At 34.3% G+C, this 144,179-nt stretch overlaps 1 protein-coding gene across 10 annotated transcripts; it reads left to right on the plus strand.

Moving 5' to 3' along the window:
* Window positions 1–11,310: 11,310 nt before the first annotated feature.
* Window positions 11,311–119,045, plus strand: RNF152 (ring finger protein 152). 10 transcript variants are annotated; one of them, XM_074279052.1, is made up of 4 exons: window positions 11,624–11,790; window positions 41,338–41,462; window positions 69,239–69,356; window positions 109,931–119,045. In XM_074279052.1, the coding sequence occupies exon 4, from the start codon at window positions 110,090–110,092 to the stop codon at window positions 110,705–110,707; it is 618 nt and encodes a 205-aa protein (XP_074135153.1). In that variant the 5' UTR covers window positions 11,624–11,790; window positions 41,338–41,462; window positions 69,239–69,356; window positions 109,931–110,089; the 3' UTR covers window positions 110,708–119,045. The 10 variants fall into 10 exon arrangements, with proteins under 10 accessions (XP_074135151.1, XP_074135156.1, XP_074135153.1 ...); XM_074279054.1 differs by lacking the exons at window positions 11,624–11,790; window positions 41,338–41,462 and adding exons at window positions 43,921–44,753; window positions 45,995–46,149; XM_074279056.1 differs by lacking the exons at window positions 11,624–11,790; window positions 41,338–41,462 and adding exons at window positions 43,921–44,637; window positions 45,995–46,149.
* The last annotated feature ends 25,134 nt before the right edge of the window (window positions 119,046–144,179 follow it).

Here is a 144,179-nt window from a genome sequence, read left to right on the forward strand (position 1 = left end):
ATTCACTTGATATATAGTAAATATTCATTAAAAGTATCATAGAATTCTCCTGGGAAACCATTAGGGCCATTTTTTCTTCCCCTTTGGTAGTTCCTTTATAGGTAGTTCTATTTCATTTTCTGAAACTAGATTATTTAAGGTCTCTACTTGGTCTTTTGTTAGTTTGAATATTTTATATATTCGAAAGTATTTCTCTGTTTCTTTGTATTCTCAGTTTTGTTAACATAATTGTTAGCATAAATTGTATACATAATTCTTTTAATTCTTCTGGTTTTGTTGTAATTTTATCTTGTTCCCTTATTATTTTGTTGATTTGACGTTCTGTCCTCTTCTCTTTAATCTGATAGAGTAAAGGTTTACCAATTTTTCAAGAAAGCAGCTTTTAGTTTATCATTTTTATTTGCTTCCAGGATATCTATTTTCCTCCAATGTTTAAAATCTCTTTTAGTATTTATATTTATTTTTGTTTATGTATGTTGGCTTTCTAATTTAAGAAATTCATACTCTAGTATGGATTTCTAGTTTTCTGTTTTGCTAATGTATGTTTATAGAGATATGATTTTCCTCTTAGAAGTCCTTTAGCAGCATCCTAAAAATTTGGTATGTTGCTTCATCATTGTAATTTTCTTTTTATAATTATTGATTGTTTCTATGATTTGTCCTCTGACTCACTCATTATTTAGGGTTTCATTATTATGTGTCCTTTTGGATTTTTGCATTTTTTTTTAACTCCATGAACTGTCCTCCCTACCCCACCCCCTTTTTATATTATAGTCTGTAAAGTTTGTTTTTATCATTTCTCATTTCTCAGGTTTCTTTGTAAGATCTCTGTGCTCTAATATATGATCAATTTTTATAAAAGCTCAATGTGGAAAATAGAAATATATATTTTTTAGTTTCATTTATAATAAATCATTAAGTGTTTTAAATTCTTGTTTCTAAAGTAGATTGTTCAATTCTATATTTTCCCCTTTGTTTATCTTTCTTAGACTTGGCCAAAATTGCAAGAGGGACATTGAAATCTCTTGCAAATATTTATTAATTTTTATGTCTTCTTGTACTTAAATTGATTTTAATTGAATTTAGATGTTAAGGGATTTGGCGTGTGTAAGTTTATTGTTGACATTAGTTTATCATTTGTAGATCATTTTATCATAATGTAGTTTTCCGTTTTATTCCTTTTATGTTTTGAATATTTGTTTTTATTTTGATAGCATGATTATAACTTTGTTTTTTTGGATTCACCTGTTGCATAGTAAAAATTTTTAGCCAGCTTTTCAGTTTTTAATCTGTGAATGTATTTGTTTTTAGATGGCAGGGTTTTTTTGTAAGCAACTAACATTTTGAAATTTTATTGACTTGTTTAATCCATTCACATTTAAAACTATGAAAGTCAGGTTTACACTTTCCTCCATTTGTTTCTAATGTTGTTAATATATTTTTTTTTCCAAATTAGAACTTTTTACTCTCTTCCACTCTTAGCACAGTATTTTTTTTCTTCAGTTATTTTGGTTTAATTTACTTTAAGGAAATCTTATTCCTGTTGGTTTTCTTCCTTTAACCTCCAGTTCTACCCCTTACCTTTGTGACATCTTTCCTTATTTTTGAGTTTTGCTTAACTTATTAAGTATTTTCTTTTCTTTTCTTTTCTTTTTTTTTTAATCTAGTTATTCAGTTCCTCTCTTTATTTCTTTTTGTTCTGCAATCAAGAGAAATTTAAGCCTTGCCTTCCCTTTCAATTTGTTTTATTAGTTTTTGTTTTTGTTTGCTGAGGCAACTGGAGTTAAGTGACTTGCCCAGGGTCACACAACTAGGAAGTGTTAAGTGTCTGACATCAGATTTGAACTCAGGTCCTCCTGACTTCAGGGCTGGTGCTCTATCCACCTAACTGCCCCTGTTTTATTAGTTTTTAAAATTTAATTTTCTGCAAGTTAAAAAAAATTCCCTCTTTATTATTTATCTTCCTTTTCTATTTGTTCTTGACTGTTATTCTTTGATTTATCTATACTTACTTTATTCTTTGATACCTATGTTCTTCATAAGATTAAAGCTTCTAAAGTATCAACTTTTAGTTCCCTTTTCTAAACAGTTTCTATGTTATTGTCTTATAGATCTTATCCCTTAAGCCCCCTTTTCTGATGTGTCTTACTCTTACAATAATCAATTCCTGAAGATAATAGAAAAATATTTCCCTGTGTGAGAATTTATCAAAAGTCCCTAATAAGGCATTTCATCATTAACCTTTGTCCTCCCTATGGTCACCTGCCCCTCATTTCCTATGAAATATCTTCTCTGGATCCTTCTTCCTACTTTTCTGTGTGTCAGTTGCTCCCAGGAATTCTGATTCCCCTTTTCCAGGGCAGGATGAGCAGTCTATAAGCACCAAATACCTGTATCTTATTGTGAAGTCTTCATTGCTCTTTATAGAATACCTCTTTTTTCCTATGGTGGAAACACCTCAGTAGTACCTCTTCTTATCAATGAAACAAGATTTCTGTTCCCCTCACCAGCCTTTCAATCCACCCCTCCTTTTGCCTCTTCAGTTCTCCTGTAGACTTTATTCTTCCTGAGAGACTACAGGAGGTACTTTCTGTTCATTATTAACTTTTGACTTAATTATTCCCCTCTATATTCTCCCCTTTTGCCTCTCATGTGCCTTCTCATTCTGTAGTTAAGCCCATAAAAGCACTCACCTGCAAGAGGAGTATTGTAAGGTTTAATCCATAAGATTTCAAGTTTGTTTCACCACAGCCATTTTTATTTGACTCCTCAGTAAGAATAAAAATAGCACCTATCTTGAAGGACTTTTTGTGGGGATCAAATAAAATAATATTTGTACAGAATTTAACATTGTACCTAAAGAATATATTCAGGGTCTCCTGTATGCATTGGGTCCAGTGTTTCTGGGAATGTTTCTTTCCTTCCTTCCCTCCTTGTATACTTTTAGAATGAAACCTCTTAAGGATCTCTATTATTTTATTGTTGTTTTTGGTTGTTGCATTATTTAATTATTTATTTGTTTTTTGTATTTCTGCTGTTTGAATAGGAAATAATGTGTTTAGGCCTAGTTTTCTTTTTAGGGATGTTTTAAATGATTCTTTTTAATTGAACATTCCTATTTTTTTCATTAATGCTAAGGAAAAGGAAAAGAGAAGAAGAATTTATACAATACCTACTATGTTCCAGGCACTGTACCAGTGTGCATGCTTTATGATATTATGTTATTTGATCCCTACTGTAATGTCCGGACTAGCTCCCTGGAGGGCCTCAGGATCAGTCAGAGTCAGGATCAATCAAAGTTCTTGGTCTTTAGGGGGAGAAGTAAAGGAGGCAAGCAAGCTGCCACATGGCTTGCCAAAGATGTAGCCTGGATTCTGGAATCTGGAGACTCCAGCCTCTCTTCTCATTTTGCAGCCAAGTGACTCTGATCTCTCTCTCCTTTCCTTCCCCCTTCTCCTCCCCAATCCTTGCCTATGATTATCTCAACACCAAATATTCAGCAAGCACCAGTGGTGAGGAGAGCCATCACATCCCATATTATCTAAATATATAGAGAGAGCCATTATCTCACATTGAGTAGGTAATTAATCTTGAGTGTTCTGCTGTCTGATTCAAGCACACTTTTTGGAGTTTTAGTCCTCTACATCCTATAACAGCATAGATACTATTATTACTACCATTTTACCGTTGAAGAAACTAAGCTTAAATGACTTACCCAAACTCACATCACTAGTAAGTATTTGAGGCTAGATTTGAAGCTAAATCTTTCTGACTCCAGGCCCAATTCCCTATCCACTCCACTACCTGCCAATTTAGTTAGGGTCTTATTTGCAAGGTATTTCCCTTTGGCAGCATCTTTAACTCCTTTGCTTTTCAGAGAACATTATTCTTTTCTTTCCTGTGATTTATGGTAGGTGCAAAAGTCTTGAGTTGTTTGATTTTCCTTCCTTTTATATATGAAAGTCTTTCTCCATGCTGATTTCAGAATTTGTTTGTCATTAGAATTGTTATATTTAAGAACTATTTGTCTTGGATTTTGCAGAATAGGTTTTTCCCCCAGAGGCAATCTGTGGATCCTTTCAAGTGACACTTTGCTTTTTATATTCTGTAACTCTGGATAGTTTTCTTGTTTTATTTATCATAATATATATAATTACAGCTATAATTTTATATATTATAATATTCAGGTTTTTCAACTTGCCTTATTGTTCTAGGAGGTCTATATACTTAAATTATCTCTATGTGTCCTGTTTTCAAGAGTAATGTATGTGCTCATATGAATATCACATTCTCTTTAGTACTATTGCCTTTTGTTTCACTTCTGGGCATTAACATTCTCAATAAATTATTTTCTTTTTTATTTTGCTGACATTTGTCACTATAGATTTAAATTTTTCTAAACTTCCAATTATCTCTCTTGTTTTCTGGTTTCACAATTCTTAAATCATTCAGGAACATCTTGTTGTGGTTCCACACTTTCTTGAGGAATCCACATGGTTCTCTTGTCATTAGGCATTGAGTCATTTCTTTTATCTTACACTATTTATTCAAAGATTTCTGGACTCTTAGCTGATTTGGAGGCCATATTCCTTTAAATTGTTAATATGTTTCCTACTTATCTGGTTATTCTCAAGGTCTTTAACTGAGCTTTATTCCTCCCAAAAATTTTAGTAATGTAAATCTTTCCTCCTGTATATTTTTTATATTATTCATTTTCTGAATCCTTTCCTTATGATACTAGTTTGGGGAGGGGTGGAGTGGGGCAAAGTTGAATCTGAAAATCATCTCATCTTTCAGATGCTGAGTCTTTGCCCCAGCTGACTTCTGGGCAAAAGGTACTGTCCTCAGATTGATGCTGGATTATAGTTTACTTTAGGCTTAGTTAAATACTATACACATTCTCTATTATTCCACTATTTGCTAGTTGAACTCTATCCCTATGAAAGGGAACAAGTGAGACTATTTGTCTATATATTTCTCTACCAACATTTTGTCTATGCCATGTATTTAAACAGACTGCAATCTTCTGTCAATGTGTTGGGAAATAAAATTTTGTTTTGATTCATCCTTTCTCTTGGAGGTAGGAGTAAGGGCACTGAGAATGCTTGTTACTGATTCACTGATTCACTTCCTTCTTATTACCTTGCTTTTCTCATAAATTAAATGCTTTTTGCTTTGAATTGATAAAAAAATAAAAGTTATGATCATAGAAGCTAATAAAAAAGTTATGAAAAAAAGAGAGATTAAGGTGTTCTAAAAGCAAGCCTTTGCTAGGTGTTTGTTTTGCCAAGTCTCTTACAGGAAGGTACTATAGTTTTCCTACATTATTTTAAATTTAATGGATTTTCATAAATCTGACCTAAGCTGATATCCTTGTATCCCTACAGTTACAATGGTCAGTACATGGAAATGTTGACTGAATAGGTCCCTACTTCAAAAATATCAAATGCATGAAAGCCAAACAAACTTATTGAATTTAAGCACTTTGTAATTTGCCAACACATATCAGTTGTTTTATGGAATCAGATCTTCATTTAAACTAGTAAATGAACATAATGAACATGTATGAATAGGCCCTTATTAGTCAATCAACAAGCATTTTTTAAGGTTCACTAAATGCCAGGTAGTGTGATGAGTTAGCAACAAAGACACAAAGAAAGGCAAAATAAAAAAAAAAAAAAAAAAAAAAAAAAAAAAGGTCCTGGCCTTAAGGGGCTCACATTCTAATGAGAAAGAGAACATGTGAATGATTATAAGTACACAAGATACATAGAAAGTAGACAGGAGATAATTTCATAGGGGGAAGCACTATCTTCTGAGAGGATGGGGAAATGTCTTCTTATTTGAGCTGAATTTTAGTCAGGAAAATAAGAGAAAAAAAGAGGGAGAGAATAAAAGGAATGGAGGACAGGCAATACAAAGGATAGTAGTAAGAGGGAATTTTTGCTAATTAAAGAAGGTAAGTGAAGCTGGATTGTAGGGTTCATTAAGAATAGTGTAAGAATCTTAGAAAGAGAGCAAGATGCTGGTTCAAGAAAAGCTTTAAATGTCGAATGTCTTTGACTGTAGAAGAATGGGGAAGCATTGGAGTTTATTGAGTGGGAAGGTGACAAGATCAGACATGCATTTATAGAAAGTCACTTTGATATCTGAGTCACAGATAAGTTGGAGTAAGGAGAAATATTAAGGACAGAGGCCAGCTAGAAGGCTATTGCAATAGTCAGGTGAGAGCAGCTGAAAACCTCAACTAAGAGAGTGGCTGAATGAAGAAGAGGGGATGAGATTAGAGATTCTGTGTAGGTAGAAATAACAAGATTTAACAACTGATTGGATATGAAGTGTTAAGTGAAATAACCCAGTGGAAGATAATGCTGAGATTTTGAACTTGAATACTTGGGGGGGGGGGAATCTTCATTGCCTCACCAGGAAACTTGGAAAAGAAGAGGTTTATGAGGAAAGAGAATGAATCCTATTTTGAAATAATGAGTGCTTTGGGTCTTTAACGATAGTATAGTTAAAAAGAATATTGTGCTAGTAGTCATATGACATGAATTACATAGTTTATATAACTAATAAGTAATGTGTAATGAACACAAATCGTGGGATTCCAGGATAATTGCTTAATCCAATGGGTCTGTTTGTTATTCCTTGCCCAAGGCATGCCATTTCTCCACTCCAGGCATTTTCACTAGCTATTCTACATTCTTGGAGCTTTTACTCTCACTTCTTGGCTTCCTTCAAGGCTCGGAAAAATCCCACCTGTTTTTTCTAGTCCTCCTTAATCTTAGTGCCTTTCTTCTAAGATTATCTCTAATTTATCCTATATATTTATTTGCAGACAGTTTTTAAGCTTTCTCCTCTTCATAACATAAGATTCTTGAGAACAGGTACTTCTTTTTTTTAGGTTTTTCTTTGTATATTAGCCCAGTGTCTGGCACATAATACCTAAGTTTTATGAAGGCTGTTGCCTTGACTTCTCTTAGTTCCCCTATGTGTAAATAGAGGGGGCAGGGATTGGGCTAAATAATTTTTTAGTTTCATTCCAGATTTACAAAAACTCTACAAATTCATCAATTAAAAAAAATTGGAGTGTAATAACCACCAAAGAAGGGGAACATTTCCATATACAAAGTAGAAGTGAAAAAAAAGGGTTCTATATAAATTACAAATCTTGATTTTTGTAGATATTGATTTAAAATATATATACATCTATCCATCCATCCATCTATCTGATTAATAAATTCATCGTGTACCTTTCAAAGTTGTTCTGCTTGTCCTTGTTTTCCTCTGAACCACTTTCAGTTCTCTTTTATGGACTTAAAAATGCTTCAAGAGCCACTTTTATTTCTTATCTTCTTTCTCAATACCAAATAAAATTGTTACTATATAAATTATTTTTCTGACTGTTATTTTCTACATCATTTTGTCAAACTTCAAGGTTTCTCTGAAACTGTTCTTTCTTACGATGAAATAACATTCTATGACATTCAGATACAATAATTTGTTCAGACAGTCCTCAATTGATGGGTATCTCCTCTGTTTCCAGTTTTTTGCTACAACAAAAAGTGTTGCTATAAATATTTTTATTTATTTATATTTGTATAAATATTTAATATAAATATTTATAAAATAAATAGATGACTCTGTCTAGCTATTTTTTTCCTTCTCTTTGATCTCTAGGCTTAGTGTAGTAGTAGTATTAGCTTAGTAATTATATTTCTAAATCAAATACTATATACAATTTAGTGGCCTTTTAAGCATAGTTCTAATTTGCTTTCCAGAAAAGTAGAGCCAATTCAGACCAATGTCCTATCCTTTCTGGAGCCTTTCTCACAATTACATTTTCTTCCCCCCTCCTACCCTCTCTCCCTCCTTCCCTCCTTCCCCCCCTCCTTTTCCCCTTCCTTCCCCCTCATTCTCCCCTCCTTCCTCCCTCTCTCCTTCCCTCCCTCCTTCCTTCCTTCCTTCCTTCCTTCCCTCCTTCCTTCCTTCATTCCTCCCCCCCTCTCTCCCTCCTTCCCTCCTTCCCCCTCCCTCCCCCTCCCTCCTTCCTTCCTTCCTTCCTTCCTTCCTTCCTTCCTTCCTTCCTTCCTTCCTTCCTTCCTTCCTTCCTTCCTTCCTTCCTTCCTTCCTTCCTTCCTTCCTTCCTTCCTTCCTTCCTTCCTTCCTTCCTTCCTTCCTTCCTTCCTTCCTTCCTTCCTTCCTTCCTTCCTTCTTCCCTCTCTCTCTCCCTCCCTCCCTCCCTCCCTCCCTTCCTTCCTTCCTTCCTCTCTTTTTTTTCTGGTTATCTTTGCCATTTTGATGTGATGTTGAAACTTCTTTAAGAATTATCTATCATTCATAACTTTTAAACATTTTTAATCAATCCCTCATATATCTTGACTATCAGACTTTTAGCAGAGAAATTTGGTAAAGATATTTCCCCTACATGAACTGTTTCCCCTTAATTTTAACTATATTGATTTTGTATTTACATACTTTTTCAGTTTATATAACCAAAACGATCTATTTCCTTTTCTATGGGCCTTTCTATCCTTTGGTTATTGACTCTTCTTCTACCCATAATAATAAATGATATTTTCTTCTTTAAACCTATAGTTTTTCATGATATGAACTTTTATACTAGATAATATATCAATTTGGAGTTTATTGTGATATATGGTGTGAAATCTTTGTCCAAACCAAATTTCTATCAGATTGTTTTATAATTTTTCAGTTTTTTAAAATGTTCAGTTAGTAAGTCCTTATCCCAGTAAGTAGATGGGGGTTTCTGGGATAATTGAACACTGTTTTTGCATTCATGTCCTTCTATATGTTATGTACCTGATAGTATTTTTAAAAAAAATTCTATTCTTTTTTAAAAATCAAGCACAAAATACTTTTGATGATTCAGTTGCTTTGTAAAGTGAGTATAGTTTGAAATCTGGTATTGTTAGACCTTCTTGCTTTTTTTCTATTATTTCCCTGAGAATCTTTGATTTGTTCCTCCTGATGCATTTTATTGTTTTTGTTCTCTAACGTAAAAGTAAAAGGGCAGCTAGGTGGCCTAGTGGATAGAGCACTAAGCTTGGAATCAGGTAGACTCTTCTTCAATTCAAATCTGGCCTCAGACATTTATTAGCTCGGTGATCTTGGGCAAGCCACTTAACCCCTTTTGCTTCAGTTCCTCATCTATAAAATGAGCTGGCAAGGGAAATGGCAAACCACTTTAGTATCACTGCCAAGAAAACCACAAATAGGGTTGGATATGACTGAAATGAAAGTAAAATAGTTTGATTAGTATGGCATTGAATAAGTACATTATTTTGATAATTTTTATTAAATTGGTACAACATATCTATTAATATTGGATATTGTCCCACTTATTTAGGTCCACCTTCATTTATGAAGAGTGTTTTGTAGTTGTATTCATGTAGTTTTCATATAGTTTCTCTCTATATATCTTTGTAGGTAGGTTTCTAAATATTTAATTATTCTGAGGTAAAAATTCCAGAAATTCTAATTATGTATAAAATTTTTGAAGTCAAGTTACATAATTGTTCATCACGCAACATGGTAACTTTGTCGGTGTTACAATATTTTAGGCAAGTGTAACAATGCAGCAGAATCAGTCAACTGCATTTCCAAAATAGTGTTCTCTGTTCAATATGGTTGCTCTTCTAGACATGTGTTCTCCATATGAAGCATGTGGTATGATTTGATTTAGAAGTGAAAAATGTTTCTGTTTCAGAGATTTCATGGAAAGGAAATTTTCAGTTGACTAAGCCTATTAAATTGATGTAATGCTGGGTAAATTAGAAGACCATTAGAATTTAACTAAGTATCTAACATCAAAAATACTATTCATTCTTAGAATGAATGATAAAATGTTAAGAGATTATGTAGAAAAGTAGTAATAAGTAGTGATTCTTCATACTTATTTGCCTTACAATAATAAAACAATAGTTTCCTAAAGACTGTTTTTCATAACTATTAGAATAGCTCCTGAAAATATACTCTGAAACAAACAACCAATTTACCCTATTCTAAGATCCTGGACCTACTACAGCCTCCAGTTTTCTCATGGAAAATCTTTTTTTTTCCTTAAAAAATTGCTTTCTTGCTAAAAGTTGAAAACTGATTCTTAGAATAGTCTTCTTAAGCAACTTGGCCTTCTTTTATTCTTAGGGACACATGCAAAATTCCAACACATGGATTTTCCTTGGAGATACAGAGAAGGACAATAAAGGATTTAATAAATTTCATGGGTGCAACAGACAGAAGAGGCAACAAGATTTCACAGGGCTATATAGACACAGGAAAAATATGATTAATGAGGGTTAGATTGTATCTGTATATCATGGATACAGATTTCCATTATGAGGTTAGTATATAATTGCTGGAATACAGCCATATTTGACAGGGCAAGAAGGGAAAACTGAGGCCTCTAGATGTAACTATAGTAAGATTTTTATAAATACTCAGCTTGGTCACTGGGCTTCTGCCTGTTTTTGTTTTTGTTTTCCCTCTTCTCTGCATCCTTCTTCTGATCATGGAAGGTTTCCAGTTTCCTAATTTTGTAGACTAAGATAATAGCAAAGCCCTCTTCAACTCCCAGCAAATTATGGAAGATGCTTGAAAGGGACCCAAAATAGACAGGTTGTGGAGGGTTAATTACTCAGTGAATGCAAAGGAATCTTTCTATAAAGCAAGGGAAATACCACCTGCCTAGTTTCTTCCTTTTTCTCTCTTTAGTCAAAGACCAGCTAAAAGCCTCTCCATTGACAAGGAATAAATCAATTTATTTTGCAGGTAAATACTAGGGGTGGTAGTCTCTTAAGTTTTCCTTGGGAGATACAACACTCTAACCATTTCATCTGTGTAAGGTAGATTTTTTTTTTTTTTTTTTTTTTTTTTTTTGGTAGCAAGATAAGATTTACAAGCCTGGGAATGGGGTGGGAGGGAAATAATGGAGAGATCTTATCCCTATACTTTGGCCATCCCTTGAAATCAGATGTGTTTATGTACCCACTGACATGAAAAACTGGAGGCCCTGAGTGCCCCAGACAGAAGGATCCTCTTTCTTTCAGGATCTCTCAGTTGCACTCCACAAAAGGGCCCCTATTCTCACAATCCTATTGTGAGAAATTTTGGGGGCGGCCAAAACAGAGTAGACCTGGAGTGGCGCGAGGCCAGTTTCTAGGAACGTGATAAACCAAGCTCCTCCTCCTCTCCCTCTCCGCCCCCCCGCCCCCCGCCCCCCCCCCCAGGTCTCCGGTCTCTTGCATGGCTCCGCCTCCTTCACTTCAAATCCCCGGGCTCCGCCCTCCTCTCCGCGGAGCAGTTCTGGCTTTCTGCTCTTCACACCTGACTCCCTCCTGGGTCCGGCTCCAGCTGGGGCTCCTTCGACGGCGGTGGAGGGAAAAACCCCAGCGCTGGGGATGAGGTTGGGCCACTGAGGAGAAAAGGGCGAAGGGTGGGCATTAACCGCGGTCAGTCCTGTCTACTGTTGGAGGGTGGACAGCCGGACAGCCAGACAGCCAGACTGACCCACAGACATTGCAGGGCAGCGGGGTGGTAAGAAGTGGGAAGGAGGTGGAGCCCAGGGTGGGGGGCGGTGCCCGGGGGAGGAGGAGAGCTCCTGCAACCGCTGTCGGCTCTGGCAGTGTGTCTGTGTGTCTCTGGGTGTGTGTGCGTGTGCGCGCTCTGGAGTGCCACAAAAAGATCTAGCTCCAAAACCAGAAAGGAGCGGCGGCGTTGTTAGGGGCCAGGCGGGTAGTAGGGGTCGAAGCACATTGCCTGGAGGACCCGGTAGGTGCAGGGCTGCAGGAGCGGACCCAAATCGGGCAAGCGGGCGGGCGGGCGGCTCTGACTGAGCCCGCAGTTACTCCAGCCTCTCCGCGGGTGCTAGCCGACTGGCCCCTCCGCTCTCCTCCGTTCGGCGGCAGGAGCCAGTTCGTGGGGAGTCCCAGCGTTTTCCTAGCGCGCTCGCGCGTATGTCTCTGTAGATGTATCCGTGTGTGCGCGCGTGTGTGTGCGTGGTATGGAGTGAAGGAGAGGGAGACAGACTCTGTGAGTGAGCAGCGGGCACGGGACGAATTGGGACAACCTAGGGATGCTCCTGCTGCTGTTGTCGCTACCTCTGCTTGTTTAAGGCAGACCCCGACAAGGCTAAAGGAAAGGTCAGTGAGTTTCGTTTTGTCTTCCCGCTTTCTTCCACCTTCCTCTCTTCTTAGGCCCCCAGGACTCGTAGAGAGAGGGTGAGTGGATGGAAATGTAGGGTGGGGTGTCTGATTTTCCAAAAACCTGAGAAGTCCAAAAAGCTGGCAGTGCTTTTACTGGCTGGTACAGATGTCAGATGTGCTTTATTTATTTATTGAGAGAGAGAGAGAGAGAGAGAGAGAGAGAGAGAGAGAGAGAGAGAGAGAGAGAGAGAGAGAGAGAGAGAGAGAGAGAGAATGAGAGAGTGAGTGTTTCTTTTTTTCAATTGTGAATACTGGGTACCCTGCTGCCCGGCCCACTGGTAGAGGACTGGGGTGCAAAGGGCTGAATAGAGGCAGTCTCTGGCTGTGTGAAGCATTCACGGAGAAGGGGGTGGTCTGCTGAGAATTGAGGTTTTTAGTAAGTATTGGCTGGATTGAATTTTAGCATGACTGAGGTGTTAGGGGGAGGGGGGAAATCGCCGAGTATCGATGTCTGTGTCTGTTCCTGGAGTCCTCGGATGCCCCCTGGAGCTCTGGTCGAATTGAAGAACTGACTGTGTGCCTCTGGGTGGGTTGGGGGTGTGTGCAGCTACTGCGGGTGGGCTTATAGGCAACGCCCCCTCTTGACCAATCCTTCAATTCTTTCCCCCCTTTTCCCAGGGCAAAAAAACAAAAAAACAAACAAACAAAAAAACCCAACCCCTTTTCCCTCCCCCAAGGAAGAAGTTAGCCAGCGGTGTGCCTAGATGTAGCTCTGTCCTTATCTCCTTTCTCCAGATCCAAGGCAGAAGGGACAGATGTTTTGAGGGCTTTCTTGTGGCCAATCCCGCTTGATTAGGGTGAGGTGGTTTCTTCTGAAAGGGCAAGTAGCAGGACAAAGAGCAAGCTAGGGCTTGTGGAAAACATTGCAGTTAGCCAAGGATGCTTTGCCTGTTTCCTGCCTGGGGGCAGTGGTACAGTGTTTCCAAAGACCCGGTGGCCTGGGAAATTAAAACCAATAACCAAAGAAAGAAATGAAGAAGAGGTGGCTGGGAGGGATGGGAATGGGGAGGCGGGGAGGTTCATCTCTGGGACTAAGAGGGGAAAAAACGGTGCCTGGAAATGCAGCGCTAGTTTGTGTGTGTCTATGTGGGTGGCATGGATTTTAGTCTATTCACATGTACGGATTAGCTAGGTCTAGGTCTTCAGTATCTATTAATCTCAGGGTAGTAGTCTCTTACCCTGCCCTTGCGCCCCCCCCCCTTTTTGTTGTTGTTTGGAGCACCATACTTGCTTAAAAGAGTCTCTACCACCAAAGGGAGAATTTGGGGGCCGGGGAAACTGCAGAGATGATATGGAGTAGTAGCAAATTTAGAAAATGTAAAATCCCTGTCCCTCCTCACTTCAGATCCTAACTACTCTCCAGTATACCCCCTCAGAACCAAATATGACAGACTGGCTGGAAAGGATGCTTTCTTTGATTTCTTTTTCTGTCTGCTGCCAGTGTCTCTAACCCTTACTGCAAGTAATTCACTGCAGGCAGAACAAAGCTCTGTCACAATTGTGCTTCCTGCTTGTCAGCCTCTTGCCAGCAAAATACCAAATGTAATAGGGATGCAATGACAGATTCAGGTAACCCCAAAGACTCTTAGTAGCCACATGGCTATCTCTGGATCTTTGTGGGGCATGCGATTACACCGATCTGTCTGGGCTGTATTTCTAACTGCATCAAATAATTTCTACCTATGTGAAGGTAGGATATGGATGTTGGAGGGTGAGAAGATAATCCTCATAATAGGGAAATGCTAGTGACTTTCTGTGTCTCTTTTGAAATGTTAATTCCAGGCTGGGTGACTTTTGGATTGCATGATTTTCTATTAGTCCCCTTTGCAATTTTGATATAATCTATCCATAGACAATTTATTAAAAGATAGAAATTCAACATATACTAAGTAATCCATCTACAATAATAAAATTTGGCTTTGTCTTCTGAAGCTGACATTTGAAAAGGTGTCATTCCAAGAATCTATCCCCCTCACATCCTTCCCTCCCAGGACTCATTGTAGGATTATTTACTAAAATAATTCTCCCCACCTCTCACCTTATTGTGACTGCTCACAATGTCATAGATGTGAATGCAATAAGTTGCTGAGGTTGTGGAGGAGAGAGAGCTGTCTTGTTGTAGAACAAAGAAACCAAGCTTTAATAAAGTTTCTATTTATACGGCTATGAACTAGTGTACTCTTTATTCTGCATTTTTTCTGTAGGTCACTGGTTCTTCAGAAATTTGACTCATGATTTCTTCTCTTCAGTCTTTTCTCTTTCCAAGGATAATTGTGATTCCCTTGCAATTTAACTAGATTGTGGATTATCTTGATAGATATCAAAGGGGAAAATGTAATCTCCTCAGAACTGTGACCACTGGTTCTTTCTTAGGACATTGTCATCTGACCTATACAAGTAGACTGGAGGTTGAATGGTTACTTCAGATGTTTAATTATATTTAATATTTTTCTGTAATAAGTGAAAAGCATTCTCCAATCCTGTCATCTGTGGTAATGCTGTGATTGTCATACTTATCTGTTGCTAATTTTCTTTGAATCTTTGAAAAATAATTTTAGGTCACATGTGCAACTATGCAATTCACCTGTAGTATATTTGTTGAATTTTCTTTCTTTTGTTGAAGGAATCCATCCTGTTGTTGTTTGTCTTTTGTTCAAGGTGTTAAAATTAATATGGGAAAGAATTAATTATCTAGTCACCCTTGAAACAAAAACCAAGGTTTTGAAATTTTGTGACTGGTAAAAAGAATTCTAGGACAGTAGTCTTTTTTTGACCAGTAATGTTAATGTCAGCAATATTACAGGGTGTGTACTGTCTCAAAGAAAAAGAAATGAACAGAATAATGGGAAGGGTCATAATGTAATAGAAGCACAGGGTGTGGTTTTGAAGAACTTAAAAAAAAATTCAGCACAAACAAAAATCCACATGGGGAGAGAAAGCTGTCTACACATTTAAGTTCATATCCAAGTACATGGATATGCACAGAACAACTTGAGGTTTTAAGTTTTGTGCAGTGATAAAATAGGATATTATGTTGCAGTTGTATTCAGGGGTGAGATTTTTTTTTTTTTAAAGAACATTATTTAATGTTTGTCATTTTGTTTTTTGTGTGTGTGTAACTGGATTTATAGTTCAGTACAGTTTATAGACACAATGTTGGAAAAGATTTCAGGGAGCATTTAGTCCCAATTTCAACCCCCATCTATAATGTCACTGACAGGTGGTCATTCAGATTCTACTTGAACATACTTCATTTAGCAGGGAACTAGCTTACTCTTTTTAGAAATAACTGTTCCAATGTTGGGTGTCCTTTTCCTTGTCCTTGAATTATTCATTGGGACCTTGGGCTAAATTAGGTTCAAGTCAACAAACAATTTATTAAGTACTTAGCCAGGATGCTGCTGTGGTGGTTATAGAGATAACTCTATAGAATCTTTGCTGGGAGCTTACAGTTTAATTGGAAAACTAAAACATGTATAAATAATGATGGTACAAATTAGTGTTAGGTCATGGGATTGAAAGCTGGAAGGAACTTTAAGGATTATCTGGTATCCATCCTAACATTCTCCAGAGGAGTGAAAGGAATGAATATAAAGTACTACAAGAAATCACTCCATCAATGTTTACATGAATTCCTCATGTTGTTCCAAGCCAAGGATTTCCTTCTTCTATTATACATTATTCCCAACTATTTTACAGGGCTGTTGGAACTAGTCTATGCTGTTGGCACCATTTTCTCTTGATAGTATTGTCCTGTTCCTGCTAGTATTGAGCTTGATTAAAGGAGTGGAAACCTTTGAAACTAAAGGGACTGTTGTATAACCTAACAAAGTAAACAGAGTGTGAGGATTGAGGGTAAGTAGGAACTTTTGCAATTCTTAAAGTTATGGGAAGTCTGACAGAATTTAAAATTTTGATTCCATACCACACCTAGGAGGTATTTTCTGCTAAATTTCTTAGTACAGTGCTTAGCACTTATCTTCTTTCCACAAAACCCACTCTCTAGAATTTAGGAATATCAGCTTTGCTATTACCATCATGAGATACCAAGTGTCTTCAGCTTTTCAGATCTAGGGGTCTTTAATCTTAACTGTTAGAGAATCAATAATAAATTCTCCTTTGAGTCTCCTTTTGATAGTGGTCTAAATAGATGGACTATTACCTTTCTATTACCTGAGACAAGTGAAGATGAATTAGATCACAGCTTAATTTGTCTTGGTTACCCTTTTCTCTATGAAATTTGAATTACTTTGGTTTTCTCAGCAATACTTTTTTTTTCAGATTTTTTTCATATTCTGTAGATTTAAATTGTTTAGGGTTTGCATATACACAACACAGATTGTGGGGCACTTAGGAAGTGAAGCAAGTCCTGCAGTCAGGACTGAATTCAAATGTAGCCTCAGACTCACCAACTCTGTGATCCTGGCCAAGTCACTTAACCCTGTTTGTCTTAGTTCCTCATTTGTGAAATGAGATGGAGAAAGAAATGGCAAGCGACTCTAGTATCTTTAGCAAGAAAACCCCAAATGGAATCACAGTGATGAGGTTTAGATTTGGGGTACCCAAGTGAAATTAGGATTACTGGTGGTCAAGGGTAGAGAGTTAAATGAGGTCTAGTGGCGGCTCAAGCAGTTCTCTGGAAAGGAATTTACAGACCTGAAAACCTAGATTGATAAAAGAGGTTTATTATGTAAGGAATTTATTTATGGAAGTAAGGTTCAAGTCTAGTTAGTAAAAGGTGTTAGGTAAAGAGAGGTTGGCACTGGAAACTATTCCAGTGGGCAGAGTCTCCTTGGGATGCCAAGCATGGCATAGCTGGCATGTTTGGAACTTCTACAAAGAGGGGATTTTAGTTTGGCTCTTTTTATAATGAGAAATTTAGCTAAAGGGGCCTGTGGATAGAATCCCAAGTTGGCTCAGACCTGATGAGGGTTGTGAGAGCCCTAGTTGGCTCAGTTCTGGTGGGGACTGGGACAAGCCTAGATCTTCTATGGGAATTCAAAGGGGTACTTTTGACCATGATTTGTGAATCAAAGTTCTTAGCTTCCGGAATTGATAATGCATCTGCTAGGAGGGGTTGGGAATCAGAATCACAAATTCTTAAAGGATCACACATCAGTTTCTTTAAGGGACCACAACATACTTCAACAGAGAATGACTTTGAAATAAGTAAGCCACACAAATTACAATGGGTTAAAACTCTTTTGGACTAGCTTCTGAACTTAAACAGCTTCTATTTGGGAAAAGGCTTCTACGTTCTAAATATCTCATGAGCCAACCTTTGCAACATGAACCATTTACTTCTAACTATAGGATTTAATCCTCTCCCCATATCAAAGTTGTAAGAGACCTCAAAGAACATCTGGCCAAATTTATGTTTGAATGAGTCCCCATTTGATTAGAAATATATAGACATTAAGAATTTGCTTAAAGATCACATATGTAAGTGAGCAGGAATATTACTATTTTCCAAAGCAAAGCATATAATATTTTTGATAGCTCTAATTTTTAGAAAGCCTTTTATTAACTGAAATTTAAATTTGCCTTTTGATAACTTTTATCCATTGCTCCTAATTCTGTCTTTTGGGATCTAGCAGAGTGGTTTAATCCCACTTCTGCATAATCAGATAAAAATCCAGGAATATAAATACATATATGATGATCCTTCCCTTCCAAAGGTTTACATTCTAATGGAGAAAAATTACTATAAATAAAATGTAGATCTGGAAAAGGGTAGAGGAGATACTTCTCATAGGGGATATTGTAAAAATGATTAGCAAGTGAAAAGGATACCTGATTTCTATGCACAATAAGCCAGTTGAAGACTTGAAAAAAAAAAAGATGATGTCCCAACTTTCTACCCCACATCCCTTATCTTTTTATGGATCAACACCCTTACTTTTTTATCTATCTTAATGTGGCATGAATTTGAAGCCTTTTAATCATTCTACTTGCATGCCTCACTTAATTATATCAATTTATACAATACATAATTATATTCTTACTATTATATAAAATATATTATTACAATAAATTAATTTCCTCCTTCAAATGTGGTACTATGAACTGAAAACAGTACTCTAAAGGTAGTCTGATCTGGATATGGTAGAATAGTGGGTTCATCTACTTCTTTATTCCTTGAAGCTAACTCTCTAAGGTAGCCTAAGAGCATTGTAAATTTCTTGGCTGCCATGTTGCGCTGTTGATTCCACATTGATTTTATGGTTCACTAAAATCCCCAGTTCCTTTTTCAGACAGATCGCACTTGGCTTTCTGTTTGTACTTGTGAAGTTGCTGTCTTTTAAACCAAATATAAGAGTTGATGTTTATCACTATTAAATTTTCTCTTGCCAAATTTAGTCCAATGATGTAGTCTGTCAATACTGTGTTTTGGATCCTGAGACTACTACCCAGCGTGGTAGTCATTCCTCATGGCTTTGTATTATTTGCAGAGTTGATAAACACGCTGGTCATCTATGCTGAGGAGATGCAGTGAATAGAGAGATGGGCCTGAGTTAGGAAAACCTGAGTTCATATTTGTTCTCAGACAATTACTAGCTGTGTGACCCTGGGAAACTGATATGTAAACTCTGCCTGTTTATTCAACTGTAAAAGGAAAATATTATTACCTACCTCACAGAGTTATTGTGAGGATCATATGAGATCATATTTATAAGAAGGTCTTAGCACAGTGCCTGGCACATAGTAGGTGCGAAGCTATTCCCATCTGTACATTAAAAGTGTGAAATAGCCTGGGTCCCTGAGAAATACCACTAAGAGTTGAGTCATTAATGACTATGCTTTGGTTCCAGTCATTTAGCCAGTTCTAAATCCATCTAATTATACTTGCCCACTTGTTTTGCCCACTCTCACCATCTTTTCCACAAGAATAGCATCAGCCACTTTCAGATGTTTGCTAAAATACATGTGAATTATATCAACACATTTTTTCTTCCACTAGTGTAGTAACCCTGTCAAAAAAGGAAATAAGGCCACTCTGATGTGACCTGCTTTTTGATGATGCTAGGATGGCTCATTGTGATTTCAATTCCTTTTTGGATATTCAGTATGTTCACTTTTTTAATAGTGTCCAATAAAACTTCTTTAATTTGGACTAAATGGGGAAAAAAAGCCTAGTCTGAATAATAATAAATCTGAATTAGAAAATATTCTTAGAGAAATTAATTTCATCATTTTCAAGTATATACCATAATTTTAACTTATATTAAAGTGTTATATCCTTATAAAGAATCTGATTTACTGCATAGAGAAGAATGATTGATAATGAACAGATCAATTCCTTACACAGAAATCGATATTCTTGTTTGGCACTTAGTCTTTCACAGTCAGACTATTGCTTATCTTTCCAGTTTGACTTCTCATTACTCTCCCTCATGCTTATGTTCCAGCCATTCTGGCCTATGTGCTGATCCCCATGACCAACATAACATCTTTGTCTTTTGTCCTCTACATAGTTTCTTCCCCCCCTTACAGTAGTCTCTCCTTTTACCTTCTTATGTTAGATCTCCTAGGTCCCTTAGAGAGTAAACACCTCTCCTTCCCCATTGTTAGTGGCCCCTTCTCTACCCCAGAAATTACTACTTATTTATTTATTTGTTTGTTTATTTATTTATTTGCTGAATTTCCATCTGTTTCTGTAGATATCTTGTATTCCTCAGTAGAATGTAAACCCCTTTAGTCAGGAATTGTTTTAAGAATTCCTGGTGTCTAGTACATTTCTTGGCCCACAGCAGATGCTTACTATGTGAATGATCCATTAAACGATCGAAGTGCTTGAAGGTTCCTGAAGTACATTTGTTCTAAGTGTACAAAATCACGTATTCTGTTAGTTCGAAATATTTAAAAAAAAAAAAAAAAAGACAAATCTGGGTAAAGAAGGAAATGTCATTTTAAGCCCTGACCCAATTGTTATTAATAGACAAATAATGGATTTCACATTTAGATTCATGTGAAAAAGACTTGGATTTTTGTGGAATATAAGCACAGGATGATCCAGTGTTGTGACAACTGTCAAAAATGCTGCTGTCTTGTCTAGACCTGTGTTTTCATTGGAAGGTGCTCACCACTGAGGGAATTACTTCTATCAGTGCATATTGGTCCTTATTCTTTTCAAGAATTACCTAAGTCATAGAGAAGTTAAGTGATTTGTTGAAGGTCACATAGCCAGTATATGTCAGAGGTAGGACTCAAACCCACATCAATCCTGTCTTTAGCACAAATTCTAGCAGCTGTGCTTGCCACTTTGTCGCTGAGGTTACATTTATAGAACAGGTAAATGGCTTGAAGTTTGGGGTCTGGCATCAAGAAGACTTAAATTCACATCTGACTTTCAGACATTTACTAGCTGTGTTAGTGTGGGCAGGTTGCTTAACCTATTTGCCTCAGTTTCCTCATCTGTAAAATTAATTGGAAAAGAAAATGGCAAGTCATTCCAGTATCTTTGCCAGAAGAACACATGCACAATATAGTTCACAGAGTTGGGAAAACTTGGAACAAAACTGAATGACTGAACCACAGTAAGTTTACAAAACAGGATAGATGATAGTCCCTTTCTGCTTTGCCTAATAACATACTCTTTTAAGCTCTGGGTGTCATATTTTAAGAGATAAATTGACATCTTCCAATTCAGCAGAAAAAGGGCAATCAGTATGATTGGGGGAAAGGGAGAAACAGAAACTGTCATATGAAGAGTGGGTTGAAGGATCTTTGGTTATTTAGCCTGGAGAAGAGAAACCTTATGGGCTGGCAGTTTTGATCATTATCTCCAAATATGTGTAGGGCTGTCATTGTGGAAGAGGGATTAAACTTAATCTACACAAAATGGGAGATCTAGGGTCAATAATAGAAATGATAGGTTTGAAAGTTTGGACTGAGTTTAGGGAAGAATTTCCTAACAATTAAAAATGTCAAAAAATTTAATGGACTAGTATTTAATTAGTGGGATCACTGTGTGTGTGTGTGTGTGTGTGTGTGTGTGTGTGTGTGTGTGTGTGTGTGTGTGTGAGAGACAGAGAGAGAGAGAGAGAGAGAGAGAGAGAGAGAGAGAGAGAGAGAGAGAGAGAGAGAGAGAGAGAGCGCGCCAGAGAGAGCCAGAGTGCCAGAGTCTGTGTGTGTGTGTTTTAAAGAGAATAATTGTTTTGGGAATACTGGAGGAAAAATTCAGGCTTTTTGGTACGAGTTGGCCAATATGAAATAAGTAATCCCTTCCATTTCTGAGATTCTATAACCCGAGCATATTTACAATATGGACCGAATAACTTTTCAGTAGGGCATTTTCCATGATAATACATTGGTAGTAAAATGAAAGAAATTACATTAATTCTGGGTAGGAGGGCCAGTGTCTCTTTCCAAAGGTTTTTCAACCAATTAGAGCTAGTCTGTGAAGAGGTATGAGTCCATAGGAAAAAACATTTCACAGGCATTCTCCTCACTTCTTAGAGTTAATGTAATTATGTACCCCATAGGATATGAAATCATTTGAGAGAAGTTTTCCATATAATATCTGGGGCTTCAAAGTAGGCATTTGGAGTGACTTAACCTTTGATGTCTTAGGGGATGAAACCAAAACTATGCAGCTAGATGACATAGTGAAGAGAACTTTGGGCCTAAGGTCCAGAAGACCTCAGTTCAAATTCACAGCCTCTGACATTTATTGACTATTTAAACCTGGACAAGTCACTTAACCTCTATTTCCCTCAGATAATAACAGTACCTATTTTTACAGGGTTTTCATGAGGATCAAATATGATAATATTTGTAAAATACTTAACACAGTTCCTGGTACATAAGTATATGTTACATAAATACTTATTTCTTCCTTCTTACTCCATGCCAAGATGTCTTTGATCATTTTGAGAGAGCTATATGATTGTTTAGATTGGAATTTTCATGGTTTTATGTACAGAAAAAAACAGATCAGTTTCAAATTTAGAATTTTGTTTGTCTGTTTTGGGCCTAGTTTAACATGCATAATAACACTCACCAAAAAGTGACTTGTTTGGGAGGTGGTGAGATCACATTAAAAAGATGGGTGGAAAAATCTAAATGAGGACTTTACTACATGCTCTAGTCCCCATTCAGGGAACAGGGCAGCAACCTTAAAATCAAGGTCTAAGAGCCCAAGGGGAAGAGGAAAAGAAAATTTTTAAGATCATCTCCAGGAAAATTCCTGCTAAACCCAAGAGACAGATGATTATAGGAGTAACAATTTCAATTCAAGGGCCAGTGTAAGTCCAATAGAAAGGATACTGGACCTGGGTTAGATTTCTGTCTATTCTATTTACTGTCTGTATTTCCTACAAGTCTCCCCACTAGAATGTAAGCTCCTCAAAGACACTGACTTTTGTTTTTGTCCTTGAATCCTGGAACAATCCAAATCCTAGGACAATGGTTGGCACTTAGTAGGCACCTAAAAAAAATGTTTGGTTGGTTGATTTTTGTGTGTGAAGGCACATCTCTTTGGATTTAGTTTCTTCATCCATAAAATAAACGTAATGGGATGGACTCCTCTCTTTAAGATTCCTTTATGTATTTCACAAACAGTTACTAAGGATCTTCCATGTGCCAGGCATTGAGAATTTTTTTTTTTGTTTCTAGTTTTTTTTTTTTAAACTTAAATAGTATTTCATTTTTCCAAATACATGTACCAATAGTTGTCAACATTCATTTTTGTAAAACTTCGGGTTCCAAAATTTCCCTGCTTTTACTTCCTCTCTTCCCAAGACAGAAAACAATCTGATAAATATTAAATATGTGCAAGTCTTTTAAATATATTTCCATATTTGTCATGTTGAGAATTTAAATACAAAAATTGAAAAGCCCCTGCCCACAGAACAACACATAGAAAGGAAAAATAGTAAAAGTATACAAAATAATTTCTGTGGTGAAGGCATTAGTAACTGAGGAGACCAAGATAGACTTTCTTTGGGAAGTAGTACTTGAACTGAGCTTTAAAAAAAATCCAGGATTTTACAAGGTGTAGGTGGGAAGAAGGAAAAAATGCCAATCAGTACTCTCCCAGGATTTTGAATGAGTATTGCCCCAGGATTCCAAGGGAGAAGGAGCCTCATTGCCTTCACTAGAAGATATAACTCCATTTCATTCGTCAGTGTGGTGGGAATGAAGAATTACCTGTAGATTTTCAGTTAAGGAGCAAAGTTGTGGCATCCTGTTTCACTATTTTGTGAACCAGTTGCTTAATTGAAGTGAGACATTTCTGGTGAAACATTTCTCATCCTCTAGTATATAGGATCCTCTTGTAGAAATGTTTCAAGTCATAATAAACATCTGAAAGAGCAATGAATGTAACAGATGACAAAGGAAACACATTTTGGTATTTTGTCCCTCTCAATAATGGATTTGAAGTTTTACAGAAAGTAGAAGGCAATAAGACAAGTAGAGGAAGTCTGATCCTAGATCTGAGCTCTGGATCCTTGCTTATCTCTTGACAACCCAAAGACTCCTTTTTTTTTTTTTTTTTTTTTTTTTTGCCCCTGTCTGGTTGCTGTGTATTAGAGAAGCCACTTTAGGTAATCATTCTTAAACTAGGATTTGGGGAACTTTTTATAAAGAGTTTTTTGCTGTTGTCTTTTCCTTGTTCTTTACTGTCATTCCCTAAAGGAATAAATTCAATAAGCACTTATTGAGGGCATATGTGCAAGACCATGTACAAGAATTGGGGTTAAAAATTTGAAAAATAACATGTCTTTCTCCTCATATAGGAATTAAAAATCTATTAGAATCAATTTGATAAGCTTTTATTGAAAGCCTCCTGTGTGTTTAAAGAGCTGGAATACTGTGCTAGACCTGGAGGAAGTACAAAATATAGGATAATTCAGGTCCCATTCCTCATAGAGTTTACATTTAATAAGATGATATGACACAATTACAATACTTGTTGGTATTGCATTGGAGAAAGAGAGGTAAATAAAGTTCTTTGTGTCAGCTTGCTGTTGTCAGTTGTGTCTGACTGTTCATGATCCCATTTGGGGTTTTCTTGGCAAAGATAATGGAGTAATTTGCTATGTGCTTTTCTAGCTCATTTTACAGATGAAAAAACTGTGAAGCAAACAAGATTAAGTGACTTGTCCACCATCACATAATAAGAGTCTGAGGCTAGTCTGGTTTTCCTGACTGCAGGGCCCAAGCTCTATTTATTGTACCACCTAGCTGCCTCAGGTGCCTTAGATATGTCCTTATTGTTTGTTTTATTTGTAGGTGGGATAGAAGACTGGATCTGACTATTTGAGTCAGGATGTTCAAGTGTGATTTCAGTCACTTAACTTTTGTCTACTCAGTCTCATATGTAAAATGGGGCTAATTTTTTTTTCCACCACTCATTATCGCTTCTCCTCTCTCTCTCCTTTCTTCTCCCTCTCTCCCTTCCTCTCTCTCTCTCTCTTCCTCCTCCTCTCTCTCTCCCCTTTTTTCTTTCTTTCCTTTCCTTTTTCTTTTCTTTTTTTCCCTCCTCTCCCCTTCCTGTCTCTGTTTCTCTTTCTCTACTTCCTCCCCCACAAGGTGGTTAAAAAGAGATACTTTTATGTGTTTTGCAAATCTGAAAGAGCTATATAAGTACTTGATAATATTATTACTGTTATTTTATGTATTTTTATTATAGTTACATAAATATACAGATTATATAAATTAGTATTTAGATACAACATAAATATATAATTATATATAATATATATATATATAACTTGTATAAATTTAAATAATATTTTAATTATATAAAATGTATTATATGTTTTTCAAAGATAGTGAAACAAAGATTTTTGGATATGTAATAAAGACATCTACATTGAGATTAATATGAATTTCATTACACATGTGCTCCAGATGTCTCATTGCAGGAAATTTGCTAGTGATGGATCAGCCTAGTATGACCTGACATCAGTAAAGCTTTATGATTCTTCCCTGGCTACTGCAATTTTTCTCCTCTAGTTTTTCTCCTTCATTCTGACTGACTAAAGTAATTTAATGCTTTTGATTCAATTCCTATCAATAAATCTGTATAAAAATATTTGTTGCATATCTCACAGGGGTGCTATGAGAATTAATGAGAGAGTTAATGAAAAATTATGTGGAAGTAGATTGTATTATTAATACTTTTAGTCCTTTAATAATTCTTTCACATTTGTCTAATCATTTCTGTTCTTACTGCCATCATCCTGGGTCAGGTCATCACTTTGCATCTGGATTGTTTGTCCTTCTTGCTTGGTTTGTCTTGCCAAACATTGCCAGATTGTCTTCTGAAAACAGTACTTTCCAGCTTAAAAATGTTTTGTAGGTATATTTTGCTCAAAGGATTGAAAAAAAAATTCAAATTTGAGTTAGCCTGGCATTCAAGGGCCCTTCACAAGGGCCTTCCACTTATCTTTCCGACTTTCATTTCAGTCTTCAACTGAATTCTTCATTTCAATCAAGTCATTCTAACTCATTCCATCTCTCTCTCTCTCTCTCAGGCTAATTTGTACATTTTTGCTCCAAACTTTGCAAATATATACATTTAACTCTGGAATTCCCTTTCTTTTTTTCTCATTTGTTGGAATTCTACTCCATTTTTCAAGGGTGAGTTAACATACCATCTTCTCTTGAAATATCTTTTTACATTATCCCAGACAACATAAATTTCTTGCTTCCAAAATCCTGTGACATTCATCTATGCCATTCATTACTTATTTTCTGTGCCTTACCTTTGCTTCTGTGAAGAACACACCTTTCATTCTCAAATCTATGTGTACTTATAATTTCCTAGTAGAATGTTATACAATCTTTGAAGACAGGGATTAGACTTCCTCTCATGTTCATTTGTATTCCTTATAACATCTTTATAGAATCTGACATATATGATAGGCAAATTAACTTCTGAATGCCTGACTTTTTGCCATCTTTGTCATTTTTTAAACTTTGAGGGCAGGAACTATTTTTTATTTCTGCCTCTTTTTTTTGGCCTCTAACACTATCTAGAACATAGTAAATCACTCCAGTACTTGTTGAATTGTACTGACTAAAACTGAACAGAATAATGATTTCTATTGAATTAGTGATTTAAAAAAATACAAAAATTTTTGACTTGTCGTGATTGAAAATGATGTTAAGTACAAATATTAATGAAAATTATCCTTGGATATTTGAGTTGATGCATTTAACATTTTTGTAAATATTTTATAAATGATAAAACAAGTATAAGACCCACATGTTTAAGTTGTGATATTTTTATCTGGGGACAAGGGAGAGAAATTAGTATTTCTTGTAAGAGAACATAATTTTTATAGAATTGGCTCTCTTAAGCATTATTTCCCAGTTGTCATTAATTGGTTTTGTGAAAACAAGGTATTAGACAAAAGAATACATAATACCATAGGAACCATTTTACAAATAGGATAGTACGTAGGCTGATATTTTGGAGTTATTAAAGCCTTTTCCTTCCTTTTGTTGCCTCTATTTAACTGGTTAATGCTACTAGTGATTGACCAAATCAAATTATATGGGCATTTTGTTTTACCTTGGAGTTTAGTTATAGTGAGAGTTTTATTCCTAAAACATTTGTTTTCTAATGCTCACTTCTTCCCACACTCTCACCCTTGGCCTTAGGCAGGGCTGTTGCTCTGGTTTCCCTAATATTCCTCTTCCCTTTTATACTCATGGTTTACATCTGGTGTTTGCCTACTACTCTACCTTGCTCACATCTGTCTTTCTTGGAGGAAGGTAAATGGCAGATGAAAAAGGTTTTTAAATATGTGTATGTGTTAAAGCAATCCTTTGCTGGTATGCATACCAGTGCTGCTCACTAGCTGGGGGAAAGTCCTAATTATAATATATTAACGATGCTCCTGTAAAATGCTGTTGGTGTTGGAATGAGAATATGTGGGGAGTGTTGTTGCTTGTACTGAAATTTTCTGCATTTCCTTAATATCTTTCACTTTCTGTTTTTTAAATTCTACTTGAAGGCCACTTCAAAAAAGAACACCTGCTCTCTGTGATACATATTGAAAAAAAAAAATGCTATAACGTTACACCCCATCAGGCTGGTCACAATCTCTATTGGGGAATGCTGATTTTCATTTGCGTATGTCAGGACTTTGCCACTATAGTCTGTAATTGGCCAATATACTCCCTCTGCAATTAGCCCTGCTGCTGAAGCTCTCTTTGTGGCAGACATCTGCTTTACCTTACCTCCCTTGATTTGAGTATCCTCATTCACATTATAACAACCCTCTTTGTGACTCTCAGAACTCCTGATCATTATGGATACTGTTATTATGAAAGAGCGAAATGTGCTCAGCTGCTGGGAGAAAATGGCCAGGAATACATTAACATTAAAATAACATTCTCATTTTGACTGATAGTGAATGAAGCTGAGATAATAGTTTCAAAAACAATAACATATTTGGTGCAATTTTTTTTTGCAGTTGTGTGCTTTGGGGTAGGTTTGAAAATTGCTACTTTGAAGGTTAATATTACATTAAATGTGATTGGGAGGCACATAGATAAGTCTTCCTACTCTGTTTGGAGAATTTACTCATTTGTTGCATTTAACTTATGAGCTCCTCTCATAATTTTATGTGAAAAAAATAACCAAATCAGCCATACAGATGGAGGTCCACTGTTAATTTACACTAAGTGCCATGCTAAATGTCCCTGCCCCATTTCATTGACACTTTAGGACTGTGCACTGGAGTTGGTACTGATCACAAGATGTTGATATTTTCACCTCCTACTTTTCCTATTTAACTATGTTTTTAAAGGTATTGTTTTCAGAGGCCATATTGCTGATTTGAACCACCTTAGGAATAAAAAATAGTACTAGGCTCATCTATGGGCTTTACTTTCTGGTATCTTGTTTTTTTAACGTAGGGAAGAATGAGAAAGAGGGGATAAAGTATATTTGACACTCATGTTCATAGTGTCCCATATATCTGTCTCATTTGGTCCCAGTTAATGGGCAAGTATTAATGAAGTGCCATTTACAAAAGTGGGGAGTGGAGACATCTTCCATGGCTACCCCAGTCATTAGAACAGGAACAAAGATTGAGACTTAGAAAAGAATGCCATTAAGTCCAACTCTTTTGTTTTGCATTAAAGAAACAGACTAAGAGATTAAGTACCTAAAATCACTTAGATAAATGCTCTCTTCTCCCCTCAACTTATAGGTTATTTACTTATTGTATATCTTATAGGGTAATATGTAAGTTCTTTTCAGGTTTGACCCTTTTTATTTGTTTTTTAAAATCTCTCAATCCCAAATCTTAATAAATGCATCTTTATTTGATAGTACTGGGGAACCACAAAGAAACCTTGTTCTTTTTCTTCTCTCCTTTTCTCAGTTACAAAAATATTCTTTAATTTGAACTAACCACCAGGTGTGGTAGAGGTAGTTGATTGGAAAGACTAAAGATCAGTCTGAATTGTCATCTAATTAGGGAGAATTACTATCAAAAATAATGTGGATAAAGTGATATTGTATACAATTAAGAGTTAAATTTGTATGGTGAAGACAGAGTTTATGGCAGATATCAATAAGAAGCGCTCTAAGTACCAAGCTTGCAAAGTGAACAATAGAGCCACAGAATTTAGAACTGAAAGGACCCTTCAAGATCATCTAATCCAGCCCTCACTCCTTCACTTTAGTAAAGAAATGGAGTAATTCCCTAATGGTACACATAAGTAGTCTATAGGAAAGCAAGAAATTAAATGTAAATTCTCCAGCTACTAAATCTAAGTCTCTCTCTCCAATTGTGCTAATGAATTAGTCCCAGCGATAGTTACTTTTTGGAGAAGTAGAAAAGGCATTACTGGTTGGGTTGAGGTTGGGTAGGAAAGGAGAAGAGAAGAGGGTTTGGGGGCAAGTTTGTTCTTATTAAGTTGGTCTTAACACATTGGAGAAAACCCAAGAATTGTTGATTGTGAAAGGAATGTGACCAGTAGCCATGGCCATATGTGGTCTCTTTTCTTCCCATCTATCGCATCCTAATGTGTACTTTTGCAAGTTCATGGTTACAGAAGACTTCAAGGAAATAAAAAGCAACAACTTGTTGAGAGAAAATAATAGTATTATCTATTATTTGCACACTTTGCTTATTTTATTTCATTCAACACTGTAGATGGAAAAGATCATTTGTTTTTTTCTAAAGTCTTAAAGGTCTAAAGAACTTTTAGAAGATTATTCACTTTAAATTTGTTTTTCTTCTTTTGTCCATGTTTACTCCAGGAAAATCTCTGTTCACCCCTAGTTGCATTAAAGCTCTATAATTTACACTGGTTGGGAAAGTCAGTTTGAATTAGGAAAAATTTGAATTGTAGAATTTTTAGACTAATAAAGTATTTTGTCATAGAAGATCTCAATTGGGCTATTTTCATAAATAATAAAGAAGTTTTTGTAAATAACACAAATCTGTTATAAATTTTTGTTGCCTACTTTAAGTTTGTTCTCTTAACTAGTTTAAATATTTTTTCCTATGATCTTGTTTATATTAATAATTTACTTAGAAATCACTTTTTTCATGGATTAGGAAAAATTTGAATTGTAGAATTTTTAGACTAATAAAGTATTTTGTCATAGAAGATCTCAATTGGGCTATTTTCATAAATAATAAAGAAGTTTTTGTAAATAACACAAATCTGTTATAAACTTTTGTTGCCTACTTTAAGTTTGTTCTCTTAACTAGTTTCCTATGATCTTGTTTATATTAATAATTTACTTAGGAATCACTTTTTTCATGGATAAGACAAAAGTAAACTTTATTTCCTTTGAAATAAGCCAAAAACCGAAATAGTCTAGGGGAGGGTATGGGGGAGGGGGGAGAAATTGGAGCACAAGATTTTACAGGGCTAATGTTGAAGAATTATCCACGCATATGTTTTGAAAAATAAAAAAGTTTTAATTAAAAAATTTCTGAAATTATGGAAACTCAATTAATAAGAGGATGCTGTCATGTCATGTGTTATTTTAAAATGTTAAGTAACTTATAAAAGTGTCACATTTGGAAGTCATAAATCACAAGACAGTATAACTATATTAATATAAAAGTTGAGATTGTAATCAGAACCTTCTATAAATCAGTTATAGTTCCCAAACATACCATAAACTTAGAGGTAGAAGGGACTTGCCTTAGTTCATCTAGTTAATCCTTATTTTACATACAAGGATACTGAGATCCAGAGATGTTTAGCCACTTGTGAGTAAGTAGCAGAACTGGAGTTTTGAACCCAGGGCTAATGACTCTAAATCCAATGTTTTTTTCTAAGGCAAGTGCTTCTTCTAAGGCACATTACTAAAGAAAGATCACAAAGTTTCTGCCAGAATAAAGTTACTTGAGTGTGCATTATTTCAAGTTCTTGATGGTTATGGAATAATAGTGTCCCCTGCAGTTAATTGAATTTCATCAAAAGAATTATATACTGATATCTTTAGGGCATTCTGAAGGAGAGGCTTTGACATTTTATGTGGCTAAAGATACCAGCAGTTGACAGGAATAAGCTCTACAATACTGAAGAAAATGTAGTTGATCATTATCTTTATGATGGAATTGATTTCCTGTATGCATTTCTTTTCATTAAAGAGCTATCACAATTGAAACATATATTGCTGTAATGTTTTCTTCATTTCTTTCTCAAAAGACATCTGTGCAGACTTAGAAGCCTGTGACCTTCACTGGGCCAAGGCTCCTTATTTTTGGGTGGAGCAGCATGTGATGTTTACAAAATGTTTGCCCTTGTCTTTTTTAAAATAGCATTTTCCTACTTTATATTTGCAGCAGTAAGGGGGAATATTGAAACATTATTGTAGTGTGAGTTGTAGGGGTTTATGTATCTGCTGCACATAATACTGCACTGAAGATCACCAAAAGGATTTATGGAATAGTCTGTTATAGAAACTGGAACTGGGGGGAAGGGAACACAGGAAAAAAATATGTGCACACACACATATATAAAATATTGAGAAAGAGGAGGGGAAGAGAGACATATACAGACAGACACTTCAGTCTCAGGGAGCTGGAGGGTTGGAAGGAAATTCCCAGGCTTGAGTTCTAATTGGCTCTTCTCCTTTGATTCACCAATGTTAAAGCCATCAGGTTAATGGGAACCTAAGAGAGTCACAGATAAATGGAAGTTCCTTCCTATCTTTGGAAAGTAATACAAATGATGAAGCTTTGTTCAGTTTTTTCAAAATATTTTCTTTCTATCTCCCTTTGCTTACAATTTAGTGACTGTAAAGTTGGTTCTTGTAGTGTCTGCAGCTAATCACTCAATGCTGTATTTATATTGCTAATTGTAACAGTTCTGTAAATCCCCATGCAAATGATGCCTGGGGATGGGGCGGGCTGAAGCAGCTCTGGAAGAGAGGAGTAGCCCTATATCCAGTATCTCTACATGCCAGAGTTTTATCTGTTGTAATCCCTGATGGAAAGAGAGTTTACTTTTAAAACAGTTTATCATTCACCAGACAGGCTAATATTTCATACTTGTGGTTACTTTAGTGTTCTGATCCAACCAACTGTTTTATGTGTTTAATAGTTCCCCCTAGCAAAAAAAGGTCAATGACTTATTTTCTTATAAGCCTTTAGACCAGTAGGGTCCACTTAAGTGACTGGCTTTTCTCAGTACACAGAATGCTCTCATAGAATCAACATATTTCAACAAAGCAGAATACTATTTTTCCTTTTCTTTTTTTGCATCTGCATTACTCAGACTAGTGCCTTTACACAGCAGGCCCTTGATATTTGATTATTGAATTGAAATGATTTATTCTCTTCTCATCAGTAGGATCAGAGCTCATGAGAAAAGTTTACACATTTTAGCAGAACAGTAAAGAAAATAAAAGATCTTGGAAATTTTTTTTTCCTTGACTATAAATAATGTATCTCCAATGGGAAGATTTTATCTTATGAAATTGGTTTGTAGAGAAAATAAGGTTACCATTGTTTTACAAATTTGTAGTAAAAGAGACTGAAATAAGTAGTAACTTTGTAAATAAAACAGATAGCAACTCTATAACCTTATTATTAGGGATTTTACAATACTCAGAAGAAAAGATAATAAATGTAACATTTCTCCTCAGTATGGAACCTTATACATAAGCTTCTGGTTTTATATAATGACAAGAAACCTATCTTGGAAATTACAAATTAGCTTGGGTTTGCCAGTTTGAGTTTCCTGGGCTTGTACTTAGATGACCTTGGTCAAGTTATTTCTCTATATTTTTCTATTTCCTCACCTGGAAGTAGTATCTAAGGCTCACTCTCACATGTGGGCATGCTCTTCCAGAAAACTGCCTATGATTAAAAGCACCTTGTCAACATGTACCAAAAATCATAGATCAATCTATATGCATTTCCTAAAATCTTTTACTAGGGCAAGCAGAGGACACTAATGTATAATCAACCAAAGAAAAATAGGTGATTAAGATTTCCTATGACTAGAAGTACTTTCCCCTAACTGTGCCATGGAATGAAGTCTGGGGAAGTGGGTGCCTGACACAGAATAAGACCTAAATAAATTCTTACTGCTTTTCTGCTTACCTTTGGCAGATCACTTTACCAATAAGGGTAAAATGGGGAAAGGGAATGAGACCTGTCTTAGGTTCTCTGACATTCTTTGTTCTGGTCTCCACTCAGCTAGTGCCCTTTCCTAACAATTGCAGGGATGGAGTGATGTGCTAGGTAGAGAAGCTGATTACTATCTTTTTTTTTTTTTTTTTTTGCTGAGGCAATTGGGGTTAAGGGACTTGCCCAGGGTCGAACAGTTAGGAAGTGCTAAGTGCCTGACACTAGATTTGAACTCAGGTCCTCCTGATTTCAGGGCTGGTGCTTTGATCACTGTGCTATCTACCTGTCCCTGATTACTATCTTTAAAACAATTTTTTTTAGTTATGCATATAGACAGCTTTTGACTTTCATCTTAAAAATTTTTGAGTTCCAAATTTTCTCTCTCCCTCCCATACCTTTCCCCTCACTGAGATGATAAGCATATTATTGCCTCTTAAAAACTCCAATTGTATTGTGGTTAAAACCCCAGCCAGCCACAAACAAGAGAAACCTTTGAGAATTTTAAAGTCATCATTTGAACTTCTTTTCTTTTGCTGGATCTTGGAATTGAAAGCTGAACAGAGGTTAAGTCTAAATTTTATCTAAAATATCATCTCTGTAAGTAATTGTAAAATAGCAAAGGAGCCCGGGGTAAGATTTTCTTCATAACGTCTCTAATGCTCTCAGTTTACAGTAGCTCAGAAGTAAGACAAGTCAACAAAACAAGCCTTTTAAATACTTACTAGGTGCTTTGCATTATGTGTTCTAAGAAAGAGTCCATGCCTTCAAGAACTTATATTCTAATATGAAAAGACAGCAAAAAAATTGGAACTGAAGAGTATGTGTGGGTGAATAGGTATGACTTAAAGTTGATGAAAATGGACTCTTTGCCCTTCCTTCCCATAACAGGGAAAATATCATTATATGTAAACTGAGGATAATGATAATCATGCAACATATCTGTCAATGTTGTTGTGATGAGGGTACTTTGTATCATAAAAATAAGAAATATACCCTAAAAGTATTGTCATCTAGTGTAAGGTGAATTGTCCAATATGAAAGGGAAAAAAGGGAGAAACTTAAGAAAATTTATGTATAATGTCAATATAAAGTTTGCTTTTAAGTTGTCTAGATCAATTCATCCTAAGTTTTAAATTCTAGTATCTATTTTACTAAAACTGCGGATAATGACACTCATGCCACGTATCTCTCAAGGTTCTTGTGAGAAGAGTACTTTGGATATTATAAATCTCCATTATATATAGGATATATCCCTAAAAAAGATTTCCCTAAAATTAAAAAAAAAAAATTCACTACTCTATAGTGAGGAGGAAAAAAAGGAGAGGCTTAAGAAACAACTATCTGAGTGCTGGAGTTACAAAGATAGAACATGGATTCTGCCATCAAGGAGTTTAAACTCTAAAGAAGGATAAAGTGTGTAAAAGAAAGCTACGCACAAATAACTGATATGAAGGAGAAAAGGATATTAATATGAGAGAGGCAACATCTTTGCCAGAGGGCAGGGCATCAGAGAAGACTTAAGGGAGAAGAGTGACATGTAAGCTGGGCTTTGAAGGAAAGGAACGTTTTCATTAAGAGGTAGGTGAAATACAAAAGAGGCATTCTAGTTCCTTTTTTTTGGGGGGGGGTAGGGTAGAAGTACAAGAAGGGTGTGATCAAAGGCACAGAGATAGAAGGCAGAATAAAGACATAGTTGGAATTGCCCAATGTGGTCTGGAAATAGGGTATATGAAAGGAAAATGTAAACTTAGGCTTGAAATATGGATTGAAACAGATTATGGTAGGCTTTGAATGTTAGGATCTGGAGTTCAGAGTCTTAAGAAACATTTTTTTCTTCTTTGAGCAATACATAAAAACTCAATACATTATGTTTTCCAAAACTGACCATACTAAAAATTAAAATAAAATGGTAGGGAAGCAAAAAGATTTTTTTTTTTTTTTGAGGCAATAGTATTTCAAGTGAGACATTGGAATGAATGAAAACTAAGATAAAGATACATTTTATGACAGGTAATTTCATGTCCAATTACCTAATTTAAATCAAGCGTAACCATTTGTATAGTGATTTAGAAGTTTCACATAAAAGATATTTTCTATTAATAATATTAACACATGAAATAATTTATAAAAAAACTGACCACATAAGTTTCATCCCTAAATGGTGTTTTACACAATCTACATAGAAGATGTTTTTGGAAAATTTTTACTTGGAGAAAAAAAAAAAATCCAAAGGAACTTCACAACTTCCTCTGAGTAAAAGAGCAAATTTACTGAAGCACATTTTAGCAAAAGGGATTTTATTTGCTAGGCTTTTTTGTTATCTCAAGGTAGATAATTCTGATAGCTCTATCTCCCAGAGTAGTTTTGATGTTGACTTTAAGATAGGTATGTATGAAATTATTTGTAGGACATTTACAGTGTGATTACAGTAAAGTTACTGGCGTCAGGAGTGGGAACTTTGCCACTTGCTAATGGACATCTCTGTAGTATATTAGTAGTAATTGTTTCCTAAAAGGTAACATATGACCTGAAGAATTATATTATTAGCAGAAGCTTTGTATTCATAATTTTCCTAAGAAGATTGTAATCAATCAAGGAGACATTTGAGCTTGACTTATGAGGTACTTAACTAGTAGCAAATACTTACAGTAAAGCTTTCTTTCCATTCAGGCCATGAGAGAAAATAACAATGCTAGATCATAATGATGCATTTTATATTAAATATGAAGAAGAGAATTATAGATAAGGAATCCAAATATTAGAGAAAATGAAAACAAAACCTTTGGTGAAAGTCTTTGACAGGTGGCATTTAGTACTCTATTAGCAAGAAGAGAAGGCATGATTTAGAGGAAAGCTTTCTAAATTTGGAGTCAGGATCTGGGTTCATATTATGGCTTTTCTGCTTCCTGCCTTAGTGACCCAAGGAAAATAATTTTTTCTCATTGAGCCTTGGTTTACTCATCAGTCAAATGGGCATATTAGACTAAATGAACTCTCCAAGCTTTCTCCCAGCTTTAAAGGTATGATCCTAAGGTGGAGGGCTGTGGGACACTACTCTTAAAGGATAAGCATAGTTAGTTTTTTTTTCCTCCCTGTAGCATCAAACTTATCTCTGTAGTTCTTGACATTTACATACTATACAGTAGAATTGAATAATGAGAAGCAACTTGATGCCCTTGGTAAAGATCCACCTTTATTTGGGGTTTGGAAAAATCTGGGTTCAGGTCTTGCTTTTTTTGTATTATCAATAATTGTGTGGCATAGGGCAAGTTACTTAATTATTCAGTGCCCCAATGATACATAACTGCAGAGGAGTTTCAGACCTATAACTGGAGCAAATACAACGAATATTCCCTATACTGATGAAATCACAGATGAGAGCCAAAAAGTAAGAAACAAACAAAGAGGTTTAATGGTATATTTAACATTTTCTTTTCCTCTTCCAACTTTTGACAGTAAAGGTAGCATGTAGTAAACAAACAATTTTGGGTAATAATTTTGAAAATTATGAAAATGCCAAATGAATTGGTAATTGTTTCTCTGTATGTAATTCTTTAACATTTCATCTGATCTCAATCACTTCATGCTTTAGTACTAATTTAATTGGCTGTCATAGCCAAAATTTAAAAAAAAATTATCTGTGATCTGCTTTCTGGGGAACCATTAAGTCTGGTCCTTGAGTGATAGCCATGCAATCTGTTACTAGTTCCAGTTCTCAAAGCTTTTCCAGTTTGGTAAGACCTGCCTGGAGCTTGTAATCACTTGGCTAGCATTACCTTGGAGATTCTAGGGTCACCTCCATGCCATGAGGAAGCATTGAAAGAAGGACTTTGGGTAAAGGATGTTATGTAATATCAGAACATAATGCAAAGTGAATCATTTATGACTTAGAATTTAAAAGTACTTATGGTAATTTATGTTAAATATATCATAATTTATTTAGAAAAGGGGACAGATGTTGACATGGTGCAGTCACAGCTGTTCACCATACCATTATTAAATCACTATATTATATGACAGTGTTTGAAATAAACTTTTTTGTCCTTAATCAAGTTGAGTACTGTGGATTAAAGTGTCTTTTAAAATGTTGAGCCTTTGAAACCTTATTCCTCCATTAAGCAATCATGATTATGGAGGAAAAAAAACTATTTCATCATCATCAGTAGATTGCAAAATCAGTATCTCTCCTTTGTCTCACCTACTGGTAAGACATTCAAATCTCCCGTATTTTTAAAAACAACAAAAACAACAAAACTCCACAAAGCTCTAGAACCAAACCCAGCTTTCACTGTCAGTTCCCCTTCCTTCAAACCATCCTCTTTTATACCTTAATCCTTTGCAATTTGTTTTCAGTTCTCATCACTCACTGAAACTGATCTTTCTTTCCAAAGTTACCAATTTATGTTTTAATTGGGGAAGATGGTATTCAAAAGAGAGATATATAGGGAGTTAAAAGAAATGGGGACAATGCATAGTAATGGCCGGGAAGTGACTTGTTCAGCTGGTTCTTCATAAGAAAAGGTCAAAACATATCTTTCCCCCATGGACCCAGTAAAAAGGTTAAAATGATTTTGTTGGGTAAGAGGTCAAGTTTGAGGAGAAAGGCCTGAGTAGAAGTAACATGATTTGCAAATGACCTTATTTTATAAGGATGAAATTCTATTAAATTAGTTTTATTCTCAAATTGTACTAAAAGCTGTCTCTCTATACCTTGTATTCTTCTGGATAATTTTGTTCCTCTGTATTTTTTATATTAATTTAAAAAGTTTTGTTGATGTTATTTTTATATTACAAACATGTAAATGATTCTTACAAAATAAAACAGCTAAGTAGTATGCCATGACTTCAAATGAAAGTACATGCAACATTTCGTATCTGTGATACCCTTACTTTCATTTTATGAACAGGAATCAATTTTATCACCCTCTCTCCACCTACTGAATTGGGAGGGGGAAAGAAAAAATGCTTATAATAAATATGATTATTCAAGCAAAGTATATTCCTTCAGCAAATGCATATAAAAATAAATGTCATTTAACTTAAATGGAAATACAGTACGCTAATCCATACACAAAGGGGGCTACATATTGACTTAGTTTTAAAATGTAATATTATTTTTTAAAATTACATTCTAATTTATTTGTTGAATATTTTAAAATAACATTTAATCTGATTTGATCAAAAATATTATGAACCACATTTTAAAACACTATGCTCTAATTATATTACATCTCTGCCATAGATCTTATATCAGTCTTTTGGCATCATGAATGTTCTTGCATCAATTGTAGTTATTACAGCCTTTAAAGTTATTTATTTTTTCATTGTGATTATTATATAAATTATTCTCATGATTCTGTTTACTTCATTTTTTATCAATTCCTAGAAGTCTTTCCATATTGTTTTGATTTAATCAGTTTCCTCATTTTCTATAGTGTATTCATACTCTATATTTATATACCACAACTCATTCATTAAGCCATTGTTCAATTGTTGGACATCCTCATAATATATTTTGGATATAAGCATAACAATGGTATTGCTAGATCAAAGGGCACACAGTAACTTTTCATGTATAATTCCCAGTTGCTTTCCAAGAATGGTGGTGTCCTTTCTCAAGTTCACCAAAAGTACATCAGTGTGCCTTTGTTGTTATTGCTGTTGTTTTAACCACAATTCCTCCAATACCTATTATTTTCTCTTCAGAATGAACGATAAACAATAACCTCCTTGAATGTGGGACTGTCTTTTGCCTCTTATTTTATTTTATTTTATTTTGGGTATCCCCAGGCACCACAGTGCCTGGCACAGAGTGAGCACTTAAAAAAATGTTTATCAATTGACTGAATCAGCTATACTTCATGTGATAAAGTTTTTAGCAGACTTTCTGCACAATTGCCTTGAAAAATTCCAATATTTCTTGAGAGGTTTTAAGATTAGCACAGAATACAGTGGCCCTAATATTGCCTACCTTGTTTAGGACACTAGGTTTCTCTTCTTCTATTTTTTCTTTTTTAAGCTGAGGCAGTTGGGGTTAAGTGACTTAACTAGGGTCACACAGCTAGGAAATGATAAGTGTCTGAGGTCAAATTTGAACTCAGGTCCTCCTGACTTCAGGGCTGGTGCTCTAACCACTGCCCCACCTAGCTGCCCCTAGATTTCTCTTAATACCATCTCAGATCAAGTCAATCCTTTGACTGTCAGCTCATATTACTTATTTAAATGAAGTTTTGGTCAAGTAAAACAAATTATGAGGACCATCTCCTTTATTATATATTTTTGTATGTTTTTTTTCCCCTTAAGTGCAGAAAATCTCCATGAAACTTTCTAGGCCTAGTGTAGCTCAGTGGCCTTCCTCTTCCCTATACTCCTAGATTTTTTCTAAAACTCTACTTTCTCTTATTTGTTCCTCATAATAACCTTGTGAACTCCTGCACCTATAGTTACTCCCAACTTTTTGATGAGGAAACTGAGAGTCTATATAGCTTGTGAATTTCTTCTGGTCAAACAAATAATAAGTGCAATTTATTTATATTAAATTTATTTGCAGAGGGGGGAATTGAATTCAGAATTCCTTGTTAACAAAATTAAGGAGTTGGAATAGGGGACATGATTCTTTCTAGATCCAATAGTCTGATTCTGTGGAGATTAACCCACTGTTTTATTTTTTGATAAGTTTATTTCTAAAGACTCTTTTTTTGGAGAGCAAAAGTGTTCTGGCTTTTTTTTTTTTTTTTTTTTTTTTTTTTGATATTATCCTTGTATAATCAGATGGACTATTTCTTTAAGTGCTGAGGTTCTAAGACCTATGACTTCTGGGCTTTCTTGATTTGATTGTTTTTGGTACCATTACCAACAGAGTTGACTTTGGGGCAGATTGCAAATTAGATTAGTCCCTGTTTGTATTTAAAATCTTGGCTAGGAGTCTACTTTTGGATTTATAGCCATCAGGGTCAATTCAGATCCAGAAGAGGTTAAAGGAAAAAAAAAATTGATGTCTACAGTTGGTTTTCCTATTACTAAGATTTAATTAATTATACTAAATAAATTTAATATTACATGAAGAATGATCACCAATAAACAAAATTAAATCACACTTATTAAGATAAATGAGGGAAATACATTTGGGAAAGCAAGAGCTTTAATTTTCTTTTGATAAGGTTTGTTTACTTGCTAAATCACAGTTCCATCAGCTGCAAAACTCCCACTAATTAGTATGAATTAGTTAGGAGCTACTATACTAGTCTCCCAATTGATTCAATTTCTTCTTTCAAAACAAATTGACATTATTTTAGTTATGAAGAAATTGTTTTTTCTCACCCAATGAATATATTAGATAATTGACTTTTGCATAGGTAAGGGTTCACAATGCTGATGCAGAAACAAATGAAGATCCCTCTCTTTTATATGGTGCTTTAAAGTCTCTCATTTCAAGCCCTGGAGGTAGATGTTTATTTTATGCCCACTTTACAGATGAGAAAACAGAAGATGAAACACATTAATGACTCTTGATCATATAATTGGTTATGTGTCAGAGGCAAGATTACCACATCACATAGTCTGTCTTCCTTAAGCATTAAAAGACATGATATATTAAAATGTTTCATTTTACTAGATTTTATTGGTTGGCAAACTTTTACTGGCATTTAGACATTAAATATTTGGGTTGTATCTGTTCTATTCTTTTCCCCTCTCCACCATGCTTTAAGCTTAAGTATTTCAAAAGACTCCTTTCTTGAGAAGGAACAGAAAAGTTTTTCTCAAAGGTTTTAATAGCAAGTTTTATATGTACTTCATTTTCCAATTTTGTAACACAGCAGGTAGTTTTCCTTTTGAAAGACATTATAATACTAGTAGCAATGTAAATTAGACTATTGTATTTTAGTCTTTTCAAATGCTGTATTAACATTTGTTGGACATAGTTGGTAATAGAATGCCTTAAACTTTAATGCTTTTTACTTCACTTTCATGTACTTTAAGAGAAAGTATAGTACAATACAAATAAAAAGAAGGGAGGGGGAAAGAGTTCTTGAATATCAGCTGCTCCTGCCCACAGAGCTAACAACAGTGGTACAGAATAGGCATCTGTCCAAAGTTGCAGGATGCAGGAGTCCAGATCTTAATGATCTGTGGGTGTTTATTTTGTGATAAGAAAGGAAACAGCATTTGTTAAGTGCTGATTATGCTCCAAACCTTAGACTAAGCTCTTTACAAAAATTAATCATTTTTGTTTCTCATATCAACCATGGGATTGTATGATGATATTACATATAACACATATACATATGTAATATAAATATTGTAATATATGATACATTACACTGTATATAATATTATAATCTCCATTTTACAATTGAAAAAATTGAGACATAGTTACTTAATGATCTGTCCAGAATCAAGTATGTGTGGTATGAAGATTCACAGATTCAAATGAATAGCATTACCATTCAAAAAATCTTCAAATGTAAGGGACCTCAGTTTTCCTTTCACTTTTGTTATCTCTCATTTCATCCTTACAGAATACTATTATTCTTATTTTACAGATGGCAAAGTGGATTCAGAAAAACATTTAATGACTTGGCCCTGAGACCAAACCTCAGACAAAGTTCCTGATTCTTAAACTAATATTATTTAAACCAGGTTTTACTGCATTTTCCTTCAATTTAAGGTAAAGTAAACATGGGGAGTGTGGGGGCTAATCCTGTGTTGAGTGACCCTGAAGTGCCCCATTCTAATTAGGTTCAAGGGTTTGCATTTGTGCATTTCTATATTAAACAAACAAACAAACAAAGAAAAAAAACCAGGTTCCTATTATTCTAGACAAATCTAATGTATTTGGGCACATATCTTAAAACAAAAAGGTTTTAACTCTTAGAGTAGCCATGTTACAAAACCTTACACATTACTGAGGCCATAAACAACTTAGAGCTATTAGAAGACTGATGATTACTATTCTCTTGTTTTGCATTTGCATATTATTGTTTATGGACATTGAATTTATATATCCTGTTCCAGGCATGTCTAACATATCTATTTCTGGGAAGCCAGATACTTTTCTATAAAATATCATAGTTATTCTACAGAGTTTTAATTCATTTTGGAGATAATTCTGACCCATTCCAACTGTTTTTGAAAGATCAGACTATCTAATTGGAATGTGACAATAGGAATTTCTTTAAAACTCTTTCCATAGTGTGACCCTGGACAAGTCACTTAACCCCAGTTGCTTCAGCAAAAAACAAAACAAAACAAAAACAAAACATTTTCCATAGGGAGATTTGGTCTCTTCTAGTATTAGAGCTATCTAATAGCCCTTATTTGGTTGAATACTAAAGAGTAGACTTTCACTCAGTAGCAGAAAGTGCCATGTTTGCTAGAATCTTTTCTTTCTCTTACAGAGATTCAGAAATTTTCTTAGAAGGAGAATAATACACTTATTGCTTCAATCTAGATATTGCTCTTAAAATTGATAGTTAAAATTTGAGTGTGTTAAATGTTTATTTAGCTGGAATTGCACTTTCTACTTTGACTTCTCTACTCTTAATTCATTCTCCACAGAGGTGCCATAATAATTTTGCTTAAGTGAAGATTTTACCATATTGTTTCCCTATTCAATAAACTCTAATTGCTCCTTTTTTTTCTCTAAGGATAAACTCTTCTTGTTGGCTTTTAAAGGCCTCATCTTCTCTCTTCAGTCTCTTTGGACAATTTTTCTTTTATCTACAGTCATTTCTCTACCCAAATTGGCCTTCTTTTAGTCCTCATATAAGGCATTCCACCTTCATCTTCCATCTCTATGCCTTTGTTTTGGCCATTGTTCATGCCTGAAATGTGCTCTTTTTCTACCCCCTACCTCCCTTCACAGAATTTTTCATTTTCCTCATGTCATAGTTTCTGATCTCCTCCACCCCCAACTGCTAGCATCCTCCTTTCCAATTCATCCAAGGATCAATTGTATGTATTTTGTACTTATCTCATATGTATACACACACACACACACACACACACACATATATATATATATATACACACATATATATATATATATCAATTCTCTATTCCCCTGAAGCATGTCGCTTTTTGAGAAAAGATATTATTTCACTTTTTCCTTTTAATTTTAGAATTTAGCACAGTACCAAACCAATAATTAAAATTAAGAAGGATTAAAGAATTCTTCCTATAAAAGTGAGGTTTTGGGGAGACCTAAAGGAAGCCAGGAAGGTTATTGTTTAGAATAGGGGAAGGATAATTTTCCAGGAATAAGGAACAGCCAAAGAAAAATCCTAGAGTTGAGAGAGGGAGTAATTTGTAAAACTGAAAAGGTTGGAGGATGGCTAGGTTATGAAGGTTTGTGATATGAAGGAAGAAACAAATTTGTGATGATGTTGACAATCTGTGAGAATTGGGAGATGATAGCTGAGAGGTCCCTTTGAGTTGTCTAAGTCTTAATGAATATTAAATTACATGAGAGGTTGTATTAGGTATCTAAATAGTATGAAAGGGATGGTGAGAAGAAGAAACTTGAAGTAGTGAGAAAATTTTGAGTCCAAATAACTACGTGTTTATTGCATTCACTTCCATCTATCAGTTATAAGAGCAGTGTCTAGACTTAACGTGACATTCACTTTCTTCTAAAAGAAATTACTGTATGAATCTTGCAGCCCAATATGTAAAAATGAATCATAATAATATTGGTACTATTATTTCTATTTGACTTTATATGATTTGATATTGGGTAGATATAGCTGCACTTTTTTTGTAACTGAATAAACTAAGGTAAAGGGAGTGAAAAGCAGACATTTTTGTTAATCTTTGAAAAATGCTTCTCAGTAGAAGTCACAATATCTGCTCATCAGCATCAACAGATATGAATTGAGCCTGTAATATAGGGTGATAGCACTAAAGTCAATTGGATATTACAAGAAAATATATTAGTAAAAAAAATGTTAAGAATCAATTCTAACATTCCTAAATAACATTTAAAGGAAATTTGATTGTTCCAAATCATACTCTGAAAGACTATTTAATTTCTAAAAAGGTTAATAAAATAATTGCATAATTATGATATGCAATTATATAATGCAAATATAAAAAATAATGCATGATTAAAGGTTTGCTTAGGATTAATTAATAGTACATTGAAGTTTTAAAAATAAGCTGTTAATATAATTTATAGTACTTTGGGATCTTCTAATCAGTATATAACATGAGTACCTTAGTGGACTTGAAATATAATTTTATTTTAAATAATTATAAAAAGTTATAGGAATTATATCCTTGCTTTTTTGTTATATATTGTTTTTCATATCTATGAACTTAGTCAATGGGAAGTCTGTGCTCAGGAATGCACCCCCATTTATAGCATTGTTATACTGGTGAAATTACTTTATGGTACTTCACTTTGAAATGGTGTGCAAGCATACAATGTGGTAAAAAGTAGTGATTAATTCTATTTAAATATAATAAGGCTATATTTAATGTGAACTTTGCAGATTCAGACTTTTCATGTTGAAATCCAACTTATCCAATTCAACAAATATTTACTGTCATTTTTTAGATATTTGCTTTCAGTTTTTGATTATTTGCTTTTGGATTGTCTATAGCCTTTTTAGTTCTAAAATAGCTTTATCCACCAGTTACTATGTACTTAGTCTACTTTCTTCTCAGCTTGTTATTTTTTTTGAACAGTTTTTAAAAGGAGCTCTATACTGTGGTATCATATTTTGATTGCTTTATTTTTTGCCTTTTAGATCCTGTAGATAATTCTCTCCATCTGTGGATAAGAAAGGAGATAATCAGTTGTCAATTTATTGACAACTATATCAAATTGCCACAAGTTCTGGGTAAACAAAAGAAAATGATCAGTGTTTTATGCTTGAATAATTTTTGAGTGAGGAGTATTTTGTCACCAGTTTTTAAAGTGACCTTGTTTACTTGACATAGAAACAAGTATTAGGAGGTATGCCTAAATTTTCTTATTGAGAAAATAGACATTTTTTGGGGTCCATTGAAACCCTCTTTGTGGTAATGGTGATTTAATGTGTTAATATCAGCAATGAAGTAGAGTGATTTTGGGGAGAAATTATTCAGGATTATTAATTTAGGATGTTCACAAAAGATCTGAGAATCAAATTAAGTCTTATAGGGAAAAATATTGCTTTTTGTGTTAACCACATTAAGTCAGAAATTAGTATTGTAATTACCTTGTCCCTATTTAGAATTCAATATTTACTTTTGTTCTATGAGCAGTTTTCTTTTGATTTTTAAAGCAGAATTCTAGTCAATAATTAAAACACCCAATTTAAGACTGGTTAATTCATTTTTTTAAATGTAGATGTTGGAATCGGAGAGAGAAAATTTTAATTTGATGTTATCAAACAGATAAACGAATGTCATCTTTAATTATTACTGTACAAAATAGCTACTGCTGCATATATATTGACTATATGCCTGTGTATAATTAGATGTGGTTTAAGAAAGTTACTTTTATATTGGCAAAATACCTATTGCCATCTATGTACAAATATTGAGATAATGACAGAATAAATGTAGATAGTATATCCCCAATGGGTAGGATGTTACTTAGTGGCATTCAGAGAAGAATAGGTAAGACACATCCAAAAGGTATATTACTTAGGTATAATTGTGATTCAGGCCAAACATCATATTTCCAGTGTTCTCCATATTTTTTCTTCATAGCATTTTCCTCTGTTGCCTGATTTCTTTTGTAGTGACAAATTATCAGAGAATCATCTAAATTCAGCTCTCTCTCTCTTCCTCCTCTCTGCCTCTTTCTTTCTTGGTCTTTCTCTTCTCTCTCTCTCTCTTTGTCTCTCCTCTGTCTGTATCTGTTTCTGTCTCTCTGTGTCTCTCTTTATCTCTTTTGGTCTCTGTGTATCTCTGTCTCTCTCTCTGTCTCTGTCTTTTTCCTCTCTGTAGTCTATCATTCTCTATATCTTTCTACCTAGTTATATATCTAGCTCCCATATACATCCTGTCCTGAGACGAATCACAACTCAGCAGAGTAAAATAAAGAATATTCATCTCCTGTCTCCTTTTGTCCTTTCTCCATATCTCAAATTCATATCCCACACAATTCTCAGACATATTGTGTTAGTAGAATTCTGTAGTACCTCAGAAGCAATTTATAGTTTGAATTTTAACCAAAACAATTCTTTCATGCTCTGTTGCCTATTTCAGTGATGTCAACTAAGCCTGAAACCAAGACTCCTAGATGGTACCAATGGGAAACTTCAAAAGCAGTTGCAGATTTACTTGAAACAGTCAGTTTTATTACAAGTACTGAGGGGGGAATTTAAACAACTATATACTCTGAGACAATTTCAAAAAGTCGAGTGAGTATGTTTTGGTTTCTTAATGGTAAATACACTATACGGGTGACTGGTACCCTAGGATAAACCAACAGGGCCCCTCCTTTGTCACACAGGAGAGAAGCACAGCCTTGTGCAGGATTAGCTATTATTTAGATAAGTTAATGTAAGTTCTACAATTGACTGAAATCATTATTAACTAGCACAGTCCACAAGGGTCAAGATGCTGGTGCAACATGGACTGTATAGCAGTCACACTGGACTGGGATTTGGAAGTATGGATTTATTTCCAGTCTTATTGTATAGACTTTGAAAATTTTTTGGTAACTTTTTACCTCAGTTTTTCCATTTCTTAAAGATGGTATAATAAATTTTATCCTATAATCATACCTACAAAGTAGGCTAAATACTTATCCATGGATACTTTTGAATGTTTTCAAATCAAATGAAAGATAAATTATAGGAGCATTACCTACAGATTTCCCCTAAGGATAGAAAAAAAGAAAAGGACTTTAATTACAGCTAGAGGAATTATAGATCTTAGAATCTATGGGTTTTGAACTCAAAGGGACTTTGGAGGTGTTTTAGTCCAAATCTCTCACTTTATAGGTAAGGAAACTTATAAGTTATGTGTTAGTTACTATATAAATCAACTATTATATAAACCCATTTAAGTTAGGTGACTTTTATAGTATAGGTCATACTGAAGCAGCATATCTTTTATATCTTCTGTGATCAGTTAGAAGTTTAGAAGTAACAGAGATTCAGAACTGATGCTGTCTTTGTATCAATTTAATTTAACAAACGGTTTTTTAGATTGGACTAGACTAGACTAGATTAGATTAGATTAGACACAATAGAGTGAGTGCTAGAGTGGAGTGAGGAAGACCTGAATTCAAGTCCTATTTGAGATTCTTAATAAATGTATAATCTAGCACAAGTCTTTTAACATCTCTGAGCCTTAGTTTTTTTATCTGTAAAATGGGGATAATAATAATAGTACCTATATCCCAGGGTAGTTGCAAGGATGAAATCAAATATTTGTAAAGTACCTTGCAAACCTCACAATGTTTTATAAAAATTAGCAACTATTATATTTATTTCACTCCTGTTATTTTTAAAGCCTTGTAATAGTAAAAATTTCAAGTATTTGATGTTTTCTAATTCTAATTGTTAGGACAATTTTTTTTTCATGTATATATATATATATATATATATATATATATATATGATTTGGGCAGAACAGTACAAATATTTATATACTTCCTTCACATTATCTTAGTTAGAATAGGGGTGAGTTTCAAGATGTGATCCCATCAAAAAAGGAGAAACATTTCTTCATTGCTAGTAAAATTACAAAACAAACATACTTGTAAAATAAAATCATAAGCAATAGGTTATAGGGAAAATTAGCTAATTAGAGCATGTTAAGAGGAAATTTTCCACCTGTTGCTTGTATTGTGGAAAACCAAAATGTAGTCTTTAAGTACCAATTTTGGGTTTGGTTGGTAGCTGTTTTTAATCACATACTTTGATTTTGCCATCATAAAAATTAGAATATTCTGAGACTACATTTTTAATAGGTGGCTAATCAATTTATTTGCCATAATTTCATATTTCTTTCCCAAACAGCTACATTATTCCACAGTTGTACTAATAATGCAATAACACATCTATCTTCCAAAAAACTCTCCAACAGACTGGTTCCATCTTTTGTCATTTTTGCCAAGATGTATTGGGTGAAATGGAATTTCAATGTTGTTTTGATTAGCACTTCTCTTAATCTCAGTAATCTGGACCATTTTTATATGGTTGCTTGATTGCTTCAGTGTAGCACATCTATTGTTTTTTTTTTTTTAATTGAGACTATATATTTCAAAAATAAACCCCAAAAGAATAATAAAGAATCATATGATGTAAAAATAATTTTTTGTATTGTCTTTGAATTTCGGATTTTGATGAAAATGTGGTAGGATTGAAGGCATCCTGGAACTGAGAGCCAAGAGACTGAAGTTTTTTTTTTTTTTTTTTAACCAGTGGGCAGTTTTGAAACTGAATATCTTTATCTGTGAACTTAGTTTCATGGGCCCAAGCAAGCAAGTAGTTGAGGAGAAATGAAAATCAGATAGAAATAAACTGCTTAAGTGAACCCCTATTTTTAATTTTGTATAATAACTATATTTGCAGATCTCAAATAAAATTTCTCTTCCCTACAATATAAGTGTATTTTTGAAGGATCTCCAGAGAAAAGTCGGAGTAATTGGTTTTGACTGTAAAGAGTTTTTTTTTTTTTTTTTAACTAACATGAAGATGAATAGTACTTTTATAGGGTCACTGAAGCTCATATTTTTTTCTCCAGACTTATAAACAATTATCATAACTGTATATTGATGTAAGAGTTTTAAGTGAAATCTTAACAATAAGTCTATAGGTGTGTATGTGTATGTAACATATATTTATGTGTGTTTCATGTATATGTGTATATATTTATTGTGACCAAGTCAGATTTATACTATAGATATAAGATGACTTCAACTGTAGGAAAGGTATGATTATATTAAAAATGAAAAACAAGCAAAACCTTATGATGATATCCCCAATGGGGAAAAAATCCTTTAACAAAATATGAATCCATTTATGATTTAAGCAACAACAATAATAGCCCACAAATCCTTTAGAATTGAGACAATTTTTAATATGTTAAAAAGAAGTGTTCTTTAAATTGAAAAACAAGCATTATTTGCCATGGATATATACTTAAAGGTTTCCAAATAATTGCAGGGAAAAAACAAATACTCTCCTCACTATTATTTGACCTTCTGTAAATGCTAACAGTAGGAATAAGGAAAGAAAACTAAGATTGGCAAAGAAAAAACAAATATTCTGTTTTCAAGTGACATGATTTTACTTTGAAAATCCTACAGAATCTGCATAAATACTGATTGAAGCCAGTATCTCTAATAAAATAGTAAAGTACAAAATAAATCCATAAAAATAATCAGTACCTCTGCCCAATAATAACAAAACCATAAGGAAATAATTAGAAAAGCGAATACAAAATACATAAAATATGCAAATAGATACCCTAAATTCAATAGGGTATAATATTATAGATGGGGATTTTATAGGTGGAGTACAGAATGATTAAAATTTAACTAATGTCACAAAGGTAATTCGTGGTAAACTAGAAATAGGAACCAAGCTTTCTAATTTCTTGTCTAAAATTACACCAGTCTCTATAGTCTTTTTGGTTCTAATTTTGTATTGTCGAGACACATTTTAGTTTTATGAATACATAGATGCAGAGAGAAGTCTTCAGGTTATATTAAGATGCAAGTGATAGTTTCCTGGTCAGGAGTACTTTCTTTTTCAATTAGGCAATTTATTAGTAAGAGAGTGATGCAATTTAAATGCAGTGAAACTTTGATTAACTAGGATACCTAAGGAATTAAGTATACTGATTAATTGAATTTCTTGTTTAATTGATGAATAACCAGAAAACCTTTGTAACTTAATCTTTGCTGTGATTGCCCTTATAAAAAGGTATCACTATTCTTCTCTGCTGTCATAATTATAGCCTTCTTCAGCTATAGGGGATCTTGTGCCTTCTGTGTTAGTATAGTATATGTAGAAGCTAAGCAAGCAAGAATCCCTTACCCTACCAGGGAAGCTGGTGCAAGTTTTTTGTTTTTTGTTTTAAATTTTTTATTAATCCTGATATTCTCTTGTTTCCTTTTCATTTGTCGAAGTCTAGACCCAAGAGTTAAATTAAATTAGTTAAATAATTATATGGTTTAGTTTGTTGTTGGCCCTGAGAAATGAGATAACCAGTGATTCAAGCATGATTTTATTATTTTTCTTTTTTGTCTTTTCACTTTAAACTTGTTCATGTAGTGACCAAAAATGTGGAATTCTATAACTTGAAGGGTTCTATAATCATGCTGTTTGGACTTACTGTGTCAGATGTAATCTCTATTACCTTCAGAAAATTCTTAATAATATTTTTTTTCCCAATTGTAATTTTTAACATTCATTTTAAAAAATTTTGAGTTCCCTTCTTCCCCTTTCCTCTTCCCTGAGATGATAAGCAATTTGATATAGGCTATACATGTGTAATCATAAAAAATATTTCCATATTAGTTATATTGTGAAAGAAAATGCAGACCAAACAATAAACTGTTATGGGCCAGAACTTGAAAGAAGGTGCTAATGCTTATGTACTTAGTTCACACCTTTAAAGGAGTTCACATCTTTAGAGAGCATATATAAGCTAGGAGCCTCAACCAGGATGGATTTCGGGAGATTCACAAGTCAAAAGCCCACAAGCCCACTCTCTTGGAGACAGTCAGATTCATTCCAACTTCCACATTTGTGCTGGATGGAGACATTGGGAAGACAAGAGGCTGAAGCTGGAAGAGACAAAGGACTAGCAGCAAGAACTCTCAGAACCAAGGAGAGAGATAGGCCTCTAAGAAAACTAACCAGGCTGGACTTTAACTCCTGGGTGCATTTGAAGTGATTATTGAAACTGAACTGAAACTAAGGCTGCCTCCTGAAGCCCTCCAAGAAACCTGCTCCCAGAGAATGATTACATTTTAGAGAGAATATTACATTTTGGCACCCAACGTGGGGCAAACATGATCCTGATTTCAGTGGAAAAGTCTCCTCAACCCAGAAATTAGGGTGAGTACAACAAGGAAACTTGTTAAAGAGCTAAAATAGTATTTCAGCTAAAATGGGACAGATGTTTAGAAAACAGCCTTCTGTTTCTCTTCAAGGAAAATATATAGAGAACATTGTCAGGGTTATGAAAAGCCAAGTCTTGATTATACTTTGGGAGCAGATCATTGAACGTTTAGAAACTGTACAGTACACATCTCCTTGGTTTTCTATGGAAAAATAATTTGATCTAGAGGAGTGGAAATTACTACAACAAAAATGGACCTTCCTCAATTTCCAAAGACATACTTAATGCATACAATTTAATACAACTGGCTTTAGGAAATTATATAAGCTATAGAATAAGGAAAAAAGAAGAAAGAGCAGGAGGGGGAGGTGCCAACTAAACTAGGTGAAAAGGATGAAGAATCAGAAAAGAATGGAGTTAAGTACAATTCTGAGAGTGGCACTTCACAATAGGAGCATTTCCCATCTCCTTTTCCCTCAATTAACATTTCATGGGTGGAGGAAGAAGGAGGAGGGGAAGGAGCAGTGACACAGCTTCACCTTGGCCTATGACAAGATTAGAAAAGACAATGGTTAAGGCAAAAAATGAAGGACAGGATGTATCTGATTTTATAAATGCATACCCTGTGATTGAAGAGATTGACCTTTCAGGTAAACAAAGGAGAAGATACACTCCTTTTGATCTGGAAAAAATTAAAGATTTGAAAAAAGGTTGCACTCTTTATGGGGCTACATCATTTTATGTTAAGATGTTACTAGATAATTTGCATTGTGAAATCCTAATCCCTAGTGATTGGAAATCCATAGCAAGGACATGTTTAGAATCTGGACAAAACTTGTGGCTTTCAGAGTATCATCAATTATGTAGGATTCAAGCCAGATGCATTAGGCAAACAGGAGTTAATGTACATGTCACTTTTGACCAATTAGCAAGTAAAGGTCAGTATGAAGAGAATTAAGCACAAATTAATTATCCTATAACAGTATGTAAGCAAATTTCTAAGGCTGCAATAAAAGCTTGAAGTTCTCTCCTAGAAAAAGATGAAGGTAAAGCCTTCACAAAAATAGAGCAAGGTCCCAATGAACCTTCTGTGGATTTTGTGGGATGTTTGCAGACAGCTGTCACAAGAACCATTGGAGAAAATGCAGATACAGAAATAATCACCAGTCATCTGGCTAAGGAAAATGCCAATGAGGTTTACAGAAGAATTATATGGAGACTACATAAAGATGTTCCTTTAGAGAAAATCATAAGACAGTGTCCACAGTGGGCACAAATGCTTATTATACCCAGACTATGCTGAGCATGGGAAGACAGAGTCCCTCTCTTGGTGAGGGACTTCTAGAGAGTTGTCCATATTTTCATTGTGAAAAGTTGGACATCTTAAAGCTCAGTGTAGATATGGAGATAGAGTGAGAAGACAGGCTGAGAGAAGATCTAAAACCCTATGTCCAAATTGCCACAAGGACTTCCACTGGGCCTCAGAATGTAGATTGACCCAGAGAAATGAGAGGCAGGGCCCAGCCCCAAGATATCATTCAAAAGACAGTTGGGGCATGATGGCAGCTAAGTTTACACCCAGCAAGTCTTTAGAAGGTCTTTAGATAGATCTGATGTGATCTATCAGCCAAAAAGCAATCATATGGCAGAAAGGGATTACACTCGGGGAAAATACAGGCTTTTCAAACCAACAGCGCAGTGTCCAGTGCAAATAGCTCCAATGCAATTGCCAGGTGATGAGGAGAGATCTAGAAAGTGGTAAGTAAAAGGGAATTAGGTTAACTGCTTGGGAGAAAGGATTTGCTTGAATTTCTACAGATGGATAAGGAAACAGACAGAGAAGGAAACAGATGAGAAGGAAACAGATGGGTGGCAATGAGCACCTGGAAAGACAGAAAAAGAGAAAAATCTGGAATCAAAGTAGAAGACCTAAGAACAAAATATGCAGGAATCATTGGATTCCCTAACACAAGATAAGACTGTTGCAGGACTTGAAAACCAGCAGGAATGATTGGATTCCTTGAGATGAAAAATTGTTGATAAAGACTGTTGCAGGACTTGAAAACCATCAGGAATCATTGGTTTCTCTAACACAAGATGAGACTATTGCAGGACTTCAAAACTTGTGGGAATTATTATATTCCTGGCACATGAACTAATGGACAATAGATTCCTTTTGGACTATTTCTAGGACTTATGGACATGTATAATTCCTCATGTTGATTCATGTTATTTGTTACATCACTTCTAGCCTGTGTTATATTGCTATGTGCTTATGCAATTTATGTAATTATGTGTAATAGCTCCCATATTGTTTTAAGAATGAGCCCCTTCAGAAACCTGCTAATCTGACTTTATTTCCCATTTCTTTTGGGGTTTTCATCTCCCTTCCTGAGAAGTTAAGGAGGGCGTGATCACCTCCTTTTTATGATGTTTCCACTCCTTGTTTGAGCAGTCAGGGAAAGCGTGATCACCTTCTTTTTTGGGGTTCTCTCCTCCTTAAGAAGTCAGGGATGGCATGACCAACTGTGTTCTAAAACAAAAAAAAGTGGGAGATGTTATGGGCCAGAACTTGAAACAAAGTGCTAATGCTTATGTATTTAATTCACATCTTTAAAGGAGTTCACACCTTTAGAAAGCATATATATGTAGGAGCCTCAACTAGGATGGAATTTGGGAGATTCACAAGTCAGAAGCCCACAACCCACTCTCTTGAAGGGGGAGTCAAATTCATTCCAACTTCCACCTTTGTTCTGGCTGGAGACATTGGGACAAGAGGCTGAAGCTGGAAGAAACAAAGGACTAGCGGCAAGAATTCTCAGAACCAAAGGGAGAGATAGGCCTTTAAGAAAGCTAACGAGAAAGTTTTGAAGGAGACAATAAAGGATCTGGCTTTTAACTCCTGGCTGCATTTGAGTTGATTATTGAAACTGAACTGAAACTAAGGCTGCCTCCAGAAGCTCCCCAAGAAACCTGCTCCCAGAGAACAATTACATTGTAGAGAAGAGAACACTGCAATAAATCAAGAAAAAAAATGTGAAATACTATGCTTCAATATGTATTCAGATTTTATCAATTCTTTCTCTGGAGGTAGACAGCATTTTTCACCATGAAATCTTTGGAATTGTCTTGGATCATTGAATTGCTGAGAATAGCTAAGTCATTCACAATTGATCATAATTACAATATTAATATTACTATGTGCAGTATTATCCTGAGTCTCCTTACTTCATTTTGCATCAGTTCATGTAAATCTAGGTTTTTCTGGAAGCATTCCTCTTGTCATTTCTTATAGTACCATAATATTCCATTACAATCACATACCATAACTTCTTCAGCCATTCCCCAATTAATGGACATGCCCTCAGTGTCCAGTTCTTTGCAATCAGAAGATCTACTACTATAAATATTTTTGTACAAGTAGGTCCTTTTCACTTTTTTTTCATCCCTTTGGGATACAGATCTACTAGTGATATTGCTTGATCAAAGGATATGCACAATTTTATAGCTTTGGGATAGCAGTTTTCCTCTAAAATGGTTGAATTGCTTCACAACTCTACCAACAGTAGGAAAAATGTACCTTTCATTTTTCCTACATCTCCTTCAACATTTATCATTTTCTTTTTTTGTCACATTAATCAGTGTGATAGGTGTGAGAGGTGGCACCTCATAATTTAAAAAAAATTGCATTTTTTATTAGTAGTGATGTAGAACACCTTTTCATATGATTATAGATAGCTTGATTTCTTTTTTTTTTTTTATTCATTTTTCCAAATTATCCCCTCCCTCCCTCCACTCCCTCCCCCCGATGGCAGGTAATCCCATACATTTTACATGTGTTACAATATAACCTAGATACAATATATGTGTGTAAATACCATTTTCTTGTTGCACATTAATTATTAGTTTCTGAAGGTATAAGTAACCTGGGTAGATGATAGCTTGATTTCTTATCTGAAAACTGTCTGCTCACATGCTTTGACCACTTATCAGTTGGGATCAATCGTTCTTATAAATTTGATTCAATTCTCTATGTATTTGGTAAATGAAGCCTTTATCAGAGATATTTGCTGTAAAAACCCTACCCCCCCCCCACTTTCTGCTTTCCTTCTAAATTTGACTGTATATTTTTTTTCATGCAAAACCTTTTAAATTAAAAATGTATCATTATTATCCACTTTACATCTAATAATGCTCTCTGTCTGTAGATTGGTTATTAAATTCTTCCCTTATCCATAGGTCGGAGAGGTAAATTATCCCATGCTCCCCTGACTTGTCCATGGTATCACCCTTTATGACCTTGAGATAGTTCTAACTAGCCATGCTATAAGTCAGGGGATCCTTAGCTACCACCATCCACATTCTTCACTCTAACTCATGTGAGTAAGCAAAAATGGCTCAAGTGAAATTGAGAATATATGACGTTAGGTGGACTATGAATATCATTTATTGACTCTTCCTTTGAGAATATATGGTATTTGTGAATTTCTTAGCAAGTATGAGTTCTTCACTTTTGAGTTTGAGCTTGCTTTATTTTCCTATGTATCTCCTCTTGGGGCTTGTTACTCATTTGTCAAATGTGAGATCATAGCCCGTGTAACAGTTGGATGCCACAATGTGCTATGGGGGAAGTTGCTTGGTTTGAATTAGATTTATGATTATCAGCTAATAGAACTGGGAGTTTGCCATTGGTTATGGTTAAAGAAAGGAAGATTGGAATTCAATTGAATTATCATAGTATCCCAGGCTGCATCATAAGCAAGAAATGAAACCCTTTCTAAAACATTTCTCTATCTTAGGTTTATTTAGAGTAGATTTTCTTTTTCAAAAAAAGGTTGTTTAGTTAAGATATATCAGCTTAGGAAGCTCAGTAAAATTGTAAACCAAATTTTCTCAATTATGAGAACAATAGATTGTGTCTGAAAATTCAGAGCCATTTTAATTAAATAATATTTAGTTAGCTGAGAAGCTTTTCATGGTTATCAGCACCTGTAATTTAGCTTTCTGGTGAGCACTCAGGTTATTAATTTGGAAAATGTGCTCTAACGTGTTGGTAATCTCAAAGGCATTTAAGCATCTGCAAGATAAGATTATAAATCAGTTCTTTTTGAGGAATTCTAAGAACCACATTTTTCTTAAGAGAGTTATCTGGAAATTAGGTCTTAACTCTTTCTCATGTCTTTAGATACTCTTACATGTAGTTATTAAGTTGGAGAGTGAGTTATAAAATATGTCTAGGAAAGAAAAAATGAATTTAGTTAGCTAGCATTCTTAGGTATTACTGGCTAATAAAATGGTATGTGGTGATGATATTAAAACATTTTCAATTAGTAATTTTAACTTTTCATTGTACAAAGGATTATTAAAAGTAATGTATAAACATATAGGTAAAACAGATAGGATGAAATACTTCAATACAGAGTAGCACTTTGAGAATTCAAGAATACTCTGTACTCACAGTAATTCTATTCCTACCTTTCATTTTGGTGGAAAAAATTAAAAAAATTAAATTACTGCTTTGAAACAAGTACTACCAAACTTTAAGAAGTTGCTGTCTTCTTTATTTGGGACTCCCTCCCCATAACTGTTTTAGGTTATCTTTCACAAAGAACGTATTGCAGTGGAGTTGGTATAAATTCAAAGGTTTTATAGATTTGATTCTGGGATTGCTCTGTGCTGGTCTTATAATACAAAAAGGATCCTCCTGACTAGAAGCCATATTCCATTCCTTTACCGAGGCTGCTTAAATTTATTTTTGATGGTCCCTCTAATACTACTAATCATGTGACATTGGACAAATTATTGAAGATAATACTTGCCAATCCAGTCTTACCTGGAGTAAGAATTCAAAGCCATCTCTATAGGTGCAGGAAGAATAGTGCAAGGGTATATATTTCAATCAGCAATCAATAATTTACAACAACTTATTTCCTTATTTCAAAGTATTTGCCATCTCATTGAAGTGAATACTCTTTATAGTTGTGCAGATTGCAATTCACATATCCCTTTTCATACTTTTCATAATTCTTGTTCTTGTTATCAAGTTTTGCATAAGATTTACAAAACCTGAAAGAATTTATCCTCTGATCATTTTTTTTTTTTGTGGGAACTAGTATAGGATTCATGCTCAAAATTTTCTTGAAACATTTTGTGTAGATCCCTTCTTTGCCTTATCATGTTTAATATTTATAATTTATTTATGTCTTATAAACCCCTTGAAGGAGTGAGCAAAAAGCAATAATCCTTTATTATGGATTTTTGGAGGGTCATTGAAACAGGAGTTGAGAACTGAGTTCAAATCCTGTGTCTGACACAAGATTAAAGGCAATTTAACTTCTCTGAAGCTTATTTTCCACACCTATAAAATGGGGATAATATTTTCTTGGATAGCTTACCTCATAGAATAGCTATAGGAAAATTACTTTGCAATTATAAACTTTAAGGTGCTATACAAAATGTGGGCTATTATTATATTTGTATCTAGCACTATAGTAGGTGCTTAACTGTTTTTTCTCTGCTCTAATGCTAGAAGATGTCAACATATACATTACTGTTTACTCAAATACTCGGTCTCCAAGTTTTGCAATTTCTTCCACTCCCAGAACTTACTTCTTCATTCCTCCTCAGCCACATATAGAGATAATCATACTTTTCATTTTTCTATTACCATTTATTACTGTCAAAAATAAGAACATTACATTTCCTTTATTCTATAATTTCATAACTCCTAATGCTTCATTCCTTTTAAACCTATTCTTAATCCTTACCTTGACCTCCGGTCTCTCCATTCCATGGTTTTCCCTAGTCATCTCTTCTGCTCCAACTTCAGTTAAATTCATTCCCAGTCTTGACTCTATAGTTAATCAACTTCAATGTTAGACTGATATGTATCCTTAAATCCCATCCATTCTTTTTTGTTTTGTTTTGTTTTGTTTTGTGTTATATAATCAACTCCAACCTTGCTTTTACCATTTTTCCTCTTTTTCTATTCACATGTTGTTTGACTTACATAAAATAATTCACTCATTCTACTACACATTTTAAAACTATGGGTCCTTATTGCTGCATGGCATTGCTTTTCCTCCTCACTCTTCTTTGGTTGCTTCTTTACTTTAGCACCATACATCTGTTCTGTACATTTTTTTCTCCTCAAACCTCTCAAGCTACGTACTCTTACCCTCATTAAAAGATCTTGCATTTTTATTGAGAGAATAGCAGCCATTCATTCTAAGCTTCCCTCTTTTCCTGTACTATCCATTTCAAGATGCCTTGACATTATTCCCCCAAGCTCATTCCCTGCCCTTCTTTCCTCCTTTAGTATTTGATGAAGAGGCAACCTTTCTTCTAACCAAGTCCAACCCTTCCATATGATTCTTTGATCCCATTCCTTCCCATCTGTCCCACCAGATTACTCCCATAATCATTCTTTTTTTCTCTCTGATTTTCCATTTATATCTATTGGCTAATTCCCTACTACCCATAAATATATCCAGATCTCCACTATCCTTAGTGATCCTCATAATCCTCTTGAGCTATCATCCTATATCACTTCTCTTAAAAAAAATCCCAAAAAACTCATACAAAAGCTATTTACTTTCTATCCTAGTACTCTCTTCTAAATCCCTAGCAATCTGGCAATTTAACCTCATCACTCAACTGAAAATGCTTTCTCTAAAGTTAATCCCAGTGGCCAAATTCAGTCTTTTTTTTTTTCATCTCTTTCTTTTTTGACCATCCCTATATGATCTCCCTGCAATATAGACTACCCTGTCCTCCAAGGCACTGTCTCTTCTCTCTGTCTTGTGTGTGTGTGTGTGTGTGTGTGTGTGTGTGTGTGTGTGTGTGTGTGTGTGTGAGAGAGAGAGAGAGAGAGAGAGAGAGAGAGAGAGAGAGAGAGAGAGAGACAGAGAGAAAAATTATTTTTTCTATTGGTTCTCTTACCTACTTGATTGCTTCTTCCTTTTTTGTATCACTCATATCTTACCCTCTATCTGTAGTTGTACCCCAAAATTTTGTTTGTTATTCTTCCTGTTCTCTTTTGAGTGCCCATGAGTTTGTCATCTCTATCCCAATGACTCATAAATATAGATAGATAGATAGATAGATAGATAGATAGATAGATAGATAGATAGATAGATAGATATCTGAGTTAATAAGTTGTTCCACTGTAGATCTTATTACTATATCTTTTGAGAGGCAATGGAAGTTTGGAACAAATAGTTGAATCTTTCCCTACAACAAATCTTGTATCCTTAACCCTCCTCTCTACTTAAGTGCCCACTTTGCTTACACATGTATCTACAACTAGAAGTAAGGCCCTTAATTCTGGCCCGAGTTCTTGTTATACCTTCCTACTTCCTATTTAGCTTCACTGTAAAAATCTCTTCCTTATTCTAATCCTTTTTCCACTCAGCTGCCACAGTAATACCTCTAAAACAAGTCTGACTATGTTAATCTCAGGCTTAGTAAAATCCAGTGATTCCCTATTTAACTTGAATATACTTATCTAGCTTTATTGTGTTTCATTCCTTGTTAGGTATTTTATAATTGATCCAAACTGGTTATTTTGCTGCTTTTAAAAAGATTTCCATCTCTCCTTTTGGAGCCTTTGTACCTGTTGTCTTCTACTCTTGAGATGAACTCCCTTTTTACCTCTGTCTCTTAGATTGAAAAATCACAGAATTAAACATTTTGACAATTGGAAGCGACCTTGTCTAGTCCAACCCATATGTGAAAGAATTCCTAATGTAACATGGCCCAGTGAGTGAGTGTGCAGCTTTGCTCAAAGGTCTCTCAGAAAGAAGAAACTGCCATCTCTTGGGGAACATCACTGCCACATCTGGACAGCTCTCATTGTTAAGAAATTTTTCCTGATAAGAAGCCAATATTTGCTTTTTTGTAATTTCCACTCATTACTACTGGTTCTTATCTCTGGGACTAAATGAAACAAGTCTAACCCTTCTTCCCTATGATGGCCCTTCCAGTACCTGCTACAAATTTTATGTCTGTCTTCCTCCCTAGTTTTGTCTTCTCTAGGCTAAACAGGCCAGTTTCCTTTAACCATTCCTCACATGTTATGAAGTCAAAGACCTTTAGTCAGTCAGTCAGTAATCCTTTATTAAGTGCCATCTACATCCCAGGCTCTTGGAATACAAAGAAAGGCAAAGGATAGTCTCTGTTCTCAATTAGCCCACATTCTAATGGGAGAACTATGATGCAAAACACCTATGTAGAGTGACGCTACACACAGGATGAATTGGAAGTAATAGGAGAAAGGTGTTAGTATTAAGAGGAATCAGGAAAGACTTCTAGCAGGTGAGATTTTATCTAGGATTTAAAGGAAGCCAGAGAGGATTGGACAAGGGAGAGAGTTCCAGACATGGTAAACAGTCAGTGGAAATGCACAGGAGGCCATTGACATTGGATTACAGAGAATCCAGAGGTTTATAAAATATAAAACTGTCAAGGGTAGGAGGAGCCTAGATTACAAAGTGTTTTAAATGTCAAATAGCAGGTGACTTATATAACATCCTGGGTGATAAATAGGGAACTACTGAATTTTATTGTGGAAAGTTGTATGTGACATTAATTTGGCAGCTGAGATTGGACTGAAGTGGGGGGGAGAGGGAAGGGATAGAAGCCAGGCTACTGCAGTGGTCCAGGTATGAGGTGATAAAGGCCTGGACCAGGGTGGTAGTTGTTTCAGAGGAAATTACAATTATGGATTTGCAGGGTCATTGAAACAGGAGTTGAGAACAGTTCAAATCCTGTCTCTGAAACAAGAGTAAAGGCAATTAACTAATTTGAAGCTTATTCTCCACACCTATAAAATGGGGATAATTTCTTACATAGCTTGCCTCATAGAATAGCTATCGGAACACTACTTTGTAATTGTAAACTTTAAAGAGGAAGTGACAAAGAGTGAGGAGTCAAAAATGAATGCCTAGAGTATGAGTTTAGGTGACTGGGAAGATGATAGTATTCTTGACAAGACTATAGAAATTTAGAAAGAATGAGATTTTTTAAGCTATAAGGTTCAAGGGAGAAGATAATGACTTCAGTCTGGACTTGTTGAGTTTAAAATAACTATAGGTCATCTCATTCAAAATGGTCAAGACAAAGTTGAAGATGTTATGTTAGATACTAGGAGAGAGATTAAGGTCAGACAAGTAGATCTGAAAATCATTAGCATCGAGATGTTAATTGAATCCTTGAGAGCTGAGGAGATCATTAAATGAATATAGAGGGAAAAGAAAAGAAAGCCCAGAAAAGAGTCCTGGGGATATCTATTAGAAGCAGGCATCAGTTGGATGAAGATCCAAGAAAGAAGACTAAGGAGTGATCAGATAGATAGGAGAACCACAGTAGCTTAGGGTTAGGAATCCTAGAGAGAAGAGAGGATTAACAGTATCAACTGCTACACATAGAGTTCAAAAAAAGGACTGAGGAATCCATTAGATGCAGAAATCCAAGAAATTATTGGTGACTCTGTAGAGAGGAGTTTCAGTTGAAGGATGAGATTGAAAGCCAGAATCCAGAGTAATAGTAGAAGGAGAGGAAAGGACAGCAAGCAATTCAAGATGTAATTTCTCCAAACATATTTCCACATTTGTCATGTTGTGGGAGGAAAATCAGATCAAAATGGGAAACAACAACAACAATATGAAAAAACTGCTTTGATCCATATTTGGTCTCCATCATTCTCCCCCTGGATATGGATGACTTTTTACATCACAAGTATATTGGAATTGCTTTGAATCACTTAATTGTTGAAAAGAACCATGTCCATCATGGATGATATAATTTTGTTGTTGCTGTGTATAATATTCTCTTGGTTCTATTCATTTCACTTTGCATCATTTCATGTTAAGTATTTCCAAGTTTTTCTGAAATCAGCCTGCTCATTATTACATATGGAAAAATATTTAATTACATTCATATACCATATCTTATTCAGCCCATTCCCCAACTGATGGGCATCCACTTTGTTTCCAATTCCTTGACACTACCAGAAGGGCTGTTACAAATATTTTACACATGTAGGTCCTTTCCTTTTTTTATGATTTCTTTTGGATACAGACCCAGTAGATACACTGCTGAATCAAATGGTATGCATAGTTTGAGAGCCCTTTGGGCAAAGTTCCAGTTGTTCTCCAGAATGGTTGAATCACTCACAACTATACCAACAAAGTATGTGTCCCAGTTTTCCCACATCCCCTTCAACATTCATCATTATCTTTTCATGTCATCTTAGCCAATCTGAGAGGTGTTGAGTAGCACTTCAGAGTTGTTTTAATTTGCATTTTTTCTAATAAGTAGTGATATAGGGCATTTTTTTCATATAACCAGAAATTATTTTAATTTCTTCATCTGAAAATTGTCTGTTCATATTCTTTGGCCATTTATCTATTGGGGAATGGCAAAGGAGAGATTTTGGTAAAATAGCTATCAGGGATGTAAGAGTTTTTTGAGAACAATGGACACACAAGTATGTTTTTTGGCAGGAGGGAGGTCCCCGGTAGAGAAGGAGAGATTGAAAATAGTGAGAAGTGGGGCTGATAGAGGGGATAGTCTTCTGGAAAAGACAGGATGTAATTCGATTACTTGTTTAGGTACAAGGATTGCCTTAGTTAGAGATAGATTCCTCTTTTGGTCAGAGGAGTGAAGAAGGAGATGGTGGCAGAAGGCACTAGTATGATGTGACATTAGAAGAAAGGGAGGAAGGGGGGTCTTAGCCAATGCTCTCAATTTTTTCAGTGAAATATAAAGCAAGGTTCTCATTAGAGTTATTAAAGAAGAAGCTTTGAGAGGTTGCAAAGGGATAAAAAGTTGGGAAAAAACTACCGTTTGCTTTCTTCTGGACTTCTTAATCTTCTCATTGTCTTTATTTAACTGTAGTGTCCAATGCCCAGAAGTAAACAGAATACTTCAAATGAGAAAGGATGATGGGATTATCATTTCCCTCTTCCTAGAAAAAATACTTTTCCTATTGCAGCCCAATATTGCATCAGCTTTTTTGGCTCTCATATCAAATTTGTGACTCATTAAGTTTGTCTTCCCTACATTCTTTTCAGAACAACTGCTGTCTATGCCAATTGATTTTTTTTGTACCCAAATATAAGATTTATGCTTATTTAAATTTAATTTCCTCTTATTAAACTCATTTCTATGTCAAAGCCTAGTTTCCTTCAAAGCTCAACGGAAAAGTTCTTTTTCAATTCCCTCCATATGCTAATGGAGGGAATTCCCTCTTACTCCTAAATTCACCTTACATTTGTTTTGTATGTGGTTATGTGTGCATGTTGTCTCCTTTAATAGATTATAAGCTTCTTTGAGTCAGAAATATTTAAATTTTTGTTGTATTCCTAAGTGCCTAGCACAAGTCTTGCCACATAACATACATAAATGCTTATTGTTTATTGTTTAGTTTATTTCTTCAACCCCCCCCCCCCACCATTCTTAGCATTTTATAGAATTAAAATTATATTTAATTGAAAGAAAAGTTCAGGAAATAAAGTGACTTCTCTCATTCTTCTCTTTATCTCCCTTTCCTAAAAACTGTGCTAGATCATATATAATATGTGCAAAAGTTTCTCAAGCTGTTAGTTTGAAACAGTCAGCCATAGGTGACTGAGAATTTTAGTCTACAAAGTCCATTTAGTCTTGAGATATTTGTCAGCAAATATCCATATGTAGCATATGGACCCAAGAGATGGTGATCGTTTCCTGTCTCAAAAACACAGGTATACTAGGAACAGATTGCCAAGTTGAAAAAGTTTATAACTTGTTGCTAAATAATAGTAGTTTAGTATCAGTAAATATGACTCATCTGTTTGATATTAGATAAGATACCCATGATTCTCATGCAATATCTGAACTTGTATTAATCTTTCCATAACTCCTAGCATAAGGTAAGTATTCTGTGTGCCCCAGAAGATTATTTCTATTTATGTACATATTTTAGAGTAATGATCAGAGAGAAGGATGTATTCTGATTTGATTTTGTGCCTTTTTTCCTAGAAAGTGATCAAAATGAAGCACACTTCTTATAAAATCCCCTCAGTACAAATTTCCTGTCAGCTAGCCAAGACTTAGGATGTTTTGGCTGATATCAGCAATCTAGGATCTGTCATTCAGTTACTCAGGTTTTCTCTCTGTATTGAGAAATATTAATTAAGTTGTGTGATGATTAACAATCAGTTATGGAATTTATAACTCATTTATTTGAATTTTTTAAAGTGAATTTTAATGTTTCTTCAGAATAGAGAATAATTTTAGAGAAAACCGAAGAAGGAGATTTGGTTGTCTTGTTTAGTTTTTTCCCCTTTTACTCTCAAATAAAATTGTATGTACTAAATGACTAATACAAGATATAATATAGGCCAGTTTTATATCCTGCACAAGATATTATCCTGAGAAGTCTCATAGATTTATAAAACATATGAGTTATATAGTTAACTATTTTCATCCATATTAGGCCACTCCCATTCATTTTCCCTAGCTTTTTAAAAATAAAAAATAATTTATAAGAATCGTTATCTAATTTTCTGATGAAGAGATCAAGCCACAAATTATGGAAAGCATAATATGATCAGTATAGTAAAATAGGATAGAAGGTATTATTTGGATTCAGGAAGTCTTGAGTTCAAATCTAATCACTTGTATATACTGGTTGAATAATTGACCACAAACTTAAAAGACTTGAAGTCTTGGTTTACTCATTTGTAAAGAGGGAATAATAATAACTCTAATTGGTAATTACATTGTTGTAAAACCCAAATGAGACTATGTAAATATTTTGCAAACTTTAAAGGGTTACATAAAATCAGCTATAATTGTATTTTTCTGATCATTTCATTCCAATTCATTGTCTGGCCTTGTACTAGAAAGTGGTAATTCCATAAGGAACTTTAAAGCTTGGTTGAAGCTTTTATTATTTTTTATAATTAATCTTTAATGAAAAATATGTTCATTTAAAATGGAGGAAATAATAAACTATGTCATTTAGTACAAATAGGCTTCATTCTGTATGAACTGTGGTATTTGAAGAAGGGAAGAACAGACAAGTAATTTTAATTTGTCTTATGCCATATAAACCAAGCTTTAATTATTTTTATAATTAATCTTTAGTGAAAAGTATGTTCATTTAAAATGGAGGAAATAATAAACTATGTCATTTAGTACAAGTACTTCATTCTGTATGAACTGTGGGATTTTAGGAAAGGAAGAGAGGACAAGTACTTTTAATTTGTTTTATATCATATAAAACCAGAGTATAAAAATTTTCATTATGGAATATATCAGTTTTTACTGATGAAGTGCAACATGTCCATTAGATATCTGAAGTATAATAAAAAGAAGAGAAGGTCACCTAAATTTTGGAACATATGAGAATGGATAGAGATCCCTACACATGGAGGGGGAAAACTTATCTCTGCTTTTGTGGTAACTAGTCAATGGTGACATCTAGAGTGAAGAAAATGATACAAAGGAAAGTTGAATTGTTTGGGAATTATAAGTCCCAGTAGAGACCTTAAGATAATGCTGATATATTCCAGCCATGTGTCAGAGCTGGCCTGTTTCTTTTTTTTTTTTTTTTCTTCCTGTGGGAACACAAGTTTGAATTTATAATGGAAGCTAGTGGGATAATGCAATTCATTTTTATAAGTATTTGATTTGGAAAGAGAAGAACAGTTGTGGTAGGAAATGTTCATACTGGTGATTTTCCTAATTTTTTTTATCATTTTCAAGAACTATGAGAAAAATGATCATTTTTATTATAGTAGAAGAGTTGTAAAGCATGAAATTCTCTATTCAAAGAGAGGGCATAATAATTATTATACCAGAGTTCTAATTTTATCTCCATAATGACACATAGAAATCCAAAAAGTGAGACTAAAGGTCTGTAATTGCTAGACAGTAACATTATTATTACTTTGTTAAGCCAATAATAGTTCTGTGGTAGCATTATTTATCCCTTTCTGATCTTTCAATGAGATAGTATGGACATAATTGGTAGCCAGAGTTTGTGGTTTGTATTATGTAATTTGAAATTATTTCATATCTAATTATTGAAATTATTTTACATCTAATGCAATGAAAATATTGACTTGTTTTTTGTATCACTTTTCTTCCTACATAAGCTTTTTTGGGGGTGGTAAGAAATGTTTTCTGTTAAAAATTCTTTGAATTGTGTATGTAAAAAAAAAAAGCATTGTTTCTATTTGATATAATAGGACATGGAAGGGTTTAAATCTGTGTAGTGTGGTTAATAATGTTCAGAAAATTTGTGTATTATAATTACTCCAAGAATTTAAAGTGTGTTTTGTGAATGGTTAGGAGGTTTCCCTCCCTCCCTGCTATTGACTTACATCACAACTCCTTTTACTAAATAGTCCTCATCTTTCACTGAGTTTGGAAAAAAATAAAATTACCTTGTGACCAGCCACTTAACAAAATGTTACAAATCTGGATTTGGAGTTATAGAGACTGAATTCAAATTTTGCCTTTTAGACATTTACTTTGTGCAGTTGATAGCATATTGAACACAGTCACAAGAACTTGGCTCAAATCTTTCCTCAGATCTTCACTAGTTATATGACTCTGTACCAGTCAGTTAGCCTTTTTAAAAATAGTGTTTTATTTTTTTACAATTATGTATAAAGATTGTTTTCAGCATGCACTATTATAAGATTTTGAGTTCCATTTTTTCCCCCTTCCCTTCTTTACCTCCCTTGTTCCCACCCAAGATGGAAAGCAATTAGATATAGGCTATCTATGTATAATCCTATTAAACATTTTTCCATAATAATCATGTTGTGAAAAAAGAATCAATATAAAGGGGAAAAACTTAAAAGAAAGAAAAATAACAAAAAAGTGAAAATAATATGCTTCTATCTGCATTCAGACCCCTTAGTTTTTTTTTTTTGTTTTTTTTTTTTTTTTTGTTTTGTTTTGTTTTGTTTTTTCTAGATGTAGATAGAATTTTCCATTAGGGTCTTTTACAATCGCCTTTTATCATTGCTGTCAAAATCGATGATTACAAAATGTTGTTAATTGTACAATATTCTCCTGGTTCTACCCACTTCACTCAGTATCAGTTCATGTCTGCTCATCATTTCTTATAGCACAGTAGTATGCCATCATAATCATATTACAACTTTGGCTAATTGAAGGGCATCCCCTCAATTTTCAATTCTTTGCCACTATAAAAATATTTTTGCACATTGTGAGTCCTTTTCCCTTTTTTTTATTATCTCTTTAGGAAAAAGATGAGTAGTGGTGTATTGCTGGATCAAAGGGTATGCACAGTTTGATTGCCCTTTGGGCATAGTTCCAAACTGCTCTTCAGAATGGTTGGATCAGTTCTTAGTTTCTCCAGCAATGCATTTGTGTCCTAGTTTTCCCACATCCCCTCCAACCCTCAAGTTAGTTAACCTTAATGAGCCTAATTTTCTCATCTGTAAAATGAGGCCCTGCACTCATCTGTCCTTTCATCTCTAAATGTAAGACCTGGGTAATCATTTAATCTATCTGGGCCTTAGTTTCCTTATTTGCAAAATAAGGGATTTGGATAAGATGATCTCTAAGGGCTCTTTCAAATTTAAAACTATGATCCTATGACACTATTCCCCAAGCTTAGCTCAGTCAGTCCGTCTTTGCTATTATACCTTCACAACAAGACAAAGTGTTAATATAAGATTTTCCTTACAGATGGTTCAGTTAGTTACAATCATTTCGATTACATCACTAATTGTAAAATTAGTTTTGATATTGGTATAGTTTATTGTTTAAAGTACATGCTAGTCCTTTTTCATCTTTTTTCCTTCTTTAGCTAAGTTGACATGTTGGGAATAAAACCTAGAGAAATCCTCCCCAGTAGCAGGCTTATGTGGCTTTATCTGAAATAAGTTTTGGTATTTTCTTTCTTTGAATTTGTATTGTGTGGTATTATTTGAGGTTAGTTTTTACATTTTTATGCAGAAACATTTTGAATTTTGTATCAGTAATATGGACAGTGAACCTTTATACAGAATTCTCAGTGCCTGGAACTTCCATTGATTCAAAACTTTCACGATATGCTTAATGCACTTAAGTACAGTTGTGGGAATTTTGGCTATGCTCAGAATAATGGACTCAATGTTTTATCATCCCTGAATTTAATTATAGTTTAATTACCATTAATTTGTTTTTTCTCAGTCATAAAGCTACATTGAGCATTTCAGAGTCCACCCCAGAAAGCCAGGTTTAGTGCAAATTGATCATGGATTTGAGATGGCATGTTTAGATTAGCAGATTCTTGGGACAGAAAAGGGACTTCAGAGACTAGTTGCTAATAAGTTCCAGTCCCTCATTTTATACTTATTACATTTACATTGCATTACATTTTATAACAAAATAGAAGCCTCCAGAGGGAAAGTAACTTGTCTACATTTGCAAAAGTAGTTTAAGCTTGGTCTGGGCTGATACCCTTAGTATCCTAACTCCTAAGTCTATTTTTACTGTCACAGTTGCTTTCTGTGGTAAAGCTTGGAAATTATTGGTTTTATAATTTTTATTTCTCTTCTAGGGAATTGGTAAGTCACATCTCATTTTCCTTACTCTCTTATCCATGCCTTTCTCTTAAGTACCTATTTCTTTTAAAAAATATTTTATTTTTTCCAATTACAATTAAAAATAATTTTAACATTTATTTAAAAAATTTGAATTCTAATTTCTCTCCCTCTCCTCACAGCAATTTTATATAGATTATACATATGTAGTCATATAAAACACATTTCCACATTAGTCATGCTGTAAAAGAAAACACAAGTCAAGACATGTGGGCACATAAGCACATACACAGAGTAAAATAAAAAATTGTATGCTTTGATGCGCCTTCCGGCAGTATCAGATCTTTCTCTGGAAGTGGAGAGCCTTTTTCATCATAAGCCCTTCAGAATTTTTATCTTGTATTGCTAAGAATGGGTAAATCATTCATAGTTCATCATCATACATTATTACTGTTCAATACTACATAATGTTTTATAGTATTGTATACACTGTTCTCCTGCTTCTGTTTACTTTACTTAGCATCAGTTCATGTAAATCTTTTCAGGTTTTTCTGAAAGCATTCTGCTCATTACCTTTTGTAGCATAAAAGTATACTATCACAATAAAATAACAAAACTTGTTCAGCCATTCCCCAATCGATGGGCATCATTTCATTTTCTAATTCTTTGCTACCACAAACAAGAGCTGCTAGAAATAATTTTTGAGTGCCTATTACTAAAAGTTTTACATTTTGACTGGGAGCTTTTTGGCCCCTTTGATGCACAGGTTCTCCTAATAGCACAGTAGGAAGATAGGAACAAGTTAAGCTCTTTCCTATTCCACAGATTCATAGTTCTCATGCTTTTGATCTGCTCCATTGTTTTCTCACTATAGGGAAAACAAGACTACATGAGGTAGTGATTCAAGAGGGATTTACTCTGATTCCAGAGTTTCAAAGAAAGGCAAAAATTGAAGACTTTTGCCTCAAACAAAACAAAGCATTATAAGAAATGTGAGTACCAAAAGAAAGATCTTCATAATTCTAATTATAACATTTTTTCTCACATAATCTTGAAATATTTGAGTCTCTCCTATATGCCTAGTTCTGTGCTGTGTTTTGAAGGCTACAAAAAGAAATAAAGATCTATTTTATACTTTTCTGTCCTCAAGTAGATTACAGTTGTATTTGGAAAAGATAGAATTTAAAAATCTGAAGATTAGAACCACTTTAAAATAATATAATATTAAGTGTTTCTTCTTTCATCTCAATTTGAAGCAATGAATTCTCAGACCTCTTCTAGCTCTAAAGCCTAGGGTTTTAGGATTTCTATACTAATAAGGCTCTAGAAATAGTTACATTGTATTTCAATATGTTGAATAACTAAGTGATAAAGAACAGAACATTCTTAAATGGGCAATAATCCCCACCCCACATGTCCTAATAGGTCTCAGTTTTCTGATATATAAGATGAAGGGACAGGAATGTATGGTATGTAAGTTTTAAATCTATGATCATAGTACAACTATCTTAATCAATTTATGTTTTAATGGAAAGAATGTGATTTTGAATCAGATATCTCTTACTATGTGACCTTGAGTGAATTTCTCCAACTCAAGAAATAAAAGAGCATCCCATCAATTGAGAAATGGCTAAACAAATTGTGATATATTTGTTATTATTGTGATATTATTGTGTTATAAGAAATGATAAGAAAAGTCATTTCAGAAAAACCTGGAAAGACATGAACTGATGCAAAGTGAAGTAAGTGAACAGAACCAGGAGAACTTCATATGCATTAATAACAATGTTGTTTGATGAAAAACTGTGAATGGCTTAGCTGTTCTCAGAAGTACAGTGATCCAATTCAATTCAAAGGATAATGATCAAGCATACTGTCCATTTCCAGAGAAGGAATTGATATTGTTTGAATACAGATTCAAACATGCTATTTTCACTTTTTTCTTTTATTAGCATTCTCTTTTACCAGATGACTAATATGGAAAATGTTTTATATAATTTCATATGTATAACCTATATCTGAATTCTTACTGTCTTGGGGATAGGGGAAGAGAAGGAAGGAGGGATAGAACTTGGAACTCAAAATTTAAAATCCAGATGTTAAAATTGTTATATAAACTACATTATATATGTATTTTTATTTATAAAACATATGCATGGGTAATTTTTCAACATTGACCCTTGCAAAACCTTCTGTTCCAATTTTTCTCCTTCTTTCCCCCAACCCCTCCCCTAGATGGCAGGTAGTTTAATACATATTAAATATGTTAAAGTATATGTTAGTACAATATATTTAATATGTAATTGATATATGTGTTTGTGTGTAGATACATGGACTAGATGTTCTCTAAGGTTCTGTCAAACTTCAACTGCTATTATCCTCAGTCTCACAAGTTGTTTAAAATTAAAATTTTAATTTAGGATAACCAGAGAAGTTCAGAAGGATGTTTTTTCTTTGTAAGGATAGATAGAGGAATGGGTAGAAATGGGGAAGGAAGGATGGATAGAAGAAAAATAGAGAGGAAGGAAGAGAGAAAGGGAGATGAATGGAGAGTATAACACAACACACTGCAGTGCCTGGCTTAAGAATTATAAATTGTGTGGTGATTGAATGTTTTGTAAGTGTATTTGCTATCAAATTTATCAAACAGAAACTGTGACTGAAAACAAGATTTTAATTGGAAGAATTTCCAGCTTGATTGAATCTGCCACTGGGAAGAATGTCTGTTGGTGAATGGAGAGGATGTGTGCAGTAGAGGGTAGTAATCTATAGCCTCAATCTGATGAAGTGTTGGTAGAGAAATATTGGTTCTGGGTCCGTGCACCCCCAAAAATTGTATGTATAAATTAATCCTGAACCAAAAAAAGAGAAAAAAACCCTACAATTTCTATTGCACAAAAAATGAAATAGACAAAGTTCTTTATATTCTGCTTCTGAGGAAAAATAATTTATAACTAAATTTCAAAGTTTGACTAATTATAAAGATGACAAATATTTCTGTAGAATATAAATATATATACTTGGCACCCATCATGGGTCTAAATTGATGACTTTTCTTTTATAATATTGTTTAGGAAGTCAAAAGAATTCCTCACTCTTGAACTATGCTAATTGTTTGGCAAGATGTTACATCTCTTTTTTTCTCTTCAGTGCCCTAAAGAATTTTGGTTATTTTTTTTCTCTCAAGTGTATTAAGTTATTTTTAACCCTTTTTTTTCTTTCTTAAAAGAATCCAATGCACACAAGGAAAAAAAACACAATAGGCTTATCCTAAGTAACCAACATTTTTACCCTGATATTCTTTTCCATTTACCTAATTATCTGGAAGATTACAGGGATTAAAAAAAGAAATATTTCTTCTATTCTCACAATATACAATTTTTATTGCCTTGTACAAGTAAGTGAATGATTTTTTTGTAAGGCCAGTGTGAAAAATCTAAAGTTTCCTGGTTCTTAAATTATAGTTAAATTGTTTTCTGCTTATTATCTGTTAAATTTATTGGTAAAGTATCTTATTAGTCTCATCCTGGACATAAATTTTATGTATAAGCATACAAGTATGTTATTTTTATTCTTCAGAAACAGAGTTGGAATAACATATTAAAAATTAGAATGAAAAATCTGTTGCAGGCACAGTCATATTTCTGATATAGTGAAAAGAAGTTTACCTTGTCTACCAAAAATAATCCTTTGGGTCTCTATAGTAGTGAACATGTTTCTTACAGAATTGCCATAGGTATATTAAGCTTCTCATTCTTGTAAGGAAGTGTTTATTTTGCTATGGGGAATAATGACCTTTCCAGTATCTTTTCTCTTCTTCTGTGTCCTGTATTAATATCGCTAATGAATTTTATAGTTTTGAGTTTTGTAAAGAAAATTGACATACTGAATTTTATTTTGAGCTATAGCATATGTGGCTAAGTTTCATTTGTATCCATGATAGTTTTTTTTTTAATGCTTTTTTGCTATCCAGGTATTATAGATATTCATTGTTAAAAAGTGAAAAGAAAGCTTTAAATCACAGAGTTAATTGCTACAGAACTGAACATACCAGCCATTTTAGCAGATTTTAAATTTCAAACATAGGGTATAAGAGAGGTAGGGATCAACCACATCCATTTTTTTCTCATCTTTGAGGATTAGTAGAGTTTATAAGACTAAATATTCAAATATTTATTACTTTGACATCTTTGATTAAAAAGAAATTAGCTGACTCTCAATTCTGCTTTAATTTTCATAGTAACAAGTGTCCAAGAAGGTAGAGCTATGGAATTGTTAGGGCTGGATCAAAGAGTTAACAATTAGTATCCAAAAAAAAAAAAAAAAACCTAGCCATTTGGGGGAAAAACAACAAGAAGAAATGTACTAATTTTCATGGGCTGTGTGGTTGATAGTTAATAAAACTATCAAGAATTAGAAAAATGAGTGACAAAGTATCTTTCAGGAAATGTTTACAGTATGGAATTGTTCTGGCTTTCATTGTGTCAGCAAGAAAATAGAACAATGGCTCATTCATAGCAAATGATCAGTAGGAATAATGTAATCTCTGGAATCACAGGGTAAACAAAGTACTAGTGTGAGCTTGATTAACTTGTGGTGAAATAAATTACAGTTGCTTGGCTATATGACTTAACATAGAATGGATGCTACCATCCACCTATGATTTAAAATCAACAACATTCCAGCAAACAGAATTAATCAGCTACCTGGATTCAGAATGACTGTGTATTTTAAAAGGATATGACAGAAATCTAATCCTTCTAATAGCAGAGAAAGTCAAACTGGATGTATTTTCTTTGCAGAGTTATATTTACTTGGACCAGGAATAAAAAGGTTTCATCATAATATATCTATAGAATATGATCATTTGGAACAACTACTAATAAATATAGGACCATGACTAAATAGTCAATGTCACATTTGTTGAATTTCCCTACTTTGAGGAAAAAACTGAAGTGATATGAGACAAAAACATTGATATGAGACAAAAACATAGAATCGCTTTCTCTCATATCCAAATTATTGCTCCTTAATCTGATAAATATAAATCTATCATGTCTATGATCATTAAGATTCGTAAAGGAAAAGAAGTGATTTTCATAATTAAGGAGATTATGATCTAATGGGAAGAAAGAAGGCAAAATGTGCATAGTTCTTAATTTATGAACATTCAATTTAAAAATCTTCAAAGAAAGGAATTATTTATTGTATCTTTTCCTCACCTACCCTTTCCTGAAACCTTTTTCTTGGAATCTTCATTGAAGCAATCCCTTCACCAATTGATAACTCTTTCCCTTTAGGGATAATGAAAATCTCTGTGCTACTCAGATGGATTAATGTGTAGTAGGGGGAGGATAAATGGAGAAAATAGGACTTCTGAAACAACTTGAAACTTTTAAAGAAGCCATAGATTTAGAAGTAAAAGGAAACGAAGGGGGTATCAAAAGCAGAATTCATAGATGATCACAGTGGCAAATGTCTAGTTTAGAACTGCATTGGCTGTATGGTAACAAAAAAAAAATAATCTACCTACATGGTAGCAAAAATCTCTTTATTCCGTTGAACTCTGACATGAATGGATCATACTAATATGCTAGCACTGGGTTGTTATAGTAAATGTAGAATATAGCTCCCACATTGAAAAGATTCTCCTTGTTCTTCCCCTCTCCTTTGGTATTTGGTATTCTTTCTCAATGATAGTTTATAGATTTCAATTATGGTAGTTTACTTTTTAACCAAACAGCAAACAGTTCATAACAAAAATATGATTTCAATTAAATAATGATAATAGCTAAAATCTAAGTGTATCTTGTTGAAATATTTAATTTTTAAAAATTTGAGTTCCAAATTCTTTTTCTTCAGCCTGTCCCCCACCCATTAAGAAGCCAAACAGTATGATCTTAGTTATGCATATGAAATAAAGCAAAATATGTTTCCATATTGGTCATAATGTAAAGAAAATGGCAAGAAAAATAAAACAAATGGGAAAAAATATGCTTCAGGATGCATTACAGGTCATCAGTTCTTTCCCTGGAGGTTGATACAATTTCCCCATTTTACAGATGAACTGAGGCGTAGAGAGGTTAATTGAGTCATAGACTAAGTGTCTGAGGCAGGATTCAAACATCAAATCTACTGCTCTTCCCCTATACTATACTGCTTGCAAATGTAACAATATTATGATATCATCCCTATATGAAACTTATTTTCCTATAAAACCATGAAATTAATGGAAAAAAAAGATAGTTCTGAAGGAATCTTGTTGGAGACATCTGCATGCAACCCAGAGTCTCTGTGCAATAGGGAATATAACCAAGGAAATTGTATGAATAGGAAGCTTATGCTTCTGATACTGCAAAGCTTTTGATGCCATCAGGCTTTTGTTTGTTGGATCTGTTGTTTACCATGCTTTGCTGTTTACCTCTCTTAGATGGTAGTAACTAGGGATAGGAGACATCGCCTTCTCTTGCTCTTTCAGCCATCTCTGCCAACAGCTGGGTGAGGAATCGGGGTAGGGTGGAATGATTAATAAGCCTCTTCCCTACACAGGAAAATCTACTTTGTCTTTCCTGTCAGCCACTACTTTCTTTGCTTGGCACTGCAGCTAAGAGAAAAGTTGTCTTCAAAAAAGTCATCTGAAACTTAGTCCTTTCTCAGTCTGCTTGGAGGTGCTAGAATTTAGAAAGCTTTTTTCACTGTAGTAGAGGCTACAACTTTCCTCTTTTAGCATTTAGCCAATAGCTTGTGAAGCTTGATAAGATTTTCTTCTGAATGAGGAAGAGGTGATAAGGGGCTTGGCAGAGGTGGCCCTAAGTGCCATATGGAGGTGTCGATGAGACAACTTTCAGGGCATTGATACCATACTGGCTGTGGGTGGTCCATCTTGTAGAGGAATGATCTTAGGTGAATCTCAAGACTTCATTTATAAGGAGATCCCATAATAGAGTGCCCAAAGTCTTCCTGGAAAATGTGATTCTGGGACTCCCATCACTTATGGTGTACATGCTTTTGCACCAGAGCAATACCCTCTAAAGTTTTATTGCCTAAAATCACATATAATTGTAATTCTAAATGAATTCCTTATTTGCCTGACTGCATCAGGAATTGCAGAAGGCTATGTTGAAGTATTAGATATGCCTTTCCTTTCCTTAAAATATACTTGTTCACTAGAATTCTTTTTAGCCTAGCATTTAATAATTGATTTAGAATTCTTCTTGGCACATCCTCTTGTCTCATAAATCTGTTCAGCAGTCACCTAACTTTTGATAAGAAAAACTTTTGAGTATTTATCTACTTTTTCTTTCCACCTCACCTTCCCTTCCAGGTAAATATCTGGTTTTTTTAACTCAAGTTACAAAAGAGATAGAAACCACACTCTATGTATCAAGAAATCTTAACTCTAACCATGTGGCCTTGTCAGCTGGCTAGACAATTCTTTTTCTATGTTATCTAACAATTTGGATTCTGAAAGGCAGTTGGCCTTTTTTCCACATTTCTTCAACCAGCAATATATACCTAAAATACCAGAATTTAAGAGGGATGAACTTATTTATACTAATTGATCAAATTGGGGAGTGGGAGCGAGGGGGATGCCTTTTGCCTTTAATACTGATCTCTAAGCCTGAGTGCTTACTTTTGCAACTAGTGTTCCTGTTCTTTTCTGTTTCTTCATTCCAATTCGTTCAAGTCTATTAGTTTGCTCTTGTTTTGAATACTAGTTTAGACTCTACCTTCTCTTTCCCAACATTGGGGTTATTCTATGAACACCCAGGCAGTCCTGCCTTGAACTTTATAGAATATTTTCTGACTCATTAAATGGACAACCACTCAGACAAATAGAGATGTTTGCCATACTGGAAGACCTTAAGCAAAAAGCTTAAAAAAGGGACTTGGAAACTACTGTGAAAGTTAGACCAATTTGAGGAATTAGCTGCCTGGTCAAGCTTATTTGATAGTTAAAGATAAATGAATTCATTTAGGTAGCAAGTGAAATCACAAGTCCCTGACATTTTGATGGAAGGGATAAAGGACAAGAGGATTTTCAGGGTTTTCCTCCCAATGTCAGTCATTTATAAACCTGTTAGCTAGGCCAATCTAAGCAGTTATGGTGTCCCCAATGAGTAGGATAAAGTAGCCTACTGCTCTTACTGAAAATAGCTATTCCCTACTTGTGTAAAGGTTGCTTTAGTAGTTTGAGATTATTGGCATCACCATTGGAATTTGCCAGTTCTTGCAAAGGTAATGGACCACGGTAGAATATGCCAATGCTTTGGGAATGAAATCTCCTCCTTGTCCTAATGGAACATTTTTTAAAAGGACTGGCTATACCTATCTGTGAGAAAATAGCCAAAGCAGATATAGTCACTGACTTATTTTAAATTATGTAGCAATGCTGGGTTTTGAGTCCCGTTTTTAGTCTGGCTAAAAATCTGGTTGTCTCTAAGAAGAGTTGTCTTAGTCTGTGCATTAGTAAATTATACAGTGGTAGTGATGATTAGTAAGAGGTAATTGATAAGACACCAACTTTGGTTCAGAAGAAATCAATCGTGAAAAATTTATTAAAATCAATCAATCATGAAGCATTAAAATTTATGTGCTAAATACTGCAGATAGAAAGGCTAAAGAGGTCTCTGTTCTCAATAAGGTTACATTTTAATGGGGGAGATAGCAGATATACCTATTATATACAAGATGCACATGGAGTTAAAGGAAGATAGCATAATACATAAAGGCACTAGCCTAGGGGGACTGGAAAAGTCCTCTTGCAGAAGTAAGTGCAGAATTAATTCTTGAAGGAAAAATTAGGGATTCAAAGAGGCAGAACATTCAAGGTATGATGGCAGATTGAATGTAGAGTTGGAGGAATGGCAGGTAGGTAATTATGACTGAATTGTAGATTGCATGGAGGGAAGTAGAATATGAGAAGACTAGCAGAGTTGGAAGGGCTTAGATTGTGAAGAGCTTGAAATGCTAATCATTGGCAACTTTGGAAAGAATAATTTCAGTTGAATGATGAGGTCAGAAGTCATTATAAAGGATTAGAAGAAAAAGAAGTAGAGACACTTCTGGTATAGATAGCCTGATCAAAGAGTTTGAAAGTAATGAAGAGATTTAGGACAATAAAGGGGATGGTATGGAAGGGTCCATTTAAGTGAAAGTGTTTTTTAGGACTGGGGAGATTGTCATACTTTTTGTCAGCAGAGAAGGATAAAATAGATAGGGAAAGACTAATGATTAGAGTGAATGGGCATGATAGAAACAGTAATCTGTTGGAAAAAGTAGGAGGGGATGAGATGAGAATGTATATACAGAATGACCTTTATAAGGAAAAAGGGTTGCCTCTTCATGAAATATGAATGAAGGAAAAGGTAAAAATATAATGGGGAAAGAATGTCAGAGATGTGATAGGAAGAGGAAAGGAGAGGGAGTTTTAGGTGAATGGCTTGTTTTATTTTTTTTGTTTTTTTTGTTTTTTGTTTTGTTTTGTTTTTTTTCCAGTGAGATCCTCAGCAGAGCAGATAGGATGAAGGGATTCTTTGACAAGTTTGTGGGTATATGAGAAAGTCTGGAGCAGCCAGTGTATAGAATGAGATTATAAATCTATTAAGAGAGAAGTAGAAGGATTGGTGTAGTGATGGCACAGTTGCAATTAGATAAATTTGTGGTGTACTTTTTAGCTCATTCAACAACTGAATATCATTGTAGCTATCCAAAGTTGGTTTTTAAAAAATTATGTGAGGTGATTTGGCAAGGAAGACAAGGGATGAAAGAGTAAAGAATAGTATAAGGTTGACTAGGTTCATTAAAAGTTCAAGATTTTGAAGGGAAGAGACTGTATGGTCAGTGAAAAGATAATGACTTGGGAAAAAACTGAGTAGAAGAATTTTGAGGGTCCAAGTATTAGATATAGACATATGTAATGACAGTGTTAGACATATAGAGTATGTAATGATAAAGTTATGATCCGAAAAAGGAATTCCAACATTCATAAACTTGGATGTGAAACATAGGTAAGGGAAAGATCAAGGATATCTCTATATGGAGCAGAAGTAGAGTGGAGGAGATTTTGGGAACTGAATAGATGGAGAAATTGGGATTGAGGAAGTTAAAGTATTTGGGGAAACATCATGATGTATGTATAAACCTCTTAATATGAAGCCAGGTAGTAGAATGGAGAAAGAAACTTGAAGCCACGTTCATTCATTGAGAATAATGACCTAGGAGACTAAGCCCTTGTGGAATGAATGAAGAAACCTTGCCAGGTACTTAGCCTAAATATAACCTTGTTCTCAGTAGTACTGAGGATCTGTTGGCTGGCATTGTATAATCCAGCCATCTGTGGAACTTGAGGAAGGTCACCTTCCTTTGCCAGTACTTAACTGCATGGCCTAGAACAGCTATATTCCACATCCTGCCTATAACCCCTGTCCAAGTCTTGGATCTTTTTTGCTACCAGATCTAGAGAAGGAGACTGAGAAGTTGCCCCAAATAGACTGTTTAATTTTCATAATTCCAGGACCCTCAATTTGGGATAGTTGAGATCTCTATTCACCAAGCCAAAAATGTTAGTATTTGAATTCTTGGAAAAGAACTTTTAGAAGGTATATTTTTGGTGCTAAGTCCTGCTAATGGATAATATTATTCATTATAAGGAAAAGTAGGGAACTGAGACATTGCCATAATAAAAGATCCCATCAATATCTAGAATAGTTAAGCCCCTCTGCTTAATGGCTGATCTAATAGACTAGATATCAGGGAATGATAATAGTCACCGAATTGACTGTCTGTTTCCAGGATAATGCCTAGGAGTAGCAAAGTTGCCTCTTCACCTGGCAGTTTTCCATCATGTTGTAGACCTTGGAGACCATGTCTGGGAAGAACTAAACCTCTCCTCTAGCACTCTGTTTTCATGCAGTCTCTTCTTCACCTGGCTATTTTCTGCCCTGTGTGTCCTTCCTCATCTTTCTATATCTTGTTCTGAGAAGTGTGCTCTACAATCTCTTTACTTCTGGAAAGTGTGTATCAATTAACTTCCCTTTTGTCTTCCATTTTAGATAACATAGATTAGATAATGTCCTAGATTAGGTAATATAAATTTGCTGAAGAGAAGAAAAGAGGATGACAATTGTAATCCAAAATTGGCAGATGATTGCGAATGAGACATCTTTGTGAATTCCCAGACTGTAACACTCTTTCTTGGCAACCATTTCTCTATGTCTGTTAGTCAAAACACATTTATTAAGTGCTAAGTGCTGGAGATACAAAAAAAGGCAATAATATTCCCTGCCATCAAGGAGTTCACAATCTATGGGGGAAAGATGATAAGCAAAGAAAGATCTACAAACAAGCTTATATACACTATAAAAAGGAAATAATTGAAAGGGAAGGGACTAGAATTAGGAAGGATTTAGAAAGGCTTCCTGTAGAAGACAAGATTTTAGTTGGGACTTAAAGGAAACCAGGGAAGCTGGAAGAAGGAGAGCATGAGAAACATGGAAGATTATTGGAGAAAATGGGTGTTTTGTTCATGGACTATATATTCTCAGTGTAGAAATAGTCTAACTTTTTCTATATGTGTCACTAGAGCTTAAGTAAGTGGTTGGTATAGTGTAAATACTTCAGAAGATGTTTTTCTTTCATTTATTCATTCATTACTACACTGAATCAGTCTGAATCTTTGAGAGCCCATATCAATACCAAAATGATCAACTTGGAGAAGTGCTCTTTTGAGAAAAAGATGGATTTCCCAAGATACCTATTAGGCTACTATATAAGCTATTTTGAAGACAGACACTGTCATTTACCTACTTTTGTAATCCCAATGCTTAGCACAGTGCCTGGCAAGTCGTAGGTGCTTATTAAATGATTGATTAAGTGACATAGTAGAAGCTTTATTACATTGAGGAACCTAAGACTGGCAAGTATTTCTCTACATCACAGGTCTTCCCCTTACTGGTTTGATCAGTGATCTAATGTGGCATCCCAGAGGCTTCCTTGTGGACATAAGAAGCAGATGATGTATTTAGAGACCTGAAGACCTGATTTACCTCAGCTGGCACCTTGATAGTTATGGTTCTATGGAAAAGGTTCATCATGGATCTGTGGTTGGGGCGGGAGGTTATATTCTCCTGGGTTATGCTATCTTTTTCATCTCAGTCTGATGTTTTGTGTTTCATTCGATTTACTCTTTGCAGAAAATGACTATATTACATGGGGAAAGGAGCAATTCTTGGACAGAATTGTACTATCATTTCCAGGGCTCTTACTGATTGACCAATAACAGGTCCCAGGACCCACTTATTTGGGTCCTAATTGGCTCATAGTGAATGTATATAACAATTATTTCTGTTTAAGGTCATTCTTTCTCAGATTTTTTTTTTAGGGGGGGAGACTGATAAAAAAAAGATTATTATCTGCCTCATTTTTATCTAACCTTAATCACTGAATAGACATTGCCTCAGCCATACTGATACCTGTTAAAGACCTTAGCTTAAAAAGGTAAAATTCTCCCACTATATCCAGGACCATCTCTAGTCATCCTGATCTACAGCTTGCCATTGGACTCAGATGGCTTTAAGAGAAAAGTGAGGCTGGTTTCTTTGCACAGTCCTCCTTCACTTAAATCTAATTCACTTGCATGTCATAGCATTAGCTTCCTGATGTCATGATCAAGAAAAAAAGGACAAACAACAAAACACAGATCAATCAATGCCCTATTTAATAGGTATGATTTTTTGGAAATTCAGTTTCGCTATCAACTTTGTTTATGGATTTTGCAACCTGTGAGTTTCAAAGATACTTAGTTGAGAAGATCAGTTTTGGATAGACAGATCTGTTCATCCTGATGTGCCCTTTTTATAGTCTATGAACTTTGTTCTTACTAAAGATCAGCCAACTCTACTAGAGTTAATGTGCCACCAACTTCCGTAATTGCCTAAACACTCTACATAGAATTATTCTTCCTCCAACCATCTAGAAGGAGATATCCTGAAGGCTCACTGCTATCTGGGGTCCTCTATCCCAGGGCTTCTTAAATTTTTTCCACTTGTGACTCCTTTTACCCAATATATATTTTTGTGCCCCCAAGTATATAGATATATAAATCAAATATTTACTAATAACAAATCATAATTTTAGCCTCCTGTTTGGTTATGTGACCCCTCATAGGGTCACCACCCATACTTTAAGAAGTTTTGACCTATTCTAAAACTATAATGTCATCTTGGGGATAATACTAACCCTATCAAAATGTCTTGCAAATAACTGTGCTATACTTTTCTCTGTGGTAAAGACTTCCCATGTTCTCATAAAGAAAAATTTCTGGTTCCACAGTCTTTTTTTTTTTTTTTTTTTTTTGCCACTTCTGATGCTAACAGATTCTTTCCATGACTCTTGAAGCAAGAGCAAAGCACTCATCTAAGCACTTTACAAATATTGAAAAATAAGGATAGACGTATATTTTTATTTGAACTGATTTAAAAAAAATTATTCACTTATATGCCATAGTTCTTGTAGTAAATGCCTATGTGAGGTTTTTTTTTTTAATTAATAACTATATTTCTTTTTTTTCTATCATTCTTTTTTTATTATAGCTTTTTATTTACAAGATATATGCTATAAAATTACAGCACTGACAGTTTCCAAGCTTTTTGTTCCAGTTTTTCCCCTCCTTCCCCCCACCCCCTCCCCCAGATGGCAGGTTGACCAATACATGTTACCTATGTTAAAGTATAAATTAAATACAATATATGTATACATGTCCAAACAGTTGTTTTGCTGCACAAAAAGAATTGGACTTTGAAATAGTGTACAGTTAGCCTGTGAAGGAAATCAGAAATGGAGGCAGACAAAAATAGAGGAATTGGGAATTTTAGGTAGTAGTTCATAGTCATCTCCCAGAGTTCTTTCGCTGGGCATAACTGGTTCAGTTCATTACTGCTCTATTGGAACTGATTTGGTTAGTAACTATATTTCTACATAATTGTTTCAATATGTTTTCTTCATAATCCTGTATTTTATGCACATAGAAACATTACTCTGAAAAGAGGGAGAAGCATTTAGAAAAGAAAGCATAAGATCTCCCAGACTTTGAAATATTCAACTACTAGGGAGAAAGCTATTTTATTTCACCTTCCTCTCTCGGCTTCATCAGATTTCCAGCTGGGTTCATGACATAAAAATGGATTAAAAATCCCCCCACTGCATAATATTAGTACCTCGGAGTGATTGTGAAAGATCAAATTAGATTTTATTTTATATATATATATATATGCATACATATATATATGTTTATAATATTACTTTACAAGGTGTTATCTAAATGTTGATTATTATTATTACATTGCTTATAAAAATTTCTAAATAGAGATTTATTTAGCTTGAAGAGATGCAAATACAGCTGGGAGGGTTCAATTATCTCATTCATACCCCTTTATAAATTAGTCTAATCAAAATGGTTTCTTCTTTAATCCCCAGCTAAAATCATTTATATGAAGGGATAGGAGTTCTGATTACAATGTGAGGGTGGGTATATAATTGAATCACGTGGCTGTTTGATTTTGGTCTCCAGTGCAGTTTGAGGCTATGGAGGAGTCTTAAGTGAGAAGGTAACTCTGAAACCAAACAAAAATATATAAAGAGAAGTATGAGGGTCCCAGAGAAAAATGGCATCTACTCAAGGAAATACTCCACCTTTCTCTAGTGACGTTTTCCTCTTTCCATTAACCAGAACATTAAATTTGTACCGAAGGTTTTGAGTTTACTGCCTATCAGATGGCCAGTCTTTAAGTTGAAGAATTAGAAATTTAGCTGATATAATCTGATACACAGTTTTCATCATCTTCATGTGATTTATGTTGTATGTGGGATGTGGAACAGCATGAACCACATCTCCACAGGAAATATGAAAGCAACCATCATCATAGGGATGACAGACAGGCAAGGAGAGATGCAGGGCCAATCCTTATGTGGGCATTGGATTTCTTGCCTTTCCCCCTTCCAGATTCAGCTAGTTTTCCCCCTGCACACCAATTCCTTCTCACTCTTATCCTCACCTATAGGCAATTCAATACATATAGTCCAAAGCACTTCATCTCACTTATTATCTGACTTTCTAAATATTTTCATAGGATTTACAGTAAAATTAGTTACCACTCAATTCAGCTTCTCCTACAGTATCCCAGGAGAATGACTTAAGCACAATGCAAAGCAACGCTCATTCTCTAGAAGTCATAGCCCTTATTTTTCCTGCTTAGTTAAAAAACAAACAAATTTGGCTTTAGTAGACTTTTATGGACTTAGCTTAGTACCTAACAATGATTTATAACATCATTTCCTTGAGAAAATAAATTCTAAGTTCTACAACTTTTTTTTTTTTTTTTAAGTTTTTGAAGCTCTAAATCATTTGTGAGTTAAAGCCTGGCTTTTGCAAACAATTTAGCACATGTGACAATAGGCAAACACACACAATGAAAAATAGCTCAGCAAAGATAAACATAGGAATATGGCATTCAGTGGGGGTTACTAGTGTGATTTAGAAATAATCTTTCTGTCATTTACAAAATACATATTAAGGTATTCACAGAATGCATATCTTAGAGGATACACTAAACAAAGAATAGATAGATGCTGACTGGGGGCAATCAGTCGTTCATTAGGAACAGGTATTTGGTAGAATTCTGCAAGTAACGACTTGAAGAATTTTTTCTTTTATATAGGTGTTTCTGTCTGGATATTTTATTTCAGTAAATACATATATATGCATATATGTTTTAAATTTTAATTCACTTAAAATTGCCATTGATTTCTCCTTCTTAGTGTTAAAAGGAAAACCATTCCAGTGGCAGTTTTAAAAATGTTGGAAAAAATTGTTCATTTAGTCAGTATTTAATTGAATATTTACTATGTGCATAGCTATTTATAAGTGTTTCTAATTATCTTGTATCTATTTCTGTGATTTTACACCATCATCTAAAATGAACATCTCAAATTATTTGGCTTTTATAATTTATGTTTAAACAACACCTATATAGTAATTCTGGCTAAATGTTATTAGGAAAGCTAAACTACATCTGTCAGATCATATTCAAGAACCATTTCATGAATCTGGTGTGAATCTAGCCAGTTATCTCTTGGCTCCCTAAGGCCCTTCTCTCTGGTTTGCTTCAGCTCAGGTGCTGCCTTCTCTTAACATTCCTTCTCTGATTCTCCTCCAGCAAGAAGTAATTGGTAACTCTATCTCTGAATCTTTCCCCTTCCTATTCACTGAATTATTTTCTACATTTTATTATAGTGATTTATCTGTATGTCTTTCACCCTTCCCGAGGTTTATAAATTCTTTAATCCAGAAAGCTATCTTTTTGTTGTTGTTGTTGGTATTGTAGTACTTGTATCTTTTAATATCCACTAATATTTAGTACTTATTAAGTCTTTGCTATTTTACATTGAATAGACATTAACTAGCATATGTCATAAATGATTTAAAGCCAAGAGTTGGGTTTAAGTTTATAAGCTTAGAGGCGTTTCTTCTAGGCCTTTTAGTATTGCTGCAACCCTTGAACTTGGCCCTTTGGAACTCTGCTTCAGTTTGGCCCTTTTGTCAGCATAACCTATCTTCATTTTACATCACATGTCCCGGATGATATCTTTTATATCATTTTATGCATATATGTCTTATTGGAAATACTGTATAATTTGCTTATGTTAATCAAAGGTTTCTCATTTATCCATAAATATTTGTTGAATTAAATTGAATTCTGGTTGGCTCCCTTCTGCAGTTCTTAAAGTATGACACCACAGAACTGAGCACAGTATTCTGGATTTTGTCTGGCCAGCATGGAATGTATTGAAACTATTACCTTCATTGTTGGAAAATTATGTTTCTATTAAAACAAGTGGAAATTATATTATCTTCTTTAGATGGCCCCAGAGATAAAGCTGCTAATAAGCAATTACTGTGTGCCAAGTACCATGCTAAGTACTAGGAATACAAATACAAACAAAAAGAAAGACATTCTAATGGAAGAAGACAGCACATAAAAGGGAGCTGGAATAGAGAGAGGTACTAACTAAGTTGGAGAGGCCAGAGCTGAGTTGGGTTTGAAGTTAATATGGCTGGCATGGGTACTTGCTTTATGGAGGTTCTGAAGAGGTATATTAAATTGTTTACTCATACTGAGTTTAGAATCTACTAAAATAAAGCTAGATTGGGTTCATTCTGATTTTGAGTAGCTGATATTTTTACCCAAGGGCAAATATTTTTACTTCTCTCAATTAAATTCATCCTATTTGACCCATCATTCCTGACTATTAAGATTTTTTAAAAATCCTTATTCTATCATCTAGTATATTAACATTGATTTGTAGTTTAGTGTCTTCTAGAAACCTTTTAGAGAAGCAAGCCATCTTGTGTCTTCAAGTTGTCAATGAAAATATGAATCATAATAAATTCTATATTGAACATGTTGAATTTGAGATTTCTTGGGGACATCAGGTTTAAAATGTCCAATAAACATCTGATGTTTGTGGTTTGGAGCTCAGGAGAAAAACAAGGGTCTGGCTATTTAGAACTAGAAGTGATCTGCCTAGATATAATAATTAAACCTATGGAAGATGATGAGATTTCCAGTAATGAGAAAGAATAAAAGAGGACCTAGCCATAATCCCAATTTACAGTATAATATATTTGAAAAACCACCAAAGAAACCCAAGATGTGGTAAGATGGAGACAGAAATGCAGAGAAGAGACAGTATGCAGGTGATTCATAGTGACAGGTCTTTTATGGAGATAAAGAAAGATGAAGATTGAGAGATCATTGGGATTTGGCAGTTGAGATCATTAGGAACTTTGGAGAGAGTATTTTCCATTGAATGATCAAAAAGTAGATTGCAAAATTTTCCACAAAAGGATGAGTAGAGAGACAATGTGAATAAAAAGCTTTTCTAGAATTTTGATTGGGTAAGAGTTTAGTAAAGAAATATCTAACATGATAACTTCAGGGGATGGTACATTCATTGAGGGGCTCTTCTCCCCATTTTACTTTATTGTGTTTTTAAAGATTAAAGGTTAAAGGAAACCTGACAGCAAGAAATACAGCCTGATAGATAGGGGAGAGAACAGAAGATAAGGGTGAGGGAGTCATCTACTAGACTATGTAGGAAATGATAGGATCAAGGATACAAGTAGAAAGGTTAGCCTTGGTGAGAAAAGCTACCTTTTCACTAGACTAGAATAAAAAGAGGAGAGAAAAGATAATTATGTCAAGGAATATTGAAATCTAGATTGAGGAAAAGGAAGCTTGTGGTGACCTGCCTCTTATTTTCTCAAAATATGAAATAAGATTCTCTATAAGACAGGGGATGGTGTAAGGAGGCTTAAGCAGGGAAGTTTTGGACATCTGCTTGATAGAAGAATAACTAAAGGGCAGGGAGGGAGGGATTGCCTTGAAATATTGAAGACCTGATTAGTCAATAGAGATTTTAGGACTTTGTCCAAGATATTGCAGCAGAGAAGTGTGAACATAAGAGGCAGATGGTAAAAGTAACTCAGATTTCTTTGACAAGAAATGAGGGGCAATAGGACAAATGAGCAGGGGATAGAAAACAGTGTAATGTCAAGTTTGGGAAGAGGGAAAAGGGGTTGATGGTTTTGGAGAATAACAAGAGATTAGAGGTCATGGTGACAATTAGTAATAGGTTTAGGACAGTAGTATCAGCAAAGATAACAAATAAAAAGAAGTAAATGAGCAGGAGCAGAAGGGATATGAGGCTTCAGATGGAAACAGTTGGAGTGGGGAGATGTTTGTTCTTAATAAAGCATACTCAGTTGTTTTTTTTGTTTTTGGTTTTGGTTTTTTGGATATTCCAGTATTGGCACTTTATTTCCTGGCATTTCCTCCTAGGTTAAAAAGTATCCTAGTACTGACTCTGAGGGCTATATCGGCCATTTACTTTCAGCCAGAAATGTTAATGGTAAATAGAAATTCTATTTATACAACAGATGAATATTGGGCATTCTTGGATTAAGATAAGATTTCTAAGAAAAGCAATGGGGTTACTACTTCTTACCCTACAGAAAGAGACTCCTTTTATTCAAAGTACACAAATATTTAGCTTAATTTGGGCCCTATGGGATACGCTTTATGCTTTGGGTCCTATTTTTTTATATATTCATATTTAGAGATGGACATGTAATATACAAAATGAGATTTTGAGTATCATTATTATCCTCTTTAAGCCTTTGACCTTTTTTACTCCTTGGAAATTCTCTGATTCTCCCATTTCCTTCTCACCAGATGTCCAATAAATAAGTTGTCACGTCCTGTTGAATAAATCTTTGCATTATTTCTGACATTATCCTTTTTTCTCATCACACTGTTGCAATGATTTAGGGGAGAGGAAAACGAATTTGGGAAAACCAGATTTTGATTCCCAAATTCCTTCATCTTTCTGGGCCTTAAATTTCCTCATCTGTTGATTAGGTCTGTAATTCTTACACCCTTTTCCACTCTAAAATCTTAGTAACTCCTGTGTAATAATAATAATAATGATAACAACAACAATAATAATAGTAGCTCACATTTATATATCCTTACCATGTGCCAGGAACTGTGCTAAGCATATTATATTTTCTTGTTTGATCCTGACAACAATTCTGTGAAGTAGATGCTATTGTTTTCCCCATTTTATAGAAGGGAAATTAGAGAAATGGATTATTTTTGTTCAGGCACTCATTTTTCAGTTAGTCTTTTGTAATGGTCTCGAAAATAAACTTTTAATGGCTTTCCATTGTTTATTGAATGACATAAATTCCTAATACTGGCTTTCAAAGTGGTTATACAATTTCATCTAAATTTACCTTTCTATAGGCAGTGTGTCTCTTTATGACAGACTTGAATCCGGAAAATCTGCTTTCAGATTCTACTTCTGACATTTACTAGCTCTGAATTCCTGGACACCATTCAATCTCTGAACCTCAAGACTATTGATTAGTAACTGGAAATAACACTTGTAGTATCTGGTTCAGAGATGTTGTGAAACTCAAATGAGATAATACTTACTAAAATTCTTTTACAAACTTTAAATTGCTATCGAAGTTTATCTCATACTTTCCCTGTTCATATAATGTACAATGTGCATTCTAGCCAAAATGAACTATTCCTTGAAACTTATATTCTCCATGCCTAGAATGGATTCCCATAACCTCCTGCTTCTGTTAAAGCTTTTTCCTTCCAAATCCAACTCAGTTGTGATATCCTCCCTGAGTACTGGGTGATGATGAATGAACTTTATGCTTTAATTTTTTTTTTTCATTTCTACATTTATTGTTGCATTTTATTGTAACTTCATAAACATTTACAAATCACTTTTCTTTGTGAGAAAGCTTTTTTATAATATTTTTTTATTTTTCAAAATACATGCAAAGATAGTTTTTAAGATTCACTCTTGCAAAACCTTGGGTTTCAATTTTTCTACCTCCTTTTTCCCCATCCCCCTCCTGTCGATAGCAAGTAATCCAATATAGGTTAAGCATGTTTAATTCTTCTAAACATATTTCTACATTTATCATACTGTGTGAGAAAAATCAGATCAAAGGGAAAAATGAGGGGAAAAAAGTAAGCAAACAACAACAAAGGTGAAAATATTATGTTGTGATCCACATTCAATCCCATACCCTCTCTCTGGATGCAGATAGCTCTCTCTATTGAAAGTTTATTGGAAATGGCCTGAATCACCTCATTTTTGAAAAGAGCCAAGTTCATCACAGTTGATAATCACATAATCTCTTGTTGATGTGCACAATGTTCTCTTGGTTGTACTCACTTCACTCAGCATCAGTTCATATAAGTCTATCCAAGGTCTTTCTGACATGATCCTGCTGATCGTTTCTTATAGAATGATGATATTCCATTACATTCATATACCATAACTTGTCCAATCATTTTCCAACTGATAGGTATCCATTAAGTTTCAGTTTCTTTCAAAAAGAATTGTTGCAAACATTTTTGTACATGTGGGTTCTTTTCCCTCCTTTAAGATCTCTTTGGGATACAGGTCCAGTAGAGACACTGCTGGATCAAAGGGTATGCACAATTGATAGCCCTTTGGGCATGGTTCCAAATTGCTCTCCAGAATGGTTGCATAAGTTCATAATTTTACCAACAATGTATTAGTTTCCTAGTTTTCCCATATATCCTCCACCATGCACCTTTTTATACTTTGCCAGGACCTCCCCTTTGTGTTTCTATTCTCCCTTATATCCTGATTCTTGGTGACATGTCCTTCCCCCCAGTCCTTGACAGCAGTGGTTGTGTCATATGTCTTTTCATCCCCACTGCACATTTTATTTGCTTAATAATTGCTTGTCGAATGAATTGTAATTGCTACCATCTTAATATTTAGACAAATGATGATCAGCAGGAGTGGAGTTATTTTTCTTTATTAGCTCTGTTCTTTATTAATTGTAATTTGTACCAAAAAGCCATAGAAGTCTGTGATCAAAGCAACTCAGATTTTCAGATTCTCAGTCTGTTGCAGAAACCAGCCAGTTGTCACACTGGATCCCCATTTAACTGCCTTCTTTTCCCTGGAGACCTTCCATGCTGTCAGTACTGCCCCTCCATAGCTGCTTGTAGAGTTCCAGCAGGTGCCTCTTTAAAAACAGGTTAAAAAGTGCTATAAATGAAGATCTATTTGCATCTACTTGAAAAATGAGGTTTTCCCAAGATTGTAATCAAAGAAATGAGAGAGAGAGATAGCATGGTATAATATATGGAAGGATCACTTTGCTTCAAGTCAGGAAAACCTGGATTCAGATTTTGCTTTTGAAATGTGCTGACTGTTTGACCCCCATGAAAGTCATTTTTAACTTCAAGTGCTTTAGGCAAGAGATATTAAACACATTGGGCTTCATGAGACTCACAATAGTCCTAAGTATAGTCTAAACCAGATACAAATGTAATTGGGAAATCTTTTTTTAAAAATACTACTTTTATTTCTTCCCACTTACATGTAAAAACAATTTTAACATACTTTAAAAAAATTTGAGTTTCAAATTACCTACCTGTCTTTCCTCCCCCCTCATCAAGAAGACAAGCAATTTGATATAGCTTATACATATGCAGTCACATGAAACATATTTTCGCATTAGTTATGTGGTAAAAGAAAACATAACCCCCCCTCCCAAACCTCAATTGGGAAATATTTAACAAAATAAAATTTTATATGTATACACACACACACACACACACACACACACACATACATGTAATTTTCTAAGTAAACATGTGGCATTCAGGGATTTTTATTATGGTTTACTGACCCACAATTTCTACTTGACATACCTTGCTTTTGGTGACTTTCATGGGAGTAAGTGCTAAACTGCTTTGCAGAGGGAGTTTTTTCATCTGGGAATGCTATTATCATTAAAATCACAGGTTTTCAAGTTTAGTGATATCAAACTCAAATAGAAATAAAACCATAAAAGAGGTATATTGACTTAGAAAACCATAAATCATCATTATCTGTTTTATGTATACATATTATTCTATATGTATAAAACCATAATAAAATGTTTTTATTTATTTTAAAAAACATTTCCCAATTATATTTTAATCTACTTCTGGCCTTATGAGTTTCTTGACAATCTCAAGACTGTGACCTATAAGTTTGACATCTGTATTCTAGTTTTTTTCTCTTTGTTTTGGCATATTTTTTTGTCCCAGAGGAAATCTAATGGTTCTCATACATAATAGCACTTTGTCCTTCATACATGGAAATAATGCTGTGAAGCTTTTATTTTTCCAATAGCCATAAGAGATTTGTGATAATCCATTCAAATACTCTTGATCTTTCCCCCTTCTAACAAATACCATGGATTTGCAAAGGAGGTGGTTGAATTTAAGTAGCTCTGTAGTCATGGAAATGTGGAAAGGTTAACTGCCCTGCTATAAGAGCAGTTATAGAAAGATCTATGAAACAAGTGACTGCTGTGTTTTTTTTTAAATAAGGAAATATATGCCCATGTCTCTCCCCCATCTTCATAAGGAAGATTTCCCTTTGTGTAGCATTAGCTCTAGAATATGTCCTTTTCTTTATGGCAGACCTTATAAGGACCCTTGACACATCCAATTATATGTTAGCATCACATTTAACTTTATATGCATTTTCAGTTTGAGATGTGATGTGTTACCTCAGCAGGTTAAGTGGGGGGAGAGGAAGGGAAAGACAAAACCAGCAGGGGTACTCTAGAAATGTGACTGAGATAATTAATGGGATAACAAAAGTGAACATCACTGAAAGGTAAATTGGGGTGAAAATTTCTACTCTAGAATGAGAGCTAGAAATGAAATATCCCTTCATCATCTTGTCATAATACAGCTTCTAGGAGAGATGCCATTTAAAAAAAAACACATAGTTGCCTTGGTCCCTATGCTTTCTTGCTCTCTTTCTCATCAATTAAAGAAAACACATAGATAAGAAAATAACAGGTAACAATTATTCAGTACTGTTTAGTTAATACAGTTGTGTCTATTCTCATTTCCTCAGGAAATCATGTTTCAAATCATGTTTTGGTATGTGTCTTTAGTATTGTATGACCTCATTGAAATTTCATGACACTGGAAAACAGAGCAGGGTTGCCACAATTGAAGCTATCATTAGAAGTACATTGTAATTCTAAACTTAAATCAGGAAACATTTGTAGTTTTAACAGTCATTTACTTGAAATCAGTTTGTATTTGAAGCTTCTTTATATTATATTACTATTTTTGTTCTCCTCCACCCTCTTAAGCAAGTTGGATTTGACTTTGTTTCATGAGATTATTAAATAACCTGACAATGTTCTTTACTATATAAGATTGTCTGTCTCAATAAACAAATGTAAATTGATGTAAATTCATCTACTGATATCTATATTAGTGATTAATTTTAGTTAAGTTTATAATTGGGGATTACTAATAATTAATATTTATAAGGTACATTAAGGTTTACAAAAGCACTTTGTATTAGTTTACTTAATCCCTGCACTAGCTATGTAAGAAATTATTATTATTGCCATTTTACACAGGAACTTGAAACTGAGAGAATTAAATTGCATGCTCAGGAAAATCATCTTGGAGACAGGATTTGAGCCTTGGGCTATCCCACTCCAAGTCTAATACTTTTTCCCATTATGTTATGTTGCTTCTCAATTACTGTTGTAGCTACATTTGTAAGTAAAATAGCAAAATATGCCAAAATATGGGGGTTGACTTGTTTTCTCCATTGGAGAGCTGTGAGTTTTGGTAGGAGGACTAGAATTTGGCTAATTGAGAGAATTCTTCCATTATTTCACTACCATGCTGCCTTAGGATTCATTTATTCACTTGTCTAATAATTAAATAGGGAGTATTATTGAAATAACCAGGTTCAGATTTATTAGAGATAGCATGCAAAGGGCAGAAAGGACTGACAAGAAGGAAAAAAATAGTGTTTAGAAACAAAGATTAATGTGTACAAAATGTCATTTCAATGCCAAAAATAATGTTTTCTGATCGAAACTGCAGTTGTGGTTTGTTGTTGTTGTTGGTTTTTTTGTTTTTTGTTTTGTTTTTTTTTTTCCTGGCAGTATCTAATATGGAATGAAGCTAAAGTATGCTTGTTTAAATCAAGATAGGAAGGTTCAAAAGTTACTTTTTAAATAAAAATAAAACACATTATGTTCTCATTTTTAATGATTTTAGTACAAGATTATAAGCTCCATGAGACCAAAAGCTATATCTTATATCCCAGGATCTAGCAAAATATTCTACATGTTAAAATTGATAAACATTTGATAATTTCTTAAACCTTTAATACAAATATTCACATCTAAAAGATGTGCTTTACATTTTCTGATATATAATGTATACATTTTCATTGTAAAACAGTGGTTTTTATTTCTAATTTTTAAAAAATCACTTCTGTAGATAGGCAGGAAACAATGATGTTTGATTGTTTTATCTCTAAGACTAAACAGAAATGTGTGAAATCATTGAGAGGTGAACCAGTTTCAAGGAAACAGGGTCATTCAAAGATATTTGAGTGAATTATTTTGGTCACACTGTATTGAGAAGGGTCAATGAAACAAAATGTGATGATTTTTTTTTAATATTACCTTTTTCTTTTCACAACGAGAAAATGCAATATTTTTCCATTTCTTCAGATCCCAAATGACTTTTCTATTCTCACAGAGAAAATAATTCTACATCTATATAATATGCTGCTACTGTTACAATTTTAATGCTTTTTGATGTGTTTAGATATTTAAATGACTTCTAGTTATTCATTCCATAGACATTTACTAAATCTTATTTAAGTGCCAAATGCTGTGCTAAGCGCTAGAAATACAAATTCAAGCAAAAAGATAGTTTTTTCCTGTCCTCAAAGAACTTATATTCTAATGAGGAAGACAACAGATAAAAGGGAACTGGAGAAAAGGGAAAAGTAGATACCTGGTCATAGGAGCATATTAGAGAAATCAACAGGACAGAATTCTGGTGGGAAATGAAGAAATAGCTGGACTGGATGCTGTCCTAAAGTGGAGGCTCTGGGGAGAGACACCTCCCCTCCAATCACAGGGAGGAGCCCCCAGAGCAAAGGATGTTTCCAAAATGTTAGTTCTAGGACTGAAGTGATCTTCCAGGTTGAAGTTGTTCTTGAGGAATAATGGAGAAATGCAGAGGGAGGGAACCTTGTGGAAAATGAAAATTGATGAAAATTTATTTAAACCTTATCAGAAGCCATGTCTTTAATGATTTTTCCTTGTGTCTGGAATTTATTTCATTTAGTATATTGGGGGTGTTTTGTTTAGGTTAGTGGTATAGTCAGTTTTTCTTGTCAGCAGTTGATCATTTAACTTGAAAAACTTATATTCCTTTGGGTAGAGCATTCACAGGTAAGGATATGATATCCAATGTAGACCGAAGAAAGGGAAGGGAAAGAAGGAAGGAAGAAAAGTTAAAAGAAAAGAACTCCTGGAATTCTAGGGAAGCCCCAGGGACTCCTTAGAATGTCTTTAAATTAAGAAAGTAAAATTCATAGGATCACAAAAGAAAATGATTATATTGAAATACAGTTATCAGAATATTTCTAAAAATAACTCCAGGATGTTTTAACCCTTTTAGCAAAAACTCCAAAAGCCAACCACACATTTTTGCAAATGAGGGAACTGCCACTCAGGTGGGTGAAGGGTCTTTCAGGTTCTCAAGAAGCTGGGATTCTATTAAAAATTATTTTTTCAAAGAAAGGCTATATGGATGATAGTGGTATTGTGATCAGAGCAATGAAATTGGAGTTAGGAAGATTTGATATTTACTAGCTCAGTGAAATCTCTTTAACCCTTACGTTTGCCATCTATAAAATGGGAATAATAACCTAGCTCATGGGTTTACAAGGATCAAGTAAAAAGCATAAGTAAAGTATTTGTAAACCTTAAAGTGCTGTGTGATAACTATTTCAGTTAAATAAAGAAAAAAAAGAATGGACCCATGCTAGAACAAAAAAAATTCATATATAATGATATTTTTGAACTTCTAATACAATAATCACAGCTAACATTTATTTGCCACTTTAAAGTTTACAGAATTTCTTACAAATATTATCTCATTTTATCCTCAAAACAACATCAGTAAGTAGGTGCTTTTATTACCTCCATTATACAGATGAGAAACCTGAGGAAAATAAAAGTAAAATGACATGTTCAGATCACATACCTAAGTGTCTAAAGCATCATTTGAACTCAGGTCTTTTTGATTCATTCAGCTGCCTAGATACTTGGTACTAAAATTATTATTTTTTTAAATATAAAAATGACCCTTTTTGGTGATGGTAGAAGAGTAATTATGGTTAATGAAAGGGGGGAGGGACAGTGTGTCCATAATGTATTTCTTCCTCATAAGCAACCTATTTTATTTCATTATAAATATTTGAAAACAAGAGCTTTATACACGGTAGTTTTTAGATTTTTTTAATGGACTGAATATTCCCTTTTATCATGTTACTATTAAAATAAAGCAAAAGATAAGTTTTGAAGGGTGCTTATGGGAGTGGACTGGGAGAGGAATTAAGTATAATAGTTATAAACATTAGAAGCAATAAATTAAATAAATAAAAATAAATAAAATAAATAAAAATATAGGATTTTCTTATTTCATTCTTGTAGCTGATTTTCAATATTTGGATACAGAAGCAGCTAATACCACCTCCTTTCCTGTATTAATGTACACCAATAAGTTAACTGACATTCTTGACACTATAGTTGTAGAACTTTTACAAGTATTTTCCTTTAAATTTTGTTTCATTGGCCTAATCTTTACCTTCTTATCAGAGCAACTGAGCGATGTTCATGGTATGTATAGTGCATGTCTTTTTAATAACCTTCAAAATTGTAACTAGCGATAGGTTTTTTTTTTTTTCCTGCAAGCTCTATTAACAGAAACATCTGGCCTTCCCAAGCTTAAGAACTGTGGTTTCATTGAGCTTTAATATCCCCTTGCTGAAAGCTCCTTGGTATAAATCAAATTATAAAGCAATGACATAGGAATGTTCCAACATTTATCTAAATTTAAAATTAAAATTGCATTTCAAGTAATATCCTATAACATTAAGAGAGTTGGAGAATAATCTCTAAGGTTAATTCTTTACCCAGTTTCATCATTACAGTAAACATCTTATAAAATTATTACTACTATTTGGTTCTTGAGTGTTGGTTCATTAAAGCTTCGACAAAGAGGGGTTAAATAATTTTAATATGATATACCTGTACCCAGAAGAGTAGACTTTGAAACTTTATTTCATTCTATTGTGTCCAATTATAGTTGCTCAATAGTCAGTGAATTTGGCATCAGGAGATCTTGGGTTCAGTTCTAGCCAGATACTCAGATTCATATTAATTAGCTTTGTGATTCTGGGCAAATCGTTTAATTTCTCTTAGTGTCCTTGCCTCAGTCAGATGGGAATAACAATAGCACCTATCTCACAGTGTTATTTTGAGGATCAAATGAAATATCTGTAAAGCATTTTTTCAAACCTTAAAATGCAATCTAAAAGTAATTCTTATTATATACTCTTAGTTCCAAAACAATGCGTTCCCTATCAGATTTCTTCAAAAGTTAAAAAAGAGAAACATGATATTTTATTATACTTTCCTCTCTCCACTCCTCATACATTTACATATGGCATGGGAAAACTGTGCAGTGAGATATAAGTAAAAGGAAATATTGGGAAGGTACTCTTAATAACTATAGTGTTTGTAAATCTGTTTAACCTAAAAGTGAGTAAAATCTTGACTAATCATAATTATAATTTTGTTTTTATGATAACTTATGGTTACAAAACTATTTCACATACTTTATTTCACTTGATTTTCAAAAGATCTGTGAAATAGATGGGATATCAATTATCATTTTAGAGACAAGGAAACTGAGGTAAACTGAGGAAGTGATATGAGTTCTCTAAAGGCATATAAAATTGTATTTTTCTCAAATCTTTTGTTCTTTCTATTCTATTGGAATTATCTATATTTTTAGTTCTTTTGCAGTGATAGTATTTTGCTATGATGGGAAGAGCTTCCTGGTGACTATAGAAATTTGGTTTTATATGAAATAAGGAATCTGGCAAAGTACCTTGCAAACTAAAGGAAAGAGCTGCTCTTCTTCTTCTTCTTCTTCTTCTTCTTCTTCTTCTTCTTCTTCTTCTTTTTTTTTTTAATTTTTTATTTTATTTTATAATTATAACATTTTTTGACAGTACATATGCATGGGTAATTTTTTACAACATTATCCCTTGCACTTACTTCTATTCAGATTTTTTCCCTTCCTCCCCCAACCCCCTCCCCCAGATGGCAAGCAGTCTTATATATGTTAAATATATTACAGTATAATTTAGATACAATATATGTGTGTAGAACCGAATTTTTTGTTGCACAGGAAGAATTGGATTCAGAAGGTAAAAATAACAGTTTACATTCATTTCCCAGTGTTCCTTTTCTGGATGTAGCTGGTTCTGTCCATCATTAATCAATTGGAATTGGATTAGCTCTTCTCTATGTTGAAGAAATCCACTTCCATCAGCATACATCCTCGTACAGTATCATTGTTGAAGTGTATAATGATCTTCTGGTTCTGCTCGTTTCACTCAGCATCAGTTGATGTAAGTCTCTCCAAGCCTCTCTGTATTTCTCCTGTTGGTCATTTCTTATAGAACAATAATATTCCATAACATTCATATACCATAGTTTACCCAACCATTCTCCAATTGATGGACATCCTTTCATCTTCCAGCTTCTAGCCACTATGAAAAGGGCTGCCACAAACATTTTGGCACATATAGGACCCTTTCCCTTCTCTAGTAGTTCCTTGGGGTATAAGCCCAGTAGTAGTATGGCTGGGTCAAAGGGTATGCACATTTTAATAACTTTTTGGGCATAATTCCAGATTGCTCTCCAGAATGGTTGGATTCTTTCACAACTCTACCAACAATGCATCAGTGTCCCAGTTTTCCCACAGCCCCTCCAACATTCATCGTTATTTGTTCCTGTCATCTTAGCCAATCTGACAGGTGTGTAATGATACCTCAGAGTTGTCTTAATTTGCATTTCTCTGATCAATAGTGATTTGGAACACTCTTTCATATGAGTGGAAATAGTTTTAATTTCATCATCTGAAAATTGTCTGTTCATATCCTTTGACCATTTATCAATTGGAGAATGGCTTGATTTCTTATAAATTAAAGTCAATTCTCTGTATATTTTGGAGATGAGGCCTTTATCAGAACCTTGAACTGTAAAAATGTTTTCCCAATTTGTTACTTTCCTTCTAATCTTGTTTGCATTAGTTTTGTTTGTGCAGAAACTTTTTAATTTGGTGTAATCAAAATGTTCTATTTTGTGATCAATAATGGTCTCTAGTTCTCCCTTGGACACAAACTCCTTCCTCCTCCACAAGTCTGAGAGGTAAACCATCCCATGTTCCTCCAATTTATTTATGATTTCGTTCTTTATGCCTAAATCTTGGACCCATTTTGATCTAATCTTAGTATGTGGTGTTAAATGTGGGTCCATGCCTAGTTTCTGCCATACTACTTTCCAGTTTTCCCAGCAGTTTTTGTCAAATAATGAATTCTTATCCCAAAATTTGGGATCTTTGGGTTTGTCAAAGATTAGATTGCTATTTTTATTCACTATCTTGCCCTGTAAACCTAACCTATGCCACTGATCAACTAGTCTATTTCTTAGCCAATACCAAATGGTTTTGGTGATTGTTGCTTTATAATATAGCTTTAAATCAGGTACACTTAGACCACCTTCCTCTGACTTTTTTTTCATTAGTTCCCTTGCAATTCTCGACCTTTTATTCTTCCATATGAATTTTGTTGTTATTTTTTCTAGGTCATTAAAATAGTTTCTTGGGAGTCTGATTGGTATAGCACTAAATAAATAGATTAGTTTGGGGAGTATTGTCATCTTTATTATATTCGCTCGGCCTATCCAAGAACACTGAATGTCTTTCCAATTATTTAAATCTGACTTTATTTTTGTGGCAAGTGTTTTGTAATTTTGCTCATATAATTCCTGACTCTCCTTTGGTAGATATATTCCCAAATATTTGATACTATCGACTGTTATTTTGAATGGAATTTCTCTTTGTATCTCTTGCTGTTGGATTGTGTTGGTAATGTATAAAAATCCTGAGGATTTATGTGGATTTATTTTGTATCCTGCGACTTTGCTAAAATTCTGAATTATTTCTAATAGCTTTTTAGCAGAGTCTTTGGGGTTCTCTAAGTATACCATCATGTCATCTGCGAAAAGTGACAATTTGATTTCTTCATTTCCTACTCTAATTCCTTGGATCTCTTTCTCGGCTCTTATTGCCAAGGCTAGAGTTTCTGGTACTATATTGAATAGTAATGGTGATAGTGGGCAACCTTGTTTCACTCCTGATCTTACAGGGAAAGGTTCTAGTTTATCACCATTACATATGATGTTTACTGAAGGTTTTAAATATATGCTCCTTATTATTTTAAGGAATAGTCCATTTATTCCTATACTCTCAAGCGTTTTTAGTAGGAATGGATGTTGGATTTTATCAAATGCCTTTTCTGCATCTATTGAGATGATCATATGGTTTTTATTAATTTGATTATTAATATGGTCGATTATACTAATAGTTTTCCTAATATTAAACCAGCCCTGCATTCCTGGTATAAATCCCACTTGGTCATAGTGTATTATCCTGGGGATGATTTTCTGAAGTCTATTTGCTAATATCTTATTTAAGATTTTAGCATCAATATTCATTAAGGAAATTGGTCTATAGTTTTCTTTCTCAGTTTTTGATCTACCTGGTTTAGGTATCAGTACCATGTCTGTGTCATAGAAGGAGTTTGGTAGGACTTCTTCTTTATTTTTGCTAAGGCAATTGGGGTTAAGTGACTTGCCTAGGGTCACACATCTAGGAAATGCTAAGTGGTCTGAGGTCAGATTTGAATTCAGATCCTCCTGACTTCAGGGCTGGTGCTCTAGAAGAAAAAATTTTAATTTCTCTTTCATTCCAGAGGGAAAATTTCAGAATAATAAGATAAGATGTTGTTAAGGAAGGTCTATACATTTTGAATGATTTTTTTTTTTTAACATTTCTTCATTATCTAGTTTTTGGGAGCTTCACTTTTTTTCCTATATAAATTGCTTATGTCCAAATGGAAAAATCAACACCATTTGAATTATTGCAGTAGAAAGTTAAAAGTAAGAAAAAGTAAAGTGATATCTATATTGACAGCTGACCTAAAATGATAGGCATTTTTAGTGCCAATGCCTTTAGGAATCTCTTTGAAATGTTCTTAAGGATAAGATCTAGCTTTTGAGATACAAGGCCAAAGAGACTAGTAATATTAAGAAAGTCAAGGAACAGATACTTCATGATCAAAGGAAATCGGAACTAGAAGTGATTTTTATATAATTTGATTTATATATAATTTATATAATCAGAAAACTCCATCAAATTCCTTTTGTTGCAATTATTATTGAGTTTATAATGGCTAGCTAAATAAAGTACATACTATGTGTCAGATACTATTGCTCAATACTTGATATATAAAAATAAGGAAGCAAGATAGCCCTTACTCTTAAGAAATTTGCATTCTAATAAACTCAAGAGGTAGCATGAAGGACTCCCACACAGGAAGAATGTGGCTGCTGTGGAGATAGAGCAATAACAATTTTTCCACATTTAATTTGAAAACATTTCAAAAGATGTTCTCTTGTTTTGCTTGAAATGGGTTTTGTTTTTCTTGCTTTCTCAATGGGGAGAGACTGGAGGGAGACAATTCAAATCTGAAAATTAAATTTAAAAAAATTTAAGAGCCATTAGTTTCCTATTGCAGAAAACCTTTCCCTCCCTATAACTCCTTTCTAGCCTTAGGGTACTTCAAATTAAATCAGTGTTCTTCATCAGTGATTCTGTGTGCTGCTTCTGAATTTTCAAAGAATGCTTAATATATTTGGAGAGTTTATACAATATACCTTCCTTAATCAAGAAGAAATCTTATACAATTTTGCTCTATGAACTAGCATGTTTTATGTTAAAAAATGCTCTTGAATCGAAGGGTCTGTCATTTTACCAGTGTGGGTACTCTATCTACCACTGGGAATCATATTCATAGTTCATGAGTTACTATAATTGAAGAAATTTATCGCATGGTAGTCAGTCTTAGGATGATGAGCCCCTTGTAACTTAACCAGGACAGCCATCTAAATACACATATATCCTTCATTAGCAGGACCATGTTATAACATAAGCAGAGGTCCCCAAACTTTAACATAGTTTCTGATATGTAAATGGTAGAGTAGCTCACAGGTGATAGTACAGAATCACAGAGGTATGTTATACTAAGAGAAAGAGCTTGACAGCATTCCCCAGTGAGAAGCAGTATATAAGAGCAGCCCCTAGACGGCTTTGGTGAATAGAAAAAAATGGAGGAGCTGCATCCTTAATGGGACCATCAGTTATATTTTTCATCTTGTATTTTGGATTAAGCACAGCAACATGGTGCTCACTTGACTTCTATTTTTGAAAAACAGTAATGACTTTTTTTTTTTTTAACATCTTGAGGGCCATTTTATTTTGATGACAGCATTTCTAACTAGGTTTTTTATTTGTGGTTTAGAAAAGGAACATTTCTTAACTGTTCCTCATAGTCATTTTCTCTTTATTAAATTTACAAACATATCCTGAAACTATTCATAAATGTCCTTTTAGTCTGAAGAATACCATCCATATTTCATCAGGATAGGCCCTTCTATTTTAATTCAGACTTTTCTTGGGGTCTTAGAGATATGCTAGAAAGGCTACCTGACAGGAAATCTAGAAATTTGGGTTCCAGTTCTCTTCTTGTTGCTAACTGGAAATGTAACTTTGAACAAATCACTTAACCTCTTTTATTTTGTCTTAATAGAAATATGAGCTGCTTTGATTAAATAATTTCTAAGGTTCTGATGTTGTAGGATGATATAAGTACAATCTTCCAGATTGAAGAGGGCATTTGTTTTATGTTGTTTTTCCATTGAGTTGTGCTCTTGTCTCTTCACATCCCATTTAATTTTGGGGGTTCTTTAATTTGCCCTGGCAGATACTCATGGTCTGCTAAGTTGTATGTTTTTTTAAACTTATTGCTTTACCTCAGTTAACTTTAATTTCTCTAGTGTCTTCAGCTTTACTCAAAGTTCTGCCAGTCTAGGAAATTAATCAGAGTTCGAATAGTATTTGTCTGTCCACTTGATTGCATCTTTCATTACCTCTTTTCTCTAGAGAACCTCTGGGATCCCCTGGCACTCTTTCATAGCTAAGCTACTCCCTGCTTTTCTGACTGTCACCACTTTTTTGACTGTCATTGGGTAATCAGAACAAACTAAAAATAAAACAACGTCCCTGATTAATGTCAAAGTCAACATTGCTCTCCTGTCAGAAGCAGACAGCTTTTTCGGCCTCATAGACCTTCATTCTTTAAGATGACCTGGAGTACTTTCAGCTTATGACCATCTATGAATTTTGATAGTAGGGAATGATTCAAGAAGGATTTTGACTGAAAATACCATAGACAGTTTCTTTATAAAAATACAAATCAAATGCAAGATCCAAACCTTAAGGGGCTTTAGAAATCTCTTCAGCTACTTCCTTTTATAGATGAGGAAAAGGAAGTCAAGATTATTGATTTATTATTATTATATTATTCAAGGTCACAGAGGAAAGAGGTGGATAGAATTTCCAAAAAGAAAGATTTGTTTATATATATGAAAAAGAAAAAACATTTCTTAATAAGTAAAGCTATTTTTCTCTCCTCCCTCATTTTTTTTGGGGGGTTATCTATGTACATTCATTTTTTAAACATATTTCCATATGAGTCATATTCAGAAAGAAAAAGCAGAACAAAAGGGGAAAAGCATGAAAACAACAAAAAAAATACAGAAAAAAAATGAACATAGCATGTGTTGATTGATATTCAGTCTCCATAGTTCTTTCTCTGGATGTGGATGGCATTTTACATCCAAAGTTTATTGGGATTGTCTTGGGATTTAAAGCTATTTTCAAAATGGAAAAGATTGCCTTGGGAAGTAGTAGGTTTTCTCTCTTTTGGGGTTCTTTAAGCAAATGCCAGGATATTACTTGTTGGATAACTGATTGGGTATTCTATTCAGATTCATAATAGATTCCATTTGTTAGGTCCCTTCCAGCATTTATAATCAAAGATTTGTGAGATAGTAAAGTCAGGATTTGAACTCTCATCCTCTTATCTCTTAAATTGCATGCTCTTTCATCTAGGGCTACTTTATCTGTTAATTCTTGCTTGACACTTTTATTAAATACATGCTTGCTTATGTGAAATAGTCTGTCAGAGAGCAAAAAGTAGTGTGGAAAAAACAGAAGGAAAAAAAGTGAGCATAGCAGGTGTTGAGCTACATTCAATCTTCATCATTTTCTTTCTGGGTGCCTAAAAGAAAGAAGACAAGTTTAGCAGGTGAGTGGAGGATGGACTAGAGAGGGGCAAGATTTGAGTCAGGGACCAAATTTGAGCAGTCCAAGAGAAATATTGAGAGTTTTAAGTAGTGTCTTTGTTTGGCTACAGATGTGAGATATGGAGAGATTATCACAAGCTCAGAATCATCTGAGTCCTCACTCTCTGCTACCCTATAGCCACTCAGTTACCAAGAGAGGAGTGAGCAGAAATCACTTGGGGATCCTATGAGGAATTCTCAGTGGAGTTTTAGTTTTATTGGTCATGAAAACTATTTTCCAGTGAGACAAATCTAAAGTAACTTAGATGTGACTATAAAATAAGTTGTCATAAATCTTCAAAAATTGATTTTAAAAATAGCTTTCCTGGTTTTAGATATTTGTATAGACAGTATGATGAAATAGCTTTTAGGATATTGGTTACCACGCAGGACATGTCTATTGTTTTTTTCTAATTGGGGTATAGTATGTTTCTTAAAATGTACCATAACTTAGTAGTTTTTATTTACTGAAATACTAAGATATGTAGAATCATAATTGCTTTATATTATTGAACTTAAATATTTGTAGTGTTTTCCTGTAGTATTATTTAATATGGCCAATGTTCTAAAGATAAATCATAAAATTTAAGAGACAAGGCAAAATGGCATAATGTGTTCTCTGGCTTTTTCCAGAGACAGCTAGAATCAACATAACCATTAATGTAAATGAATCATACAGAACCATTAATTAAAATAGTCATGACAACTACAATGTCATCAATATGAAATCACAAAATTGATTTAAAATGATTTATTATTATTAACAAAGTTGCTATTATTGCAAATTAGAATATATGAGGCTTCCTGAGAATCTAAGCATAAAATCTTAACATCAAAGCTGCAAATGGTTATCTAGACCAGAGCTCCTTCAACTTTTTCCAGCTATGACCCCTTTGTGTCCAAGAAATTTTTATATGACCCTATCTCAAATCTGAGACGAGGTGTTTTGGGCAATGCTCTTGCTTGCACAGTACAAAGCATGTATGTAATATGTTCAGAACCAAGGCTACAGTGAAGTCACATGATACAAGCACTGCTTGAACCACTTCAGATTCATTATGTGTTTGATTTTGAATTAGTTTTTAGTCATTGCATTCAGAAATCTTTTGCCAAATTTTTCATGACCCCCTAATTCGGTTATGTGACCTCATTTGGAGGCTCACATTTAAGATGCTTTGATCTAGGTTAACATCTCATTATTCTAGGTTACTTATTTTATCTTTTAATAGTTAGATGCTCCTCAGACTGGAATTCAAAAAAGTTTTGTGAATTATAAACTTAAAGTATAGTACGTTTATTCTGTACCACTGACAAGTTTCAAGAAGTGTTATGTAATTTTTCTTTCTGAATGTTTAAAATTGTTATTTATAAAAATGATCAGAAGAAATTTTCTGTGTTGGGGAAAAAAAATAAAAAACATTGAAATGTTCCCTAGAAGCCCCACAAAACTTTATTTCCTTAAATTCCTGTCTAGTCCTTTATGTGTGGCATTTTTTCACACTTACAGAAACAAGATCTCCTTTTTATATATGTAATTCAGATTTAAATGGAAGTAATATTTATTGTTCAGGGGTAGATAAAACCAATGTAATAAGTAAATGACAAGTTTACCTAACTAATCTATTTATTCAGTATTACAACTAAATTACTAAAAATTATCTTATTTATAAAAATTAATAAAGTTCATTTGGAAGAATAAAAGGTCAGAAGCTTCAAAGAAATTACTGGAAAAATATGCAAAGAAAGGAGATTCAGCAGTATCAAACCTTGTTAGGTGAAAGCATTGTTGAAGTGCAAAAGGATAATTGCAATTATTCGAAGTTTAAAATTTTCTTATATAAATAAAACCAGTGTAGCCAAAAATAGAAGGAATGCTAAAATTGGGGGAACTTTCATGGATAATCTCTATATAGAATGTGATTGTGTTAGAATATTGCTGTGATATAAGAAATGATGAGTTGGGTGATTTAGAAAAACATGGAAAAATTGGATCTATGAAGGAAGATGCAATCCACCTCCAGACAAAGAGATAACAAGTAGAAATATTTATAGTATGGTCTTACATATGTATGTATATGTGGGTGTTTATCTGCATTTTATTGTAGTCTTTTTTAGGGTGGTGGGGAGAGAGAGGGAAAGGTAAAGTAAAAACTGCACAGCAGAGAAAAAAAGAAAAGCTGGATAGCTTTGAAAAGAATATATATATATATGTATGTACACACACACACACACATATATATATGTATATACATATAATACACACATATAGTTTTTCTAGAAATGGACTTTTATTGTTTTATATTGAATCCTCTCTTATCGGCTATGTACTTGGAAATGTTCTCTCCCCCTCTCCCCCCATTTTGTATTTAAAAATGAATTTTTAAAATTTACAAATAAAATACCCAAGATCTCAATCACAAAATGAAGTTATACATTTGTTCTAATCATTAAAATTTTGACATTGTCTCAAGTCTTTATAGATTATAATAATCATTATGGTAGCTAGAAGTTATGTAATGCTTTAAAGTTGACAAAATACTTTGCAGATATTATGCTCTTATTATCCTCTTGTTATCCTCACAACATGGGAGATAGATACCGTAGTTTCCCGTTTTGCAAATAAGGAAACAGATAGCTTCAGGTATCAGATAGTTAAATGACTTGCCCAGTTGTACCTGGTTAGTACTTGAGACCAGATTTGCATATAGGTGTTTTTGAACTTCAGGTTCAAGATTATCTATTGCCCCATTTAGCTTCCTAGATAAAGATAATAGCTGGTATTTACATAGCATTCAAAGGCCTACAAAGGCTATATATAAATGTCTATATACACACCCCCCCAAATATATGGGAATCTATCTACCTATACACATTTATGTACCAAACATAAAATCTCATTCTTTGAGAATGAAGTTGAGGACTATGACAAATGAGTACTGAATACCATATCTTTTTACATATTAATAAAACAAAAGACAAAATAGTTTTGTCAAAGAAATGCACAACTCACAAAAAGTCTTTCCTGTTTCACAGTTGAAATTATATGTGATTATCTTCTAATCCATTTCTTTTCTTTCTACAAGGTTGACTCAAGATTTTCTAGTTTATGAGGAAAGAGGGAAAGAATGATTCATCATTAGACTTGCTCTATAGCCTCATAAATTCTCTTCTCTTTACCTAACTAATCATCATCATCACTAATTATGCCCTAGAAAATAAACTGGAATTCAGTGCAGCGTAGTTTAATACAGAATGAAATGATTTATAAATTATAGATACTGCTGTCAAAATACTTTAAGTAATTAAGCCCTGAAAATATGAACTGCACTAAATTTCCTCTGGTCTTAAAAGAGGATATTGGATACTGTTCATTATGTTAGCATTGGGTTAAATGGATGGAGGTAGAAGTAATAAAATTAAATTTTAAATTTGGATCATAAAGAGGTTATAGACTAAAATAGTAGTGGTGGAAGGAAGTTTTATAGTTGGTTGTTATCCTAAGGCTGCTCAAATGTTTCCGATTTTTTGTGACTCCATTTTGGGTTTTCTTGGTAAAGACGCCAGAATGTTTTGCCATTCCTTTCTCCAGCTCATTTTACAGATGTGGATATCGAGGCAAACAGGCTTAAGTGACTTGCCAGGGTAACTAGTGCTTAAGTCTGGATTTGAACTCAGGTCTTTCTGATCTATCCAATGTGTCATCTAGCTATCCTATACCATAATATATTCCATTATATTGATATGCCATAATTTGTTCAACCATACTCCAGTTGATGTCCCCTCCCTTTAGTTTCTAGTTCTTTGCCTCACAAAACGCTACTATAAATATTTTTTGTATATATAGGCTGTTTCTCTTTGCATCGCAAATCCCTAAAATTATGGTATCCAAGCTGGTTGAAGATAAAAAGTAATTTCTTCTGTAAAAATAAAAAAAAAAGTCCTTCCCCAATTCATAAAATATGCAACTACCATCTTGTCCCTGTTGCTTCTTCTAATTGGATCTTCTCCTACTGAATTATGTATTTTGACTCTTGCCTGACCTTGTATTTCTATAACCCATGAAATTAAACAGATATTATATTGACATGACAATATTTCCTAATAGGGTATTTCAACAATCTGGAAAATACTTATTAAGTGCCTGCTAGGTACTGTACCTGTGATTTCATTGGTATGGAGTATTTCTGTTTTAGGAAACTCCCTTTAAGTCTGAGGTTCAGCGAGTCTTCGAGATGTGTTTATGGTAACCATAGCTAAAAAGTGGTGGGTCATAGATTAAAATACATGATTCAGGTCCAATATCCTTTTAATTATATTACTATATTCTTGAACTAAAGTGATTTTCAAGACAATAGAATTTTAATTTTATCATAGATGTCAAATAGAAAATGAAGCTCCCTTACACAGAAATTATGTCAAACTTGAAGAATATTTTGTAAATGAGTATATACCCAGGTTCTTATTTTATAAAAATTGATGGTGATCAAAGAATTAACGATACCTGACAAGAGTTTTCTCTTGTATTTAGGGAAGAAAAGAACAGGAAAGAAGAAATGGCCAAAGCTTAAGTTTATGATGGCAAATTAAGATTCTTTATTGTTTCTTTCTCTTTGGCAGTGTTTGATTGTTAAAAACTGTATTTGGTTTAGATATGTCTTTGGTTCACAAAAGGTATGAAGTTCGGCAAAGTAAAGGCCTAAAAGAAAGACAATCTCTTTCGATTGTTTATTATGAACACATTTTAAAATAAAATTTTGTTTATTTTTTTCAATCAGTGAAAATCCAAATTCTGTCTTTCTCATCTTTTCTCTCCCATTCAGAAAAAAAAGTTAAACAAAATATCTGTTGTGAATATGTATAATCAAGCAGAACAATTTCGGTGTTGACCACATTCAAAGAACAAAACAAAACAAAACTAAACATGTCTTAATCCTTTATTCTGGTTAATTTACCTCTCTGTCGGGAGATAGGTAGCACTTCTTCAAGAATCACAATTATTAAAAAATAATTTGTAAACTACTTATATAAGAAATATTCTATATGTGTTCTATATGCAGAATTAGAAAGTTATTAAAAGTGATCAGAATCTATTAGAGACATTTATTTATGAGGGAGAATCATCAGTACTAAGCATCCTGCAGACATCTCAACCTGTCTAGCTCATGTCATTATCTCTACCAACCTTCCTAATTTTCTTTTCTTTTTTTGGGGGGGGGCAGGGTGAGAAGAAGTGCCCTTATACTGCTAATCATTCAAGTTTGTAACCTCAATGTTTTCTAGTCATCTCACTTTGCAGTCTTGAAAGTTATACTCCATTTTCTATTACTTCTCCAATTTAGACTTTGCAACTGACCTCTATAACATATCAAACATCCATTCCCTTCATTCTAACCATGTAGTTGAGGATATTACCCCTTGCTTGAACTATTATATTAAAATCCTTTTTTGCTCCTTTGTTTTCAAGTATTTATTATCTTATGTGTTAGATGTTAGTATTACAGAGACAAAACTAAAAGTTGTATACCCTCAAGAAGCTTACATTCTATCAGATATATATGTGTATATATATATGCATGTATGTAAAATATATATATTTGTTTCATTGGTAGGATGAAAGCTATCTTAGTGTGAAGTCACAAAAATAAAAAAAATTGTCTCTTAGAAGTCTTTGCATACCTACTGCCTCTGACACTCAGACATTCATCATGGAGCACAAAAAAAGTAATTTAATCTTTTTTTTTTTTTTTTACATCACTTTCCTCATTAGTAAAATGGGGATAATGCAAATAATGCCTTCCTCAAAATTGCTGTGAAGCTCAGATAAGACATTATACAAAGAGCTTTGAAAACTTCAAAATGCTAAATAAATATATTTTCATTATTAGAGGCAAGAGAGGCAAGGAAAACAAACAAACAAAAAAGGATAAAAATATAGACGAGTATATGCAATGAAGGAATGAAGAAAAAAAATATCAATTGTTTGTTGTTTCCAGAATTTGTCCTAGCAGGAAAGGGAACTCATATTCCTTTAAAAATGTAGAAATGCTTTTTAAAAAAATTAATACCCTGGAGAAATTAAAGGATCTAAGGGAGCTCACTGAAATGTTTTTTTTTTTTTTTTCTTTTCTTTTGAATGAATCCCATTCTTTTTGGGAACCTATTTGAAGCCTAGAATTTGCATAAGTCTTGGACAGTTTATATAGTCTTAAGGGTAGAAACATTTTTAGAAACCTTACTCTTGTCAAAACTTAATTTAGATTTGCGCTCTTGAAGGTTTTGTAGATAAAAGTTTAAGATTGAAAATAGCTAGTGATTTTCTGAGTGTGGGAGGTGGAGAGGTGTCTGGCTGATAAAAAATCTCATTTTATATTTTAGGTTAAAAAAAAATTCTCAGGTGGTTTGAAATATTGCATGAATAAACATATGCACAGACATTCACGCTTTTCCTGAGTTCAGTTGGACTTCTTCAATTAACTTATTTGTGTTCTGTATTTCCTTCAGGCATGACCAAGTGTGATAGATGCTTATGAACTTCCTGGTCACTTTCCTGCATTGGAAGGACTCCAAAAAAAAGAGTATATCCTGAGCAAAACCCCACCCTTCTTCAAATTGTGGACTAAACCTCCAGGTCCGGAACCTGCCCCTCCCTGCCCCGAGGTGATGATGGAAACCCTTTCTCAAGATTCTTTGCTGGAATGTCAGATTTGTTTCAATTATTACAGTCCCAGGCGGAGGCCCAAGTTGTTAGACTGCAAACATACCTGCTGTTCAGTTTGCCTCCAGCAAATGAGGACAAGCCAGAAGGACCTGAGGTGCCCGTGGTGCCGGGGTATTACCAAGCTTCCCCCAGGGTTCTCGGTCTCCCAGCTCCCTGATGATCCCGAGGTGCTTGCAGTGATTGCAATCCCCCACACTTCGGAGCACACTCCAGTCTTCATCAAACTTCCCAGCAATGGGTGTTACATGGTACCCTTACCCATCTCCAAGGAGCGAGCATTATTGCCTGGAGACATTGGCTGCCGCCTGTTGCCAGGTAGCCAGCAAAAGTCTGTCACTGTGGTGACCATTCCCACAGAACAGCAGCCTCTGCAAGGGGGGATTCCCCAAGATGCGGTGATGGAGGAAGAGCAAGACAGGAGGGGTGTGGTGAAAAGCTCCACCTGGTCAGGGGTTTGCACTGTGATCTTGGTGGCCTGCGTCCTGGTTTTCCTGCTTGGCATCGTTCTGCACAACATGTCTTGCATTTCTAAGCGCTTCACTGTGATCTCCTGTGGCTGAGAAAGGCTGCAGAGTGAAATTCCATGTGTGTACCAACTTAGGGGTTGAGAACATATTGGTGATGGGATCACAGTGAGGTGTATACGGCAACACTGACCAATTGGTGCAGGGCACTAGGCACTGGGTAAGCCACTTAATTATATAAAGATAGACCGAAAGGCAGAATGCAGGACCTCTCAACAAGATATGAGGGAAACTGTACTGAGTGATGGTCACAGCTTGGAAGGAGATTGCATGTATCACCATAATAATTTATTAAATGAACTGTAATTTATGATTTTATCATGTTAAAACATATTCTACCTAGATGTTATACTGTACAAGTATATATGATGTGATCTCTAAATGCAATAGATTAAAATCAAAATGCTATGTATAGAAGTAGAATTAAACATGAGAATCAATGTAACAGGTATGCAATGCTGGTTTCCTTTTTTTTTTTTTTTTTTTTTTTTTTTTTTTTTAAATGAAAACTGTTGTAAAACCAGAACTGTCTTGAGTTAGTTTATGAGGCATTTTTATATCTTTGGAATTGCACCTAAATTAAAATAAGTTAAATGGACAATAGTTTTTCAGAGCAAATATTTTGAGGGGAAAGTGTTTCATGTGTGATGTATTTGTCATGCACTATCCTATTGTCTTTACCTGTAGTTAAAATTCTATGTTTGTTAAAGTTCAGAGCCCTACAGGGAAGCAATAAAACAAATATCAAGGAAGGAAAGATTTATTACTGCAGAAAATTTGCATATCTTTTTTTCCCCTCTCAAGCCATTTTGCAAAACAAGAATCAGAAGTGTAAATATGTGTGTGTGTGCATGTGCACGCACCTATGTGTTTCATTTACCTCAGGTTTTAAAAACTTTTCAGGAAGTATTTGGGATGCTAGATCTTTATGGATACAAGGGAAGTTTTTCAAGAAATTATATCATGGGAAAACAGAATTCTTTCTATGAAGAAGTGCACATATATCATCTTGATCTTCTCCCATATTTGAATTTGGGGTTGAAAGTATGGCAAAAACTGTAGGTGATACTTTAATTTTTTCTCTGAATATTAAATGATGATAGGTGTATTCAGTTGATGATAGATATGGGCTTATAGATATATATACACATTATAGGATGCTTCTTTGGAAGACGATGTCTGACATGAGGATGACAAAGCCACATGGAATTGTATCTTTTTGTTTTTAATTGTTGATACAAAAATAGATGAGTGCCAATACAAAGGCAAGCATTTATGTGTTGAGGAAAGTAGCAAGCTGATTTAGCTTCATACATTCCTGTTTGAAATGAAAAAAATTCACCATATATTATCTTAGATGGCCCTGTGAAGGATGGACTCATATTAAATAATAGATCTTTATCCATTGCTATTTACCCCCTTAATTAATAAAACAAGCAACTGTAGGCTTGACAATTCTAATTCATGTGAGTTTGGTAAATCAAGTAGCATATGAATAGACTTTAACTTGTTAATATCTCTTTTCAAGTTCCATGGAACCAAGGAAAATGAGGAAAAACAGAAACTGACAGGCAGGTCCCTAATAACCACATTTGGAAATGTAGTTTATAAAATTATGGAACAAATTAATTTTTTGTATTTAGTAATTCAAGTATTCTCTCTCAGTACAGTCTAATTATGTGTAACAATGCAATGGAGTTCATCTATTATAAGGCACTGCAATCACACAAAAAGAATAATGATAATATTAAGGGAAATTGGTATGACTATTTTAGTATCAGTGTCTAGTTAATAATAAAGCATTAGGTTTGCTGAATCTATCCAATTCTTTCTCTCTCTCTCTTTTTTTTTTTGAGATATTTAGGAAATTCATTTGGAAAGACAAACAAGAAATTAGGTTAAAATGCCATATTGTATAACTCATTGGGCATTATAAAACAAATAATTATTTGATATTAATAATTTAGGTATCATATTGACTGAATACTATCCTATGTTATGTAACACCATATACTATTGGGTTAGTGTCAATTTCTCATAGTTTCCCAGGATTTTGTAATGCATGCCCAATCTAGCCATTTGCTTGTTTCTATTACATAAGCAAATTGGAAAATGCATTTTTAAAAAATGTTCAAGAGATCCCTGTGCTTCTTATTTTAAGCTATGCCACAGTTTTTGGGGTAAATGTTGGAAACTAATTATTTTTGTGTACAGTGTGTAAAAATGGACTACTTTGTAATATAACATGATCTAGTACTCCCCTTGTATGGCGTACTTTATTTTAGATTTTAACCCACAATAGAATGTTCTGTTTTTCTTAGTATGAGACCTTGCAATAAAAACTATTCAGGAAAGTTATACTTAACAATCTAGTGCTGACTTTGCACTTAAACAGTGTGAAGCTAATTTAGTCTGTGATAGATTGTTGGTCTTGCTACTTTCTTTAACTTTGAAAAAAAGAGATTAAAAAAAATTTCCATTACTCTTGAATTTTTAAAGTGGATTCTGCTTGAAGTTTTTTTTAGTGTACTTGTGTATCACAATCATTTTTATTTGTGAATAATCAGGTATTTTAAAAAAGCTAAGAGACTTGCAGAAATTCATTTTAGCCTCCTATATTTGAATTAACTTCTATTGTGATAATTTATCAGTAAAACATCCAACCCAGGTGCACCCTCTACTCCCCATATCATCTGACTAAAAGACAAGATTTCCATACACAGAGATCTTCACACCAATAAAACTTCTCATTTTTTCAAATACAAATTTGAATGGATTTAAATGAATTGAATTTTAGGGCTAGTAGGCATTATAGAAATAATTTATTCCCAACCTCTCACTTTACAACTGAGCAAACTGAGACACTGAGAGGTGTGAAATCATTTCACACAGAGCCAGGAAGAGAACTCAGGTCTGACTCTGGTCTTTTTTACTCATTCCATTGCACAACAGAAGAGAATCAGAGAGTGCTTATTTTTGTATTCACCTGCCTAATTTTCCATAGATGGGTTTTCCTGGATTTCTATTGCCACCATCTTGATTTCAGGGGGAATGCATATACTTACTCACCAGCTGTTCTCTTTGATTGGTAGAACTGTGTGTTTATTTTTAGCTTAGGCTTCTCTGGGAGACAGAAGAGGGTTTATTTGATGATATATATAAGTGAATTGAAAGAAAATTGTCAAATGTGATTCTGCAGTGTAGGATTTTTAAATTTCATATTAGTCATTTTTATAATGTTTAAATGATATGTAAAGGATTGTAGGTGTTTTGTAAATATTCAGCAATCAAGAGCATGAAGTTTGTTCTTTATCAGTGAACCTCACTAAATGTGAATACAGTATTAGCAAAAGAACACTCCATTCAAGAGTAAAATTTTTGACCAAAAAACCCACAGCAAATTTTTTTTAAATGGTAGATACAGCCAATTGTAGAAGGCATGAGTTACAATGATAAAGTTTTCTGTGTCAAAACACTTATGCCTGATGATTAGAGAGAGCTATAAGATATTTTGGTTTCTGTAAACAAAAGGAAAAACTCCACAATTAAACTTAAGGTTCATTTAAATCACGGGTCACAGCAGGAGTTGTAATCATGTTCTGGTTAATCATTTTGGCATTATTTATGCAGATGCACTTTGAAAACTAAGCTATGAGGCCTTAGTTCTTGTTAAAAATTGGGTAATATGTAATTGAAAACCCCTCTTAATTTTCCTCTTTAGGCTGTCAGTGGACTTAAAATCAAGTATTAAAGTATTTAAGGATGAAAGTCCACTGATGTCCCTCTGTGATTATTAGTTTGCATCAACAAATGATAAAACAAACTTTGAATGTCTATCACGCCTCTACATGTGGGGTTTTTGAGCCACAGTGTGATAAAAAGCTTATTAGACAAATGTGCAAATATTTCTCTTTGCTAAATCTGCTCTTACTAAGCAATAGCTCTAAAATGTTTTGGCTTATAAGCTGTGCATGGTATATGATATGAAATTGTTTCAGAATTTTGTGGCCTCCAGTTTAATGTCTTTTGGATGAGTAAGGCAACCTACTCATCTCACTTCTTTCCTTTCTCCCCATGTTAGGTATATTGATGTGTTAATAAGATGCATTTAACTTTAGTGAGTATGGGAATTTAAGAGTTAGAATTTCCTGCAGTGTAATAATAAAAAAGGTCTTTAGTTGTGTTGTTTATCCTTCAAAACCTACCAGCTAGATGAAGTTGTTCGCTGGGGTTGCTTGTGTATATTTGTATGTAGATGTATATGTATACATAAATTTTCAGATGCCAAACTGAAACAGAAATACTAATTTGCATTTCAAAGAAAGGACTAAGTAGGGGACTTTTTTTCAGGTTTGTATTTCATTTCTTTGGGAAAGAATTTAGGATTTGTAGCCTCCCATTAGTTTACTAACAATATTTTTTCTTTCCATCATTCTCATAATTCACTTAATTTTTTCTAAGGAAGTTATGTGATTTACAAAACCAAACAAAACTTTACCATAAAATCACTTGTGTCTCTAACAAAGGACAAAATTAAACAGTCTGATGGTAATTAGATCAAAAGACAAATATTTATGTGTCATTTTATTCATCCCTATCTGAAGACCAATCTCTCCTCCAAAAACTAGATATCCAGTGCGATGATTCTAGGTTTCATGTATCCGAAAGGATATTTACCACATTTTACTTTGCAGTCTTATTTCAGAGCAATAAAATGTATGTAAAAATTGGTTAATATTTTTGTTACCCGAAGTATAATGAAAATGTTAAGTATTTGATTTAATTTTTTCCTCTTTGAATTGAGTTGATTTTTTTCTATGACATTTTTCAAAAGAGGAGGATAAGACTCTTGTCTGTGTTATCTTAGAAATTTATTCTCTCTCTTGGTTTCCTTTTGAATTGTATGGAATAGGTACTGATTTTGTTAATATTTAAAAGGGGCATTAATTTCTCAAAATATATAAGCAATGATAAATAAATAATAATTTCAAGATCTTGTAGCATTAAGACCTTAAAGAATGTTTACTCCAACTCAACCATGTTGATTTACAAAGGAGGAAACTGAGGCTTCAGAGAAATCAAATCATTTACTTTAAAGTCATATAGCTAGTTGGTATTAGGAAATCAGTGTCTTATTTGTCATTTCACCTGAACAGCTTATTTGAACAAATCTGATACTTTCAATGAACAATGATATTTAGAAGACCTTAAAGAATGTTTATTCCAACTCAACCATGTTGATTTACAAAGGAGGAAACTGAGGCTTCAGAGAAATCAAATCATTTACTTTAAAGTCATATAGCTAGTTGGTATTAGGAAATCAATGTCTTATTTGTCATTTCACCTGAACAGCTTATTTGAACAAACCTGATACTTTCAATGAACAATGATATTTAGAAGTACATTTTTGAGAATGACAGATAAATGCCATCTCCTTCCTCTTAAGTAAATATTTGTTTTGTTTTTGTTACAGAGTTTTTGGTTTGTTTTCATTTTTTATTAGTAATAATAGAAGAGCAAAATTATCACTTTAAATTATCATGTTTAAAAAAAAATCATCCTTTCTCATTCCCTTTATCCATGTCTCCTCCAACCTTACCTAGTGTTTATCAAATCTGTCTTTCCAGTGGTAAATTTCACTTGGATTGGTGCTTGTACTACTTTGAATAGTGAAATTAAAAAACAGCTTTTGTTTGACATCTATTATGTATTTAGATGCTATGCTACATGCCAAGCATGCAAACACAAGAACGTTAAAAGCTTATGGTCTAATGGGAAAATGCAACATTTAAATAGATAAACCTGATGAAATGTGTAAATAGATGAAATGAACCAGTTGATCTTTGATTCTTGAACAAAAAGGGTCAACACATGATCGGTTAGTAGCTTCTGGTTGCCCTCTTCATCAGTGCTCTTAATTCAATCAGGATTTCACACTTGAAAGACAAAAGAAAGATAAGGCTTATTATTTAATTTAAGAAGTAATTAAGATCTATTTTTAAGAATATACTTTGGCAGCCATGTTTTTACACTACAAGAAAAAAAATTCAAATCCTTTTTGAGGAGTATATTGAAACTTAAATAGATATTTTTTGGACATAGTCAAACATCAGAATATATGTTTATTCTTTAGTTCCATGTACTGTAAAAGTTAAAAATTACATATACATAAAAGATTTTTTGTCATGTGCTGCCAATTATGTGTAAAATCCTGATGGAAATGTGGCACTTTCCAGGTTGTTGTTATATGTATTTCAATGATTTTGGATGTATAGATAGTTTATTAGCCAATTATCATGACTTATACTGTTGTCTTTACCAACTACAAGGAGTGAGCAAAACATCTATTACATGTTTATGGAAATTTTGATAATATTATTTAAATTTTTGGCATGGCAGTCATTGATCAATAAGGAGTATAATCATTTTTGAGATTTAATCCATTGTTTCCCAAGTGGCTTGTTATATTGGGAGCTCAATGAAGATGGCAGCATATGACTTTTGAACTGAAGTGTACTGGTCTTTAAAAGCTTACCTCACATATAACGGCTATTGTTTCATAAAAGTGCATTTCTGAGCTTATATTGTTACATGTTTTCAGGTAAAAGACATCATGATGGTAAAGTGGGTCCAGTGCTCTCTGGATAATTCTTGAAATCAAAGGTATTGTTAGTGTTATTATTATATCTTATGGGCAATCACTTTGTAGCACACTAGGCAAAACATTGAAGAAATCTTAAAGTTTGCCACAATGTGACTTTTTTCTTTATATTCTTAAGAATGTTATAAGATTAAGCCTCCTTTGCCAAAATCTTTTCCAATAGGTCATTGCCCTGAAACACATCATGATAAGCTATAGAAATAGTGGTCCATGAAAAAAATAAAATCTATTAATTTGTAGATGTTCCCTAGGGATATGGGTTATCTTGTGCTGTTGAAGGCTGTCTGCAAATGGTTCTCCCTTTCTGGCTTTAGGTTTATATTAAGATAATCCACAAGTATCAACAGTAGATAGTATTAGTGGGGAAAAGAGTAAAATGGAGGGAAAAGAAGATCTTAGAGTCAAATGTCCGTTAAATATCAGTTTGGTGCCATATATGTTGTCTTCTATTAGCAACAATTAGCATAGTGTTACTATCTTTATGATATGCTTTAAATATCATTTGTGGGATTTTTCTGAAACTTACCTGATTATGGGATATAGTTTACCAAATGCCATTGTGTGGGGATGTATCCTTTGAGGAAAGAAAGCAAATTCTTAAAAGTAGTAAAATCTAGTAACAATGCCTAAAACTAGAGTTAATCTTGTGGGATTCCAAGATGACTAGCAAAATTCAGTTGTGGGGGAAAAAATCCAGTAATGAACTAGACTGGACACAGTAATGAACTAGACTGGATACAAGTTCTTTTTAGCAACCCTCTTGTTTAAACCACAATATTAAATGACTTAAAAATGAACAGCATGTTCAGAATGTACCAACTATAGTGAGTTTGAGAGGATTTGAGTTAGAGAGAAGCTGAGAGGATTTGAGTTATTCTAGCAATCTAAGGAGTCGTCAAATTGTGCCCCTCTTGTACAGATTTTCTCTCCTTAAATTGCTAATACCCTGGTAATTTCAGACACATGATGAAGGCAAATTGTACCGAAAAAATATAAATCCTAGCATCCTTTGGACTGCTTATTACATGTTCCTTTGCATACATTAGCCAACTTAAAGAGATAATTGCAATTGGATTTGGGAAACATTTATTCTTAACTTTTGGAGTTTCTATTTTCATCTTTTCTTCTTTGTTTCACATATTCACTACTACTTGTATATGTCTTGCTCATTTGCAAGTATGAGGTTGGCTCCAGTTCAGGGCCACAGAAACCCTAAGTCTCAGCTTCACTGTTCCATTTGTAGGTTCCCTAGTCTTCTCTAGCTTTCTTCAATTGATAATATTCCAGTCAAATAGCTTAGATTAATACTGCTCAGAGGCTGTTAACTCAAGTCTGTGACATGTTTCATTTGCAATAATGTGGATAATTTATTTTAGAAGCTTTTCTTTAAAGGGCTAAGTAGCCCTACAGATATATGAGCTGCCGGGCTGTGTAGAAATATCATCCAAATGTTGCCAAATATTGACTTTGTAAAGGGGATATGAAGCTGCTGTTTATAAATCTGAATGTCTTAAAAGCACTCTTTGCTTGCTCTTTCTGTCATAGATGGTGTCTTAGAAAGTCCTGTGTGTTTTTCTCCACTGATCCCTATTTTAATATATGGTATTTTTGTATGCCAGACTGATGTCTTGTCCTTTGTATATGTGGTAATGTTGATTTTATGACAACTGTTAAAACATTTGTTATGATTAAAATTCTTAAAATGATTTCAAATAGGCTGGTTGTTTTTATTTTTTTTTCCAAAGAAGAAAAATTGACTGGAATTTTTATCCATTGGTTATGCTAAAAATTTTAATAGGCTTGGGTAGAAATAAAACAAAATGTAGTTTCTGAGCCAAGTTTTTTGAAAGTAGAGCTGACTTTCAAGTGGCCCCGAAAAGCCAAAGAAAGCATTCTTTATGGATTTTGTAAAGACCAGATGCAAAACATGTTGCTGAGCCTTGAATTTTGATAGTATGCCATGCCCTGACTGATGTTTTTTAAAATGATGCAAAAGGTCTTCTGCTCTGGCCTTGGGTGGGAGTCCTAGTGAGGGTACATCCACATGCACCTTGGTGCATTCAGGAATGAACTGGCCATGGTAGAATGCTAAGTTCTCCATAAAATTTTTTAAAGAAAAGGACCTTTGGGAATATGGACTTTTTCAAAAAGACTTGAGTCACTTGAGAAGAAGATGGGGATTCAGAGATTCAACCTCATACTGATGAAGAATGTGTGCCCTAGAGAATCTAAAGGACCTGCCTCAGAACCAGGAGGAGATTAAAATCCAGCCCCTCTATGAATAATGTGACTGAGGTGAGGTGAAGGGAGTAAATAATGACTCTTTGTGGTTACAAAAAAATTCCCACAGATTTAGCAATTGAAAATATGAGACTGTGAAAGGTGTCTCAAGTCATTCAGTACTCCTAAATGCAGTTCAATACGTGTTTCTACTTTTCTTGAAAAGGATTATTGATTATTTTGCACATATCTAAATATTTTCAACATGAGATAATCTAGTCTTAAAGTGGGGAAGAAAAAAAAATTATCTCCAGCTATTACAGAGCATATTTGGGAATATTTGTGTAGAAAGTTAATTCAAGATAATGGGATGAATTGGGATAGAGAAAGAGAATAGAAGATGATAAGCTTTTAGGCAAACACAGCTTGAGGGACTATGTGCTTTGTAATACAGGGTAGTTTTAACTCTTTAAGTTGAGTAAAACTTAAAAACTCATTCTCAGAACAATGTTTTTAAAAGCATGACATAAAGTATGTAAGATTACAAAGGAAATCATATCAAAATTGTTAACTCTCTTTTTTAACTTTAAATAATTCATAATTCCATGTTAAGAATAAGTGTTGGCACTCTTTGCAGATGACATGATGGTGTGCTTAGAGAACCCCAAAGACTCTGCTAAAAAGCTATTAGAAATAATTCAGAACTTTAGCAAAGTTGCAGGATACAAAATAAATCCACATAAATCCTCAACATTTTTATACATTACCAACACAATCCAACAGCAAGAGATACAAAGAGAAATTCCATTCAAAATAACAGTCGATAGTATAAAATATTTGGGAATATATCTACCAAAGGAAAGTCAGGAATTATATGAGGAAAATTACAAAACACTTGCCACAAAAAATAAAGTCAGATTTAAATAATTGGAAAGACATTAAGTGCTCGTGGATAGGCCTAGCGAATATAATCAAGATGACAATACTCCCTAAACTAATCTATTTATTTAGTGTTATACCAATCAGACTCCCAAGAAACTATTTTAATGACCTAGAAAAAAATAACAAAATTCATATGGAAGAACAAAAGGTCGAGAATTTCAAGGGAAGTAATAAAAAAAATCAAATGAAGGTGGCCTAGCTGTACTTGATCTAGAACTATATTATAAAGCAGCAGTCACCAAAACCATTTGGTATTGACAAGTGGAATAAGTTAGGTTCACAGGGCAAGACAGTGAATAAAAATAGCAATCTAATGTTTGACAAACACAAATTTTCATGTCCACTTCTTTGTGACCCCATTTGGCAAAGCTATTATAATAGTTTCCCATTTCCTTCTCCAGCTCATTTTACAGATTAAGAAACTGAGGCACATCTCCAAAATATACAGAGAATTGACTCTATAAGAAATCAAGCCATTCTCCAATTGATAAATGGTCAAAGGATATGAACAGATGGTGAAATTGAAACTATTTCCACTCATATGAAAGAGTGTTCCAAATCAATATTGATCAGAGAAATGCAAATTAAGACAACTCTGAGATACCACTACACATCTGTCAGATTGGCTAAGATGACAGGAACAAATGATGAATGTTGGAGGGGATGTGGGAAAACTGGGACACTGATGCATTGTTGGTGGAGTTGTGAAAGAATCCAGCCATTCTGGAGAGCAATCTGGAATTATGCCCCCAAAGTTATCAAACTGTGCATACCCTTTGATCCAGCAGTGCTACTACTGGCTTATATCCCAAGGAAATACTAAAGAAGGGAAAGGGACCTGTATGTGCCAAAGTGTGGCAGCCCTTTTTGTAGTGGCTAGAAACTGGAAAATGAATGGATGTCCATCAATTGGAGAATGGTTGGGTAAATTATGGTATATGAATGTTATGGAATAGTATTGTTCTGTAAGAAATGACCAGCAGGAGGAATACACAGAGGCTTGGAGAGATTTGCATGAACTGATGCTGAGTGGAATGAGCAGAATTAGGAGATCACTATACACTTCAACAACAATACTGTATGAGGATGTATTCTGATGGAAGTTGATATCTTCAACATAGAGAAGAGCTAATCCAATTCCAATTGATCAATGATGGACAGAATCAGCTACATCCAGAAAAGAAATACTGGGAAATGAGTGTAAACTGTGAGCATTTTTTGTTTTTCTCCCCAGGTTATTTTTACCTTCTGAATCCAATTCTTCCTTTGCAACAACAACAACAACAAAATTCGGTTCTGCACATAAATATTGTACCTAGGGTATACTATAACATATTTAATATGTATGGGAATGCCTGCCATCTAGGGGAGGGGGTGGAGGGAAGGAGGGGAAAAATTCGGAACAGAAGGCGTACAAGGGATAATGTTGTAAAAAATTACCTATGCATATGTACTGTCAAAACATGTTATAATTATAAAATTAATAAAAATAATCAAAATGGAAAAAAAGAAATGGATTAAAAAATGTTGGGAAATAAATATGATAGAACCAGAGGAGATGAGACATTTTTGGCATTAAAATAAAGTTCATTTATGGGATTAAAATTGGAAAAGAGCCTTGGAGATCTAATCCCTTATTTTAAAGTCGAAGATATAGATCTAAAGAAATTGTGATATAGTGGAGCTGTGATTTGAATTCAGGCTATTTGACTTCAAATGCTGTACTTTACACTGCATTCACTGTTGCCTATCTTATTAATTGCTGTAGCATCCAAGACAGAACTTTGCTTGTCTCAAGAGTAAAGATGTAGAAAAAAAAGAGAATGGCATTTTTTGCCCCCCTTCTGGTTCAGCCTTACTAACTACATGGCCCCACTAAGAGATTGGAGGCATCTTGTAGTCTGGATGAATAGAAGATAAGAAGTGATGGTAGTTGAAGTGTTTATAGGGAAGGGAAGCATTTTTGATACTTCCTTATCTGAACCCTTTACTTCCATTTGTCTTGTTGGTATGTATTTTTTTTTTTCAATTGGTTTTCCTCTCCTCACACACTTATTTTCAATAACTTGGCTGAATTCTGGGAGCCAGGAGCCTGTTTAGCTGCAGTAAACTATTCCCCCACCCTGAATTTAATAGGGTTTTATTTTTCTAATTATATGTAAAGATAGTTTTCAGCATTCATTTTTGTAAAAAATTTTTTTCTCCCTCCCTCCTTCCTTTACCTCCCCAAGACAGCAAGCAGTCTGATATAGATTATATACATAGTCATTTTATACATATTTCCATGTCAGTCATTTTGTGGAAAAAAAATTAGAACAGAAGAGAAAAACCACTAGGAGGAAAAAAACAACAAAAAAAGTAAAAATACTGTATTTCGATCTGTGTTCATTCTCTATAGCTCTCTCTCTGGATGTGGATGGCATTTTTCATCCCAAGTCTATTAGAATTGTCTTAGATCAATTTTTGCTGAGAAAAACAATGTCTGTCATGGTTGCTCATCATATAATCTTGCTGCAGTAAACTATTTTTTAAATACATTTCTCTACAGTGGTTAAAAAAAAATTCTTGGAAGCTAAATACTTCAATGTAAATAAAACAGCACCAGAGTAACTATAGCTACAAATGGAATAAAGATTATCTTTACTTTATCGAGTGATAGATGATCTAGATTAAAATATGGATCTTTTCTTTCCAACTGTGTAGAGAATTATACATTTAGAGCTGGAAGTGACCATACAGATCTTTCATTTTAGAGATGAAGAAATCAAGTCACAAAGAGGATAAATGATACAGGTACCCAAAGTGATACCAATAGTAGCAAGTAGGATTTGAATCCATATCCTCTTACTGTTGTACCCTACCGTATAATGATAAAAAATGGGGGAGAAAGAAGTTTGTATGTTTTAAGGCTGACAATCTGCTTAATTCCAAAGCTGGAATTAATCTCTAAAAAAGGAAGAATGGTTGAAATCAACCCAATCTAGAGTGGTAAGCTAAATGAATTGTTAAACTTGAGAGTCAGGAAAGCTTGGGTTCAATTCCTGCCCACCTTCACACTTGCTAATTATGTGATTCTGTATAAGTTACATCAACCATTCTGAGCTCTACTTTTTTCATCTGTAAAAATAAGGATAATACCTATTATCCTGATCCCAGGCTCATTTTGAGGTTTAAAAGATATTAGAACCTTTCCCAGTGAGGAAACTTTAGTCCTATCAATGCAAACCAGCAACTACTTTTCAATTTATAATTTTAGTGTTTTGCCTGAAATGCTGAGAAATTAAGTGCTTTGCTGATAGTCATTATATATCAGTTAGGTTTTGACCCTGATGCAGAGGCTATCAACTGCACTGGCTCTTTTATAAAGTACCTAAAACAGTTTGCAAATTTTATTTGTTCATTCTTTTTGCCAAAAAGTAGGTTTATTTAGGAGAAGAGGTTACAGACAAAATGAAGAGGTAAAATAGGTATCAGGAATTGTAAGAGTGATAAGGTTATCAAAAAAAAAAAAAAAGGAGGTTGGAAAAATCCATTAAAGGAATATGCCATGAGTATGCCATTGACTGGTTGCCTAAATTCATAGAGGAGCTTAGCAGACTAACCAGAGTTAGCTATAGTAATGAGAAATATGTCACTGAAGGAAAGATACTGTGGGGGGGGGACATGTAGGGAAGACAGAACACTTCATAGTGGGCTTAATCTTGAGTCATTTTGCAAATTTTAAAAGCAATATAAATGTTATTCTTTCTTCTTCAATGTCCTTCTAGGCTTCCTTACTTTTATATGATGTACTTTTCCTTAGATTGTAATTCAATTATTGTACCTGACTTTTCCTAACTCCATGGACTATAGCATGTTAATATTGTGCATGGGGTGTTCTAGCTCTATAGATTAAGCCAAGCAGAGGTTACATGACTTGCCCAGTACACAGCTAATAAATGTCTAAGTTTTTCTGGCTCTAGGCACAGCACTCTACCCACTAAACCATCTAGCTGTCTCTTTATGTATCTAGTTCTTTTTGGTTTTGTTTTTTGCCTCCTATTAATTACTTGGTTAACTAGAGTGTGGGTCTAGACACTCACACAATGTCTCATCTTAACCCCAAATGTCCCCATCTTCCAATTAAAACCTTCTTATGTATTATCATAGAACTATAGAAGAAGGCACTCTAGAAATTAGCAAAAATTCATTTTCTAGATAAAAAGTTAAGTTATTTGCTTAAGGTTATTCACTTAATTGGTGGCAGAGCTGGACTAGAACTCTGAATTTGTGCAGACATTATTTCACATAATACTAAAGCAAAGGTGACATTTTCCTTGCGTGATAATGAGTTAACCAGATAAGCTAACTTCTATTAATATTTAGCTAACTAATTGGTCACCTCTCCCAGAAAACGTCAGAGCTGGGAATTTCAGGTTTTTAGAGCAGGTGAATTAGGGACATATCTTTGGTCAAGAATATATAATCTTTTAGTTAGCTATCCCTCAAATCACACCAAGTTTCTCTGAACTTGAGACAGAAAGGTAAGCTGTACCCTGGTGCCTTTTTGCCTCATTTAGTCTTTTTTCAGCTTATTATCCAGCTTCCTTCCACTTTATATGCCATATGGTTAGAAAAGGTAACCATTTGAGACTCTTCTATTGAAAATCATAGGAGAAAACCAATCATCAAATTTTGCTTTTCACATATGTTAGAAGGACTGAGATATTTAGATAAAGATGTCAGAGTAGGATCAGGAAGTCTAAATTGAACTGAAAAGGATTATTTTTGGTAGAAAAGTTGTTAAGAGATATACTGAAATTCAGTCTAACTAGATTTTTGGACTGGAATATGTGGAAATAAATGAAAGAATGGATGGATAATAAGATCATAGCTATAGAACTGAAAGGGACCTTAGAAAGGGACCTCAACTATTCTAACTCTCTCATTTTACAGATGAGAAAATGGAAGATCAGAAAACCCAAGTGATATGTGCGAGGTCACATAGATAGGAAGTAGCAGAGCTGTCACTGGAATCCTGGTCCTAAATCTCCCAAATCATTCTTAAACACACACAAATAGTATTTTTTATTCCTAGACAACTTCTTATTTGCACATCCATTTTCTTTTCTAGGAGATGACATTCATTGGTATGTGTGGTCATATTGCATTGGGTGATACTATCTTATCTGTAAAAAGTTCATTATCACTTGTTTCTCCTGGTGACCTCTAGGATATGCCCAAAATAAAAAAAAATGAAACATTTTGAAAAAAATAGTTTTTAGTTTTAATTTCTAGAAGTGGATCCTTCCATCATATGTGAGTATTTATGTGTGAAAGGTTCTGATAATATACAAAACTATAGCATTATTATTACATAGACATCTGAATATTTCCCTTTTCCTATGTCATGTGTAAGAAAATAGAAAGTATAATCAAAGAATCTTAGAGTAAGAAGGAACCTCCATGTGAGGGATCCTGCTGCCTTCCAAGGGAGTCTATATCATTTTTGGATAACTTTAATTGTTAGAAAGTTTTTCTTGACACCAAACAAATCTAATTTTCCACTTTACCCTTTGTTCATAGTTCTATCTCCTAGGATCAAGCAGAATTAATGATAATAATATTTAACATTTCTGTAACATCTTAAATTTTGCAAACTGCTTTACAAATGTTACCTTGCAACTTCACAGCAACCCTGTGAGGTAGGTGTTATTTATCACCCCCATTTTACAGATGGGAAAACTGAGATAGACAGATTAAATGATTTCACTAGTCAGACAGCTAATAAATGTCTGAGGCTACAATTGGACTTAGGTCTTCCTGTTTCTGTATCTAAACTTCCTAATAAAGTTATCCAAAATTGAATTGGGAGCAGCAGGGTCCTTCTTACTGAGATTCCTTCTTGTCCTGAAATCTTTTGATTATGCTTTCTATTTTCTTTACACATAGCTCTCTATCCATTATACCACCTAGCTACCTACCAAGTCCAACTCTTTTTTTGCATCATGGTTGTTTAAATATTTATACACATCATTGTGTCATGTATGACTTCTTTTTCAGGCTATTCATCCGCACTTCTTTCAGCCAATCCTCATACAGCATGATCTGGAAATTATCCACCTTCCTGGTTAATGTCCTAGATCCTTACTTGCTTATCAATGCCCTGAAAGTGTGGCACCTGGAATTGGACAGAGGTAGTCTGACTAGGGCAAAGTACAAGAAGATAACACCTCCCTAGTTCTGGTAATCAAGCCTTTTAAAATGCAGCCTAAGATGGCATTAGCTTTAAGTAAGTCTCTGGCCTTATAGCTAGGTAGGGGCAGATCTCAGCCTAGACCTCAGATAGGATTGCAGACAAGATTGGACATCAGAGGTAATGTAAAGCACATTAAATCTGAAGCTACAAGATATGACTTGAATTGGAGTCATTTTTAAACTTACTCTAGCCATTAATATATCTTTGAGTCTCAATTTCTTGATCCATAAAGTAGGAATGGCACACAGTCTATTTTACAAAGTTACTATAAAAATGATAGAAAAATGAGTTTTATTTATCTAGTGTAACCCACTTATTTTACAGATGAAGAAACTGAGACTCAGAGGAGACTGGATGTGCCCAAGTTAATAGTAGTTCTAGAACATCCTGATTCACAAAGTGGTGTTCATTGTAGCACACCCCATTGCCATCCTGTGCCTCTTCCTGATACTTTTTCACCAGTTGAAGTCAATTGTAAACACATGAGTTTCACTAGGCATTAGTCACATTTCCTGATGCACCAGATTCTTACAGCTAGAGATTCTTGTTCAAATGTGACCTGCACAGGTTATCTTTTTCTTGGCTGTCTTATTATAAAGCAAGGCTTGTCTTGCCAAAAAACACCCTCCTCAGCCCTGAAGTCAGGAGGACCTGAGTTCAATTCTGGCCTCAGCTGGGTGACCCTGGGCAACTCAACCCCAATTGCCTCAGCAAAAAAGCAAAACAAAACAAAACAAAAAACCCTCCCCTCTTTTTTTTCCTCTCCATCCCTCTGGAAAAAGAAATTCTAAATTCAAAGTAGCCTCTTATCATTCATAGTGGATGCAGAATCACATTTGGAGTCAGGAGGGCCTGAGTTCAAATATGACCTCAGATGCTTGACACTTCCTGGCTGTGTAATCATCTGCATGTCATTTAACCCTGATAGCCTCACAAGCAAAAAGGCAATATCTAGGTTTTCTCAGGGTCTCATGTTCTTGATCTGTGAAACAACAACAAAATAGTCTTTATAGAACACTTCACAGTTATTTCATTTGATCCTGGGAGATAGGTGCTATTATAATTTCTATTTTATGGTTGAGTAAACTAAAGGCAAACAAAAGTTAAATCACTTTCCAAAGGTTACCCAGACAGTAAGTGTCTGAGAGAGTATTTGAACACAGGTCTTCTTGATCTATAAAATGAGGGGATTAGAATAGCTGGTCTTCCAAGGTCCACTGTAAATCTTATTGATGATACCAAACCCTTTGTAAAATGTTTGTTGTGACATGGTATAGGTATTTAAAAACAAACACAAATTCTGAAAAAGAACAAAATTAGAGCTGCTTGGAGATACTTCCCTGAAGAGGTTAATTTTGAGGCTTATCTTGAAGGATAGAGTTACTATTTATAGTTGTGTTTTGAGTTCCTTCTCCCTGACAATATAATTTGATTGTAGTTGCATTTTTTGGATGTTGGGAAGAGTGAAAAGTCAGCTCTCTTTTTCCCATCTTCTCATTTTCTGTCTTGAAGTTCTTGCTTAAAGTATGAAGAGCAACATTGTTTTGTTTCTTGCCCATCAGGCTCCTTTTAATGAGCTACTCCCAAATGACTTTCTTCCTGCAGTGCAGTCATTTCTGACTCTGACTCAAAGATTGTTCTCATAAGGCTATTTACTATTAATTCCCTCTGCTTCCTTAATCCACATTTCAAAACCCCTTTATATCTTCACTATGTTGGCTCCATTATTTAGAGAACAGGTAGCACTTTTCTTTGCCAAAGATAATCCCTCTATTTGTGGCCTTGTTGGCCACCTCTTGTTTCCACTTCAGATTTAGCCTCATTGACCTTTCACTTTCCCACATTCAATCTTTCACTCTATCCTTCTTTACTGTCTCCAAATAAGCTCAGGTCTTTCTCTTTACTTAAAAAGTAAAAAATAAACAACCCCCCTTCCCTCCCCATATTTTCACTTGACCCTGCCCACCCTTCAAGCTATTCTTGATCTTAACTACTTTTAATTGCCATACTTCTACAAGAACTCTGTCAACTTCCACTGACTTCTCTGCTCCTTCTTATTTTCACCTTTGGTCCAACCTTTTATTGAAAGCCGAACTCTCAAAAATGATATTTCTTTTCTATTTCTTTCTCTTGCTGAGGCAATTGGGGTTAAGTGACTTGCCTAGGTTCACACATCTAGGAAGTGTTAAGGTGTCTGAAGCAAGATTTGAGCTCTGGTCCTCCTGACTTCAGGGCTGATGTTCTATCCACTGCACCACGTAGCTGCCCTCAAATGATATTTCTTAACAGTTGAACATGATGACCATTTTTTAAGTCTCCATATTCCTTTCTGAAATTTTTGACCTTGCTAACCATCCCTCTTGTTTTGGAAATTTTCTCCTCTTTTGAGTTCTGTAACATTGCTCTCTCCTGGTTCACGCCATTAAAAGCCTACTTTCATCCTCTTTTTTTCCTAGATTATCATCATCCCTCTAAAACTTGTTTCCTTGGCCCCAGAAGACAGAACAAGAGGCACTGTAGACAATGTAAAATTAAAGGAACAACAAATAATACATGTTGAATGGAATGTGTGAAGGGAAATAATAATGTCTCAAAAGGTAGCTTGCACAAAAAGGAAGGCCTCAAATTCCAGGCTAAATTCCAAAAATTGAGGGGTGTATACCTTTTTTTTCAAGTAGCTAATTGACACAACTAGAATTTAGGAGGATTGTTTTAATAAGAGGAGAATGAATTGAAAGTGTTAGACTATTTAAGAGGCCAATTACTAGCCTTTTATCTAGGCAAGAGGTGATGAAAGTTTGAATGAATGAAGTTAGAGATAAAATTGACGGGATTTGTCTATTAAACAGATTTGGAGAAACAAAAGAGTCGAAAGTGACTCTTATGAATCTAAATGAATGGGAGGATATTGCCAAAGGGAAATAGAGAGGTTGATAAGTTCAATTTGGGATAAGTTAAGTTTGAGATCAGATTGGATAACTGGCAGCAAGAACTATTGGCTTGGATTTAGAAGAAAGAATAGAGCTTGATTTTTGATAGAAATTTAACCCATGGGAACAAATGATATTTGCAAGCAAGTCATGGTGTATACTATAGGATGAGAAATAGATTCATGGAATCATATAGTAACAGATTTTGAAAGTTGGAAGGGATATCAGTAGCCATATAGTTCAATCTAAGGCAACTAGATGGCATAGTATGTGTAGCACTGGGCTTGAAATCAGGAATACTTTCTCCTAAGTGTAAATCTGGCCTCAAGCACTTACTTGCTGTGTGAATCTGGGTAAGTCACTTTACCCTATTTATCTGTTTTCTCATCTGTAAAATGATCTGGAGAAGGAAATGGCAAACCACTCCAGTATCTTTGCCAAGAAAATCCAAAATGTATGACTCAGAGAATCAGATATTTCAGAAAAATAATTGAACTGAATAGTTTAACCCACTATTTCTATTTTCACTCTATCACACCTGAGAAGTGGTCAGATCTTCAATGAAGGAAAACCACCACCTATTCACACACAAAGCTTCATCCACCATCTCTCTGGATTGATTGTCCTACATGCCTGGAATGTCTTCCCCACTCTCTGGCTCTAAGGATCCCGAGCTTCCTTTTAGACTAAGCTTAAATGCTAACTCCTGCAAATAATGTTTCTTGGTCCTTCCAGCTCCAAAAGTCTTTTCCTCTGAGATAATTTTCCATCTACTATGTATATATCTTGTATGTAGCAATATATGTATATATTATTTCTTCCATTAGCTTGTAAGCTTCTTGAGGGAAGAGATTGTTTTTGCTTCTCCCCTTTTAAAACCATAATGTTTATCGGCATAATTCCTGGAACAAAACAAGTACTTAATAAATGCTTATTGACTGATTGTTTAAAGCTTATTGTAAACCTGATATCTTTCTTGACATGATATTTATACAGTGACTTTTCTTTTTGCCATTTCCCATTTGATCAACTTGGATTTCTGTAAACAATGACTCTGTCTTAATTTATGTAGAATTTGAACTACATTAACTATAGTTAACTCTAACAAAATCTGTATCTAGAGAGCAGCTGATGGGCATACTGGAGTTATATGTGATAGTGGTTGGAAGATTCAAATCTTAACCGAAAAAACATGGCCTTCATCCTTTATAAACATAGTTTCATTTACTCCTTGCTTTTCACACAATTTTCCTTTCCCATTTGAGTGAGTGCTTTCATTTTAGTCCAAAGAGAAAGTCTGGTTTTCATTTTATTGGATCCTCTATTTTGTTCTTTGCTTTTCAAATTGAAATGATTTTAGCTATATCCAAATCAACTGAATTTACACCAGGAGCTCTGGAACAAATTTATTTAGTACATTTTTTTCATAAGGAAAAAAATTACCCAAGGATATCTGGACACAGATAAAAGATCAGAACACCAAAAGAATACTGGAAGACAGGAAAAACTCAAAAACACAGGGCCAACAGAACTCTTTCCATCAGGAAATGCCAGACCAAACAGGTTGATCTTGCCATTTTCTTTGATCTAGATATTTCAGTCTCATGCTACTTTCCTTGTGGATCTGATACGCATCAGAGATGGAGCAGGAATGTAGCCACAGTGGGTAGAGAAGGAAGGGAGAACCTTGAGGCTAGATGCTGAGCAAAACAGCCAAGCAAAAGGAGTAAATATGGTCTTTTGACAAGATGGCTTGTGAAGAGTTAGGGTCTTTGCCTCTAGTGATCAATGGTGATCTAGAATCATAAAACTTTAGAGTGAAAAAAGATCTCCAAGGTTATCTAGTCAAACATCTCCGCTCCTCATTTTATAGATGAGGAATTGAGCTCAAGAAAGAGGTGAAATGTCAAAGTAAATTGGAGGTACATCAAGGACTAGAACTTTGGTCTTTTCATTCTCAGTCAAGTGCTTCTTCCACTTCACCAAGGTTTATTTTGTTATTAAGAATGAGAAGAAAGAGGTCTCCTGATGCTTAAATTGAGAATCTCTTTAATTGGTGGGATGGGGAAGAATTTTGAACACGATAAGCAACATGCTTGGCTTATACCATTCTCTCAAGCAGGATGCCTGCTTCCAAAAAGACAAGAAGTCATACAATGGAAGAGTCTTGGGCAGATATACTATAACTGATCTAGTCTGCTGACCTCCTGAAGAAGAAGAAAGTTATTTTTGCTGGAATAGAGGTGAGAGTATAATTTAAAATAAATCCAAAGCCATCAAGTCAGTTTGATATATGCCTCTTTAAGGCAGAAATGATTATTTTTCTTCTTTCTTTGTCCCTGTCAAGCAGGGATCTCTTGCAGGTAATAGAAGCTTAATAAACACACACACACACACACACACACACACATAATTGAATTGGATTTCATCCAAAATGTGTTATTCATTCATTTGTGACTATTGAAAATGTACTGTATTAGCACAAGAAAATACAGAAAGACATAATGCAGATTCTTGTTTTCAAGGAATTTATAATCTAGTAGATATACTCATCACAGTTATTAGAATTAAAATAGTTTCACCATCATCATCATCAATAATCATCAACTTTCCTATAGAAAGCAATATTGGTAGAATAAGACTCAACTCTAAAGGTTTGTTGATTTAAAATGGATCCCATCAGAACAATGTAGCTTTAAATGAGCTTCCCTGAATCAAGAGCTCTCTAAATGGAAAACATCATTACCAGAGGGCTAGTTTCTTTCTATAGCAATAACATGCAGATACAGACAAAGAAATATATTAGGAGAATCTGCCTCTTTGGAGTCTGAATAGAAAATGATTTTATAGATACCTTTGTTGGAGAACAGCTGATAAATTATATTCACAATAGAATGTTGAGGGTAATGCTTCTCCTTATTTAAGTGAATAATGTGTGTGCATTTGTGATGGGGAAGGGAATAAGGTTGGGATGTCAGTAATGGAGACACTAAACAATATTAGTGCATATTCATGAGCTGACCTGCAGCTAACCTCCCAGAGCCCACAGATGGTGGATAAGCCTAAAAGCAAAATAAGCCTAAATGTGTCACCAAATGCTATTTGGCTCTCTTTAGTGATTGAGACAAATCTTCCTAGACTATTGAGCCATTTGCCCTAGCTAAGAGATTGTCCAAGGGCTGCAGGATTGGGGCAGCACTATCCTGTCAGAAAGCACACATCTTCCTTTCCTAGGATTGCAGAAATATGTGTGGCTCTTAACTAGATCCATGTGCAGTTTTAAAAATGAAACAAAAACATCACTATCATCATTGTAAACTTTTCTTATGATCAGCCATTTGTGTAGAGATAAATGGTGTGGAGAAGAGAGCATTTTGGAGTAAGTTCTTTAATTACAGGACTTATAGTTCTGTGGGCACTAGGATTTTAGAGCTTAAACCAGCTCTTTCTTTTTCTTTCTTTCTTTCTTTCTTTCTTTCTTTCTTTCTTTCTTTCTTTCTTTCTTTCTTTCTTTCTTTCTTTCTTTCTTTCTTTCTTTCTTTCTTTCTTTCTTTCTTTCTTTCTTTCTTTCTTTCTTTCTTTCTTTCTTTCTTTCTTTCTTTCTTTATATAACTTAAAGTTTAAAAAAGACTTTCCACATAAGAAATATGTGAGGTATATGATATAAATATTACCTCCATTTTATAGATGAGAACACTGAGGCTCAGAGAATTGAAGTGACTTGATTATAGACATGTAGGTGATAATAAAATTTGAACTCCAGGCCCCAAAATTAAATTTCAGGGCTTTTTCCTTTATACCCAGGAGTCTTTCAAATGTCTATATGCAGAAGAATAGTAACATTCAATCATAGAATTATTCATTTAGATCTGGAAGGGACCTTCAAGGCCATATATTTCAACTTCCTAATTTTATTTTGAACTTAACAAATACTATATAAAAAAATTTCCACATATAAATATAAGATATGTGAATATATGTTGATGTGTGTTGTCTCTAAAGGTTGTATGGATCCATATAGGTTTGTCTAAATGTGTCTTGAAAGTCAGTGTTATTCATTCTTCTCTAACGGAGATTTTTTGGTTCCTGTTGGTTAGGGAGCAGGAGATTAGGACCATGGAAATGGCCCTCCATTCTTTTCAAAAAAGGGATAGTTGGGTATCTGACCAGTGAAATACTACTGGTTTAGGGGATATAAATTTCAGGTTCTGGCTGTGCTTTTAGTCACTATCTTTTTAATTTGAAATGAGAATACTTAAATAGATAGATATAGATATAGATATTATATGAGTACGTGTGTGTGTATATATCTATGTGTTTGTGTGTGTGTGTGTGTGTGTTACATATATAAGGAATTATATGTCCTTTTGTACCTTGAGTCTATTACTTCTCTAACATTATTCAATCCACTGAAGATATGGATGCTTATTATGTTGATCAGAATTCTCAAGTCTTTGAAGGTAGTTTTTGTCTTTTCAATATTATTGTAATTGTATAAATCATTTTCTAGATTCTATTCCCTTTTCTCTGTGTCAGTTCCTACAATTTTCCCCAGGTTTCTCTGAAATCATCATCTTCATTATTTCTTCTCAATACCTTTCATTCATATACCATAATTTATTAAAAAAATTCTCCACTTGATGGGATGTACCCCTCTCCATTTTTTTTCAGTTTTTTGTTAGTACAAAAAAGCTGTAGTAAATATTTTTCATACACATGCATCTTTTTCTCTTTTTTTATTTATTTGGAATTGACATTTAAAAATAAGCGAATCATAGTACACTAAACCTGGAAGAAGCCTTAAAAATGATCCATCCCTACTCCTTTATAGGTGAGGAAACAAGTATAGAGAAATGTAATAGTTTTCCAAAGTAATCTGGAAAGTTAGTTATGAAGCTAAGACTAAAACCCAGGCCTACTGACCTAGTTATTATTATACTGTGAATATTATGAATTTTCAGTTAAAAAATAAAAAGATCATTAAAAATGTTCTTAATTCTAGTGATTTTTCTGTCAAAAACTTTCTCTAGACATAGAACTTTCTTTCCTGTTTAATTTGTTTGGGAAATTACCTCAGCTTATCTTATTATATAGTGTGAGATATGTTAGTCTACACCCACTCTCTTCCAGATTGCTTTTCAGCTTTTCTTAGCACTTTTTGTCAAACATTAAATTCTTACCTAAGTACACAGGCTTTGGGGGTTTATCAGACACTAAAGCTACAGTATTCATTTGCTTCTTTATGTTGTCTACCCACTTTATTAACCCCTACCAAATATGATGGTTAATGTTTTATAGTGTAGTTTGAGATCCATATCTTCTAGGACTTACTTCATTTCCACTTTTCTTCATTATTTCCCTTGATATTCTTGATCTTTTCTTCCTCCATATAAGTTGTGTTATTTTATTCTATCTTTATAAAGCAATTCTTTGGTGGTTTGATTGTTATAGCATCAATGAGTAAGTTAATTTAGGTAGTACTATCATTTCAATTATGTTGATCTATCTTACAAGTAACTTATATCCACAATTATTTAAGATCTGTTTTTATTTATGCAAAGGCTATTTCACAATTTCTCATAAAGAAACTAAGCCTCAGAAAGGTTGAATTGTCTATGGTTATGCAGGTAGGAAATATTGAAAGTAAGATTTTTCCTGACACACCATGGCCAACATTCTGCCCATTACAGCAAAGGTACCAAGCATGCTGCTATTGAAAAAATTCAGTCTGCAACATTCCTGAGTGAGGAGAACCAGATTAAAATGTAATTGGGAAGTGTTTAAGTAATAAAATTACAATAGAACATAGTTAATGTTAATGTGGTTTTCTGAGTAAATGTGCAGCTGGCAAGGATGCGAATGGATGGTTTAGTGTTTTGATGATACTGTACTACATATGCTGCCTCTCACAATTTTATCACTCATTTACACTTTAGTGAGAATGAGCTTATCAAGTATTTTCATTATCATAGGCTTTGATCAGAAAGGAGAAGCAGCATAAGGACGCTAAATGAAAGGGAAAATAGGGAAAGAAAGCAGAGGCTGAGGGTGAAAATAAATGAACTTCATCTGCTCAACAATTTGGCACAGGATCAATTCTAGGTATGTGAAATAAAGACTCTGAAAGTTACAGATGGAGGGTAAGGCTCTGTGAATGCAGTAGTAGGCTAAAAAAAGTAGAAGTTGACATCCCATCAGACCTGTGATTTGGTTTTGAATTTGATTTCTGATACAATGCATGGAAAACATTGACCCTCATCACAAGATTACTTTCATTGGACGAGATGATCTTTAAGGGCTCTTCCAAATTTAAATCCTAAATTGGGATGTAATTTTCTTTCTACTCCTCAAGGGGCAATACCAGCCAGAGCCTATGAAGTCTTGGCAGGAGAAATGGACTTTCCAAAGACAGCTTTTCTTTCCTTTCTATATATTTCCTTGCTTTGTCTTGCTTTGATTTTTCTTATCTTAAACAAACTGAGGATTTATTCTATTAATTGATATCTAGGGTTTGAGGTTATTTTTTTGTTTGGGAATATGTTGCCAATGCTAAGCCACTTTTTCTGACAAACTACCTTGTTCTTCACATTATACATGGGAACAGCTGATTGTTTCTCCTGAAGACAGTAGATAGTTTTTCTTCCACTAATTTCACCTAAATTATCTTTGATCATTATTTGTCTAAAATTTACAGTTCTATATAAGATAGTTTTTCTCTTTCTTCTGGCCCAGAGTCAGGGTATAATGTGATTATTGATGATCACAGTAGGATCTTTCACTAGTGTCTTGGTCTAGATCAGCTCATTTTTGGATGTATTGTTGATAAACATCAATGATCTTGACTGTGGGATTCCATTATAAGCCCCATGAGAATTTGCTTGAGGTCAGCTTCAGTTCTAGGTACTTCTTGTTGCTCCTTTAGAGTTGCACCTATCCAGATCTAGGTAGGATGTAAGGAATCCTAGTGAGAAATTCCAGCATGTCTTTGTGTAAAGTTGTTTGCTGAGAACTTTGGAACATATTTGCAGTTATCTGATAGAATCTCAGGAAGCATAAGAAGAGTTGGCCATCCTTCTGGTGTCTTAATAAATGAGTGTCCTATATAGCAGACCTGTATTACCTCAGAAACCTGACTAGTTCCTGGAGTAAATATAACCCCCCACCCCATAGGAGTGGACAAATATTCTCCTTAGTGGGCTTCTTGTGATGGAGCATCCAGAACCTACAAGGCTGCTACATATCAAATAAGAATATTTAGTGTAGTGCCTTCTTTATTCTCAGTCTTTAAAAACCCCTTAGTGTAAAGAGACTTTGAGGATTTGGGCTAGGAAGTCTTGTACAAACTTGCCTAATAATAGTTCCTACTTCAGATTCTGAATAGCTGTAGCCATGAGACTTTCTAGCCAAAATTCAAATGTTGGTGCTTCCATGAGTGATGATATGCTGTATGTTGTTTTTTGTTTTTATGGCAGCCACTGTGTTTGTTAATTGTGTATTACTTTTGTGCTACAAATTTCCTCTTCTCTTATGTCTTATTTAAATCAAGATTTTGAACGGTAATAAATTTGGGGTCACCCTCTTTAAGACTATACCTATTTGAAATGCAAATTCTGAACCTAAATTAATCTTACATGGGCAGGCGGCTTAATTCATCCATGTCCTTCTTGTGTTAGGTCTCTGCTTTCCCTAGTCCTTTCCCCAGTCTTGTGCTGCTTGTGCCAGTTGTGAATTTGGTGTGAGCTTCTAGGGGAAGATTGCTTATTATCTTTCTCCCAAACTGTTCATCTTTCTGACTTCATTGTTTTTATCTATAGAACCACCACTTACCCTTTCTGTCATATTAATAACCTCATGGTTTTGTTATCTTCAACTCTTCCCTTTCCCTCAGCTCTTTAACACAATAAATCGTCAAGGTCTGCCCAGTCTATTTATACAACATTTCTCACTTCCTTTCTGATGTCATCACTCTAGTATAGGTCCTCTTCATTCTCCTTCTAGACAATTACAATAACATCTTAATATATTTTCCTGCTTCTGCTTTGTCTTGTTTCTAATCCATCCACCAAAATAAGCTTTTTAAAACATATATCTGATTATATTACATGTGTGTTGAAAAGTCTACAGGGCCTTTCTGTTTCTTGCCAAGAAAAATTCTTGAAGTCACTTATCAAGACTAGGCTTGGTTAAGGGTTGAATACAGCATTTCTGGGACCAGAAATGAAGAGAAGATTTACAGTCCAAAGCAGCAAAAGGGGAATGACACAGTCTGCTACAGTTGGTCAGGAGTTCCACCCTTTTAGAAGCTTTAAGCATTAACTGCCTGACACAGATTAACATAGATCAGAACAGTGGAAAAGTACGACCTTGTCTGTCTTTGCCTATATACTTTATGGGAATTAGGACCACTTTGCCTAAACCATTACATCTTGGAGGCCTGTCACTATACCTCAAACATCAAACAATATAAAGATTACAATTAGCGTATTACTCTACTGTAAAAGTCCAACTTAAAATACCTCTTCCAGCTTCCCTGATTCTCCCAATTGTCTTCCCCTTAAACCTGACATGACACTTTTTTTTTTGGCAATACTTGTAGTCAATTGTACAATGTTATATATTATATTTGTGTTGTCATTTCTCCCTTTAAAAGAGTTGAATTAAGTTTTATTAATGACTTAATAATTCAATTATTTTTATTAATGATTTAATAATGATAATTAATATTAAGAATCAAATTATTCTCATTTGATCCCCATAAATACCTTTGTGATATGAACTATATAATATCATCTTTCTCTGTGGTTGAAAAAACTGAAGTTCAGAAATTTAAATGACTGGACTACTTTCACCCTGCTAGTAACTGTGAGACACACAATTAAAACCTTGTTCTTCCTTAATTCCATGTTTAGGACTTTCACGTTATGCTAGATTATGGCTCTGTGTAAGATGCTACAGGTCAGGAGGCATGTCTTAGTTAAAGTTTGCTTTCCCTAATGGCTGTCTGAATGCTTAATACACAGCAGATACTTAATAAATGGTTTTTAAAAGAAATTATAAATGTAACTCTTAGTTTTATGGTACTCTTAAGGCAGCAATTTCAAACTCAAATAGAAAGGATTACAATCCTAATAGCAAGTGTTTTAATTTTGGCAAGAAACCATAGGTTTTTTTTTCCTCCCAGTTTGATTCTTTTTTTCTGGACTAGGTAAAGAGGCCATTTTCTGTTTCATTTCTTATCTAGCCTTAATTATTGAATAGACTTTGCCTCAATCAAACTGAAAGCTATTAATGACATTAGATTAGGATTCCCATTACATCTAGGACCATCCAGTTATCGTGGTCTATATCTGGCTACTGAACCCAGATGGCTCTGGACCAGAAGTGAGGCTGGTGACTTTGCATAGCTTTCCCTTACTTAAACCCAATTCACTTGTACCTCATAGCATCACTTCCTTGATATCATGGTCCTCTTTGAGAACAAATGACAAATACCTACAGTCAAACTTAAATAGAAAGAGGTGGCACACTAATCTGTATATAAGGATCTCTGCTTTGCATATTGACTTGATTTTAAAATGTTGTATTATCTATGTTTTATTGTATTTTTATTTATTTTAATCTGGTTCCATCTGCAGAGGAAATGTTAAGAGTGCCATTCAACCTTCAGGCAGGGTATTTGATACATTCAAGTAATTTTCTTCACTTGAATCCCAATGGCTAAACTCCAAGGCCCTTCCTATTACACCATAATAATCTTCTAGGAAAGCTGTCCTTCCCTGATTCTCTACCCATTTTCTTATTTATGAAATGGTCTCTTAGAAGAATTTTTTATGTTGATTTTTCCTCATTGTAGCTGTGTCACTGAGTTTCTGGTGTTTTTTTTTTTTGTTGTTGTTTGTTTGTTTTTTTTTTTGTTTTTGTTTGTTTGTTTTTGTGCTTGCTGTAAGCCAGTAACTGCAGCAATGTGAGAAGTATATTGCTGGTAGCCCAGCTCGGAAGATATCTCCTCAATAAAGTTGTACCTTCCCAATTGAAAGTTTTCTTCCTTTCTTTCTAAACTCTATATAGTCCTCCTTTGTTCCTATCAGCCACAGAGGTGGGATTCTGTGTCTGGGGTTTGGAAGACTTGAGTTCAAATGAGGTCTTAGACACTAGCTGTGTGTCTCTAAGCAAGTCAATTAGCCTCTGTCTCCCTTTTCACAACTACAAAATGGGAATAATAATAGTAATTACTTCTTAGGGTTGTTGTGAGGATTAAATGAGATAATATTTATAAACCCCTCAGCACAGTGCCTGAACATAGTAGGTGCTTGATAAATGCTTATTCTTTCCATTACTCTCTTCCTTATATTTAGGTGGTATATCTGTATAAACTATAGTAGACTACAAGCTCCTTCAGGACAGATAAAGATGAAACTCTTCTATCATTGTTTTCCCTACTCTTAATATAGTCCTTTATACTAGATAAGTACTTAAATGTTTAGGGAATTTGAATTTAAAATTGAATGATAGAAATATTACTCTACATCATGACCACCTCTTCATTAATTTACATTGAGTATGTAATAATACCTGTTTAACACTGATAAAGAAATGTACAAACACCATTATTATTTTTGTAAGAAACAAAATAAGGAAAACAAAAAAATGGATGGTCATCATTCTAAAGTATATTATTTGCTTTTTTGAGCTTTTAAAATTGCTTTATTAATGCTTTGCTTTTACATCATTGTTATTTCCTCATACACATTCTATCCTTTATAACAAAGAAAATCAATTAAGACAAACCAACTAGATTGGAGACCCTAACAATTCCCATGGTCCCTTTCTTAAAGTATCTTTAGGAACTATGTAAATATTAAAAATTTATTTGTCTCTTTGCCTATTTGCTTTTATAATATTTCTAATTGCTATTTATGGGTTTTTGTCTTATCATTAGTTGCTACTTACTATTTGTTGATTAGTGTGCCTATCTCATTTTAATCTTATTTATTTTATGGAGTGCATGGGCTTTGTGATAAATAAAATACTTTATTGTAGATTTATAGAATTTTAGAACTAGAAGGGAACATGTCTGCAATCTGGATTCTTATATAATGGTGAAGTCCATTACTTATGCAGGTTTCATCAGTTTCCTAAAAGAAGATCATTCATAAGGAGCATTTTCCCATGGATTGTAACTTTGGGAAGGGTCTGAAGCAACACCTGACATGGCTTTGCTTCATTCACATATGAGGAAGAAAGGTGACTTCTTTAATTTGCTTCTAGTGAGAGGATCCTGCTTGAAGAAGGAACATAAGACTTGTCCCTCCTCACCCCAAGACATATGGTCCCTCAAAATGGGCCTAGAACTGTGGCATTTCCTTTTTTATTTTCTATTTAGGTATAGGGAATAGGGATTGAGGAGGCCAGTAATCCAGGTTGGGCACTGCAACCAATCCAGTACTGCTGCTTGGAAGAGCAAAAGTATGGGATTCCAGCTCACCAGAAGAAAGCAGTAATGTGAACTGTGTGGGACCAACACTACATAGGAACTGTACTAAGTTGTGAGCCTAATGCCCTCTTAAGAGATTGAGGTAGTAAATGTGTGTGTGTGTGTGTGTGTGTGTGTGTGTATGTTTGTGTATTATACTTCCAATAAGTTGAGAAAAATGTTTATGTTCTTCCTACATCCCTTTGTAAAAGCCAATTGGTATTCAGTAGTTAAATGGAACTGGAGTATTAGTCACTGACTCTCTAAAATAAGGAGAATACAGTTGGGACATGATCTTATGGCAGTAGAAAAAAAATCCCCTAAAATTTCAGGGTATCTCAAGAATTTAGAGTGAGAGATGAAGCCTTCCAGGCCTTAAAAAGTGGGGATAGAATGTATATGTTACCCTTAAATTGATGCTTCCATTGATCTATCATCTCATCTATAGGCATGTTTATTCCAAAAATGTAGGTTATAATCAATTCACAATTCCCCATCCTGTGTTTGTATTCCTGTCAGTTTGGCCTCTGAATAAATCAGGACATATATTATAAATGGATGTGTCCACATGTATTTATGGATGTGTGGATATACACACATGTGTAGATGTATACATATTAAAATATTTGTAATTTGGCAAAATGTAATAGCTGCTATCAACAAATTTTAAAATATTCTTTTAAGTTTTCATGTTGATATGTCTCATTTACTCTATTATCACAGTCATTAATATTTATTGAATGCTTGTTGAAATAAAGTCTCCTGTTTGTATGACAGGGTGGAAGGTTTACAGAATATGAATTAAAGCTTTTGCAATCCCTTCCTTTCAAAAGCTCACACACCAGGCCAAAACTAAGTTCCTGCTATTTATAAAAACACAATATTTACTCTTGATTCTCCTACCTCTCATTTTTGCAGATGATTTACCATTAAGATGTGGGCACCTCTGGGGAGGGAAGAAAGGAGCAGAGGGGATGAAAGTGACATCAAAGAGGAGCAGTATTATTCAACAACAGCTCCACAGCCTGGAGCACAACTTTCCCCCTGGAGGGCTAATGTAATCAGAGTGGTTGAAAAGGTGTGATCAGTTATTAAGCACTCTTACATGTAATTAAACAGCTTTCCTGCCTCTTTAACTTATCTTACAAAGGATTCAGAAGTTCAAGGACCGGCTGTTCAGAAGTACAATTATAGACTCATGGGAACATCAAAACTTAGAGGTAGAGGAGATCATTTAGTCCTGATATCTTCATTTTACAGACAGGCAGGAAATCTAAGGATGAGAGGAATTAAAAGGCAGCTGGGTCCAGAGTCTTCTTGACTTTAAGAGTCTTTAAGAGTTCACATCGAATCTCAGATTCTTACCAGCTATGTGATCCTGAACAAGTCACGTAATCCTGCTTTTCTCAGTTTCCTCATCTGTAAAAAAAAATTTGAGAAGGAAATGGCCAATAATTTTAACTATCTTTGTCAAGAAAACTCCAAATGGGGTCATGAAGAGTTGAACCTGATTGAAAAACAAGTGAACAACAACCCAATGTCACACAGCTAATTGTTAACAGAATTGGGTAACGGAACCTGGTTCTCCTGGATTTATACTTGTTCTTCTGTACAATTTTCAGAGATGGGGGGATATTATATTAAATCATATTTAGTTCTAAAAAATTAAGAATGATAAAAAATATTGTGTAGGAATGGAAAGAGCACTGGTTTTGGAATCAGGAAGACCTGAGTTCAAAATTCTACCTCAGACACTTATTAATTGTATAATCCTGGGAAAGTCATTAGCCTTTTTTTGATTTGTCTGTCTCTTTATCTCTAAAATGAGGGGTTGAAATTGATGACTTCTAAAATCCCTTCCAGTTCTAAAATCTACTTAGGCAGGTGCTGAACCTAAAGTCTGGAAAACCTGGACACTAGCCTTAGACATTAGATGTGTGACTCTGGGCAAGTAAGTGTTACTTAACCTCTGTCTGCCTCAGTTATAACATTTATAAAATGGGGATAATAATAATAGCATCTATCTCCCCAGGTTGTTGTGAGGATCAAATGAGATAATATTTGCAAAGTACTTTGAAAACCTTAAGATGCTATATAAAAGCTAGTTATTAAATCTTTGATATTATGTTCAACAAATCTAATACACATATACATAGATATACATATATGTATATGTATATCTATCTATTTATCTATAAACTCTTATCAATTTGATAGGCTGTAGTGGGAAAAAGTCTTTGCCAAAACATCCCTTGTATCTTTTTACTTTGTTCTAATGATCACTATTGCATACTTTACGAAGTCCTTCCTTCTACTTTGTATCAATAACCTTGTCCTATGCATATGCTATCTTGTGTTTTTAGTTACCTTTACATATGTAAATCCTGTTTTCCCCGGTAGATAGTAAGTATCTTAGATGTCTTTTCTTCTTTTTCAATCCTTAAAGTCTTAGTAGAAAGGCAACAATCTAATTCAATAGACATAATAGTGTTCCAAGGCAGATCTAAGACTCAAGGTGTTTATACTCTGATTGTGTATGGAGATGGGAATGAAAGAAATACACAAATAATTATGATAAAAGAAAGAATGTTTTAAGTGGATCAGAGTTTTAGAGCTGGAAGGAACCTTAGAAGTCATATAAGTACAAGTGCCATTATTTTGCCTATGAGAAAACTGAGAGCTTACAAGGGCATTGCATCATAATTGAAGAAACACTGGATTTGTAGGCTGATTACTTTAATTGGAATCCCAGGTTTGCTGTCACTTAGCTGTGTGATCTTGGGCAAATCCATTTCCCTGACCTTCACTCTTCATCTGTCAAAGGAAGAGGTTAGAGGTTAGAGCTTAGATGACCTCTGAGGTCTTGTCTACATCTAAATCTATGGTCCTATGATAATATAATTGAAAAGCCAACATAAATGAAAAATAACAGGATATGAACTATCTTGAGTGAGTTTAAGTCATGAGGCTTGGCTATGCCATGTTCTAGATACTGAAAGAATTGATAGCTGTGATTATTTAGTCACTTAGTCATCTCTGAAAGA

The sequence above is a fragment of the Sminthopsis crassicaudata genome, chromosome 1 (assembly GCF_048593235.1).
Source record: "Sminthopsis crassicaudata isolate SCR6 chromosome 1, ASM4859323v1, whole genome shotgun sequence".
In the NCBI taxonomy this organism is placed as follows: Eukaryota; Metazoa; Chordata; class Mammalia; order Dasyuromorphia; family Dasyuridae; genus Sminthopsis; species Sminthopsis crassicaudata.

Excerpts from the sequence above, each read along its gene's own strand:
- RNF152 (XM_074279050.1), top strand. The coding sequence starts at position 110,090 with ATGATGGAAACCCTTTCTCAAGATTCTTTGCTGGAATGTCAGATTTGT.